Source organism: Seriola aureovittata, chromosome 12, assembly GCF_021018895.1.
Source record: "Seriola aureovittata isolate HTS-2021-v1 ecotype China chromosome 12, ASM2101889v1, whole genome shotgun sequence".
Taxonomy (NCBI): domain Eukaryota; kingdom Metazoa; phylum Chordata; class Actinopteri; order Carangiformes; family Carangidae; genus Seriola; species Seriola aureovittata.
The window spans coordinates 19,949,171-20,090,106 of NC_079375.1; the positions used below are offsets into that span (position 1 = coordinate 19,949,171).

Genomic DNA, 140,936 nt, shown 5'->3' on the forward strand with positions numbered 1-140,936 from the left:
TGATGACCTCATCCCTATCAGTGATGTCACAGCTGCTGTTTTTCATCACTAGTAAAAGTCTGACATCACTGACTAACTAGGGTGATGAGCTCTATTAGTAATCAAGTGTTATTTATTTTCACACACACACACACACACACACACACACACACACACACACACACACAAAAAGAAACTTTATGCTTTTATTTTGAAGTCAAAACAGGCAGACTACCGGCTTTCTCCTGGATGTTTATGTTTGGTTTGACGCAGCTGGCGGGGGGGCGCGGTGGATGAGAGGGAGTAGGTGGGAGGAGGACGAGGAGAGAGGAGGAGGAAGCGGCTGGTTGGTTGGCCAGCAGACTGAAGCAGTGTTTGTTCGTCCTGGCAGCAGGTAACACCGACCTGGACTGGAGCTCACCGCCGCTGAGTACCGATCAATTCTGGCATTAAATGGACTGTGGTCGCACTGGCGGAGAACATCAATACGAGCTTTGATAAAAATTCATAGACAGCGCCTCCCGCGGGTTACTGACTGGCCTTTGAGGCTGATCCTGCATAATAATCATTTGTAATTTAAGTTACACATGATGGTTTTACAAAAAGCAAATCCACAGAGTTTACTTTGTCTAATTAACTGAATCATGCTGATGGAGGCCATGCAAAAAAAATGTAAGAGCCATTTGATCAATTTCACAATAAAAGTCTTATAGCAGACTTACAGTAATACCACTGAAAACTCAATACTCATAGCACAGACACACCGAGCCCCACAGGGATGCTGCTGGAACATACAGTAGGTTTCCCGTGGGGAAGGTTTATGAAAGACGATACAGTTTACTACCCATCAGAGTGATGTCTTCAGTGCAAAGCAGTGTCTGGACAGACTGCCTGCCCTCATTAGTTCATGCCATACTTTGACCTTTTGCAGTCTCTCTGTCCCACAGTCTCTCCTTTTAGGTCCCTCTCCATCAGACCCACTCTGCCTTTTGTCCCTCCAGCTGAGATTGTGTGTGTGCTGGCTGGTAGTAGCTCACAGCTCAGGGACAAGGCTCCCCTTCACACTGCTAATTCATCCGTCTGTGTGTCCCCACTCCCACTGCTTAAGCACCCCCCCCCCCCATGCCCACCCCAACCCCACCCCCATCCCGCACAGGAACACACACATACAAAGTTTCCCCCCAAAAGGCTCTCTGTGCTGCAAACTTAAGACCCCCCTCCCACGCCCGAAATCTTCACCCACACACACCCCTACTTCCAAGCAACTCCCCCATCACCTCCACCCCCAGAAGTTTCTTTTGTCCCCCAGGCTTTGTGCACTAATTAACTACAGTTCAGTTCCCAGCAGGCTTGGGTCAGCCTCCACTACTGAAACCAGTGATGGACAGCTCTCTTTAACCAGCTACATTCAAACTAAGACAAAAAGAACCAAAAAACAAGGACAGACAGTGTCCTTCACGGCAGCATCGGTACAGTCATCATCAACAGGGCACGTTACTGAGCAGAAATCATCTCCTTCTGCTGCTGCTAGTGTGTGGCTCTTATTTGTTAAACATCCCTCAAAGCTTGCTTGTTTGTGTGTTTTTAAGAAGCTCCTCTGAGACTAAGAGAGTGTTTAAGGAAAAAATTACAAATCTGCTCGTGAATTCAGCTTTGCAGCAGTCATGAATTCCCCCAGTATCTTAAAGTACACAGTGCAGGGAAGAATTTCAACCTATTAATGGATTTAAAAAATCCAATATAACTGCCATGTTCATTCTTCTTCTTATTCTGAAATATCCTGACAAGCCTACTTTTGACTGATGGGGATTGCAGAGAGTGTCAAGCCTGTTATGTTTGCTTTCCTTCTGTGGAGGAAAAAAAGAAAAGGAAAAAGAGTTTGATTGTATCTGTTTGACTGAGAAGAGACCACATGCAGTCATGCGTTTCTAGTTCATCTGCAGCTCAAGTGTTGTTCCAGTGCAACCTTTCACCCCGTCCGACATGATGAACTGGCAGTCAGATCCCAAGCTTTACAGTTGCTGACTGGACCGGGATTGTGTGTGCTTCAGTTGTTGCTGCGACAGGTGGAATAAGGGATTGCTGCTCTGGAGAGTCTTCCCATCCTGCTGCAGATGAGAAATCAGTTCTCAGGCTCAGGGGGAAAAATACATATTTTACAGAGCATGGAGAGGAGACATGAAGAGTCAAGGATGAGGTGGAGGGAATGAAAATTAGCTCTGTGGGACAGCGGTGTTAAGCTGACAAGAAGGGATGACAGAAGCCAGACTGTCTGCTGCAAGCTACTTGTGAATTATGGAGTCGGTCCAGTCCAGCGCACTGTATGATAAACATGTATGTGCACACAGAACTTGTGCACATGCATACATGCATATGTAGTACTTGTAGATTTATGTTAGACCCATGCAGCCATTTTTCTATTAGCTTCACATGAATGCAGCCAGTTCCTCACTGATGTTTATGCTCTGTGTATGTTGTATATATCTTCTTTTTTTTTTTACACTTAAAACATCTCTCAGTAGGATAAAAATGTCAAGAATAAAAAACTAAAAAACCATAATTATTCTTCCTAGATGCATAATTTACAATAATATCCTACAGCAGGGAACAAATGGCTTATGTAAGATATTCAGAGGAATCGTTCCAAAAAACTCTCTTTCAATCCATGAAAGAATAATCAAGGAAAACTTGTTATTTAGATTTAAAAAGAGACTTATTTCACTTACAATCTACAGTATAAAAACTGGACCTCAACTGAATTGATAAAATAATCTCATCAGTATTTAGTATCTGTTGTGGAACTTTTGATCATATGACATGATCTTCATCAGAAGCTAGAGATCATGGGACTGTAGAGATATTTCCATTTTTCTTGTCTTCTATTCAGTGGAAATATGAATATCTAGAATACCATGACAACTGGACAAACCCCATCTCCTGATGAAGATCATGTGATATGATCAGAAGCTCCACAGCAGACAAATGGAGCTCGTAATGAGAATGTTTTGACCACTGGCCGAGAGTGAACTCTGACCTTCAGCTGAACATTAAAGTTTAGTTATGCTTGCAGCAAGCCAATTAAACATGACCTATAATTTAAAGGAATAGTGTGACATTTTGGGAAATACACTTACTCTCTTCCTGCTGAGAGTTAGATGAGAAGATCAATACTACTCACGTCTGTAGAGTAATGTTTTTCTTTTCCTTTCTATTAAAGAAAATAGCTTCATATTTACTCCACAGACAGAACAGTGGTATTAATCTTCTCATCTATCTCTCAGCAAGAGTGAATAAGAGTGTTTTCCAAGAAGTATAAATAAAAAAGTTATAGCTTATTTCATTTATAAGCTAAAGCCTCTGTATGACACAGTGAAAATATTAGCACAGAATTCACTCTCTTCACTCATGGGGCTGCTCATGCGAGAAAACCAGAGCATGACCTGTCACCAAACACCGGAGATAAAGTTAATGGGGGTCAACATTGACAGATAATGAAGGGGAAGAATCAGGGACAGACCTTTCCCAAAGAGTTTTCACATAATTCTGCATAACATTTCTGTCACTGCCAGTCTGAGCTCCTTGTTTGCTAACAAGGCCTAAATAAAGAGCTCAGAGTCCTCACGAGCACCGCTGAAACGAGACATGAAATACTGCAGGAGTGGCGTTTTGCTTCATTGATTGGAGAAGTAATGATACATGATTATGTTCAGACGGGGAGCTGGCAGTTAGCTGGAGCTTAAGGGCACGGGCACTGCTGGGCTTCTCACAAACTGCTGTCAGCATGTTGCTCTGTGCACCACTAACTGATTAAACAGGAATGGGTGTTGGTTGGAGGAGCCTGTCGTGTTTGTCTGAGTGAAATTGCTACAGAATTCACTCTTCTCATGAAGCTGACAGTGTCAGCCCACAGCTCCGGGTTGGGGTGTGCAGAGCTCCACCAAACTCCAGCTGCACTTCCTCCGACTTTCCGGCTTCAACAGCTAATCAGCGGAAAGCTGCCAGTTATTTTACAGGAGCTTGCATAACGGGGGGATTTCAGCTGGAGATTTCAGGATTGCAGGTAATCTAAGGTGCAAATGAGCACAAGCTTGCTTGTGAAATAATGAGTGCTCATCCGGAGAGTGAGGCAATACACAGCAAAAACTAATTAAGAACAATTCCATTTTAGTGGGCACAGACAGTTTTTCAGCAGAAGTCTTTTTCCTTCAGAATTATTCACAGGAGGCGTTATTGATGATTCGCCACATTCGGCAATTTTCCCACCATTCTCCTCCTCCATTATTCATCCACCTCTACTTTTTAATCTCCTGTGAGCTGACTCAGAACTCCACTTCCATTTGCAGACTGTTCCTCCTCTAAGCTCATGTCTGTAGCATTGATTAAATGGACCCCAGTGGGCTGGGGATTACATTGGGGTCTATTTGAAATGGCATTTCTACAGTGTTTTTCCATTACTGAGCATACTATTGGAATTTAGATAAACTGGGTCTGGGTAGGCTCTGTTGATTTCTGAGTTTATTTGCCTGGTTCACATGGGGTCCATTTGCTGCAATTTAACAATTACTAGCTTTGGCGTGTTTGCTAATTCTCTGTGTTCACATCCCTCACCAGCTTAGAGTGCAGCCAACTGGGCTCCCACAGGAAGGCAGAGGAGAGGATGAGGGAATAGCGGAGGCAGAAAATGAATACAGACAATTGTTTTTCATCAGCTGAGACGGAGCAGGGACACGATCAAAGAGGACTGAGACAAATTAGATAAGAGAGGACGGAGAGTGAAAGACAGCGCGCCTGCTGTTTCCGCCTCTGCTTCTGCCTTGTAAACATATTTGTGGTTTTAACCATGAGATGGTTGTTAATGAATGCTCGCCTCCTCGCCCCCCCCCCCCTTTTTTTTTATAGCTTTAAATGGAGAAGCAGGCTCACACTTTGCAGCCACTGCAGGTCAGAGTGAAGCGCTCTGTGCAAGCTTGTGGTTGTCAGAGGTGTGTCAGATCACCCTGGTCCCTCTCACGCATACAGATGTTGAGAAAAGAGACACACACAGCTGTTTCTACATCTATTATTCGGAAAAGCTGAAGCCTTTTGACCCATTTATCACATGTAATGTTCCTCCTCAAGTGTCCAGGTAAGTGATCTCTGCTGCACTGTCCAACAGCTTTCTCACTTCCTCCCACAGGTGGAGTAACTGGTGTCAGACGGTTTTGCTTCTCCTCATTTGGAGTAAAAAAGCACCCGGCGCTGTCCCAGCTTGTTTTGGCAGTCATTCCAGCTAAAGGTCCACACTTTAACAGGACGCATTTTCTCACCCTGCAGAACCTGCAAAACGCTGTGAGTCAGGCAGCAGCGTCCTCCACTTCAGCTTCTACTGGAGCACGAGCATTATCACGCAGGCTGAGCAGACTGCTGCAGAGGCTGCTCATGTGTTCCCCCGAGTCCTGTGCCCTTTTCTGTTAGAACCCTGATGAGCATTTTAACCCCAAATTACCCGCACACTTTGATGTATTTTAGGTTTTCATAATTAAGGCAACATCTTGTTAGTCAAAAGAGGGCACACACTGATTCTCCCTGATATTAAATGATTTTTTAAAATCATTGTCAGAATATAATAGGCCACAGCTTATATACCACATTCATCCCATACATCCCATATTATTATCCATCCCATTATTATCATTGTTATTAAAATGAATCTTTAATTGGCCCCACTGACAACAGGGTTGTTGGTGCAAACAGGCGCTTGCTCACAGATCAGACTTGTGTTGTACCTGAAGGAATGCTGTTTCTTATGCAGTTAATACTATAGTTTGAAAACTTCTTTCCCCACGAGGCTATAAAAGATAGGAACTTAACGTGTTACACAACACTTTCTGTTGCTTTGTTATTTTTCTTCATGAACACAAACCAGACACAATAGTCTGTTTCACCTTCCATAACTTGTATTAGCTTGGTGTTTTCTGTCTTGTGTTTAGAATAAGTCGTTCCTGCAGCAACAGCAGGAGCTGTGCATCAAACAGACATTACTTTCCCCTGGAGACACACCTAGCATGACCTGATGAGCCGCAGCTTGGAGGAAAGAGCCCAGGAGTCAATCTGTGGGTCGAAGGCTCTATGAAACCTTTTCATAATGAGGTCAGGGTGATGCCGGGTTCCCGGTATGAGTGTGTGTGTGTGTGTGTGTGTGTGTATGAGTCAAATGCCTTGAGATGTTTGAGCCGATTAGCTGGACAAACCCCTGGGATTATTGTTGGCTCCAACAACTAGCATGTAGCTGAAAATGACTCCACAGCCAAATTTAAAGGTAGCAGTGATGATGATGAGCACTTGTGACCGTCTGCCCCCTCCGAGCCCTCCCCTCCTCCTGGTCCCTGCGACGCCCGGCGACACGGTGAGGAGAGGGAGAGGCCTGGTTGTTACACAAAGTGAAATTTGGGTTGGAGACTCAGTAATTTTATCTGGCATGAGGACACAGGAAATATTACATCATGATGCAAGCTGCTATATGCTTCAGTAGGTATACACCTCATGCTTTCAGTGGAGGACCCTTCACTCATGGAACACGAGCGCCTCCTACTGTCCAAAAGGTGCAATGATACGTACATCCAGGCTGAGAAAGTGACTATTAAGTGTACTCAAAAACTTCTGCATACTAAATTACCTTTTTCATATTTTTGAGTGTGCTGTTAAAGTTCACTGTTGTCCCACAATGCAATGCACAAAGTAAACACAGGAGCTGTAAAATGTGAAAAGAAATTGTGGATGATGTTGATAATGAAACAGTTTCTTTGGGAAGTTTAATGGGCAAACAAAAACTCTGTGGGAATGAGAGATATAATATATGGGCTGCATGCAAGGTGCATTATTGTAATTAGAAACATAATTCATCCAAACAGGCTGTAGCCACCTTTAAGGACAGTGAGTTCATATCCTTGGTGCTCTAAAGTAGACAACATCTTATTGTTTCGGGCATTATATTAAACAAATGAGATTAAAATGAAAATAATTTACTCTATTCTGTATAATTGCCTACGTTTACATTTTCTATAAATCTACAGAAAATACTGTATACTAACTAAAGTATTTCTTTAATAAATCTGAGAGAGATTTATTGCTTGTTGAAGATTTCTTAGTTGGGTGTGAAATTTGATTTATAACCTCAGTATTTTCTATAATCTTGGCTGTAGCCAAATGATAAAAATGCATACACAAATTAAAATGATTAAACAAACAAAACAAACAAAAAATACATAATAAGTAATTTAAAAGTATGAAAGTATTAAGTGATAAGGATAAATTAATTAAATTCAGGGGAATTAATGGATTACTTTTCATGATAATGTGTCTCCAAAAATATATATTTATATCAAATTATATCAAAAAGAAAACTCATCTATACTGGCAGAGAGTTTAGAAACATTGTTTTGTGTGTGTGAAATTTACCCATTACAATTTTAAAAAAAAGATTTAAACTAAAGCACAAAAACCTGAAGGTCATTGTTTGAATGATTTACACACGTATCACTTCCTGATGGTACAAAACAAAACATCAAATCATTTCTCGTGTACTAACCTCAGTATTCAGTCACTGCCTGAGACTGTTTTCAGACTACAGCTGTTTGGCTTGTGGCAGCTGCCCATGTTCAACTAACAGTGAAAACACCAGATGGGTGACAGAGTTAAAATGTGCGATTTTGTTTCTTTTTTCTTTTTTTTTTTTGTATGAAGTCAGCCACAGGCTGAAAATAAAGCCTTCAGTTCTTGTCTCCTGAGAAGTGGGCTTGTAAACAAAGCCATCACGTTATTGTGATGGCTGTAGAACATGGAGGCGACTGAGCCCTGTAATGTCGGAAGAAACATTTAGGGAAAAATACAGGACGTATATGAATTACAAGTATTTTACTGATCACACTCCAGTTGTTGATTTATACAAAAAAGTAAATTAGTTCTGCCAGGACACTGTAAGTCATGCGGCAGGTGTTTAGCACCTGGCGGCCTATTTAAAGGCCGTCATGCTCACACTGTGAACGTGAGAACGCTGACTTGAATGTCACTGCCGCAAAAGCCTCCACCACCACTTGATTTGGTTCCTCTCTGTTTACACTGATAAACAAAAGTTCTTCATCTCTTGATTATTTCCCACAGATTGATTAAGTGCATCCTGTTTATCATGTTGCGTGATGTTGTTTTACCACAGCTGGAGGCATCTGCACAACCAGTGACCAGCTAAACTGTCGACTCTCTTTTATGAGCCGTCCATGAAAGATTTTTCTGAAGAATTACCCTGCAGTAAGCACCTATCCTCTGAAGTGTTTGAAGGGAGCAGATATAACTGGCACCCACACTCTTCTGTAAACTGTGGTTGAATCTAAAAAAAGCCTCTATCCATGTTTGGAGAAGCAGTAGTATGACAGAGTGTCACTGCTGCCCATTCCACCAAGTCAGTAGCAATGACAGAAAGCCTAACACTAACATCTGCAAAAGCAGGGATAAACATAATTATGGATTACATGCACACAGTTGTGAGCTATGCAGAGGACAGACAGCTGAACTGCACCACCAGTTTGTCATACTGCAGCAATTTATCTACAGTATATATACACCCTGCATGACTCTGAGGTAACATTAGGTCATCCTGAAATCATCCTGTTCACTGTCGTGCTGAGTTTTCTGTTTTGAATACACACACAGTCTTTAGTCAGTCCTGCTTAATGAACCAACCATAAGCCAGCCATGCATTGGCATAACTCCAGCAGTGTTGCACAGTGTAAGACTGGCAGTCCATGAGTATGAAATATATAATTCATACTCTCATATACACGTTCTTGTTGTTGAGCTGACATTTTGTACTCGTGTTGTTTTTCAGAAACCAAGACAACAGCATTGTTTGAGCTCGACTATCAGGAGCAGTGTTTATGAGGAATGATCAAATCTAGTTTTAAAAGGTTTACACAAGTTCAAGAGCCGCTGCATTTTCCCATGTCCTGTAAGCAGAGGCAAGTGGTCCTTCAAGGGGAGTTAAAGATCACCATTATCAGTGCATTAGGCCACAAGTGGATCTGCAGTCATCCCACGAAATCACATGACCAAAGATCTTTCGTCGTTTCCATAACTATTATCAGGTTTGTAGCAGTGCTGTGGGGATGGGTGTGTGTGTGTGTGTGTGTGTGTGTGTGCGTGTGTGTGTCTGTGTGTGTGTGTGTGTGTGTGTGTGTGTGTGTGTGTGTGTGTGTGTGTGTGCGTGTGTGTGTCTGTGTGTGTGTGTGTGTGTGTGTGTGTGTGTGTGTGTGTGTGCGTGTGTGTGTCTGTTTATTAAATAAAATGGCCCAACAAAGTTTGAATGAAATATAAAACACAGTGTCTTTTGCAAGAAGCTAGGTGATTGTAATGAAAATCCTAATTACTCATTTCTACAACTATTTTGTCTTGTAGCTCATAGCTTGCATAGATTTGCCTCTAAAATGAAAATGACTGAATTGGATGATTCTAGTGTGTGCAGTGTTTAAAGGAGCAATCCCGTCTTTTTACGCATGAAGTTGAATTTACTCATTATTAGGAGTAATACTGAACCTGTGAAAAAAAGTGACGCAACGTCCTCTGAGGCTCTGGAGGAGTTTTCCATAGATTGAAAAAGTAACCTTGTTGAGGTTTGAGTCTTAAAGCACTATGTCACTTTTTTCTTATATTGTTAGGTTGAAATATTCTCCAGAGAGACAGGAGACGGCGTACATGACGTGGCTGTAGGTGACGGACTGCAGGAGCCACTAGTGGCAATGTGATACATGACAAACTCCAGCAGCCTCTCTAACTGTGCCTCCATCCATAATGGACTGGACAGACTCACAGGGGGGACGTAAAAACAGAGAGCATCTCCACTGGCCGTTTTAATAGATTTTTTCATTAAACAGTCAAACCTCGCACACTTACAAATGTATGTTAAAGATGCAATTAGCAACATGGAGAGAGTGCTCATAAATGTCAGATTTGTTCAAAAGTGGTTGCATTCGCTGCTATAAAAATGCCAGCACCTAAGTACCCCACTCCCATTCTGTGTATAAATGAAGACCTTTCATTAAAAGCTGTCTGTAACTGTTTTTTTTGTTCTCCTTCCTTTTACTAGAGAATGAACCCTGTGAGTTGGTATCTGTTTCCAAGGCAGCAGTTTTAATAAAAGCACGGATACTTTAAAACTGGGTTTAATATGATGCGGATATAATTAAGCTCTCATTGCAAAACAGCTCACAATTGCATACTCTAACTATAATGAAATTCAGGCATCTGGCATCCATGAAAATACTATAGATTAATGGATTAGCTGGTGGTTGGCTTAACGGTGCTTAAAGAAGAGAGGTGGAGCTTTTATAACCTAAAGGACTGTAATTGTTTTCCATATTCACACACACACACAGCAGTGAGGCGCCTGCAGGAGCTGCTCACAGCAGCTCTCTCTGTTCATGGACTGAGTTCACAGTTTTAAGACTTCACATTTAGTTAATTGAATCTGCAAGTCAGAGAGCAGATAAAAACATTCAGAGTCCAGACTGGGTTTTTCCTCAGAGACGTGATTCCTTCATGCAGCTTCCGCTGACACAAGTGGAGCCCAAGACGAGCCGTGAAGACTTAAAATAAACGCTCCAGACAGAAATCCTCCCGGTATCAATTCTCATATGATGCTTCAAACAAAACGGTGCTGGCATGATGGAAATGTCACACCATGAGCCACCGGGGGCTCCTCCACCACCCTGCCACCTCACATATGATGGTTTGCCTTAATGCTTAATGATAATATATTTCAACAAGAGCAGAAGCACATGCAACCACGGCAGTCTAACCTCATTGTTATGTGGGACTTTTTTTTTTTAACATCACACTGCTGTTGTCCACTACTACACTACTACACACACACACACACACACACACACACACACACACACACACACACACACACACACAGTCCTAGAATCACAAATCTGTGTGCTATTCCTCAGACACACTGAGAAGGGTTTTGTAGCAAGGCAGTGGAAGATATGACAGATTTAATATCAGCAGGGAAACCTTCTCCACGCTGCACATGTTTCCTTGACAGGGCCAACACCGCATGTGATGTATGAAAGCCCGTGGCTTAACCTGACCAGAGGCAGCACGCTGAGGTCATAAGACGATTTTATTTTCTAACAATAAAAATGGCCATAATAGGTCCTCTTTAAGGAGTGCCCCTCCCCCCGTGATCTAAGAGTTAAGACGCTGACCATGAAATGCAGCATCCAGAGTCTAACTGTTGGTCTTTGTTGCACATCATTCCTGCTCACTCTCCCCTCACTTCCTGACACCTCTCTACTGTCCCATTTATAGCTGATAAAGGCATAAAAATAGCTACAAGAAACTGATATTGTGTAATTTATGTCACAACATCACATCATTTATATACCATAGATTAATGCAGACGTTGCTTAGTTAAAAATGCAGTTTGGTCGTGAACACATACAATCCCTGGTTCACTGCACTAACAAGTTTAGATGGTTATCCAGTTTATTTAAGGCATACAACACAAAGGAGGGCATTTTGGACATTCAGATTAGTCATGGTTTAATTGATATATATTTGTTTTGTTCATTTGGCTTCATCTATTCTTGAGTAACTGGGGTAAAAATCTACAGCATTTCAGGAAAAAAGGCAGAAGAAATGAACAGAATTTTGTACAGCAGTAAAATGTTGTCTTCTTCTGTCTTGTTTTACAGTTGCTCTAGTGGTGTTTATGCATGCAGATAGTTGTGCTTTTATTTGGCCAGCATTTTCATCTATCAGACTCTGATTATGGCAGCTGCCCAACACAATGGAGGCAGATGGAATTTTGTTTTCACTGCTCACAGTGAAAAATTACTCCTCCACTAAAACTAGTTCCAATGAAATCTGTTAATCTGTTGACTGTCTCTGGATTGTCCAGAGTCACATGGACACAATTACGAGAAGCTGAAAGACAAATAAAACCAAAACTTGTTTGGACACCAAGTCAGAAAATGCCAAGAAAATACCCATACAGAAATATATATATCTATATACTGTATGTCTATAAGCATACACACATTAACATATATATATATATATATATATATATGAAGTTGTTACAATTTCCAATACATATGTGTTTCTTTTGCATTTGTATATATATTTCATACAATTCAATGTATGTATATATATTACATTTGTGTATGTGCTATTGTGTGTATATTGGTTTGTACAGATCCCAGTGTCTTCTGAGGTCACAGTTTGGAAAACTGAACATCATTAGAAATCTGTCAAAGCTTTTGGGGAAAACTAATAATCAGTCACTCTGAAGGACAAATAAACTCTCACCATGAGCCTGAAAAAGGCAGTGTTGTCTTGGCAGGCATGTTGAGGGAGTCTCACAATCAAAGCTTTTTGTCTTAGTCGCTCTGACACAGAAGCCCAATTAAAGCTTGACTAAATGGAGGCACCAACGAGAACATGTCAGTTTCCTGCCAGGGAAGTATTGGAGCCCCTGCATCGGGATTAAAAGCCGTGATTGAATTAGACACCGCCGCAGAGGGAGGCAGAGATATGGGGAGAGGTAGGGGATAGACAACACAGTCATGAGAGCGTGATCAGTCGGCTAAAACTGCAAATTTTCTGCCCTCTGACCGAAGCTCTGTGGATGATTTATTGCACGCAGAATTCCCTGCTCCTGTCCTGTAAATGCACTGCGTAGGATGTTTCTCATTGGGCTGACTATTAGCAGAGCAGTGCTCAGCATATCAAATATTTCCTCAGCTCTCCCCTGACATTCAGAAATATCCTTACAAAGTGTCTTTTTAATTAATCTTCTGCTTTGCAATGGGGAAAATACTCATCTGGGCCTTAAGGATGAAAATGTTTTACTGACTGATGTTCCAACCTGATAACACACTTGATGACTCACATGCTGTATGTTTAACACAGAGAGACACTGAATAACATGAATCACTTGAAAGCATCTGCTCACACTTCGAGATAAATTTCACACAGATTTTCATTCTCTGGCAACGAGTGGCTGCAGATGTGATGAAATAAGACGTAACGAGACAGTGCTGGTCACGCAGAGCGGCTTAGATCAGGACGTGTTGTGTTTTTAAAAAATCTAAATAATAACAAAAACACATAGTAACACATGTACAAGAATGTTACCATGGTAAATGGCTTCCGACAGCCGCCCTGCAGGAAAAGACGCTCACTCTCATTCATTTGAATGGAGCCGATCCGTCTTGGGGTCCCAACGTGCGGAAGTCTGCTAAAAAGTTGAACCATGCTCAAATGTATCTGATGCTTGAGGTTCGTCACTGTGGTTGTTCTTGGCTGTGAGGTCGCAGCAGGACCAGCCGTATAACTGCTAATGTCCATGAGTGACTGACTGAGTGACAGAGTGATTAGTGGTCAGCTGAATGCCACATGACTGTCATGAAGTTACACCACTGGTTGGCCAGCCGAGTGCTGGTCTTTCCCTCATTGGCTGTTGCTTTCAAAATGAATTGGCACAAACAGTTTCTATTATTGGGGTGTTTTCAGCCTGCAGCGCATTTGTTGCTCGATTTAGAGACTTTTTTTTTTCAAAAAAGGCGCTTAGCATAGAAGAGGCTTTCCAGTGATGCCCTGCAAGCGAGAGGAACAACGCTCTCTGTGTCGGCTCTGTTCAGTGAGTGGCAGCCGCTCGTCACCCAGATGGAGGCTGAACACTGTGTGGGAGATAAAATAAGATATTCTGTAGTTCCTCATTTTCTCTCTCAATGATCATTTTAGAAGTAAATATGGCTGAAATCACAGCACAGTTTTTGTCTTTAACTTACGTGTTTGGGGATTTTGTCAGACGACGTCGTGGTTATAAAATCAGGATTTTAGCCGTGCAGAGCTGCAGCTTGGAAATGGGCCGTGTTTCAGTCACTATTTCATGTTTGTTCCATTGTCTGACAACTGAAACATGTAAATGAGAGCAGCTTTAGTGGGAATTTGGCCATATTAAAATACTGTATGTGAGCACAGAGAGTAGAAGAGACAGAAACAGATAAAGAGCTGAAACCAGCTGGACGTGGACAGAATGCAAATAAGAGGGTGATGATGTTAGTTGATGTCATATACAACGTTTCCACAACTGTTTTCAACTACACCCTCAAATTTTGCACATTTACCATTCATGGTCCAGCCATATACCAGGTTTTGACCCAGTCTTGCAATGAATGAAATATAACATAATGTCCAGGCAGGGCTATTAAACAGTCTTTCATAGTTACTGATCAGGAATAACATCAAAACTAGGGGAATTACCAAAGTCATTAGGATTTATTCTCTGGAGACCATCAATGTTAGTCACATTGTACAAGAGGATATAAAGAAGAATTCTCAAAAGAAAAAAATATTTGACAGAGGTTTTAAAATTTAACAGTAGCAATTTTCTATTATTAGTATCTAGTTTTAATTCATTCATATATATTTTTTTGTTGATTTTATTGTTGATTTGGGATTTGTTTGTTTTGCCTTTGACTTGGAATAAACAGAAATACATCTCCACACCACACACACACACTCCAGCCACAGGTCAAGGCAATCTCAACCTTAATTTTGTCATTGGTGCAAGATGAGGTCTTTCAATGGGGAAAGTAATAGAACAGAGGTTGGCAAGGTATAGAGTCTCTGTAGGTTCATGTATAAAGATAATGTACGTGTGTGTGTGTGTGTGTGTGTGTGTGTGTGTGTGTGTGTGTGTGTGTGTGTTTGTGTGTGTGTGTGTGTGTGGGGGGGGTGGGTGTGTGTGTGTGAAGTAAAATGAAAGATGAAAAAGGTGAAATGAAGTTGAACTGGAGGAGAGAGAGATAAAGAAGGCGGCTAATGGTGGAGGCAAACAGGACGCTTGGAGAGAGAGAGAGAGAGAGAGAGAGAGAGAGAGAGAGAGAGAGAGGTGGGGTGAACACCAGCACTCATATATATACGGGAAGTCGGGCAGTTGTGACGCACTGAGGCACCAAAGCAGTCAAGATAAAGTACCAGAAGAACTAAGTCCAGGATGCAAAGAAATATGGTGATTACACATCTTCTCACGTTTCTTCAAATCTTTTGTTCATCTTGTGAATAAGAAGAGGACAAAGCCCTCAAGGAGCCCATAAGCTGCAGGTGGGTTTTTTGTTTGTTTGTTTGTTTGTTGTTAATAACAGTTGCATGTTGAATGAATAAACAAATCCAGTGTGGGAATCCAAACAAAAGCCTCTCTGGAGTCTGTATTCTACGGAACAGACCTGGTGAGAGCATTGTTTGTTTTTAAGTTTATTCTTTGTGAGGACCGGTGAGTACACTCAACATATTTAAGAAAAATGAACATGTGTTTTCCAGTATAATTACATGGTTACCAGATCACACTTGCCTTCTAGTGGGTGTCACTCTGAGTTTAATTAATCTGATTCTCCAGATACGAGACAAGCATTTTATTCAGTACAACAAGCATAATGTTTCTCTACTTCCTGAGCTGTATTCAAGCGATTTAGTGTTACACTTCCATAAGACTGAGGCAGTCACTGCTCAAAATCAACTTTTAGTCACAAGTAAATCCTACAATCCTATTGGCTCGTATCTTTCACTCACTCACATATCATTCAAACTTTGCACCTCCAGTTTGTAACTCAGACTTCAAATCAAAGCATCAGAGGCAAGTCTTCAGAGGTGTAAAGGTCTTTATTAGCATCACAAAGACCTGAGTTAGTCTGCACAGCAACTGAAGAATTGTCAAATGTACAACTTCTTTTACACGATTTCCTTCTGAGCAAACACACGGTGAAAGCACATCCTATTGGTCTAATGTCAGAATCATGATATCGCCCATCCAGTCATTGGCTTGTCTACTGTTTATTTATCCTCGGCAAGCTCATGACTTTGTTTGTCTTCAGCAGTGGGATGTGCAGGTCACTGCACTTTCTTTTGACAACACCGAGTGATTACAACATACAACATACTGAATCAGATCAAAATTCAAGGTGCGCCTTTAAAATTCACCTTTTTATTCTTTCCGTTAGGTTTAGAAACGCAGTAACTTTCTTGCCAATCACCAATATGCCGGAGCTGAACTGTTCCCTCGAAGCCATTTCCACGACTGGTGCCACAGTTTTCGGCGGCGCAGGCTGCCCTGAGGCGGCTGTGGTGTGTGGGATGAATATCTCCTGGTTGTTGGCGGATGCTACTGAACAAGATCTGGATGACGTGTGTTTGAGCGAGGAGGACTACCTGGCCATGCACCTGGGGCCTCTGAAGTCTCCTGTGTTCTTTCCCGTCTGCATCACCTACCTCACCATCTTCATGGTCGGCGTCCTGGGCAATTCTTTGACCTGTGCAGTCATTTTACGCTACAGTGTTATGCAGACGCCCACCAACTACTACCTGCTGAGCCTGGCGGTGTCCGACCTGCTGGTGCTGCTGCTGGGCATGCCGTTAGAGCTCTACGACATGTGGCACAACTACCCCTTCCTGCTTGGGGAGGGGGGCTGCTACTTCAAAACTTTTCTGTTTGAGACTGTCTGCTTTGCCTCAATCCTCAATGTCACCGCACTCAGCGTGGAACGCTACATGGCGGTGGTCCACCCCCTAAAGGTCAAACACATGGCCACACGTGCTCATGTCAAGAGGGTCATCCTCATGCTGTGGGTCCTGTCCATGCTGTGTGCTGTGCCAAACACCAGTCTGCATGGGATTACGGCTCTGCCTTCGAGGTTTGGACGACAGTTTCCTCGATCTGCTATCTGCCGTAGGTTTGCATTTTAGATTTTATTCTTATTGTTTTTAAGAGTCTACAGCCGCACTTGTAGTGCTATGAGGATGTTATGCTATGCTCACGATGCCTATGCTAACATCCTGATGTTAAACAGGGATAATCTTTACCAATGGTTACCCTCTTAATTTAGCCTGTCAGTACAGTTGAGGCTGATGAGACTATCATTGGTTTTCACTTATTTGGTCAGACACCGACATATTGGACAAATTAAAATGATGACCTCTGTCAAGAAATTTTACTTAAAAACCAAAACTGTTAGCATGCTAATGCTCCTAAGGCCAGTAGGATTTACCCCTGGGGACAACAGTGTCTGTGCAAAGTGTTAGAACAATCCATCGATTAACTGGTGAGATATTTCAGTCTGGATCAAAGTGCTGGGCTTAGAGTGACATATGAAGTAATAATACCCATGGTACACCTGGGACCATGATCTCTACTGACAAATCTGTGCTATTCTACATTGTTACATCTCCATCCTCAGATGTGGTCCAGCCCACCTGGATGTACAACCTGATCATCCTGATTTCCACGCTGGTCTTCTTCCTGCTCCCAATGCTGATAATTAGCGTCCTCTACCTGCTCATTGGCTTGCAGCTCCGCAGGGAGAGGTTAACGACCATGGTGGACAACAGGCATTGCTTTGGGTCGGAAAGTCTCTCCAGGTCCCACAAGCAGAAGCTGAGCAAACGCAACGTGCAAGTCACCAAAATGCTGTGTAGGTGTCAATCCAGTTATGTTTGTTCCAAGTTGCAAAAACAGAATTTAAATTGACTGTGTGAGTGTTAACACCCATTGTTCCCATATGTATTAGTTATTTTTCCATTAGATTATTTTTAATTTAATTTGCCCATCTGTCTCAGCTTTGTCTTGTCGTCTGTCGAATCCTGGTGGTTGGACCGATGGTGTGTGTGCTGCTGTTTTCCTCTTGTCAGTCTGTCTGTCCGGGGTTGAGTATGACTCATGTATTTTGTGCATCCGGTCCAGGTGTGCTGGTGATTGTGTTCGGCCTCTGTTGGGCTCCCTTCCACGTGGACCGCTTGATGTGGAGTTACATCGACACCTCGTCCGACCAGCACCTCCAGATCTTCGAGCACGTCCACATCGTCTCCGGTGTTTTCTTCTACCTGAGCTCCGCCATCAACCCCGTCCTCTACAACCTCATGTCCACCAGATTCAGAGAAATGTTCAGTCACATGACGTGTTATACGGACAGTTGGCCGATTCGCTCCAGCTTACAGATGACCCAACGCAGCACCTTGAGCGAGAAAACACCCAACAACAGTGTGAAATGGACTTAAGAACTTCTGAGTCAAAGAAAGTCCAAGAACATTAAACACAGATAGGTGACAAATTAAAGAAAAATTTAGTGGAGGAATGCAGCAAATACAGGGCACGGGGTGTCACTGAATGGTTCGATGCCCTGTGGCCTACACAGAAGCTAGACCTGATCCAAACTGAACACCCAAGGGAGATTTTGGACCAACCACCTCCATCATCAACACACCAAATTAGGGAATATCTTTTGAAAGAATGTTGATCGTCCGTCCGAGAGAGCTAAGAGACTCAGAATAAAAATCTTTGATAAGGAGCATTTGTGTCCCAGGATCTTGTGGCAGCCAAACACCTTCGAATGGGAAAGTCTTGGCCTCAAATGGAAGGATATTAACCTCTGAGTGATGGGGATGAACAGATGTTGTGAAGGATAAACTGTTTGACCAAAGGCTATGTGACAAGCCTTAAGAGACACACACAAAAATAAGCATGCCTGCATGCTGCACACACCCTGACTGTAATATCTACAGTAATTCAAATCCTATTTAGAGAGAGGACCAATAAGACAACATCCTGAATGAAGTGAAAAGATGACAAAGTCATTGCTTAGATGAACGATGAAATTATCATATAAATGGCACAATTTATGGATTGAAAATGTAACCCATCATCTGTATGACAAGTAAATCATTTCTATTTGTGAATTGTATTTAATGTATTTACTGTATAATGTGAAGCATAACACTTCCAGGCTTGCTTATTTAGCGCTGCAGAGCTCCGAGTGCCAACATCAACAACGCTGACAAAGCAAAGAATGAATGCATAACGGCTCCTGTTTAAAAGCAGCAAACACTTGTCTGGGAATGAATCAGAGGTGAAAATGAAAGTTAATTAAGGAAAGGGTGAAATAACCATAAGATGGTTTGACTATGGTATTTATAACCAGTGCCTTCCAAGTATTTGAATTATATTCAGAAAATACATGAGGCTCAATGATTTTATACACCAACTGCCATGTTCTCACATGTTTCTTTGATACTTGTAATAATTACTCATACGATACACAATATTAGTAATTCATCGTACTGTTTAAAGCTAAATTAACAAAATATACATCATGATTTTAGAAATGGTTATATCCTGGTTTAAAGTATCATATTCGTTTACTGCTCGCCTGATTTTAAAACATATAAGTGTTATTGTTGTTTAATGTATCAATTAACATTTTGGATTACCTGTATATAGGACATGTGAATATTTATCAACTCTTTTATTAATGCAAAGGGTCTGATGCAGTCTTCTCTTCTATTTAATGAAAGCATGTATGTTTTTCTCAGCGTGTACCCTTGAAATAGTATTTATGATTCCATGACCTGCTTTTGAATATCAGCGGTAAGATGTGCCAGCGGTGTTATTGTTTTTATCACTGGTTTAACTTGGAAGAAATGAGTATAATGAGCCTTTGCACTTGTTTTCATATCCAGACTCGTGGGCTGCAGAGCGACCAGCTCCAGGACAGAAATGTCTTCTGTGTAAACATTGTGGTTTAAGTGCCCGAACAATACAAGTTATTTATGAGTAATGAGGTGGGCCAAAAGCCACAAGAACCTTTCCACTGTGCTGTCTCATCTCAGCTTTGCATGACACGCAGTGCAGGGGAGAAAGTAATTTGTACACATGGAGATGATAATTATGCGGAGTGGAGGCTATGATGTCACAAGGTCAGTAATATGGAAAGAAATTAACGAGATGACTGAGGAGGAGGAGGACACAAGAAAAGAAATGAGTTAAATGATGGACGCTGACAAATCAGTGTGTAATGGCACAGTGTTATCAGTGTGACACACCAGCACTAATGACTGTCAGCATACCCACAACTTCCATCATCATAACACAATATGCTGTTTACCCACTGCCTCTGCAAATAGACTCATTTAAAAGCCTGAATCACAGTATCACTCAAGTAATGGTGTTTCAGCGGCATGGTTATTATCACCACTCATGGCTCTTTGATGTAACATTATGAGGCAGACGGTATCATTTAACTGTAAGGAATTATGTGAGCCGAATTTGGGAGCTATGAAATTAAAGTGCAAAACAACCCAAATGAGAAATATGATGTGTTTCATTTTGACTTTCACTCAGAGAAATGTGCAGAGATCTGGAAAATTCTACATGTTGAAAACCGTAAAAACCCAGAATTAGAAACAATAAAAAGTCAGTGTGATGCTCAGTGGGCGCAGTGAGAGGGAGGAAATGCAAAAAAGTTTTTGGCCTCACATCACTTGTTTTCATCAGTTCAAACCCAACCTGCGTGTAAAGTTGTGTAAGTAATTAACATGCATCATCCTGAAATGTTTTGACTCACAACATAATGAAAAGAAGAGAGTTACAGTTTTTTAATTTAGAAACTTCATTGTCAGTCGGCGCAACTGAAAACTTATATATCACCTCTATTAAAGCGGCAGATGATAAGGTCTGGCAGCCACATCACTCAGCAATGTGCTTCCTCGTGCTGGGACAGGAGAATATGTAGAAGCACAAGAGCATATCAGAGACAAGTAGGATATGCAGGAGGAGATGTGGCTCATAATGAGATGAGATTAAGCCTATAGCATGGTGAGCATGGGGACTGATGCTAGTGGTGTGATTGACAGTGAGATTGAAGGTCACTCTAACAGGAGCAGCTGAGAAAAAGCCAGAGAAGATGTGAGACTACATCCTTGACCCGATGTCTTAAACAGAGAGCAGTGGAGCTTTGCTGTGGCTCTATAGCTCTATACACCAGCACCATGGTTGATCATTCAGTTCAAGCACCAATAGGGAGTCTGTGGACGAAGTGTTGTACAGTCAAAACCCAACATCCGGCAGTGAGTGAAGCAGCGAAAACAGTCAGCCGGGAATAATATCATAAATTGCACTTTAAGGTGCACTAATCAATATGTTCATTCAGGCTGTAGGGATGTAATGCTGGTTGGACGGTCTACCACAAATAACTCGACAGCTGTTGGATGGGCTGATATTCATGGTTCCCAGAGGATGTCTCCTAATGACTTTGGTGATCTCCTCACTTTTGCTCTAGTGCCATTACCCTGACATTAATGACACTGAGGGAAATGTCTTGACTGCAGTTGAGTGGACCAGCATGAATTGTGGTACAGTTATTCATGTCCGTGTCAGGGTGAACTGTATTAATTGTGGTAGCCGTGCTAACATGCTAAAGTATAATGGCAAACATGGTTAACATTAAACGTCAAAAGCCCCACTGCACCTAAGCACAGCCTCACAAACCTGCTAGCATGGCTGTACACTCTTAGTCTGACTAAATTAACAGTGGATTAAATGCATATGTGATGTGAAAGGGATGAAGCCACAGATCTCCTGCCTCTGCAGTTTCCCTCAGCTCTACGGAGGGTTTTAGCCTGTTTTGTCTCAGTTCATTGTTTTGGTTTTATGGCTTTGCTGTTTTGGTTCACAATCACTGCTCTCATTACCCTGGTTAACCCTGCTGCAGCAGGCAGCTGTTTTCAGCATACACACTCTGTTAATGTAGACACCATAACCCCTGCACCAAACAGCATACAGGTAATCAAAAACGAGCAACTAGCTGGTGATCATGATGAAGCATCTACTTAATAAAACGGAGAGAGCCAGATATTTTTTTCAAGAGTTGGTCGAGGCTAAAACAGGGTGAGTGAACATTGGATCTACTTACATTTGTCAGGTGGCCAGAAAAGTGACGCCTTATAAATGCTGCTATATAACTGCTGGATGTGTAAATGAGCAGCTGTTATTTTATGATGCTAATATGTGTTTCCAGCTTGTTCCACTTCCCCCAAGTGGCCAAAGAAATGTTGTTAATATTGTTTTAAACATTTGGGAATGATTTAATGGGCTTAAAATTTTATAGATAATTCTAGTTCCTCTCATTAGACATTTCTGCCACCACTGACAGATAATGGCTTTATGATCTTACACAGGCAGAGCACTGGTTCATTTAAAGACTTAAACTCAGACATTCAGTTCTTGTGCAACTACTATATAAAGAAAGTGAATATATTTTCATGCACAGTGAATCAGTGTTTAGCACTAATCAAACCTACCTTAGGTTCTTTGTGCGTGGGTGTCATGCTAGAGTTCAAAGACGTGCAGGTTAGGTTAATTAGAAAATTCGACAACGAGTGTACTATGCATCGCCCCGTCACGTCGTGCGTTCTATCACCTCCTGCGACCCTGAACAGGATAAGCAGGTGTAAAGAACGAATGGATGGAAAATAGTTGTGGCCTGAATACTAATGCCTGACCACGGATTCCAGAGAAAATGTTGGCCTATGAGGAATTAGTTTTCACGATTTGATTGAGGCACAACATTATTCAGCTGGGAAACTAGTGAAACAAGGTCACGTGCACAAAAATATATGTACAAGGCTTGAGTGGATGTGAGTATAAGCAAAAAGTAATTTGCAGACTGTAAATATTGGTGGATAAAAGGGAAACGGGATATCAGCAGCACACTGATTAAACTCTGGCACTGCTTCACTGTTTTCATTTTCTCCGTGTTTTACTAGTCTTAGCGGGCGAGATTAGCTCTCCACTCAATTTACACACAAGCTATTTCACCAAAGACAGGTCCAGGGCAGGAGTTCTGCTGTGATTGCATTCTCCTTACAATGATGCTCTTGTGCTGCTTTGATACACCTGCAAAGTAAAGAGGGAGAAACTTCCCAGGAGAGGAGATATATACGTTTTTAGCCACGCTAGCAGCATGGCTCAATGTCAGTCCACAACTAAGACTGATGTATTTCAGCCATGAAAATTTGTACAGACACTCGTGGTCTCCAGAGGATGAATCCCATTGGCTTTGCTATGGGTTAACCTTTCCTGTAGCTCCACCATGAGGTTCACATTTTTGGTTTTCAGTGAACTGTCTCAGCAACTATGGATTGCCACTTTGTCCAAGAAGGTTTATGACCGGCAAGTTAATGACACGCATTTGCTTCAGATTTATCCATCCAACCGTTATCCATACCGCTTATCCTTATAGGAGCCAACCCCAGCGGCCATGTGGCGAAGGCGGGGTGCACCCTGGACAGATCGCCAGTCTATAAGGGCTGACAAATAGAGACAAACAACCGTACACAATCACATTTGCCTCAGAGTTATGATTAGTCCTAATAAGCAGGTGTTAGCTTGCTGCAGACTAAATTATTGTGGTGAATACTGTAAACATCTGCATGTTTTTAGCATTTTAATTGTTGTTGTTATCAAGTTGTCATTAGCATTTAGCTTTAAGCACTGCTGTGCTGAAGCACATCCTCATGGAGCTGCTTGCATGGCTGTAGACTCTTAGTCTTGTCAAAAAAAAGTAATTACCTAAAACAACTGGGCTCTGTCACTTTTAGCAAAGCATTAAGCCAAGTTTCAGGAAACAGAGCTACTGAAGGGACAATGTGAGCACGACACAAAGTTCAGACAGAGTTTATAGTCAGTTTTTAGTGGAAAGCTGCTCCATTCTGCACAAATATACAGCTCAGCTAATTTTAGGTGTGTAACTTTAATGAATTTTTATAACGGCAAAACCCTAAAAGATTCAGATGCATCAGGAACAAAATTATACAATAATCATCTCTGCACCTTAAAAACACAATGTAAAAAGAGCTGTGCAACAAAGCTGTGATTTCACATACTTTTCTGTCTGCCGTGATCTTTTTCATACAGCAACAAAAACCTTAAAGGTTACAGGCAACATCCTCTTTGAGTCAGTGCTCGTGTTGTGTGTTAAATGATATATTGAAATTGCAGTGAGCCTTTTGTGTCAGCACTGGATTAAACAGCTCTTCACATAAAACATCTGTTTACAGCTGCACTAGAAGAACATCGAAATATGGACATCCTTGTGAGTTTGTATACTCGCGCTGCTCTGCATCATAAGCATGAATCTATTGGTCTGGTTAAAGAAGCACATAGAATAAGATTCCTGTATGTCAATAACAATAAATTGCACCACACATCATTATCACATCAATGTATGTTACATTTTCTCTTGTAGGATGCAGAATTAATTAGAATATAACAATATACAGCTAAAACATGATTGTGTTTTGTTCTTTATACCACATGATGGGCTCATGCAACACATCTTATTTCTGCTCAAGACCAAACTCTTCATGAACAACAGCAGTAAATGCAAACAGCCAGTATGATAGAAACATGATAGAAATAGATAAATATATCACTCTGGAATTCTCCAATAAACATACTGTGACTGGTTTCAGCTAATTAGCACAGACTATATGTCTTCCCCCTGAAATGAACTAACACAATAAAACAGCTCCTAGCACAGAGGAGGCTTCATATTGTTTTGCGAAACGATGTTAAGTGTGTTCTCACCTGAAGGGAATGTTTTTATCCACTACTGAGGGTGCAGTTAATTAGGGAGGGTAGAAGTGGTTTTTGTTTCTGCATTTAATTACATCAGTGCCTGATAAAACTGCATTTGCAACTGTGATGTAACTCAGTCCCTGCGAACACAAGCACATAGCACTGTGCATATTTGTCTTTTTTGTTTCTTATGTTGGATTAAGAAACATATTCTTTAATCTGCATTATTTTTAGTAAAAAAAACAGCATCTGTGCACTTATTTCATTAAATTATTCTGAAGGACACTGATCAGTGAAAGTAGTTTGGGGATAATACTTCAAAGTGTGGCTATACGTCACTGAGTTACATTTATGATTGTCGTGGCTTTTCAGTGAAAGGTATTCAAACAAGTCTATTAACGGCAACATAAACTGTATTTTAGGTCTTATAAATAATTTAGAGTGGGAGAACTGTAAATGAATAAAGACAGTGAAGAGGAAACTGTTTTTTAGACTTTAATATTTTACTTAGAGTTTGGTATGAGAAGACCACTGTGACCTCAAACAAAACATCTTCTTTGTAAAATGAGATTTTTACAGTAAAAACCAAAAGTAAAAAAAACAATGTAATATAAAAACAGAGCAAACTCTTTTTGCTAATTAGGCACAAACTAATGTTAAGTTAAACAACATTGCACTCTACAGCAAACTACCAGAAAAAAAAAAAAAAATCATACAGTCAACATGTCTGAATAGTCAGTAAAAAAAAAAAAAAAAAAAACAGGCCGAGCAATAACACACTGAATGTTTCAGACATGACAAAAGCAGCAAGGAACAAAGAAGAATAGAAATCAGAAGCTATACAAAAGTTCCCTGAGGTGAAAGTGTGGGAGATGAAGGCTGTCAGGCATTTTACTCCCATCTTTCAAAGCAGTTTATGTTTCAGAGTTTTTTGGGACAGTACTTTCGCTCAAACTGGGCTACGTCAAACTTCCGAGTGCAACCTTTGTAGTTCATGTAACGGATCTTTCCGAAAACAGCTCTCTCCCTCCAGCCCTGGTCATGGATGCCACAAATAGACCACATACAACCTACAGGAGGAGAAAACAGCAGAAGGGGATAAAATGTGAGGAAAAACAATGGAGTGAATCTGTGTCAGAGGAACGTGGAGAATTTAATCTATGCACGTACCGACAAAGCCATTAGGGTCCTGGCCATCCAGCTCATAGCGATCGTTAAGGTATAGGGCGATGGAGAGCGCCTCCTTTGGTGACGAAGTCCACTCCAGAATCTTTTTGGCCCAGTACATCCTCAGGAAACCATGCATCTTCCCCTCACTGACCATCTGGTACTAACAGAGACATGCAATAAAAAGGTGGTAAGAGACAAAAGCACAGCACAGAGTAGCAACAGTGAGACCTGACCTAGACTGAACGTTGTACCTGAGCTGCGTTCCAGAGTTTGTCATGTGTCTTTGCTTCCTCCAGCTGCTGACGCGTGTAGAGATACGGCCTGTTATCTTCGGCATGAACTTCCAGGGTCTTCTGAGCCCACTCACTGGCACCTAGGTACCACATGCACATAACACAACAACATTTATCAAAACACAAAGGTGGAGCTGAATCATTTCACTCTGTTAATTTAGATAAATAAATTCAAATTGGGAGCAGATCACTGATCTGCATGATGTCAATTACAGTATGGGACACTTATTACAACAGCGTGAACAGGATGCAATTTAATGAGATTTCAACTGACCCTCCACGCTGTCGTATTTCTTGTTGTAGAAGCAGAAGTTGTCGGTCAGCTCCCTGCGCACCACCAGCTCCTCGATGAAGGAGGAGACGGACTGACCTGCCTTCTTCCCGCTGTGCTGAACTTGCAGCGCCACACGCTGGGCTGACAGGTGGCCTGATGGGAGCGAGAAGACATAGTTGAAGAGAATAAGAAAAGAGGTATTTAAAAGGTGGACAGAATCAGTGGGCAAATAGAAGAGAGTGTCTTCCCCAGTTCAGAGTTGGTATGAGGGACGAGGAAGCTTAAGTGTCCTGTGACCTGGTGTCACTGCTGTTCACTTTGAACTCATCTGAGGATGCAGCTTAGAAAGCAAAGCATTGCAGCTGAAGACAGAGATCAGCTGCTGCCCTCTGGATGTACAGTGAGTGAAGAGCATCTCGATTTTTTCATAAGTAGTAATGAGTACGATAGATATTTTTCAGTAATGAATCAAATGGTATTGAGTTTAGTGGTGTCCAATTGTTTGAAGGTAGTGGCAGCAGCATGAGTGTAAAGGATAGTTTTATAATATGGTGGCTTGTATTATGTTTTCTCTCTTTTGAGAGAAACATCCTCTGCTCTGGTGCAACAGTCCAATTTGAAATATTGAAATGTTTTAAACGAGGTGTTTAGTGTGAGTTTTGTTGGAGAATCTGCCATCAAATCAAATCCTCAAGTATTTGTAATGCTTTACAGATCAAAGTAGTAACATCAGAACTGTTGTGAAAAAAAAACAATTTGACTTTTTGGAGTTTAGAACAAGCGTTAAAGCAGACTGTAACCTGCAGAAGTCCCGGTGTGAAGTGAGGCTGGTGGTATCGTAAGCATAAAAATGGATGTTGCGATGTTCAGCTGGAAAATAATCATTATTCATCTATAGAGAAAATGGCAATATTGATCCATGTGAGGCACCTTTTATCGATCAGGTGGGGACTTGATTTTAAAACATCAGCAACAACAGTCTGGACTCTGAACAGCTCTAAGTCGAATCTTCAAAACAAGGACAGTATGTGTTAAGGTCACAAGTGTAAAGGTAAGACGTGAGAAGTGATGATAAATGAGGAAGTTGTTGTTATCACTGGTTACTGTAGATTTTAGCAAAAACCACATCTTATTTTTTTCCCATGACGTTAACTACATTCAAGCCCACTAGCTTTTTTGTGTTGTAACCAACCGAAGCGGATCCAGGGGGAGAGGTGGCTGAGGGCGTCAGCGTTCGGGTCGTTGCGTTTGGTGTCAAACAGTTTAAGGCGCACATCAATGAATGACTCCAACATGGCTATGCCTCCCTTGGTGCCTGGCGTAGCCCACTCCGGCTCTCCTACTGTTCTGTCAACCTGCAGAGAGACCAGGGTTTTGTCCCAGTCCACTGGCTGAGAGGTGAAGAAGGGAGAAGAGAGGAAGACTCAGCAGAGGTCACAGCTGGCAGCGCAGAGCTAAAATATACACTGTGTTATCGTGAACTGCAAACTTCAAAAGCAGTGAGGAAAGTTCTGAGCCTTTAACCTCACATTCAGGAGACTCGAACCACTGATCGGCATATCAATCACATCCTGCAGCTTTAACAGCACCAGGAAGGAATTTAAACTTTTGCACAGTAAAAAAAAAAGGAAAAGAAAAAGTCAACTGTTTATATTCACCCATCAATAAATAATGGGCAGAGGAGAGGAGACAGCTGAAGGTTGAAAGGAAGTGTTTTATTGCAGCAGTCTGACTTCCAAACTCCCCATCAATGAGCTCTCTGACAGCTTGCTTTCTCATTGTATTGATCTTAGTAAACACTTCCAAAGCAATGAATATTTTTACCAGAAGACAAATTATGTTTGCGTGGTCTTAACCGAGCCAAATGTCCTTGTGTGTGACATAAAAACAAATACTTGCCTTCTTTTTCCACCTTACGATAGCATTTTGACTTTTATCCACAGTAATCTGAATGTGCCCTTGGCTGTTACTGCAGCACTTACTTTGGCGGTTCTTGTAGCTGTGTAGGGATGTTTCTCTACCGGAGGAAACTCAGTGAGGAACTCTGGCAAAAGCTCCGTGATTTTTCTTCGGATGGTCCTGGCGGCGTACTCGAGTTTAGGCGATGCTACCCAGCACGGAACAATATTATGGGCATCAACCTATAAAAAGGGAAATTGGGTTTTTAAATCATATATCAGATAATGAAGAAACAGTGACATGGACACAAATCAAGTCAATACATATAAAATGAGAATGAGGTCAATTACATTGTTTTTCATGTTTATTTCTTTGTGGAGCAACATAATGACGACGATAAATAAAATAGGAAACGTAATCAGGGACTGGCAGGGGACGACTCAGCAAACACTATTCAGCACAGAGCATCCTCTCTCCATAAACCACCTCTTTGAAACCAAGTTCTTTCTTTTCTTTTTTACCTGTATGAGGGGTATGTCCTTTGGAAGTCCCTTTTTGACATCCTCCAACCACTGTAGTGGCTCTCTGAGGGGGGAGAAATCTGTCACCACTGCCCCCAGGCTGCGGTCAGACACAAAGCCGGGGAGAACTTCCCCCGCTGAACCATGGAGCAAGTGGAACTGGATGTCTAAGGCTTTACATTGCTGTTTAATAAAAGATAGAACAAAAAAGTTAAGCCTCATACAGTGTGTTTTGGCTTTAACAATGTGGACCAGATAGCACTTAAAGTAGCAGCTCTTTCTGCAATGTCTTTGACTTGATCATGTAAATGGCCCCATTCTTCTCCTGTAACACATCTAATATTACATATGCCACCTGTAGACTTTGTGAATGTTCTATTGATTGATTTTTAAATTAGTTATTACTCATTTAACGACAGATGCAACAATTTTTATATTCCATTATTCAATCAAATACCTTGTTCAAGTACCCAATTAAATGTCTCTTCTATTAAACTTCAGAATAAATTGAAAAATCCCCCTCACCATTTCCAAAAGTCAGGGCTACATCTTTAAATTGCTTATTTTGTGTGGCCAAGAACATAAAAACCCATGGATATTTGATTTGTAAACAAAAACAACCAGAGAATATTGAGCTTTTTTGCTTGATAACTGACGCAAACAATTAATAGATTTTCAACTTTTTTACTGATTAATTTTCTGCCAATTGGTGAATCAAATAACTGAGTAATTGTTTTAGCTCTACATTTAAAACTAAATGGTAATCTCGATCTTAAAACTAAGTGTTCACTTTATAATTATATTGTAAAAAAATAAATAAAAAAGCAATACACTTTTTAAGAGCCTAAAATATTTCAAAGGTATTTCTTGATGTTTGAATGTACAGGCTGTATGTTAATGTAAGACTGTTCCTGTCAATCAAAGTACACTGACTGGACTTGATTATATGGCTGTAACCAGTGCTTTCAAAAGAATCATAAAGTCAGTACCTTTGCAACTTCTTTCAGACCTTTCAGCATAAAGCTGTAATGTCTCAGAGTGGACAGTTCTGATTTGGGGACAACCAGACAAACGCAGACGTGCAAAGGAAGGTTTTCCTTCACAGCAAGCTGCTGCGCACGGATCAGCGCCCAGTTATCTGAGACACAGAGGAAAAACACACATCTGTTGCCATCCGAGACATGAAGCCAAACAAGGTGTCTTGTGGTTTTACTGCTGGGTGTGTGCTCACCTTGTACTCTGTGGTCCCTTGACATCCAATACAGGACACCCTCTGAGCCCTGCTTTATCTTTTCAGTGTCAGATACAAAACGGAGGCGCTTTTTGTTGAACTTCATCTCCTTCTTCTCCGTCCTACGCTGCTTCAATTTCTCCTGCAGCCAGCCCCCAGCTCTCTCCTTCTTCTCCTCCTTCTTCTCCTCCTTCAGGGGAACCAGCTTCTGCTGCTTGGCAGTGGGCTTCTTTCCAGCAGGAGCAGATGTTGCCTTACGTTTTCTGTCTGACATGATGGTTTCACTAGTGAATGACTTGGTGAAGAGGGAGTTGATTAGGCAGGGCCTCAGATTACTGTGGATAACAAGCCTCAAGAGCCGCCTTGGTGCAGAGGAAAACGATGAGCTGCAAGAAACCACGGTGAAAATGGTGAAAAACTCATAATAACTCTGCGCCTGTTTGCAAGACAAACATGGAAGCAGCAGACTTAATTATGGAGGGAAAATACATTTAGAGACACAAGAGTCAAACACCAAATCAGAGAAAAAAAACCCAATAACACAACAAGCCTAGAGAAGCTCCTCGTTCAAATGACGCTTTGAAGATAACTTACCTCCTCCAAATGCAGAGCAACATTCAGCGGATAAACCTGGAGTGAAGCTGCAGCTGGGAAAACAAACTCGACGCTGGCGGAAAGAAACGACAGAAGATAAAACTATCGTTGTTGCACACGTTTGCGCGTGTCGTGTTTCCCCTTACACAACCACTTACATGAGCGCCCTTGTGTTGGTGTTTTATAACACAGTTGGTTTTGTTCAATCCTACTACGTTTCCCACAATGCAAATCGATGTATTTACAGAGCATGCGCAACGCCGTTTACGTTCGGAGGAGGTCCGTGTCTGTTGTAGCGTAGCCTCAAAAGGGACGAACAGTTAGCACGATTCGCTGCTACTATTGAGTTTCTCGTTTTACTCAGGATTGTTTGTCGTGGTTTTAAAGTATGAACAAAGGAGATCCTGCAGCAGGTCGGGGGAGAAGACCAGCCGTCCCTGATAAAGTCGACATGTCATTAGGTAAGGTCTTCATTAGCTGTGGATAAGGTGACCAAAATAGAGTAATAGCTACTGTTTGCTAACGCTACTTACTGGTGGGTGTGAGTCAGTAGGTAGTAGCTAGCGAGCTTGCTAAATAGATTTAATTTGAAAATTCAGACGCCCTTGTTTATCACTGCTCATGTGATAAATTTAACAGATGACATCATTCGGTTGAACAAAAAAGAACAACAGCTGAAAAGGAGGCAGGCCACTGTGACCCGCCGACCAGTCAAGAAGAAAGGCCATTTAACCCAAGGAAAGGGAGTTTCACCGCGGACTGCTGGACCGGTCCAGAGAGGTGTGTCGCAGACCTTTCGCTAGTGTTGTTTGCTTCACCACTAACCTTTTTGCCAAACCAACTTTGTGTGTGTGTGTAATGGAGCTAATATTATCTCTACCAGGAGGTGGCGCACGAGGAGGTGCACCTAAATTGAGAAACAGAAGGGTCCCTTCCCTACCTGGTCGACGACGGGGTCAGGGGGTTATCACAGGACTGGCAGCCAGGAGGCCAACGGCTCTGCTCAAACGGGTCGGCACACTCAACAGAGCACCAGTTAACCAGGTAATGGAGGACATATCACAGCAGGGCATACCAGTGTCAGGCCAGTGTCAGGCCACTGATAACAGCCAATAATACTGACCTGAAACCTCAGTGTAGACTGCTAGCTATTTATGCACAGATCCTATTGTGGGATCATAACATAATTTGAATGAAATAAATAAGAACATTTTCTCAAGATGTAGGAATCATTGCTGTAAGTGTAAGATGTCTGTAGTAGTGGACAAACATGTTGAGGAACTGCATATGGAACTAGCAGCCTACTTCAAGTTGCTCTGTGCAGTGTTACCACTTTCTAAAGCAGTGTTGGAGGACCTTGTCTTTCAGTAAGCGTATTATTCAGAAAGACTGTTTAGTCTCACAATGTACTGGGCATAGTGTCATTGTCTCTTTAATACAACATGTAATAGGAAAATAATTTTAAAGCTCTTAACTCTTAGCATTACTAGTTTAGTTGAATAACATCCTTCCCTCATGCTGGAATGAGAGGTGTAAAAACATGTAACTTCTTTGTTTAAAAAAAAAAACAACAACAACAAAGCTCTGAAAAAGTAAGTAGAGGAAAAAAGAAGAGAAGTACTACTGCAGATCAAACGCTGAATATCAAGTCTAGAGTTAAACTTTAGTCATTGTGCCTGCACTAGCTGTCAAAGAAAGATAAAAAGAGACATAAATACTTTTCAGAAAATTTTGCATCAGTATTTGTTACCTTGGTAACCAAAGCCCCTCTTGCTTGCTGAGTCTAAAAGGAAGCACACCAACAGACTGTACTCCTCCTACTTTAATGAACTGGCCCTGCCTTACCCTGTTCACATCCAGAGGCAGTTTCCTCCACATCCTGTCGCCTGGCAACAGACATCAGCAGCCGCTGTCTGGTCTCCAGGAACAGCAAACTCGTGTCGTTAGCTGCCCCTCCCATTGCCTGCTCCAGATAATCTTAGAGACTTTGCAGTTTTGTTTGCCATTACTCAAGAACTGTGAGCTTTTGATATTCAAGACTTAATGTACTCTTGGAATCTTGACGGATGTGAACTCTGAACGACCACGGCATCCTTGACTGCTTTTCTATCTTTTTCTACCAAACTTGAGGGAGTCATTGTTAAAGCTGAGTTTTACATACTTAATGGCTTATGTCATCTCATTTTGGGAGGCATTTAGTTTTTTTTTCTTATTATTATTATCAAAGTTGTCTTTAAATTCCAAAGTGCATACAAAATTCAATCTGTCACATGTTGAAATTCAAGAAATGTATGCCCACGCCAATAATGTTGAACAGGTTTGTAACCCACTGAGCTAACCTGTGCTTTAAGAGTTTAATAAATGGGTACCTCAAGGAAGTCACTCCCATTATTTTAAGGTTTGTAGTATCATGCTTCATTGCACTTAAAAATAAGACAGTAGATTCAGCATAGTGTATTTTTTTTTGCTGTTTTGTTTTCTGTTCATATAAAAGTTGGTTTATAAAGATGGGGCTGTTTTGATCACAAGTTTTAATGCTGGGTCAATTTTAACTTTTTAACTAATGCTGGACCTTGAATGTTTTTCTTGTATTGGTTGTTTTAAACAGAAAAAAACCCCAAAAGCATCTTCTCCTTCTGTGTGATTGTAGATGCGATACAGTTCTGCAAAAGCTTTGCCTTTGGTTATATCTGCAGTATATTAAAGACCCTCCACTGCACCTCCCTCTTCAGAAAACAAGACAGAAAACAAGGCCATTCATTCAACGCGCTGAAGCCCAGTACAGGAAGCCAGAGGGTCAGAGGTGGCCGTACAGGCAGCCTGATCCACAGGGAGTTCAGAATGCAACACCAGTCAGGAGACCATTTCAGCTGCGACGACGGTGAGAACACCTTATAGCAACTTAAGTACAGTCCCATCATGCACTTTTTCTAATGTATAGTTCTGTATTACTACACATAAAATTGTGGTCTAAGGACTCAACGTTGGGCTGTTTCATTTTATTGCATTTCATGACACACATGGCTCAGTTTTAAGAGGTGGAATCTAGAGAGTGGTTGGATTTCAAACGGGTATAAGGGAGTGACGACCAATCTAATTTTGCTGCTGATTGAACAGCTGTTTTTTTTTTTTTTTTTTTTTCCCCCCTCATACAGACCACTGCCACCTGTCCAGCAGACTCAGAGGGAAGCACGCCAGGCCACATTTCTTTTTCGCAGGGGACTCAAGGTACATGATGTTTTTCTATGGACTTATGTTCAGTCCTAAAATATATTTGTAGACTAATGTGACTGTGTTGTGGATTGTCTGTAAGTATACGAGTTGTACCTGTTTTATGTGGGTATTTCAAGACTTAAACTTACCCCTATATCCAACTGTCAACTCAACACTGTGTTTATTCCTCGTGTCCTCTGCAGGTACAAGCCCAGATGCAAAAGCCAAATCCTCGATCTGCTCCAGTCAGAACTCGCCAGTAAGTAGTCATAGGCTCCAGTGTCTGTTTTGGCTCAAGCTGTTAAATGGGAACCATTGTTTGCCACTTTAAGGTCAATGTCTGTTGTGTTTGTGTCATATGATATAGCATCTTTTTGTCCACCAGGTGGCGCACATCGACAACCAGCAGTGGAATCTTGACCGTCTCAATTGACAACCCCACAGCCAGGACTCAGCCTGAGTAAGTATCACTCATCACAAGCCCGCTGGATCTTTTCACACTGGTTTTACACTTAGTTAAGAAATAATTTCCATAAACAAGTTTTTTGTGGTATAATAGTATTGTGGTACCGTCTCACAAATAGATGGGATTTTACATGTTGATACAAACATCACATACAAGACACTTCCAGATTTAAAAAAAGAAAAAAAAACAAAAAAAGTGCTTCCTTCACTCCTTCAAAGGCCTCCAACTTCTTGGACCCTGCATCCTCCGGCTGCCAGCTCTGCTCCCATCAAGGTGGACACGGCGGAGAAGAAAATACCAAAAGGAGTGCCTCTACAGTTTGACATCAACAGTGTTGGGAAACCGGTGAGAATGTGCTACTTTAGATTTCCTTATGGTTTTAATATACAGACATAGGACCATTTTAACTACAAGGATTCATATTTCCACATTGTCTTTTAAAGATATTGCTCAACAAAGAGTGTTAACGCGATGTTTTTGAACTTTTTCTTTCCACAGCAAACATCGATAACCTTGAACGAGCGATTCCGTATCCTGAAAGATCAGCGAACCACCGTAGCACAAAGCAGTAAAGGCAGCCGATTTGTTACCGTGGGTTAGCTGGTTAAAAACACAGAGACAACTAATACCCTGAAGCTCCTTTTGTCCTGCTCAGTCCCACACAGTGATCCCCACTTTTCTAATGGATGAGAACAATTGCTGACTTTATAAGCAGGAGGGAGGGCAACCGTGGGACAAACGAGTACAACGTGGACAACTGCTCGACTGTGAGAACTCGAGTGTGCAAGTGTCAATGGAAGAGTTGGTTTAAAATAAGTTTCCATTCATTGTCCATATCATTATATGCAGCTATTTGTATTGTGGATGTCCTATACTGGGAAGGAAGGAGCTTTTTTCCGCACTTTGGACTTAGAACTGTTGACACTATTAAGAAGACTGATTGGAAGTATTTTTCAGAGAGGATTGTTATGTATTTCCTGGAGTGGCACGTATGTTCTCAATCCTTTTTTTTTTTTGTCGAGAATTGTTTTGTAATGTTTCTTCAAATAAATGAGTTTCTCTTTGATGGTTTGATAATTGTATGGCTTCATATCAGTCTTCAGCACACTGATACTTAACATGTTTAGAATCTCCATCTTATCTCATAATGACACAGTGCCATCTGCCCAGTCATCTCCCTGCTGATTTACAGCAGTCTGGTGTTGCCATTTTTATATGAAGTACTTCACGTATGTAGAAAGTTCGCTAGCACATGTTTTGCATTTGTAGCACTGTATCCTGGTGTGCGTGTTGGGTTTATGAATGGTAGGAAGACAGTGTGCTTTATCAAGAGCTATTGGAGCTTCTTTGAGATTGGTGCATATTCCAGGTTTCCCAGTGAACAGTAAAAGGTTTCAAATTTCAACAGGATTATTTTACAGTGATCTGTATTAATAGTATTAAACCGGTTCATTCATCAGGAGCTTCATTACAAAACAGACACGTTTTGGAATCTGAATATTGCTTTTATTTAAATACATTAAAATTTTGCAATGTAACAAAACTATTGGCATATGAAATTCAAACACCATTTAAATGAACAAAACATGGCTCACTTCATTTTTCTGTGACTAGTGTCAGTAACACTAGTTTATTTTTCTCTCTGTGCCACATCATTTTCCCCCATTTACACTGTTCACAGACTATCTTACAATAAGAGTGCTGAATAAAAATGAGGTAAGAAAGTGGTTTGAAGATTACAGATCATGCAGAACATGCTGAACAGCAACAAAATATTTTGTGAAAGAGGAAGTAACCAAAAAAAACAAAACATAAATGTGTGCATTTAAAAATAATCAATTTACACAGCTTTGCATCTTTGGTTACAAAGTAGGTTGAATGATTTCACAGCTTTCCCCCCTGGCCCCCTCAGGAAAAACAATGGAAAAAAATAAGGTAAGGAGGGGGGCATGTATGGCAATACTAATTCACTTTCAGATAAACTACCAATAGAACTGAATCTTCATCGACTGCCTTGAGCAGGTTCACGTTAATATTTGATGTCAACAGGTGAAGAGTCACCCATCAAGGCTCTTAATACTTTATACTATACAAAAATGTACATTCATACAGGATTTTGACTTGAGCTATGAATTGGCAATTGCAGCGTAAAATTTGAGTTAGTGTTAAACATTTGTCAGAATTTCATCTTGCCTACATTTTTGACAAATATAAAGCATTGCCCCTGGGACGTGCGGCCAATCTGTTGAAACACTGTAGAAGAAACGAGGAACAAGTCATTGGGCTACTGTTAAACAGCTTTCATGAAATTGTTCATTTTTTGAAATTAGCAGCCCTGTAATAAATAAAACACTTAACAGTAGAACTCAAAAAGACCGATGCAAGAGTTGGACTTGATGTAAAAGTAACGGCAGCAGTGTGTCGTTCCGAAAACAGACTCTCTCTCTTTCTCTCTCTCTCCCACTTCTTACTTTACAACATGAAACAGCAAGGCTAAAAATAACTCTTTACCCACTCAATTATCTCATTTAAAAAAATAATTGCTCTCTTTTTGACAATCACTCCTGTTTGTCCCTTATGCGAGGTGTACCCCTCCCTTTCCACACCCATGGTTTGAGCAGGTCTCAGGTCTGGTCGAAGGTCCTTCTTGCTCTGGCCTGGTCCAAGAAAGGACATCCCCTCCAGAAGCTTGGGCCCAGCAGTCAACTCAAGACGGAAGAAAACCCACCTCGACCGTCCCTGATACTCTGTCTCTACACACACACACTTTCTCTCTGTCCAAGTCTCTCTGTCTCTTGATGATTGCATTAACACTGGAAAGGCCCACAGTACAGATGCATACACACTAACATTCCAACACCAAATCCACACTTGTTTGCTAACTCACCCTCTCACTCACACTCACACTCACACACACAAGCACTGTACTTTGTGGTCAAGCTGGTGGCTAAGAAGACAAAGTTTTTTTTTTTTTCTTCTTTTTAATTTCACATACACTAACTGTAATAAGTTGTAGAGAAGATGCTCTTTTTTTTCTGCCCCATGTGAAGCAGGGCAGATGCACTTCAAGCGGAGGTGACGTTGGGTTGCAGTTGTTGTTGTTGTTGTTGTTGTTGTTGGCCAGGGTCAGGCTGAGGCTGAGGCTGAGTCTGGAACTGCTGGGGTTTAGGTTGGTGCTGGAGCTGAGGGTGTGACTGAGGCTGAGGCTGAGGCTGAACTTGAAGCGGTGGCTGGGCCTGTTGCTGAGGCTGGCTGAGTCCTTGCTGGGGAGGCGTGGCACCGGAGCTGGCGGCGGCCGACTGGGCGGGCAGCTGAGACAGCTGCTCGCTGTTGGCAAGAGATTTCAACACGGCGTTCTCCCTCTCCAGCACAGAGTTCCTCTCATACAGCTCCTTGATCTGCTCTTTTAAGACCTCCACCTCTTCACGCACTGCATACATCAGATGGCTTTTCACCAGGTCCTGGAGGAGAGGAGAACATGGCATGAAATATGTTACCGAGTCATCAACATGTGGGACGTAACCAAAAGCAGACCAGTCATACAGAGGCTGATTTATTACGTTCTCACATGCAGCACACAAGGACATCAGAAGGACGCTCAATGCTTAAGTTGTTCATGTATTCGTTCTAGCTGTGTGTTCAGTGAGTGTTTATCTATACAAACAGCATGTAAAGACCCATGGTTATTATAAACATGAAAATAAGTCAAGACAGAGGAACTTCTTCTAGGAATAAAATGAAGAATGGTCCAAACACAAATGACTTCAATTCAGCAACATAATACAGTATATGAGTATGGATTATGTTCCCTGATATTGCTCCTTCCATGTTATTGAATGACTACTTCATACAGTTTAAATTAAAAAGGGAGACTCAAGTCAGTTTTACTCAGAGAAATGTATGATCAGTGGTAAATGGATTACTCACCATAGCCTGTTCAATTTTATTATCAATGGCAACAACATTGGTTCCAGAGGCACTGTAAAAAAAAAAAAAAAAAGATAGAAAGAAAAAAGACATAAAGTCATGTCAGAATTAATCATGTCATTTTCAGGATCCAAACCTACTGGAGAGAGATTTCTCAGCTCAAAGCCCCTTTTTTTCTGCTTTCTTGTCTTTCCCCCCAACAGATGGTAAAAACACAAAATACTGGAACAACAATCTAAATGAATAAAATAAAAAGCCAAAATCTGGGAAAAACAGATGCGATACTGGTGTTCAATGATCAAACCGCTGGCCCGCAGCTCACCACAGGAAAAATAGGACAGATCATATAAAATGACCTGTCAACACTCTTGGTCATACCATTTACATCTTAACTCCAATCTAGGTCAGTTCCCTGAGTTCACAGGAAGAAAGAGAGAGGTTTCGCCGCAGGCAACACAATAGGTCCAAGTTACTGCAAAGAACACATCATTTTGTGACGTTGCCATACTTAGAGTAGGTGTGGTAATGTCTCCAATGACAGTGAGCAGTCTCAACTGGTAAAAACAAGCATGTACAACACTGGGATCAATACCCACATATTCTTCCACTGTCTATAACTAAGGTGACCCCGTTTCGTTGGTCCGACTCTTAACTGCGTCACAAAGTAGTTGTATTTCCGGTACTTCATAGACAGATACACAGGTACAGATCTGTGCATGCGGAGCGGAGTAGTGACCTCTTGCCGTTACCTGCGGCGTGTCCGGTAGGACAGCAGCGGGGTCGCGTGCCGGGTCGGGTCCGCGGGGCAGCACTGAGGCTTGAAGGAGAACGTGCAAGGCATGGTGCTGCTGCTTGAAGCTACATCCGTGTCCGCGGAAAGAAGGGCCACTGGAGCGAACCGGAGGAGGTTTAATGGGGTAACAGTGACCACATTTAGAATAATGAAACGTGAACCGGCGGGTGGAGCAACCAGAGGACTGACTGGAGGCGGAGACATGTCTGAAGTGATTTCAGGCTCCGCCCGACACGTAGTGACCTTTAACTGTAGTAACTGTACTGAACTGTATCAGCAGGGGGAGAGCTATGGAGGCCCAGCCATGCCAAACATTCATTCATTTAACACCGTTAATTAATCCATTAAGAAATTGGCAAATAATTGGTAGTTCCATAACAAACAGTAACATAACACTTAAATTGTATAAAATAATAATAAAAAAAAACAATTAAAAAGCATTTAGAAATATATTTACATTCATTAAACTTAATGTCTTGTTAAATTAATCTTTATAATGTGAGGGATAATCACATTGCATTACAATTTGTAACAATTTTTTCTCTTAATTACAGTGGTGATGGATCAAATCAGTTTATGCAGCTAGTTATTCCACGGACTGACAAGTACCAATAACAAGACCAGCACTCTATAGCCAGTGAGTCATAGTGCTAATCAATTAGATCTTCAACATCTGTTAATTAGCACATAGCAGTTAAAGTACAGCTGAGGCTGATGGGAATGTAAGGTTTGCAGCTATCGGGGGCACCCGGTGGCTCACCTGGTAGAGCGTGTACCAAATCTGACATGTCATCTCCTCTCTCTCTCTCTCTCTCCCTCCCTCTACAAATTTCCTGTCCCTCCCTCACTGTGGCAAAATGCCTGAAAAAATAACTTTTAAATAAGTTTAGCAGCTATTGGACAGGTATTGCAAAGTGTTGGACTTGGTGGCACTAACATAAATAAATGAATGTTTACGGCTCACCTTGTATTTTAGGCATGAAGATCAATGCCACCATGTGGTATGAAGGTGCCTCACTAGACACCAGGTTGACTATAGACTCCCCCAAGAAGAAGAGGACAAGATGTTCTGTTCCTCCACACCATCCAATTTAAGTGTGCGAGGCCAGCGGAAGCACTCAGTCGATTGTAATCAGCAGACTGTATCGGTGAAGGAATGCTCCCCATACCTCTGCTGCTATCAAACACTGTCACTCACACTGTCCGTCTTACACTACTGCGCTTTGATCTCTGTCAGATATGACAATGTCTAACATGAGCCACAAGAACAACATGTACATCACAAAATGAACGATGCCGACATGTGTTGAATAAAATACACATGGTGTCACTCATGCTGCACAGACACACACCATTCTCTTCAAGAAATAAATTACAAACAAGAATGCACATTTCAGCAGTCAGTACTCACTCATTAGTTTCTCTTCCTCAGAGACCACATTATGTGACCCCCCCACAATTGGTTACATAACTATATGTGAAAAAAATAATAATTAAAAAAAAAACAAAACTGCAACCTCAACTTCAAATGTGTGTTTAATTTAGACGAGGCGTCACACACAGGCCCTCCTATAGTTCTACTGCCTAACAGGAGTTTTTGACAGGCCTGTGCCCAGAGGAATCTCTCACTCTATAAACTACAGATGCTGAATAGAGTCTGTGAACTACACCCTTGTTGCTTTACCAGTGGCTTCATACAGTACAGGAAACCAAAATATGCAGAAACAGAAATGACATGATTTTTTTTTTTCTAAAGCCAACCAGTAAGAAATAATAAGAATTAAAAGACCAACCAATCACAATACATAAGAGATGGGAATTCATAGTGTTATATTTGCAGTCTTATATTTTATATATTTGTAGTCTTTGTAGACTTTTGGTGAAATCGTGCTACTAAATAAATTTAAATAAATGCACAATAATTATTTTTTTCAACTAATTCGGAGATAAAGCAGATTAAGAATGAGTGCAGTAGTTAAGACATTATAAAAGGCAGCTGTTCTGAAGACACAAATTGTGGGAGGACTCACACAAGGCTGTTTTTGGATGTTGGCAACAAAGGCCAGACACTCCTAAGATTATAAGAGCAACAGAACAAAGTTGCCATTTTGTCGAAAAAAGTACACCTGAGGAGGGAGATTTGGGCCCAAACCTCACCACCATGCACATGACATCTAAAGTTTTTCATTAAAGATTAATCCGTTGATTGTCTCAATTAATTTCTCAATCGTTTGGATATTATTAGTACTGGTATTATTGGATTGGTACAAAAAAACACCTATTTCTAGGATGCAATTCAACATATTCATCTTGCTTGTTTTGTCCGACCAAAACCCAAAGATATTCTGTTTGCTATAATAGAAAACAAATGAAATCAACACATAAAACCTGGAACCAGTAATTGACTAAAACAATAAATGATCAAAATTGTTGCAGAGTAAGTTTTGTTTCAGCTCTATCGACATCGAATCTTGAATGATACTGTGTTGGAGCTCCGTGTCCTAATGACTTTGAATTACTTCACTGCCATGATGTATTTTCTCTTGGGGTTTTCCAACAGCTGGCTTCAGTGGAGGCCACAATGAGATGAGATGAAACGAGAATAAAAAGGAGAGGAAACACCCCTGTACCGTCAGTGTCAGGACATGTGACCGGCCAGTGATACATTTGTAACTACGGACACTGGAGATCATCAATGCAAAATAATACTTCTCAAAGAGCTGAGACAAATTTTCACCTGGAGCCAAGGCTTGGATGATAAACTGTAGTTCTGCATCCTGAAGTCAAAGTGGGTAAGATGATTTTGTTAAATAATGATGTTTTGAGTGGCTACTCTTTATACTTTAGCTGCAAAATGTACAAGTTACACTAAAGCAAGCAGGAACAACAATCAAGTCAAAACCATATTAGGATAACATCTGGTATTCAAAATAGGACTTCCAAGAACAACTGGCACTGGGGGGGAGATTTTGCAAACCACATCATGAGTGAGTAGTGTTTTGGAGCTCAATAGAACGAGTGTGCCTGGCTCCTGACACACATGATCTTGTTTAAGCCTCTAGAGCTCAAGTCGAAGTCAAGAACTTGTTTGAGCACCTGACTTCAAAACAAAACTGTTGAACGGATGATAAAGTCAACTGCTCTGTTTTAGCAGTGTTACAAAGCAAACACTATATATCTACTGATGTAAGTAAGGTCAAGACCCACAGGCCTAAGGGCTGGGCTGAGAAGAAACAGACGGCTAATGAGGGCTTGAACTTACTCTTTCTCTGATTATGCAACCAGCACTTCTGTAAACTTCAACCTCTACATTAAAAGGGCTGAAGTTTATAAGCTCTGGGTAGAGTTTGGCATTTCCCCATACAGTGTTAGCAGTAAAATAGGAATGTCAATGAAAAGTCCATTAGAGGCAGAAAAGTTTACACTCACAAAGTGTGGGCAAGCGGAGCAGTGAGGGTGAATAACTCATCTGAGCATCGAATAGTTGTCATTCCTTGCCTCTGGCAGAACTGCTGGCATGTTCAAGAACAGTAGATTTCCTTCAGCAACACAGGAAGAACAAAGCTAAGTCTATTTAATTTGACCTGAGACATGATGAAACAAGTTCAGAGCTTAAGAGGGAGGGCCTGACCATATGCCCAAGAATGACAGGTGCACAAGTCAGTCATACCAAGGCATCTGAGATGCACAGATATCTCTCAAGTGTAAACTCGGGTCTTATCGTTCTACCTGGGCATGTGGCTTTGCATTGCATAAGTGCAGTAAAATCTACACTGAAAGTATACGGAGCATATCATCTTCACACTCAGATGAGCATAAACCTACTTTCATTTCATCCAAGACCTGACAACTTCCACTATCTATGTTACATTATGCAGCTGTGCATGCAGAAAGGCAAAGGCAGTTACCCGGCAGTGACTAAAATGAGGAAGTGCTAAAATTACAACCAAGAAAGCATCAAAACTCTCTGTGGGCATGACTTGGGAATAATCAGAGAGCAGTATACGTTATTAATTGAGACGGTCTAATAGGTTCTTTGGATCTGTGCGAACAAGACATAAGAAAATCTATGTGAAGCAATTGATAACAGTGTGGTCATAGCAAGTATGGTGGAAAAGGTAATGGACGAAATGGGATCCAAAGCAAAAATAATGGGGTTTCTAATGTTTTCTGTTGCTGATCTACTTACAATGGTAGTCTGTGCAAATCTTGTTTGTTTAGTCTAGCCTACATTTTGAACATTTAGAGATTTCTATTTTGAGATTAAACATTTTGTCAATCTGTGGCTCAACTGATGTTGAAATTTTGGGAAATACACTTACTGGCTTTCTTGCCAAAAGTTAGATGAGAAGATTGATGCCACTCAAGTCTGTACACTAAATATGAAGCTAGCGCTAGCAGTTGGCTAAAGATAATAAAGACTTGAAATAGACAGCTAGCTGGGCTCTGTCTAAAGATAACAAAATACACATGCCACCACCTCTAAAGCTCACTAATGATCACTTTATATCTCATTTGTTTAATCTTTGTCTAAAAACAGAAGTGCAGAAACCACAAATCAACTACAGTTAGATATCATGTACTGAACTATTTCTTGGTCGGGTGCAATAACTTCCTGGAGTCTCCACTGGTTGCATATAAAATAAAAAAGTGTAAACATAAGTATGGTTCTAGTACTGCACACCTGCAGTGCTTAGAGACTTGAATCTCAGGTAAACCTGTTAAAAAAAAAAGGTGATTGACTCCTTTTACACTGCCAGACGAGTTTGCCTTTTTGTTTGGACAGAGGACACAGACACACAACTGCAGAGAGCAATGTCATCATGCTCATGCGCGCACACACGCACACACGCACACACACACACACACACACACACACACACACACACACACACACACACACACACACACACACACACACACACACACACACACACACGAGAAAGAGTGAGCTGCTAGCTGCTGTGCAGATTCGTAAAATGGATCCATTGTATCTTACCCCCGGGGTTGGTGCTCCTGCAAGTGTCGGAGCCTCCGTGTGAGACGCTTCGATTGGTGATTGCATGTTTTTTAAACTTATTTCAGGGTGGCAGCTTCCTCTTTCATCCACAGTGTAGCTGCAGTGTTTCTGGTTTAACAGCACTGTGCTGGGATGATTACAGGTGTGTTTACAGTGTTTGTGTGCTCTGGAAGACGTCACAGCAGGAAAAGGGGAGAAAATTAGCGCGTTCACCCCAGTGTTGTGTTTATGTCACTGCCGATCGGAGCTGATAAATACCAGTGACTACTGCGAGTCATTTGACCCGGGAGTGAATGCCCATTGTATCCGTTCCCATTTGACGGCAAAAGCCAGATGTTAGAGATTCTCATCGGGTTTTTTGATCAGTGTGGAAAAGGGGCTTTAGGGAGGTATAGATGAGAAAGGAACATTGATTAAATGTAGGTTTTCTTCATATACACACCGTAAATCTCGGACTACAAGCCGCTACTTTTTTCACACGCATTGAACCCTGCGGCCTATACAACGATGCCGCTAAATTATAGATTTTTTACTGGCCAAAGGCCTCCAGGGGGCGCTCTAACGGCCTCCGGGGGGCGCTCTAACGGCCTCCAGGGGGTGCTCTAACGGCCTCCGGGGGGCGCTCTAACGGCCTTATGAACAACTACATTATAGTAAAAATGATCTGTAGGAAATTTAAAGCCAGTGTCTTCTTTTCTCAAAATGTCACATATGCTAAAGCACATTTTCACTTTCACGTCTTCTATGACTTCATCTTTTTGCTTCAGGCATGATCCCAAATAAACTTGAATAAAATAGACTTATTAAGGGTCAAGACCAAAGGTCATCTCCAAGATCTACCAAACACAGATGTAAACAAAGCCCTGATTATCTTTGCTGCCATGGAAACAAAAGCAGCCCTTGGCAGATCAGTGTATCCACAACAGCAAAAAAAAAAAAAAAAGTGAATCATGGGGCTCATATCAGCTCACTATCATCATAAGATTGTGCCATCTTACTGTATTGGTGAGCGGAATTGGGCAAATTGAACAGGCAAAAGAGTTAATAAAAGTAAAACACATATTGTGTCTTGAAGTAATAACACAACGTCTTGGTTTAGATAATGCCATCTCAATATAGCTTTACCTGTTAACTGCTGAAGTGGCGTGTGTTAAGTGTCTGCATGTGTTCTCAGCAGCTGGTGATGGTGTGTCAGCTGTATATTTCTCTAAAAACAGTTTCATTTCCTGTCACTCAAATACGGTTTTCTGTGCTTCCCTTTTCATCTTTGTAAAACACTTTATTTATCTATGGTCAGCTCTTTTGAAGGCACTTTCTCATAATACAGCAACAGGGTGAGAGCTTCTCTATATCAGTAAGTGTCTGTATTATTTCACATACTACAGTGACTTAACTTTAAAATGTAACCAAATAATATTGGTTTGACAGGAACTCAGTAACTCAGTGGGGAGAGTGATGCAGAAGAAACCAGGTCTCACCCAAGTTGACATGAGTCCTGCATTACAGGTAGCATGCACACACTCTTCAGCCTTTAGCCTCCAAAGCTGAGAGCAACAAATTGAGGATGTGTTTCCAATTTTCAGTTTTTAAAAGTATCATCATTCTCAGAGTTTTGGCCATTTTCCATCAACAATTACCTTTTACTTAAAAAATGAACAGGTGATCTTGAAACATCACTAGAAGGAGCCCTGTACTTAAAGCGACATGAGCTATCACATGACCAGACATTGTGTGAATGATATAATTATGATCAAAAGTGCCTGTTCAAAATGTCTATTGGTATGAAGCGCTACTTCCTGCTTCAACTTTGATCATGTCGCTTGTGCTTTTCTTACGTTTAGTTTAACTTTGTTTCAAGTTTTACTAGGCAAAGCCCAGTTGGGATGGGCACTTTGGGCACGTTCTTTGTTTTCACTTCCAAATAAGGTTAGATTAGATAATTGAATTAAGAGCTGAAACGAGTAATGACTTAATGAGTAGATAAGTCGATCGACAGAAAATTAATTATATGATTCCTTGAGTTGTTTATCAGTCAAAAACTTCACTCATTCCCTGCTTCTGTTTTTATGTAATACCCTAACTGATACTGGATTTTTTTAGGCTGATATTGATTTCATTATTTGAGAATTTGAACTTTCCGATAATGATATATCAGCCAATAATCATTTTTAAAAAATGTAAACACCTGATATACGCAAACAATCTTTATAAAGATTCCTTTGATTTTCTTTTTTAAACTGGGATCCAGATATATACTGAGTGGGACATTTTACTGTTGAAAAATCAGCTTGTCAGTTCTCTTTGGAAGACATAGACAACTGTGAAACGGAGAAACTAGGTGCGTTTCCATCAACCTGTTTCCATGCACATCTTCAATCTGGTGTATCATTAAAAGCAAATTGTGACAAAGTGCAATGGAAACAGACTGAAGTTTCTGCTCCACTGGAGAGACAGAAAATTAGCGGCAGACAAAAACATCAGCTCTGTGTGAAGACTATAACCATCCTCACATTAATGCATGAAACAAACATATTTTATCATATTTCCAACACGTTTTCCACATTGTTTTTCACCATTTGAGTTTTGACAAGCGCGCATTTAATATGTCATCTTGTTGCACCACCCTCTTGCTCTGCATGGCTTCATGGCATCGACTGGAGAAGAAGCTCCACCAGCTGTTTGACTCGATGAACCGAATCCTATCTCATATCAGTACATGTTTATTTGCATTTTCTTTTGCTGATTTTCTTAAAATTCAGTTAAAATCTTCTGTACTGATATATCTGTAATTAGCTAATATCAGTCAATATATCGGCCTGAGGGACTTATTAGACTAAACCCGTTTTATATCACTGTAAACTGAGTATCTTTGGGTTTAGAACTGTTGGTTGAATAAAACAAGACATTGAAAAATTAGAAAACTGTGATGGACATTTTTTGAAAATTTCTGACATTTTATAGACGAAATGATTTGTCAATCCTCCAGGAGGAACTATAAGACATTGATGTGTAGAGCAACACCTACTTTGGACTATTTTTCTTAGCTTGCAGCCACGTAACCCAGCCCCCGGATAATCAGGAGAAAATGGATGGATGATTGATCAATTAATTCATAAAATATTCATCAGATTAACTGATGATGATAATTATTAGCTGCCCTAAGTGGGTTAAACTTGTTAACAATCTCTTTAACTTTCAAACCAGAATTTTGAAGTGACACAAACAGTATATATTGTTACAGAAAGAGGGTCAAAGAAAACATCTATTGGCCAATCCTGTGCTTGCTGCCAGGCTTTGTTTCCAAACTCAGTCCATGCACGTGGAGAAAGCAAAGCTCACTGCTACTGAACACGGCACACATGTTGTTACACTCTTGCAGGCCTGTCCAGTCCAATCCAGTATAGTACGGTACCTATCACTGTGGGCCTTTGAGTCCCTTAATCTGCTGCCAGACTGGAAGGCATGGTAGAAAGCCTTGGAGGGGTTCCTGTGTCACATTCAGGGAAGAGAGAGAAGAGACAGAGATAGGGAAGAGTTGAAACAGTGAAAGCAGACTAAAGTTCCTAGAAATGTTTCCTCACGCAACTTCTTTCCACCTCAGAGAACACCTTCGCTTGAGTTGTGTGGTTAACTTGGCTGGAGAAAAGGCTCTTAGCTTTCACTATAACATTTGGGACATTCAAACAGAGCAAAGCAAAGGGGCTGGGGAAAAGGAGACTTGACCTAAACACAGGAATGTATGTTCAAAGGTGGGGACAGCTTCATAAACTTTAAGGGCCTCCCTCAGGCCATTCACCTACAGTATGCTGGCCATCACTCATGCTTAGGTTGTTTTCCTCATAACTAAACACACGGTATGAAGAAGAGAAAAGCCATAGCCTCCAGTTTTCAGCGAGAAACTCGTTAGCTCTTTGTAGTTGTTGACATTTCTTGACTTTTTTGGTTCAATTCATCACATCAACAACATCACGTTATAGAATTTAACATTACCTCCTATATTCCTGCTGGTGATTAACTACAAGTACACGGTGTTCTACGCCGAGGGATGTAAGTCGGGAAGGGGAAAGGAAACCCCCCGCTCTGACCCCTACACACACACACTCATTTTATCTGCCCTCAGCTAGTGCCTTTCATAACTAACCACTTCTCTCCACATGCGCACACGCACACGCACACACACACACACACACACGGGAAGTTGATTTACAGCTTGTGTGTGAATATTATAGCAGCCAAGGCTCTTTTCCTAGAAATCTCTGGCACAAACTCGCTTTGTCACATTACCTCATGACTAAACACTCTCACAAACCTCCTCCCATGCCTCCTGCTTCATTTTACTTTGCAGGCAACAGCGCAAGAAAAACCTCCGCACACACGTGGCAAGCGCACACCTCCACTGAAAACCTCTCTTTCTCACAGAGACTGGAACTCAGAGCTGAGTACAACCGAGCTATCAGCTGAGATCGTCGAGGTCAGATGACTTGGAGTCCAGAAACCTCTTCATGTATGAGGTAAGAACTGGAGGAGTCATCATTCCCTGTTTTCAAGTAGCAAACACTCACCTCTCAATGGCTCTCTTTGTGAGTCTAAAATGTAACATGTCAATATCCATTTTCTGAAAGCGCCTCTTTGTAAACAGAATAGTCAGTGTGTTTCAGCAGTGCTGAAAAGTGCCAGAAAAACCCCAGAGTCTGGAGGGTGAGGAGGAAAGAAAGAGGAAACACATAACCCAGGAGAAAAGTGCAAACAAGAAAAACCCCCTTTCCTTTTTATAAACCGCTCTCTCAAAGCACGTAAACTATCCTGACACAAAAACCATGGCTGCACATGCTCAGGCTTTACCCGATGCTGCCCCTAAGCAAACGTATGACCTGGCAGCAGACAAAAATAACCTTTTGGTGCATTTTTGCTGGTTCCTGTCACACATCTCCTCGCAGCATGACACATGGTTTTTCCTTCAGTGTGCCTGTGCTACAAACCAGTGGCCGTGTCAAAGATTCAGTTTCACGATGCTGAACTTTTTAATAACCTTGCGCACTCATTGAGCATGTGAAAGTCCACTGTTGCCAAAGGAAGTGCAAGAGGAGAAAAGAAAAGGGTGCAAAGAGGAAAATACACAGAAAACAAAATGTGTCAAAATATATTTTTAATTCTGCGTTAAGGTGTTGTGGAGGCGTCATGCAGACGTCCCACCAAAGCTGTCACTTCAATACTTGACTACTGCTTGGTGCTATGCAAGCAACAGAGATACCACGTAAAAACCACAACTATCGCGATTGGCCGACTTGGGCCACTTGTGTAGGTTTCCAGTCATCGACAGTGAGCTTCCATTTCAAGTGCACACCCTCTCATTCTACTCTGCTTTCGTGTGTTGGGGCTGTTGGTACAGGAATGAGGGCTGAGGGGTAACCAACAAAGTGGGGTTGGCAGCAGAGTGACAGGTAGAGTAATCGGTTGGCAGGGGGGGGTGCAGAGGGAAAAAGGGAGAGGCTGAAAGAGCGCGTTGAAAACTCTTACTGTTGGTGCGCATGACGCTTCAGGTTCTCAGCACCATCCATCCATCTGCCACAGAGCAGAAGTAGGTCAAAATTATTTAGATTTCAGCTGCCCTGTGGGAGTTTCTTTCAGCAGGTTATGGGTTGTAGGCGAGGGAGATGGAGGACAGGGAGCACCTTGAGCCACTGCATGATTACAGCATAGCCACTGGAGGAGATTAGCCTAGATTAGTGCAGCGGACCCAGGATCTTTACCCCATGACGACCCCCGGAGCCTAATTCAACTTTTTGATCCTGGGCCATACTTCCCCTAAAAAGTCCCTTTTTCCAGGGCGTTTACAGGGTGCACGGTTTAAACTGGCAAACACAAGCTATTTTATTGTGTACAGAATGCCATCAGGTTAAAAGCAAGCACTGTTTTTTCTTGTATCAAAATATAAAAACCAGAAATGTTTTTTTTTTTTTTTTAACTGAAACAAGTTATACAGTCAACTTCCCCAAACTAAAAAACTAGAGTGAGAAGGGGAGAAACTGGGAAAACCATACAGGAATTGAGATAAACTAAAGTGAAACTTAGACTCCATTTGTCAATTCTTTGTTTGTCTTGATGAATTAAAGGGGAACTCCACCACTTTCACACATCAACATCCGTTTACAGGTGTTGGGGAATACTTCTGCACATGTAAAACAAGTTGTATAAGGTCTTTTGTTGGCACAGAAGGAGCTGCGTGTTGGTTGGAGCTGAAGACTACAAATATGAAAATGAAAAAAATAATCTGGGCGTGTGGAGTTAGAAAAAAGTGAGTTTACCAGACCTCATATAGGCTTGAGACTCCAGGCTACTTTAGCTACTGCTAGCATAATACACACCAAATCTCCAACCTGACTGTTGACTACTCAGTTGCATTATGGGTAATGCAGATGCCAGGTTTTGACAAAGAAGAAGCAAGTGTGGAATGAAAGAAAGACGATATCTCTGTTCCTTTTTTTTTTTCTTTCACTGTCCATCGTGAGTCAAAGTGTTAAACAAGTGCAACGTTAAATCAGTGAAAAAGTCGGAGAAGAAACATTTGAAATGGACATCTTGACGTTCTGTTTTCAACCTCCTTTTGCAACAATGATTCAACAATCCTGGCGATTTATAAAGCAAGACACAGACTAATCCCTCTGTTGGCTAATCACAAGCAAAAATGATGTCTTAAACCAAGCAGTTGCTTTTTAATCTGTCGTTGTTATTTGTCCAATTTGCCTAATCGCTGCACTACTTGAGATGCCAGGAGTTTTGGTCCCTGAGTTTAGACGCTGTGATTATTTGGTTTAAGGGCATACAAGTCTCCAAACATGCCCATGAAAATAACAGGATTTATCTTTGGATTACTGTAAGAAGAATTGTAAGTATTGTTAGAAATTTAAACTGTGATAACCTTTGTAACATTATTTTCTTATTTTATAAGATTTTATAGAGTAGTCAATTAATTAATGAAATAAATGAATTAGTCAGAAATTATAAGAACAAGCTGGTGAAAAGCCAAAAGTACAAAACAGCTGAGAAGTGTGTCCTTCAAGTCCCAGAGGTACCACTTTCCAAAATCAACATAACAAAGATATTCTTCAGCTAAGCTCATATACAGCACAGTACACCACCCCACACCCCTCTTGGACTGAGATGGTGACGTTCTTCTGCTTGACAGAACAATGGTGGGCCTCCATACCTGGGGTGGAGGTGATGACTGAAGCAAAGCTTACCGACAATACATCTTTCTTTTTAAAATAGCTTTAGGGCTGAGAGAAGGTCGGCGTCACAGAGGAGGAACAACTTGACTTGTGTACACAAAAACACATACCACACACAGTTAGTGGTTAAAGAGTTCAGGGCAGGAGCAGAAGATTACTTACTACACTATTGGTAAATGCAGTGACAGTCAACTATATTACATCTGCAGAGATCCAAGATCTGGTACAATTACAGCACTAATGGTGGCAGCCAGGTTTAGAACTGTGATTACTATTGAGGGCAAAGATATTCAACAAAAAAAAATGTGTGTGCTTCTACCTCTGTGAGGATAAAATGTGCCCACAAAATGTCATATGATATGACCAGTGAGCCCCAGTGCGGAAGCAGGGAATGAACTAAGGAATATTAAATGAATAGAAGTCAGAGAGCAGTGTGAGGGACTGACTGAAAACAGGATACAGCAGTAAAGCAGAGGTCACAGAGGAGGGAAAAACCCTGTGGTACATGTTGTCTCTCTATGTGTGTGTCTCTCTCTCTCTCTCTCTCTCTCACACATACACCTACACAATTCCACCTTGACTTAAAATTAAGAAGCTGTTAGTGTCTGTGGTGAATCTATCCAAAAGTATTGCCTGACCATGTGACTCTCTTCAGTGAGCAAGCCTCCACCCCCATCTTATATAGCTGTGCACACATACATAAGCACATGCTGAGACACACCCCTCATCCACCCACATAGAGACAGTCTCTCAATTCACAGTGGCATACCTGCTGCACTACATTGCAGACCTGAACTCCCCTCCCTTCTCCTGAGTCCTACCTCTTAAGAAGTATGATTTTACATAAGCTCCCATTATGTATAGGACAATCAAACATTCCCCCAGCATGATTTAAATTCCACACAGACTACAGATGCAATACATTTATGCAAATAATCCTGCAAAACAGAAGCAACTCCTTAGTGAGTACAACAAAGACACTATGACAATCCACCAATGTTATTTTACGCCTACAGTTGTTGAAGCAATCTGGGAAACATTAAGCTGAGCAAATAATATTCTAAGATTGAGAAAAACATCTTCAATCTTCGATCTTTATCTACTTTTTCTTTAATTACTTGCAGGGAAAACTGCTGGTTGGAAGAAGACAGGGACAAACATTAGAGCCTACCAAATGGCCATGTTGTGCAATGTGTGTTAAGTCTCCAACCCTCTTAAATATGGAGTCAATAGTGTGTATAAGAGTGGGTGCATTCGTGTACATATAATATCTCTCTGGGTTGTGCAGATTGTAGATATCAGCTACTGAAGTAGTCCTCTTGAGGAGAAAATGGAAGTGTTTTTTTTGTGTGGTGTGTGGGGCAGCAAGAGACAAAATAAACAGTGCAGTGTAAATGTAGAAATTAAGCAAGAGACAAAAAAAGCTGTCGAGGGGGGGGGGGGTATTGAGCATAGCTAAAATGCCTGCTGAGTTTCACTCTGCAGTTTCCTCCACCTCTTCTGAGCACACCACAGTTGCTGCTGCAAAAGAATGTCATTCAGCACTTCATCTGTACACGAACAACTGTCATGCCATGTCTGTCAGTCACTCAATGGGGTAGTAGGTACAAAGCACTGACTGCACTGATGCTGCACCAGTGCAAAAACAAAAACAAAAACAAAACAACAAATACTATGAAAACAGCAACAGCTGAACACTCCAGTCAGCTAGGGCTCTCAGTGACTTACACAGGGAGTGTGAATGGCTACTAAACATTGGGGTATGTGTTTAACCACGTCCAAAGGCCATAAACAGTACGTACAGTAATTTAACCTATGCTTGCATTGCAAAAGAAAAGGGCCACAACGTGACAACAAGCACAGTTGGCCGACACACCCCACTGTCAGGTCTCTTATCGGCATAATGGGGGCACAGTGGAAAGACTACTGCTCAATGTCTGATAGTGCTTGGCTGTCGTAAGAGACCCCTGCTCTTATCAGCCTGGGAGCCGGGTCTTCTCACAAGCAATACATAGGTACTATGAAAAAAATGATTATGATTACAAATTAACTAAGCAATCACATTAGGAGTATGTGATTTAAAAAAGCTTAAATTGTGTGCTCCAAGAGCATCAAGAATAACAATAAAATAATAATAATAATAATAATAATAAATACTGCCAAAATAAAGACTTTGGCATTTTTAAGGAATAAAATAACTTTTCCAAAGACTAAGAGGCACACCTCCCTGGGATGGGCGCAGAAGGAGAGATGTGAAATGCCTCTGCCTTTAAACAGAGATCCTGCAAGATTGCTGCTAAGAAGACCCTTCATTATACCAGCTTTGCTTGTGTACACTGAACCAAACAAACCTGGCATACAGCTGCCCCGGATCACATGCCGAGTTTAGACCAAAGATTCACCAGGAGACGAAACAGTTTGAAACAATCAGGGAAAAGTTGTAGTGGTGTAAGTCGCCTGCAACTCAGCTTGTCCAGTCACCAGGGATGGTTTTAAAAAGGCACATAATCTGTTTCAACAGCCAATCAGCTCGTAGCTAACTCTGCTGGTCAAGTAAGTTACAAATGGTCAGCTGGTCAAATTTGGCTTGACTAAAGGTGCGACATTGCTGCGTAAAAGGTGATTAAGAAACTACGTGAGGTGAATAGGACAAGTGCATGCTGTTGTTCTAAAAACAATAAAATGTTCATAATTGAATTTAGCCTGTTGACTTACCCACTTATCAACAATTTAATGTCAACAATTTTGATACACTGTTCAACTTGCCTGAAAATCATGTTTTCTTTGGTTTAAAGGCAAACCAGTGATTTTTTTCTATACATCCATGGATACACTGCAAGCAGAAAATGCTACGCTAATAACTAATTTGACACTTTCAATGGTGCCAGTTTATCAAAGCGTAAACAAATAAGTGCCAAGAAAAAAAATAGTGTAACTCACTTAATCCACAGCAATTTTAAACTTCCCGTTTATATCCCAAAAGCATTATGTGAACAGTAGTTCTACAACTTGATTATCTCCCAAAAAGAAGTAAGACAAATAATAATAATAATAGAATTGACAAATCCATTAGTATTAATTGTTCATGGGGGCTCAGTTGTCTCAATCATTTTGTCTAAAGTGTCAAAGTTGCATGTGACACAAGTAAAGGATTTTACAGACTATACGCTGTAAGATTCCCTTAAGTGCACATGACTGAGACAAATCTAAATACTGTTTAAATACATGTGAAGAAAAGTAATGCCAGTGTTCTGCAGTCTGCGTATCTAGTCTGGTCTACATCCTGGTATATCTGTAAGACTGTCAATGGAAACCACTGAGAGATTTCAGGCACTCTATCATTTCCGCTCATGAGTGCCATCTGCTACAAGTGAAACAAAGAGCTAAAACTGGAATTGAGAAAACTTTTCTCAAATGTCCCAACGCCTAACTGAAAACGACATAATGACGAGTCACATGTACACATCTGTATAGTTATATCTTGCCATTTACATACAGAATACAACAACAATCAGAAATATTAACTTCTTTTTTTAAAAATGCCCAATTTTAGAACCTCTACCATGTCTGCTAATCAGAAGTTTTTTCAGCCAATCCTCTAAAATCCTGTTCACACTTTCTTGAGGGGAGCCTGATGGGGCTGCAAGTAGAAACCATGATATCATAAAAGTGGCAACACAAAATCAAACACTCTCCATTATGTTTGTATTACAAAGTCTTTCCCGAAGCAGGAACTAACTTATTGAAAGGTCAGGCATGCAGCACATTCACAGAGTGGCCATGAGTGGCCTCAGGCTAATAGAAAGCAGAGCGAACCCTGACAGTAGTGGATTGTTAAAGTGGGAGAACAAAAAGGTTGGAATCATTAGACCTGCGACAAAATGTTTCCACACACATAACACAAATAAACACCCTTACAGGCAAGAAATCACAATGTTACACAAGTCATGTGTATGTTTAACAAGTTGTTGCCTGTGCTAGGGGAGCCATGGGTGTTTTTCCTCAAGTGTGCTACACTCCACTTACTTATTTAGGCACTAATGAGAAACAACAAATATTATATATCCTTCTTGTGAGCCTCACTCTTCCTTCTCTCCATATGTCCCGGAAACAAAGGGGGAAACGCTGTCCATCTGAAAAGTTCAATGACCAACACTAAAACAGCCATCGCCTTGGCTTTGGCTTTCCACCTTCTTGTGATCACAGCAATCGGCCAGACATTTCTGCTGTAACAAGCTACCGCACAGCTGTACACTGAAATATGCCCTTCCTTAAACTGTCTACATGTGATTGTTCAAATTGTGTGTACTGTCGATAACACATACATACAGGCATTGAGATGCAGAGATGATACTTTAAGACCTAGAAACTAATTACCTGTCCTCCTCCCCGTCGACAGGTATGTGGATTCCAAACAGGCTGTTGACAGCTGGAGTTGTGAGCTGCAGGCTCTCAGGCATGAGGGGCTTCACCGGTTCCTTCCCAGAGACAACAGGAGACTGTGCGTTGACGAGACCCTCCAACTTCCTTCCAGCACCACCCTCCACCTGTCCAAATCCAATTACTGGGAAGCCCTGCATCCCCAAAGCCACCGGAGTCTTGCTGTGGGGTATCTGACCCAGAGGCAAACTGGAAGCTGTCACATTTGGCAAGGCTGTACTGGAGGCACTGGGCACGGCAGTGGGCACAGTGGTGGGAACACTGGAGCTCACTGCGATGGCAGGCACATTTTGTACACCGGACGATGTAGGGTGGAGGCCGTGGGGTTGAGGCTGTCCAGCGGCTGCATACTGGCTCACAGTCTGTTGCTGCAGAGTGGATCCACCAACTAGTATGGAGCTTCCAACACCTCCCATTCCAATAGTCTGCTGCTGCAAGAGGCCCGGAGCTGGTTGTCCAGTAGGTACAGAGCCCCCTCCTGCTCCAGAAATATCTCCAACCTGGCTTGGCACAGAAACCCCTCCAGAGGTTGGAGGAATGACCGAAGCGGGTCCTTGTCCCGCAGGCTGCAGCCCTGCAGAGAGGCTGGACAGCCCTGGCTGCATGGAAGCAGGCTGTTGCTGCTGATAGTACTCTGTCTGGTTCTGCATCAATCCAGATGACTGGCTGGTCAAGGGGTGGCCCATAGCAAGCTGCTGCTGCTGGGGAGGGTAAGGGATGGGCTGGGCTGAGGGAGGCATGATGGAGGTCTTTTGTATGTGGACACCAGACTGGGGCAAGCCATTTTGTCCAGCAGGCAGCACGCTCTGGGGAGCAGAAGGCTGTAGACCTCCCACTGTTGGCTGAGCCGGGACAGCTGTCGGCTTGCTGCTAGAGAAAGCACTGTGCGTGGCCGACCCACTAACACCCTGTTGACGAGCGCTGAAGTTTTGATGGTGAATTTGTTGCTGCTGCTGTGGTAGTGTCTCCACTGAATGCATGCGGGATGAAGAGTGAGAAGCATCCGCCATGGAGCCCAAGCCCTGACCTGAGTGTGTTGCCGGGGCAACCACAGAGCATCCTGTAAGCCCGAGCCCACTGTCTCTGTCAGCAGCAGGGTCCAGTGTTGCACTGGCGTGCCTAATGCTATCTACAGTCCTACTCACAACAGAGCCCTCAGAGTCTTTCTCATAAAACTCTGTACACGTCCACCTGCCTCTTCTGAAGGGTTCTCCAGTACCATGATCGAGTTTAATGACCCTGAAGCGTGAAGTGCAACTCACCGTGGAGGTGGCAGGAGGAGCTGAACTTGTCACTGCAGCAGGTTGGGATGTGTTTACTGACACATTGGATGGCCCAGCGCTGGTTGCTGGAGCAGGCTGTTGCTGCATTGCCCCGGGCTGAGTGATGAGGGGTAAACCAGTTGTAACGCCGATCCCCGGCGGCTGCTGGCCGCCTTGAGCTGAGCCCAACACTCCCACTTTTCGAAACTCCACAATGGGATTGCTTGACAGCGAAGACAACTGACCGGCTTGAGGTATGTGTGATGGGGCCATAACACTGATTGCCTCTGGCTCTCCAACATTATTCAGGGTTTCTTCGGATGAACTTTTGTCACACGCAGGCTCGTACTCAGCCCGCGACATGTCGTATATTTCCGATGACACGTCTTCAGTCCGTGACTCGTCCGGGTCCTCCAGACTCTCCGTGTCGTCGGTGGCACCTATAGCTGCCACCTGGGCCTGAGTCACACTTGTGATCTGAAAACAGCTCTTTTTCTTGGCCGGCATTTTCGACATATTGCCTGCCTGATTCCAAGTCCCGTATGGCTATGTTTATCCTCCGTCAAAAAAGGACGAGCTGGTTGCAGCTTTTAAAAGATTAGATCATATTAAACAGCACACTTGCATCAATTTACTTAGCCTAGCTAACTGTGTAATCAAGATGAATCTGCGCCATCCCTCTTCCTCTCTCCTGTTGCGTTTCATGAGCTCATAACGCAACGCCACACTTCGTGTCGTCTTGTCCAGCAATGCGGCTTTAGACACGGATACCAGCCGCCAGTCCGAGGATCGATCCAGAGCTTTCGGTCAGTCCGGACCGGCCTGCTAATATCCCGGTTGTGCAGTTGTCAAAAGGGCCGTTTTCGCACAATGTGCTGCCCAGCTGTAGGAGCTACTTTAGGCTGAGGAGGGCCCGCAGCCCTCCACTCACCGAGCTAGCTAGCAAGTCAAGCCAACTGGCTGCTGCACACTCCCCCTACGTCGGAACAAGTATGTGAGACATCTTCCCGAAAGCAGTCCTTTGTACCCTCTCACTTCACCAGCTTAAAGTCAATCGGTGGCGACACTTACTTGGTAGCAAATTGCGGCCGAGGGAGGAAAACGCTCTTAATTTTCACGCTTTAAAACAAATGAGAATCTAAACAGCGCCTACAGTTACCTCCCTCACTCAGTCACTCTTGACAAGATGGCTATGTTGTATGTAACCGCGCTGCATCGTGGGTAGGTAGGGTGCGCAACGATGTTTACGTACGAGACATTTGAGAATCCACATTCATGCTGCCTTCATGGCACCTCCGAAAAAATCACAACTACGATGAAATTGTGTAAGTGAACATTTTCTGGGTGTCAGTCCTTTGAATCCACCACCACTAGTGTACAGGTTTTCATCCCAATCGATCTCTATGTAGTTTAAATCCATTCTGGTTATTTTGCTTCTCTGAAGTTGAAAGTACTAAAGTGATAAAAAAAAAAAAGTTGAGTAATTGATTAGTCAACAAAAAAATTAATCACCAACAGTTTTGATGATTGATTTTAATTAGTTTTATATCAATGTCAGTTAAATATCTTTTTTGTGCCATTGGTCTGAAAAAATAAGCCTATCGAAGATGTCATGTTGAGAGATTTTGACAGGCATTAACTATTATCTCACTACTTTTTGACTTCTTATAGACTAAATGATAAATCAATTAATAACAGATATCAACAGATGTACTGATAATTGAAATAATTGTTTGTTGCAACCCGAGCTGCTGGGCCCCTATTACCTCCATGTTCCTCACAGTCTTTCTATGCCTGAAAGCTACCTGGCCCCAGGTTTGATGTGTGGTAGCTGGTGGAGCTGTCATGCTTTTTTTTTTTTTTAACATTAATGACAACAAGGCTGCACATTTTCCTTTCTCTACAGCTCAAAGGAGCCCTAGGGTGCTCTGATTCTAAAACACAACAATATCATCAGAATACTACTGTATAGGATACATTCAATTTGGCTATTCTTTTTTTTCAATGACTAGCTATTACTAAATGATTCCTTTTAACCGCAGAAGTCCAACTTTATTGGAGTGCACTTGAAGGCATCAACCATTTCTTTCCCATTCCCTCCCTCTATAGGCCTTTCTGTATGCTGCAGTGTTACATATACACTTTTATTAAGCAAGGGACTTGAACTTGGTCTTTGGGTTGCAATTTATATGATTTAATGTGGTTTTTGCATCTTAAACCAATAATATAATTTAATATTCCTACAGCTTGTCTAAATCAGTGTAAAGGAGGGTCGGCTATACAATACGCCCATTAAATTAAACAAGTTCAAAGTTACTTTTTCAACGTTCAGGTAGCCATGTATAGCAGTGGTGTGTAAAAACACAGCAATGCAATACTGAAGATGATGATTATTTTAGATTGCACAGTTGTTATTTTACACTGGGCTTGAGTTTCTTTCTTGACTATTATAACAGCCAGCATATTACAGAGCAGCAATCATCAGTGATCACTACATTACTATTCTTTATCAACGGATCAAGCTGAGCAAAAATATTATAAGCGTGACGTAAAAAGTAACATGTTCTGAGGGAACTGAAGGGAGGTTGATTCACAGAGCTGTGGCTTAAGGAATACAATGCAGCAATCTGCTGCATTACATCTGCAGTACTATGTGAGGTGAAAATCTGAACTGTATATTATCTAAAATAGTCAAAAGACATTTTTAAAAAAGGCCTCAGGCAATAACTTTAGCAATTATATGAGTCAATCTGCATACAATTTTACATTTATTCAAATTCTATCATTAAAAGTCATCAAAATGCCAGTTTTATTTTTTTTATAAAACATAAGATAAAAATATTCCTTCAATCATCCAGACGAAATACAGGTTAAAAGACACATGACAAGTCATAGCTCTGCACCAGAAATAAACCAACGTGTGGACCAGAGTATTCAGTAGAGAACACTACCCCTGGTGGCCAATGAGTGTATTTTTCCTTTGACAGGGTATCGTGCTTCTTTTTTTTTTTTTTTTGTTATTTTGGATATATATATATATATATATATATATATATATATATATATATATAAAGATTTATCTCAAATCTTAATCAAAAAATCCATTCAAGTTATATAGTAGAAACAATGAAACATATAGCTTTACATTTTTATAATGCAGTTATTAGCATTGGGTTTTTATTGAAATTGCAGAGGTGTTACACACTGGCAGTTTGAACACTGCAATTTAGATTATTTATCCACTAGATTCATGGTACTTAGAGAGGAACAGAACAACAGCTTTCAGCGTACTTCACAGTCTATGCACAATGATTGGTCTAAACTACTGGCAAATTCTCTTTGGTCATGGATCACAGTAAAAATGAACGTTTGTTTTTATCACTTAATCTGCTCTGAAGAGAAGACATCATGCAACTATTTGTCTTTTTAACTAATTGGGAGGTGGGCCACATACTCCTTTCAGTCTGTGGGTGGGGTAATTCAAATCTGGCATTAATGATATAACACCTTGCCAAGGTGTCTGGTTTGATCCCTGGTTATGACCAGATGAACATGTGCTGAATGATTTATCTTGAGCAGGGCACTAAATGTTTCCAACACTTCACTGTAGCGCCAAATGAAGGGGAATATGAAATAGGACACTTTTATTTCATTCGTGTTTTCTTGATATTGAGTACGAAGTCCAACAAGGTACAATATTTTCCTTCAAAGATTATTTTTCTTTTCTTATGGCTTCATTAAAACTCTGTATCTAGACAGCGTTAGGTGGTAACCCTTTGCCACAAACGGGGATTGCACATTAAAGATGACTACATACATACATACATACATACATTTTCTGTTTTCATAATCTTTCCTCATAATAAAATCTATAAAATTTTGAGTGATATCTCATGTATCACAAATACTTTTTTAGCAGGAGAGATGGGCCATCAGTAGCCATCAGTCAGAAACGTCTAACCATTGTAAAATACATTTTAAGTGATGATTTCATGAAAGTGAATAAATAATTTTGGAATCCACCACCAACATGCAGGGCATGTTGTTCTCTGTATGCACTGACAGTAACTGCTGTCCTTAACCACACAAACTAAACTGCCTGACGTGACGCCCTTTGTCATGTTATTCCTACAACATGAAAACGCGTTCAATGAATGAGTGAATGAATGAATGAATGAATGACTAAATGATTCAATCAACAAATCCCCACCCGCGTCTATGTGTACCCCGGCATTCCCTCAGACAGTTGACTCTTGGCTGAGCTGATAAGTCCCTCTTTATTCCGCCGCCTGCTGCCATAAAAGCGCCGGGGAGCTCATTGTGCGGAGTGATCTGATACGGACTACACCCAGCCGCTGCCTCACTGCCCTGGCTTTCTTTGCTGCCCCAGCCTTGACGTTGGTTAACGTCGGAGTGTGGGTTAGATTGGAGACTCTAAATTCGCCTGTTGGTTTTCTTCCAATTCGGCTGTCTCTTGATTGGCAACCTCACTTCCAAAGCTGTACGGATTTTTATATAGCATCAATTTCTTGAATATGTCTTGGCAAAGCTACGTGGAAAACCTGATGGCCGATGGCAGCTGTCAGGATAGCGCCATTGTTGGGTATACGGACGCCAAATATGTTTGGGCAGCACATGCCGGTGGTACATTCAACAATATCACGGTAAGAGTGGAAAAAAATCCGTATTTAGAGTGAACGCTTGGCTCCATTTGACAGTGTTGTTATGTATCACCCACGCAGACGCTCACCAGACTGAATAGCGCTAAAACCGTTACCTCGCACTGTCTAAATGACTAGCAAGCTAACGGTACCGTGCTAGCTTAGCGGGCTAGCTTGCTCATCGGTGGCCTGTCTCGGCTATTTCCTGCTAAGGAAACGTTGCAGGATTAGACCTGGCGTGGATCAGATAAGACTTCTCTCATCATCGCTTGCATGTACCATAAATACATAAAGCCGTTAGTTGCCGTTGACAAGCACAAATCAAAATTTCAGGACATTGCTAAATTAACCTCTTGCTAATTTAAAACCAGTGAGTAGACGGTGTCTGATTTGAGAGAGCGTGCATGCTTTTGTGTGCACGGCCGCTTTGATTAGGAAACATTAAGCTGCTGCTGTACCGGCAGACCGTGGTCAAAAAAAGCTGTCACCGGCTGACGTTTGGTCAGTCTACGATTCCGCAGCCTTTGTCTCATATTAATACATATTAATACATTATAGAATTTGGTGGTAATGACAATGTGTGTGTTTTTTCTTTTTTTTTAAAAAAATTCATTGTGAGGGATTGCATTAGAGCTAACGGGTGCATAGACGTCACTTTACTTCCGCTCCTTACTGCAGGCAAAGGTTGCAAGCAGTTATTATTGCCTGGGTGCGGGATGGGATGTGTAAGGCGCCAGGAATTGTGGTACTGGTGTCAATACATTTGCAGGTTTCCAAGTTTTATTCACAAATCTCCTCTCTTATAATCAGGCTGGACTTCCTAACGTTACAGTTTTTTATATCCAGTGTTTGGAATAGAGATGCAGCTCACAATAATTTTAATAATTGATTAATCTGCTGACTATTTTCTTGAATTATCGCTTGTTATATTAATTATCACAAAACGGAGAAATATGCTCAGTATAACAGAACAACAGTGCCAAAGCCAATTTACTGTCATAGACCAAAGAGAAAAAGCAAATCATTTAATTCATGACATTTGAGGATGTTTGTAATTGTTGTCTGACGAATAAGTTTGCAACTAACAATAATTTTCATTATCTACTAGGAAGAATTATACTAGTCATGTAACTAGAAGCATATTTATCAAATCTGTCCGACTGAAATTGCCCCGATCCTGTGATTTTTGCATATTTTTCAGTCTCAAGAAATTGATGTCCTTATTGGTAAGGACAGGGAGACCTTTTACACCAGCGGTCTCACTCTGGGCTCAAAGAAGTGTTCAGTCCTCAGAGACAGCCTCCAGGATGACGGGGACTGGACAATGGACATCAGGACAAAGAGCCAAGGAGGAGAACCTACATACAATATCTCTGTGGGAAGAGCTGGAAAAGGTAAAGGTGTAGTTTAAAAATGTTCTCTTAATCACAATTATTAAAATGCTGCTTTCATGGGGTATGACCCCATATTGTTTCACACTGTAAAATTATAACATGGGTATGAGAGCTATGTCGTACTGTTTTGTGACTTAAAGAAGTGCTGATATTAATCATATGTTAATCATATTAACTCCTGCTTTTGACGCTTTTCAATAATCCAAATAAATAAATGTCATACTTGTGACCCACTCATGAGCAAGAGCCCTATCAAATTTATCTCCTATGCAAGTGACATTTGTGAACATAACATCTACATATAGCTTTTCTTAGTGTGATCCACATTCAAAAACCTAAAATAATAGATTTATGACAGGCAAAAAGAGCAAGTTCTTACATTTCAGAACCTGCAAACATTTGGCATTTTCGCTTGAAAAACGACTTAAAACGCTAAAAGGTTTATTAAAATAGTTGCAGATTAGAGCTGAAACAATTAGCTGATTTACAGAAAATTAATTTATAGATATTTTACAAGGCATGATGCTCTCAGGCAAAGTGTATAGTTGCAAACTTGTGAAGTTGAAATTACAGATTTACTTAATGGTCATTGTTATGATCATTGTAAGCCATCGTTTGCCTAGTCTGGGCTGTTTGCCTTTGTGGTCCTTAATGTTTGACATTGCTCCAGTGTTTCTTACAAGTTGAAATTGTTGACCGTTAGGATCTGACATCTAAGACTTGATAATTGGCCACGATATGGCGTCTATACATTTGCCCACAGCTATCTCATCTATCTAGATATCTTCTAATCAATTCTCCCTTCATTAGGGTATGAGGAAAAAAATAAACTTCCAAATGTTTTAAGTGGGGAAACACTGATTGCAGTCAAAACCAAACTTTCCTTTCTTTCTTCCTTCCTGTTGAGTGATTTCTTTTTTCCTTTTCTGCATGAATTCTCTGCATGTTGTGCTCCTGTGAACGGTAGTCAAAAAAGGACAAATGAAGTGTTACACAAATTGAATTTGTACCAATAAGTGCAGTGAGATGCTTCAGTCTTCACACACAACTAATGTGGACGATAAATTGCATGTTGATTCGTTTCTTGCACGCATCTTTGTCATGTCTTGATTTAGCAGAATAAGCCAGTGCATGCTTGAGAGCTGTACCTTCCAACAACTACTGTTTTCTTTGTAACACCAAGTGCACTGATCTTCTTCCAGCTTATATTTATCACTTCGAAAAATGCACACAGTGATGATACTCAGCCATGTGCTATAGAGGACCAGAACTGTGTGCGAAATTGTTCACCTGTTGACTATTCCTCATTTAAGAGACACTAACGAGTAATAAATTGCAATTTCTGGACACTAATTTCTCATCATTTGATGGTCATCAGTCAAAGGTGCAGCATCTCAGGAAATGTATGGACACTACATCATGTCAATTGGTAACATTTATGGTAGCAAAAAAAGTTAGCTCTGTATGGCACACAGTTAAATATCCCTGCACTACACACTTCTGGTGATGATGCGTATTACTGGGAATGCCTTTACTTTACCTTTTTTGCTTTTCTTAACTGTCCCTTTTCTATCTCTTCTCTTTCAGTTTTGGTTCTTGTAATGGGCAAAGAAGGGGTCCATGGAGGCGGATTGAATAAGAAGGCTTACTCAATGGCAAAATACTTGAGGGATTCAGGGTTTTAATGTTTTCAAGCTCACTTAGATAAAATTGAGGGACAAAAAGAAGAGAAAAGAAATATTGCTGTTAAGATTTCTCCTGCAAGCAGTCAAATGTCATGGAAACTTTTAATAGCAATGAAGAGTGGTAAGATACTGTGTCACCTTTGTTCCCCCCTTCATCCTGTAGGGGGGAGACTCTTCAATTTTGTTCATTTCTCTTTTTTTCCTTGTGTGCTCCAGTATTGGTTTTAGTCATGGGAAAGGAGGCGGTCCATGGTGGAAATCTTAACAAGAAAGCACATGCAATGGCTGAGTACCTGAGGAGGTCTGGATATTAAGCAACCTCTCCACCCATCCATCAACTTAGCAGCTCACTCCCACTCACTGCATTGTGTCGACACTACTTCCAGGATTAGATGGCATACAATGTAACTTCCTCCCCAGTCTACTTTTTATATACAGCCTTTTGTTTGCTAAACTCTCCCCACCCTCCTTTTTTTTTTTTTTTTCTTTTTTTTTTTTTTTTTTTAAAAAGGACAAAACCATCCCCACTTTAACATTGTACTTCTCATGTTTTGGCACTACAGTAATGGCATGTTCTTTGAAATGTTTAATAACCAAAAGAGTGTGTGCAAACAATTATTGCAAGTGTAATAAAAGTGTTAAACAAATTTGGACTCTCCTTGTTTAACATTCACTTAGCGACTAGCTAATATACCATGGGGAAGTACACATGTAATGGTGGTGACAGTTTGCATAGTTGTGCTTTTTTGAGCATTATTAAAATATGCCGGGGTCATTTTTTGTTAGTTTTTTATTTTAAATCCGCATGTGGGCATTTAAAAGTTGCATGCATACACCTCTTTAGCATACAAATCCCAGTCCTATCTTCTCTCTGTCCCAGTGTAATATTCCAGCCAAAACCATCTTCTCATCTGCCTCCATCTTCAAGTCTTCGGTAGCCTCCATTAAAGAAATGGCAAATTTCCTCTGACAAAGTCCTGTATGTGTGTACCGATTCGCCACCTTCGGGCATAACTTCTTTTACCCTTCATCTCATGCTTTTGCTGTCGTACCTGAATGTGGTCTTAAAAGTTAATGATGTGGTGTTGGGCTGTTTGACTGTAGTGTAAGGTCAGCATTGCTGAGGTCTCAAGATATTGTCGTGATACTTCCACACATCCTGGAGTCTCAGTGGACATTCCACCTCTGTGACGGCTCAAGACACTTGTCAGTCAGCTCCTGCTATTTGTAAATTTTGCTGTGAATCACTACACATGTTATGTGAAGTTATTTTCCCCCCTTCCCTTTGGACCAATTGTCAGTATAAGAGGATTATCAGAATTACTTCAGCTTATTCTGATGGATGATTGTTGGCATCACCTGTTGACTGTAAATCATTAAGACAACTTCAGATGACTGTAAAACATTTAACTGCTTCTTTAGACTTCAACACTACTTAAACTTTTCATCACTAACTGATTTGTTGCTAACTTCATGTCCGTTAACCAATGAAATGGCAATGTCATTTTACTACAGTATGAATGCATTTTGACTGTAAACCCAGGCTGTTGGGCCTTGGAATTATTTGCCTTGTGCTTTAGTCATCAAAGGTGTATTCACAAATTGTCATAGTACGGTACTTAGAAGTATATTTAAAAGAAAAAATGATGCTGTGTACACTAAACATATTGAAAATGGTGTTGGTTGGAATAAGAACATTTGTAAGTTGTCTTGTGAAAATTTTCTGAGAATAATTGTGTATTCTGTGCCATAAAATCGATCTGATCTGTTGCTACTACAAGTTGGATTTTTAACTGCTGCCCCAGCAAGAAGTAACTTTTAATGGCACTTTCCTAAGGGATATTTTGGCATCAGTAATCTCCAGACTTTGTGGAATATGTACAGAATTAAACGACAGAAAAATATGTTTGCAATATTTTGTCTTTTTTTTTTTGAGATGGAAATTCCTTCTGCCACAAAATCTGCTATTTCAAATGCCATGAATTGATGAGACATCTTGTTTACAGACAGATCAAATAAAAGTTATTCCAACCAGAGGTAAAGCCAACATGTCCTGTCTGTTGCCTTTTGAGTTCACAATTGTATGTAGACTGAAGAGTTTTACAGTCTTTAGTTTTAATTCAGGTATTCAGTTCAAACTAGTTGTTTTGATCCTGCACTGCATATTAGCAACAATGTGTACTTCTACTGGAAAAACGGATAATGATGTGCATCTTGCACACTGAAACGGAAAAGCACGACTCAGATTCATTGTTGAACTGAGAAATTCAAATATTCTCTAATGTGAGAATCTTAACTGTTGGGAGATGTTGACAAGTTCTCTCTCCCTGTGGTTCAATTCAATTCATAATAGATTACTTTGGTGGGGCTGTACCTTCCCTGGTAGTGTCAAACAATCCATGTAGTAATTTGTTGTGAACGCACTTTTTCAAAGTCATACAATTACATGAAAGTCCTTGGTTCAGAATGAATGAGAAGAAACAAACCTATTATCAGAGTAACAAAATTTAGATACTAATCTGGCTTGTGGCTTTTAAGTGAGTTCTTGCTCAGTCAAAAAGAAAGAAGTAGCTGAAAGTGCTGAAAGTAATGACCTATTGGCTTTCATTGATGGGCTGTTTTTGCCGGCTTGAAACCCCATAAAAAAGTAAACTCTATAGCTGTTCCCTTTTATTTCTATGCAGATTTCAGCCTATTCTTCTGGTCAACACTCATATTCTGCTTGTTCCAACTCTTTGAAGCTGAAGTGAAATATTTAAAATCAACAATCAGTGTTTCTTATGGCTGCACAGTGGATATGTTCAAGATGTCATGTTTTTGGTATCTTTGGAAACTTGGGATGTCCTCTATAATTTAAAATTAGGTGACATGGGTCTGAATAATGTGTGGCTGCAAAATATGAGTTTGATCAGTGGGTTGCTGCTGTTAAATGCTTTGAAACCCATACTACAACACGCTGAAGTTAGTGTCCGATTCTATTTGTGAAAACGCAAAAGAAGATTTCACTGCTTTTTCCACATTTAGACCACATCAGACTAGGTTCAGATCAAAAACCACTATACTTAGACTGAACTATACTTAGATTCAAATCTGAACTAGATTTAACCAAAAAGACTCTTTGTTCTGTGAGATCTTTATACTATTTGTGAAAACACAAAAAGGGAAGATGCCACTGTGAGAGGAACTTGGTCCTGCCTGTTATATGGTATACATTGCAAACAGATATGATGCACTAAATCTGTGTGTTCATTTTCTGGTGGGAGGGGAAAAAGTACTGTTGTACTGTGAGTACAGTCAAGCTCAACAGATAGGCCTATAAGCAAAACCTTATAACAAGAGATTTGCCACAAAACCTTTGTCGCAGCTCTGTGACACCAACTGCGTGCTACAATTAGCCATGTAGCCTGTTGACGCCCCGCCCTTACCTGCACGATTGTCCGCAGCTGCTGTGGCCAGGTGTTCCTTTAGTCTTAATTAGGACGAGACCTCACGCGCTCAGTCGTTTAAACTACCTGCGCTTGAGGCACACTGCTGAGGCTAATCTGCCTGTGTGCGGTGCTTTTTCTTTGCTCCAATGGCGTATAGCGGGAACGGGGGCACTAAAATTTTGTTATGTTTAGGACTTATTGTGCTTGTTAGTTCATTTTGCCGTTGTTCTCCACTGACGAGGCTTAAGGCACTAGATAAATTAAGAGATAACTCGACACTCGGCCAAGGTCAAGCTACAGGAAATGATCTGCGCCATGGAAGACTCTTAATTGGGCAAAATTCTTTTTATGGTGCCAAACTCAAAGGAACCAAGGCCACAAAAAGCCTCCTGGAAATTGATACTGATTACCAAGCAGACATGGGTATGTACAGTTCAAATTCTTATTACAGTTCTGTATAATATGCACTACAAAAGTTGTTATAATTTAAAGCAATGGTTCACCTCTAGGCTTTTTATTTAAATGATGTGCATGCTAAAATGTTTAAATAATAAGTGTACTTATTTGAACTTAGCAAAAACCTTATTTTTTAAAAGGTTGGGTTGAGCCAAAGCATCTTAAAGGGCAGGGTGAAGGCTTTTCAAGGCTGATGCCAGACGCTGCAGCAGTGGAACGACTCCTCAAAATGGAACCAAAGGTTGAATGTACCGTAGACTCCATGAAGCTTCAAGTCCAAGATGTTGCTTCTAATCAGGGATCTCTGCTCTTTGTGGATAGGGGTAAGTTAAGTATCCAGTGGGGTTGTGCGTTAACTATCATTCACAGTACTTGCAGTGTGCACAGAGCAGTTTCATGTAATTTTTTTAAATATTCCTTTTCTCTGTAATTTAATCTCTCAGGTAGTCGACTGTCTCCTCTGCCTCTGTCAAAGCTGCCACCAAACTGTGGTTACACCGTCAGGTCAACACAAAAAGATTTGGTGCTAGTTGCACCCTATGATGGTTGCTTTGTTGCACATGAGGTGGGATACTTTCTGAAAGCACAGCACACTTGAACCATTTACATTTCCGCACTTGTAACATTTTACTTGCTGGCTTTAGGAGGACTGCTACGTTCTCCCCTTGCGTTGGTGCGGGGTACCCGTGAAGATGTCCTGCCCTTTGATGAGACCATCTTCATCTAACCCTCCGATGGTCACCTGCCACACTGAAGGCATGGTTGTGAAAACTGATTGGACAGTTTCTGTCGCTAAAATTAAAATAAATTGTAAGTTATTTCATGACATAATTTATAAAGCTTAGTAAAGACATGACATGTCTGTTGCACTAGAAACCTTTCTTGCAGACATTTTGATTGTCAAACCTGTGTAACACTTCACAATGGGCACATCCTTTTAGTTGTGCCAGGGCCCTTGTATTGTTCAGGCTTGCTTACTTTCACCATAATTTAAGTGAAATTTGTCCTTTTCCTCCTATTCCACGCAGCACACTCCAGTGATGCAGCAAAATGTTTGCTGGGTGATGAGACATTAGGTTGTTCTGGAAAACAATAACTTATCACTGAGATGCAAATTTATTCATGGGTTGCTTTATGATCTATCATAGCTGTCTCATCTCGTACTATAATCTTTTTCTATTAATTCTATATTGTGAGGGAAATTTTATTTTGAATTCCATAATGCCTGCAGGAAGTGCTGTGCTCATAATTTTAATTATATTATTATAATAATTTTCTTATCCTTAATTGATTTGGCTATATAGTGTAGGAAGCTAAAATAGGCTCAGGCTGTGGGAATTGATTTGAGGTATTAATGTAATTTTTAATTTTCCTAAAGCATAGCTTACAGTTGACATTTGGTTAATTTTGAGAGTGAAAGAACACCTTAAACTGCTTTTTAGAAAGTTTGCTTGGTTGTAATGTATATTTTACTTTGCAGTAAATGGTAACTGGGAGCCACTGATGACAGCCTCACCCCGATGTGGGTTCAGTGTAGTTGTACATCCTGAGGGTGTGGTCATCTCTGTTCACTATGCACCTTGCCTGGAAAAAAAGGTACAGTATATATTTCTTTGATTCTAAAATTTCTACATTTTAAAACATTGTTTGCTTAACCATCAACATTTTGTTTCAGGATGGGCTCTACACACTTGAACTAGCTGGAGATGGAGAAATTAAAATTTCCTGTCCATCACTGTCTGCTGCACAAACTGAAACACCAAGCAAAGGGGTGCCTCCCCCCACCCCATCACATAATTTTGGTCCAGCTCGGAGTCCTCAGCCTGCTCTTCCCCAGGTCCCAGGTTTTCCTCAGAAGCCAGAGGCACCTAATGAAAAACTGAATCAGGGGCCAAAGGATATCAATCAACCTCAGTTACCTTACTATCCTTTTTACCCTTGGCCGGCCCAGCCTGAACACGTGCCTGTTGAAAAAGAACCTCCCATACAGGCCTCAGCTGCCCCAATACCTAATGGCAGATGGGGAAACCCTTTTTACCCTTACCCATACAATGTTAAACCACCTAACACTAAAGTCCCTCCTGCACACAGGCCTGAACCAAAACCTTTACCTACATCATCGCCACCAGTCGTCCAAAGTACTAAAGGCCAAAGAAAACAACCTTACTACCCCTTTCCATTTTATCCTCAACCACCTAAGCCTGAAACTCCCCCTACACAGGCACCAGTAACTAAACCACCACCAGGTAAGTTGGGCGAACATGTCATTCCCAATCCATTTAACCCCCCCCCTGGACCTCCTCAAAAACCTGCCGAACCACCTGTAAGCCAGCCTGAGAAACACATACCCTTTAATCCATTTCCTCCTTACCTTCAACCACCACCTTCTGAAGATCCTCAAGTAAAACAACCTCTCCAGCCGCTGTATCCTGAAATCCCTGAAAAGACTGTGCCACCAAAGCCCCCAGTTTCTCAGGAACCTCAGGGACAAATATATCAGCCATTCTACCATTACCCATTTCACCATCCATTTTGGCCTCAAGGTCCTTTTCAGACGCACATGCCACCCGCACAGCGAACCCCTACACCAGCTCCAAAGAGGCAAGTACAACAATCTCTTAGCCCTTTGCAACCTGAGGCATCTAAACCCCAAGTCCCTGGAAAGTTGTTGCCTAACAAACCAGCTTCAGGGAGAAAAGAGCCATCACAACCCGAAGCCCCTCAGGGTCAGGTACACCAATACCCTTACCCTTACCCTCTCTACCCTCACCCTCTCTACCCTCAGCCAGAGCCAACTGAAAAGCCAACCACTGTCCAACAACCACCACAACAGCCTGGAGCCCCTCAGGGTCAGGTACAACAATACCCTTACCCTCTGTACCCTCACCCTCTCTACCCTCAGCCAGAGCCAACTGAAAAGCCGACCACTGTCCAACAACCACCACAACAGCCTGGAGCCCCTCAGGGTAAGGTACACCAATACCCTTACCCTCTCTACCCTCAGCCAGAGCCAACTGAAAAGCCGACCACTGTCCAACAACCACCACAACAGCCTGGAGCCCCTCAGGGTAAGGTACACCAATACCCTTACCCTCTGTACCCTCACCCTCTCTACCCTCAGCCAGAGCCAACTGAAAAGCCAACCACTGTCCAACAACTACCACAACAGCCTGGAGCCCCTCAGGGTCAGGTACACCAATACCCTTACCCTCTGTACCCTCACCCTCTCTACCCTCAGCCAGAGACAACTGAAAAGCCGACCACTGTCCAACAACCACCACAACAGCCTGGAGCCCCTCAGGGTCAGGTACACCAATACCCTTACCCTCTCTACCCTCACCCTCTCTACCCTCAGCCAGAGCCAACTGAAAAGCCAACCACTGTCAAACAACCACCACAACAGCCTGGAGCCCCTCAGGGTCAGGTACACAAATACCCTTACCCTCTGTACCCTCACCCTCTGTACCCTCAGCCAGAGCCAACTGAAAAGCCAACCACTGTCAAACAACCACCACAACAGCCTGGAGCCCCTCAGGGTCAGGTACACCAATACCCTTACCCTCTGTACCCTCAGCCAGAGCCAACTGAAAAGCCAACCACTGTCAAACAACCACCACAACAGCCTGGAGCCCCTCAGGGTCAGGTACACAAATACCCTTACCCTCTGTACCCTCACCCTCTCTACCCTCAGCCAGAACCAACTGAAAAGCCGACCACTGTCCGACAACCACCACAACAGCCTGGAGCCCCTCAGGGTAAGGTACACCAATACCCTTACCCTCTGTACCCTCAGCCAGAGCCAACTGAAAAGCCAACCACTGTCCAACAACCACCACAACAGCCTGGAGCCCCTTGGGGCCAAGTTCACCAGCCATTCTACCCCTTCTACCCCCAGCCAAAGCCTGAAAATCAGCCAGTTGAGAAGCCAGTGCATAAACCCTCTTACCAACAACCATACAAGATACCAGATGCTGGAACAAATGGTGCTAAAACTGCCACTGAAAAGCCAGTCCCAAGTGAAAAGCCTCCAGGTGTCAAACCTCCAGATGGCCAGGTGTATCCAACTTTCAACCTGTACTACCCACAGCAGCCCCAGCACCCTCAGCCAATAACATTACCCCCTGCTACCAACGTGCAGCAGCGACTAATGATCCCCATTGCACAACCTAGTAATGGTGGTATATTCCCACAAGGTCCACAGCCAGGCTCTCCACATATGCCTTCTTTGTACTGCCCTCAATTTTGCCTGTCTGGATTTTCTAATTGCTGTCCACAAATTGCATTTCATCAGCATCTCCATCATATTGTTCCAGCTGGACTTGGCAGTAAAGATACTCCTCCAGTCTATCCAGCACTGCCTTTTGTCCCTTCACTGGCATATTCTGGGTTTGGTAATGCCTTGGGCACTGCTGTCCTTCCTCAAAAGTCAACTGAAGCAACGACTATGCAAGCTTCCACCTCTGCACCTACTTCTCCACTTGGAAATGGAAAGCAGCCCTACTTCCAGCCACCAGATGGCAACCTCGCTGCACCAACAAGTATTTCCAAGAAGCCTGTAAATCCTCAACTACCAACTTACCCTTATTTTGTACCTAATTCACAATATCCTAATTGGCCGTATGTACCACAGAGTCAGATGCAAAACTTACCACAAAGCCAATCAGCAGCTGACTACAATGTTCTCTCTAATCCTCAGGCTCCAGGTAATGACCCAGTAAATCCATTGGTGCAATATAAGCCTTATTACATACAGCCCCCAGGGCAGCAAATGAGCCAGCTATCACCTGCAGACATGAATAATCCCTCTGGGCCTAATTTAATGTATTTTACTGGTCAATATCAAAAAAAGGAGCATACAGCAAACCAGCAAATTAAACCTAGAGCTAAGGCACTACAGCCACTTAACATGGAATCCAGTGACTCTAAGGGGCAGATGCATCCTAAAGTCCAAAGTGAACTTGATCCTTTTCTGATCCCTTACTACATGCTTCAAGATGCTCAAGCTTCTACATATAACTCGTCACAACCACAGTCATTTGTGAGTGGCTCAAAGAAATCCACCAAACATAATCAGACTGTCCATCCCTACTCTGAACCTAAGAGTTATTTGCTGCTACAGCATGGCCCACCTGGTAGGGAGCCCAACAGTTTCCATGAATCGCCGCTGCCTTTTAGAGATCTGGTTGATGATGCAAACTTGCAGGCACAAAATCTTGCGAGGCATGACAGTAGTAAACCCCAACATCCTCAGAATTTAAATCCCCCTCAGGACAAACACCCGGATCTCAAATGGCAAGGGAAAATGGCCAATCCCTTACCTGGAAATGTCAACTACATGCCGAGGCCTGGTGATGAATCAGAAAATGTGCCATCGTTTGTCTCTGCTTTGAATGACCCTCATTTTCTGGATCTGCCTCAGGACCCTTCTTTCAGTTCAGTGCATTTAAAGCCTGAATTCCCTGAATCACTGAAAGATATGTGGAAGCCCCTTATGCCTCTAGGGTCCAACCAAAGGATTCCAGCTCATGTTCCTGGAGAGGCATTTCAGCAACGGAGTGCTGCAGCTGACTACCAAACAAACGGTGTGTTGTTAATGTTTTGATTTTTTTTTTTTTTTTTTTTAAGCTGTAGCCCAATAATATTTATATATATTTTATTTTATTTTTTTGTACTAATGTTTGTGTCTCTTGCAGGACTGAACCAAGCCATCCAGAGAGAAGCTGGAAATCAGAAGCAGAAACAAGTTGCCCTCAATGTGAATAAACAATTTAAACAGTACCTCAGCTTGTGCTTCTTTCCCCAGCAATAAGCTTAAGAATTAGTTTTTGTCTGGGTAGCATATTGGTAAAAATATGGGTGGGTAAACAAAATCTGGAAAGTGGGTGTAAAACAAATGATAGAAGTTGATCTCTTTTGACAGAGGCAGTAAAGCATGTATTTTTGACTACTTTGAAAGTTAATGGTTTAGTCAGTGCTTGTTGGCATTATAGCTGCTTTTTAGACCCAAGCAGTGCATTGCCCTTGTTGAACTGATTTGTCTTGCTTATTTTGCCTTACCATGAACTGGTGCTTACTGAACATTGACCCATTCATGTAAATATACTTACTACTTTACCCATTCATCAACAGTGGCCTCAGTGAGTGCAACCCTAAAATCTTTGTGCTTGTTAAAATTTCAGGTTTTCTTTGCAAGTTTAACATTCCACTCTTTCACACAGTAATGCTAGAGCTATTTATACAGAAGGTAAAATTATTTTTTCTTTATTTCTTTTACAACAGCAACAATACTTGAGTCTTTTTCAAAACTCTTCAGTCAGTACAACATTAGTCAGTGTGAACTAAACAGGATCACTTTCTTTGCCTTGACACAATGCATTCAGTGACCACATCTTTCCAAATTCATAAATCAGGTACAATTGTTTTCTCACTCAAACTTATCCACCACTGAAGTTATTGTGTATTTGCATTTTAAAAACTTTAAAACATAATCCAAAATAATTGCAATTTGCTACAGTCTTGTATGTTTACATTTAAAAAAAAAAAAAAAAAGGAAAATTAGAAGGAACAAAAAAGGAAAAAACCCACCACAACCGGTTCCCATTCAGCTGAGTGTCACCAAAGTGATTAAGGTTTCCGTTCATGCAGCCCATACAAATGGGCTAGTTTTTGGAATCAGTTTATCTCAGTAAACAAGGACCTAGACAGTCACAGAGATGGGTAGCAGGAGCACATGTGTGAGGAGGAAGACCCAGGGGTGTATGAGCTTAGAACAACTATAACTGAGCATGCCATGAACCATGGTTTGTTAATGACAAGTGCTTTACAGAGAGATTACTTGGTTGATCATTACAATAAAACAAAAACACAGATATAAACATGAATAATAGGAATACATGAATAAAGAGAAGTAAATTAATAAAAGCACCAAATATCTGGATAAAATCATAAACACAATAGCATTGCACTGAGAACAAATAAAGACAAAAGACTAAATGTGGTCAGTTCTATCTTCAATATGACAATTAAAAGGCTAAAGAGAGACTTTAGACAGGGAAGATCTAATAGTGTAATTGAGTGGTAAACTATTCCACAATACAGGGCCAAAATACTCACCTTTGGATTTTGACTGGGTGCGTGGAATGGAGAGCAGTGATTGGTCAGCGTGTTAGTGTTTTTTTTGGTAAGTGACAAAGTTTTCTTTTGAATACATAAATGGAAGCAACACAGACAACTCCAATGATCCCAGCAATATACAGTGGCCACCAGAACAAAACATCTGACCTAGATCCACAACATATGAGGTACAAAGCACATTAAATACTTGAGGAGATAACTGCACAATCACACAGATATGTTGTGGAAGTTTATGGACATATTTTATATTTAAATCTGTGTGTTGGATATTCTATTGATATTAGCTCAAATACCGATGGATATAGCTCAAATATAATCTTATGCTAACTCATAATTATAAGTGGTGCTCGGATACATGTGAATAAGCCATCCTGTGTCGGGGGGGGGGTGCAAAGTTTTCTGGTTGGGAGACACATGTTGTCAGTGTTCTGGTACAAGCTTCAGCCCGTAAACATTTGACTAATGTTTGAAATATTGAACTGTCTCGGACATGGAGCCGTGGCTGTATTAGTAGAAATGTCAATGAGTTCACAGGAATGCCACTGGCATGAGTCAACATGATCAGCAAACAGCACTGTGTTTTGCAATCGCCCTTAAAGATGTGCCATGAATTAATAAATACATTCCGGTTTGAGTTTGTTCATTCTAAGTTCTGTATAGAGAGGTTATCAGCGTGTCCTCACTAAACCTGTAAAAGGCCTTATATGACTCAGTCCTTCACTGACTGTCTTCACTGTTTCAAATATTAAAGAATGCATGATGACCAGAAAGTAACAACACAAAAAGCTTCAACTTAGGAGATTTATTCAGCAGCATTAAATGCAAATGTTTATCACCCATTTTACAGACATTTCAAGAGCTGATCGTTTCAAACAATTGATCATTACTCATTTTTAGGACATGTACTAGTATTACATCTACCTACCACAGCACATGTTCATATATCAATTAAAGTTACGCTAGCACCAGTGTTGCTGAAGGAGGTAAATATAGAGTCTGTGGGACCTGTTCACTTGAAGAATCTGACCCTTCCTGGGCAAGCTGGCACAAGAAGAATAGGGTCTGTTTGAAGTGCAGGGCCGTCAACGGCTGTCAGGCCGAGTGTAGCAGCCACATCTCTCTTGAACAAATCAAGAGGGAGCTCCCTACTGTTTGCGGAATCTGAGGCTGGTCCAGAATCAGCAGCTGGAGCATCAGCAGCTGGAGCATCAGCAGCTGGAGCGGATTCAGGAGATGGAGCGGCTTCAACAGCTGGAGCAGGATCAGCTGCTGGAGAGGGATCAGCAGATGGATCTGGGCTAGCAGGTGCAGCAGCGGCACCAACCACTGCAGGGACTATTGGTACAATTTCATCTGACTCTGCTGATTCCGCAGACAGAAGGCCGCTTAGATGAGGGTCATGGTGAGAGGTCAGTTTATGGTGTCTTAGACCATGCTTGTGTGATGGGCTGCCTGTGAACACATGGACTGCTGGTGGTAAAGCAGGATCTGGCACTGCAGTGCTGTTGGCATCTACAACAGGCATCTGAAAAAAATGTGTATATCAACAGAGGCTTAGAAATAATATTTTCGACATAAATTTTAAGACGATAAACTTCAAAACTTCTTGTTGACGTGAAACAGTATTTTACCAGAACGGGAAACATCTTGCAGTCCACTGTGTGAGCAGTGAGAGAACCTTTGGCAATGCAAAAGCCACGTTCCTGGTACAGAAGAAAAAACATGATTTTATTCATTGTTTTTGTTCAATTAAATTGTTTTAATAGGGTTTTAGATTTATCATTGCCTTATATTTTAGATTAGCTTATATCCTGGGTAAAAAACGTGTATAATACATAATTCCAATAATAATTTTGAGAACCACCCCTCCATTCTTAGAAAAAAACAAAACAAGCAAAAAGTGTTTTTTCTTGTGGAAAACTAAACTGATGCTTTGTGTACTTACAGTCAGGGGTTCATTCAGCGGCACGCAGGCGTCATCAGTGCAATTCGCCTCAACTATGACATATTCTACTGAATATTGTGGCCCACCAGACACAAGCTGAAACAAGGGAAGTATTGATGTACTGACAGGCGCTAATTAAACGTGCAGGTGCATTCAATCTTGTAAAAAATATTGTAATTCTTCTGAACAGGTTATGCTTGAGCCCACCTGGGATGAAATCCTTCCAACTTCCAGAATAGTGTAAGTTACATTCACAGTATTGTTATTAAAGGTTGCCAGAGAGGCATGGGCAAATTCCAGCCCTGCAGTGTCATTTAGGGGCAGGAGGGAATAACAGCCCAAGCAGAGGTCCTCTGTTGATTCTATACGTCAATAAACAAAAAGACACATGCAGGTAGGTTTTTGTGTGCAGGGTGACACTTGTGTAGTATATTCTGAATGTGTGTGTTCATATGGTTGAGTGTGTGATCAGAAAGTTTTACCGTCTGTTTTACACTTGAATGCGATAACAGTCAGAGCTCCGCCAACCTTTTTCAGCATCACGTCACAGTCTCCTTCCACTGCCTGATTGGAAACAAAGAATCAGCTCATAGAGTGTAACAGTCTTCATTTAAATTGTCATTATTTTATATCCTAAAATTATTCTCATCATTACATTAGGTTGAATACCTATAATATGATAGCTTCTGTGTGCAAAAGGTAAGCAGTCTCACCGTCATCACTTTGGGTCTGACTGTGCAGTTGGCAACAGGTGTGGGGTCCAACACATGACAGTCTGTCTCAAGCAGGTCAATTTCCAGCGAATATAGGTCTCCATCAGGCTAAGAAAAAGTGAAACAAAACACTATTTATTCATTTATTTTATTTTTTATCAGACAGTCGCGTGGATGAATGTGCATATGTAGTTTCTAATGACACAGAAAAGTAGAGCATCATTGACATGTTGATTCTTAATCTTTTTTGACATGTTTGTGCAAACGTCTTAACCGGAGCGTTGAAGGCATAAAATAACACAATGGAAAGAAAGAGGGGATATATTCAATAAAATGTACTTTTTCTTTTCTATTGCCCAGTGATGTAGAGGAAATGCACATGCAGAGTGTTTTAGCAGTGTAGCGCATATCATGTTCCCACCTCCTAGCTGAAGGAAAAAGAGGTAGTTACCTGTACCTGTCTTTGCCTATAACCACACATCTACTCACTGACTTACCCTCACGAGGACCTTAATCTCCTCGATCCGGTTCAGTGCATACTTGTAGCCATGAGTGTGCTGGGCATTGAGGTAATCCAGAGCCACCAGAGCAGCCTCCTCTGCCTCAGGGGAGTCACACAGAGGCTGTTGCACATTGACCTGAGCCCACACCACCACCAGTAGTCCCAGAACAACAGTGATGCCCAGAGTCTTCATTTCTTTCAGAGATGCAAGAGGTATCAGAGCAGTGGAGCAGATAAGGAGGAGTGGCAGAGCTGATGCAGCCCATGTATATATCCTGTACTTTAAACAGGAAACAGAGCCAAGTCAAACACAGTGATCATCCCTCCTGACTCCTGCGTCACATGTGGTTTGTATTCTGTTTCAGGACTGCTGCCAAAACAAATGTAAGTTGACAAAGTCTAGCATTGGAGTTTAAATCAGTGATAATTCACTGTTTTTTATGGTGAGAGATTTGCAAACATCTCTATCATTTAATAGCTGTCCCCAGATCTGGCATCTGATCTATCCCTTGAATTAAATGTCATAAGAAAGCGTGTGAAGAGCTACAAGTTTAAACACCTGTATTGGGCAACCAGCTGTTGCAATCCACGGAGGTCGATTAGAGTGGTCGTCCACAGTCACTGCCACCAGGGATTCAGTGCCTTGCTCAATGAAAGTTCACCAAAGAGGATGTTTGCCAACAGGGGGGTACAGTTGAGTTACACGCATTGCTTCCGCCCACATATTTGCTCTTTATTGGACCATGTGCACAATACACTAGTGCCGCCTCAGGTCACGATTAGGCTACAAACAGAGATACTGATGAGAGGATTACCAGTAAAAAAGTAGTGTCTTCTCATACAGATGTCAGCAATAAAGCACTGGAAGGACACCCATGTTTTATCACCCATTTGTTTTTGTCTTTATCTTTTTGTTACATTTCTTTTTCTTTCTAAGACAGGCAGTTTTTGTTTCCTTGTTTTTACTGTGTGTTTTGAAAAGTGCTCTATAAATAAACTTCTTCTTCTCCCTATTATTATTATTATTATTATTATTATTATTATTATTATTATTATTATTATTATTAGTAGTAGTAGTAGTAGTAGTAGTGGTAGTATTCTTTCTTTTGTCCTAAATCTATTCGTCGCTCTTACTAAAATCTGATTGGTCGGCGCCAGGGTGACGCATTTCACACGCGACTTAATTGTATACATGCTGTGTAGTGCGCTGCAGGTTAAACCGGCAAACACCGTGTCCAAAATAGAAAGTATATTAATTCAACAGAAGGTAGACATGGAGGACGTTTATCAGACAAGAGCTCGTTCCGCTGCGAGGTTTCAATGAGGCAAACGAGGCAGTCACGGTGAGGTGTGTGTTACCCCCAGTTGTTGTGTCAGTGAACCCAGCTATGTTAGCTAATTTAGCCAGAGGGGGGCTTTGCTTGGAAACACGTGTCGAGAAGATACCAAGCCAGGCAGCTCAAAACTGTGAGACCTCTGTGGTTTGACCGGCTGGAGGAAACCAGGTTTTTGTCTTCGTTTGTTAACGTAGCTCTGTGAGACTGTGTAGGACACGTAGGAAGGTCTTGCACTGTTGTACACAGCTTTGACAACTTTTAAACTCATTGCATTGTTCTTAGATCTTCCCTCAGTTGGATCCCACTAAAACATGTGTGTAAATAGTACACACACGTGCAAATGTGTGTTTTAAGTATCTGTAAATGCAGCAAGTATTCACATCTTTTATTGAGGTGAAGTAACAATACAGTGATGACAAAATGCTCCATTTCAAGTACAAAATCCTGCTTTCAAACCCTTAAGTGAACATAACATTAACAAAATGCAAAGTAGTTACTATGCAGCAGTGATACATGCTAACATGATGTGTCATTTTAATGCTGTAGGTGATTTTTACCCCCTTACATAAAATGTACCACACAGAACTGTGCAAAAGTTAAAGGTTATAAAAGTGAATTGAGGATCCTTTCAAACACAATACAATGGGTAGTTTTTGTTTATCAATTAACATCATACAAAGTCCATTAAGTAGAAAAAACCTAATCAGTATTTGCTGTGACCTCTGTTCGCCTTTAAACCAGCACCAGTTCTCCTTAATACACCTGCACACCATGTGTTTCAGGACTCCCTGTTCATTCTTGTCTCTGAAGATAGGTCTTAATGACTCTGGCTGCGTGTCTGGTGTTGTTTCCATGCTGCAGAATGAATCTTGGACCAATCAATTGCCTCCCTGATGGGGCTGTTTGATTGGCAAGAATCTAAACATCCTAAGCACCTAAAATTTTAGCACAGTATTGTATGTCTTGAGTAGCAACAGCTGTTGAATAAATTAAATGCTGAAAAATAGTGGAGTAGAAGTCTGAAGTAGAAATTGCAACTACTCAGTTACATTCAACCACTGCTCAGTACTGCTATATTTCCCAGTCATAATGCTCATTCATAACAAAGAAAACTGTTCAAATTTAAGAAAAAAGTTACTTTGTTCTTAAGGTCACTTAGTGTAACCTTAACGACAAAGTGAGATGAACATGTGTAGAAACACTGCATGTAACAACACATCCATTCTCTTGCAGCAGATGTTCAGGCTGCCCATTACTCTGCTGAGTACGCTGCCAGAAGTGGAAGCAAACACAAGGTCACCGCAGACCATGGCCTGTAAACTGAGTATCTCCTTGCACGAAGAAGACAAAATAAAATCCAGATTCAGCACTGTTGCGTTTGAGCTTTCTGACTCAGACCTGCCCCTCCTGCAGCTGTAAGGATACCCACAACTCCATGTTCTCATGTGATCCTCCATCAGTCTCTCCCAGATGCACCGAACACAGAGCCACAGGAGCAAAGCAAAGTACCTCAAGAGGAAGAAGGGCTTCATGTCTTCAGTCAAGGGAGTTTCTCATCTGTCCAGGCGAACCAAGAGACGCTTGTATTGTAAATTACAGCTTTGGATGTGGAGGAAGCGAAGAGAGAAATGCCGTTTTGGGATTTACAAAGCAAAGAAAAGAGCTTGTGGGATCAGCTCTGGCTCCAGCCCCTGTCTCAGTTTAAAGGCACAATCACAGAAAAATAAAAGGAAAGTTCCAATGTACCGGACACTGAACTTAGAAAATTCGCAAGCCAGAGCTTCATCTGTTGTGTCACCAATTGGTGGTGAAGCTTCAGAAGACACACTTAGAGGGGAGGATTGCCTGCTGAAGCCCCGTGAATCTGTCAGTCTGTCAGAAACTTTCACTGCTTCCAGCTCCTTACACGACCAGGTTACAGACACGAATGCTGCTGCAGCTACCATAACTCAAACCATACCATCTCCAACAACAGAACTCTTTGGGAAGTTTTGTGAAATTGCAGATCCTTCTAAATGTTCTTGCACTGTCAAACCCCTGCTGAGCACAGAGGACAGTGAGGCAGATAGAGGGATTACGCTGTTTAAGGCACCAAGGACAATGATACCTCCTCAAAGGCTTGAAGTCAACTGCCCATCAGGACAGCACACTAATGTCACTCCAGGTCAGGACCAGGCTCAAAGCGAAGACACCGATGAGAGATTCACCAGTAACAAGTCTTCTGTCACTGATGTCGGCCTTAGAGCCCTGACTAAGGACATCCACGGTAGATGTTTTTTCGCTTTAACCCTTTTTTTTTTTAACCTTTACTTTGGATTTCCATTTCTGTTTTTGACAGCTATTTGAGATAACGGTGTTTCGATGTTTCTCTAGAATTCCTCGATGGCTTCTACAGAATATATGGAAGTTTCATCCCGCTACAAAAGAGCGACGTGTTGAGACATCTTAAGAGGAAGTTTAATAGTGATTTCAGTGACAGGTAAATCTTGTTGAATCTTGTGATTCTCTCAGTTTGCAAGATTAAAATGTCTCGTACTTTTTTTTTTTTAGTTGTGATGTGTTAAATGTGTGTTTACAAGTGCAACAGTGGGAGTGGTATCTGAAATGATTTTATTCCTACACCAATCATTTTATGTTTTCTTACTTCTGCAGGAAAAATATAATTTTCTCAGAGGTTACCAAATACAGAACTGCGATCGTTCAGAAGCTTGTGCCCTCCTTCCAGGTGGTCTACAAGAAACACACACTGACACTGGATGATTTGTTGACACTGGCAGATCAGAACTGGCTCAACGACCAGGTAATGATCCATCACACCTCGAGTTTCAGTTCTCATGCAGATTTCAGAGTGGAGAGATTTTGTGTGATGAGCAAAAGCCTTAATGTTTATTCTGAATGGAACTGGCACAGTTGTAAGCAAAGGTTTGGACAAGTGACATATTTTGTTTTAAAGAAGTAAATCCAACCAGCAAACACACATCAAAAACTCAACCTTTCTTCAAATGTTAATGCACTATTACTTTGACAGCTTTGTGGTCTGACAAATGTATATCCTGACCCTGCTCTATAAGCAAAATTGCTATTGATTTTTGATTGATTATTGATATTTGATATTTTTTGAGTAGATTAAATAAAAAGGATACAGTGCATTAACATGAAGAAAATGTCTGTTTGCTGCAGGGGTTGTATTTACTTTTTTACTTTTTACTACAACTGCATATAAATATTTTTGTTTCTGCTTAAGGTCATGAACATGTATGGAGAATTGATCGTGGAATCTGCCAGTCACAAGGTAATCTAATGAACTTAACAAGCTTGAATGTTTTTTCTTTAATTATAATAAAAGCATCAGATGCATGAAAATTTTTACTCACCAGGGCTATTTAAATATTGCCAGTAATTAAAGGAACAGTTCAACTTTTGAGGAAATATGCTCATTTGCTTTCTTACTGAAAGTTAGATGAGAAAACTGATACCACTCTTATGTCTCTACGGTAGCTAGTGCAGCGGCTAGTTAGCTTAGCTTAGCATATAGCTGGTAACAGGAGGAAACGTTTAACCTGGCTCAGTCCAAAGATAAAAAAACAGGAGGAACAGCTGAAGTTAAAATGTCCTGTGACCTGATGTGTAAGTGCTGTATTTAAATTTTACCAGAGAGCAGAAGTAATTTGGAAGTTTTTCTAGCAGAACCTTATAAATGAACAACATACAATGCTGCTTCCTACTATTTGTTAAGGTGGACCGTCCCGACTTTTCAGATATGATAGCAATGGTGAGTGAAAACAGTGTCACCTGTGATGAAGCGCAGTGTGCTGTGATAGAGAGTCCAGAGGTTTCAGCGTGGTGGGAGAATCACACATATATAAATCATCACCATAATCAAGAGCAGACAGAATTGTAGATTGTTCATTGGTCTTTCGTCCAACAGAAGAGAAACATGATTTGTTTCTGTACAGAAATCCAGTTTTTACCTTCAGTTCGCTTGATAGGTGTTTCACATGGGTCATAAACGAGGTGTCCAACCAGAGACCCAAGTATTATAACATTCAACTGTTTCAATTTCATGACCATTAGCTTGAGTCTTGTCTTCACTGTGAAGTTACCAGACAATCCAGTGCATATTTCCCAAAATGACCCATTACTTTAATTAATCACAGTATTTGCCTTTATGCTAGACTTGAACTCTTATCTATACAAATACTGAAAGATCCTTAAGACAATGGTAATTGTACATATGCTTTTTAAAGCTTACCCAGTGTGTTTTACTCTCATAAGCTGACAAGAAAAGGATTTCAACAAATAAAAACACACGAACCTGCACAGACCTACATTGTTGTTGTTTTATAACTGTAGTTCGGTTACTATTATCTCCCTCTGTCTCCACTCCTAGGTCCACTTTCTCAACAGCTTCTTCCACCGGCAGCTCATGACTAAAGGATATGATGGTGTTAAGAGATGGACAAAGCAGGTTGGTTTTAAGACGGAAAAAAAATGTTTTTCATCGTCAAATTATAATGTGATGACATTGACTTTTGACAGAAAGAGTGGGTTTTAACTCCATCTCTTCTGCACAGGTGGATTTGTTTTCTAAGAGTCTGCTTTTGGTGCCCATCCACCTGGAGGTTCACTGGTGTCTGGTGACTGCTGACTTTGTCAAAAAGAAGATCTGCCTTTACGACTCTCAAGGGAACGCGCTCCAGAAAGTTGCAAGGGTAATAACAGATTTCATGAAATTTATTTTGTCATTCTAACAATATACTGTGTATATATAAACATTTCGGCTGCAAGTAATCATAAATCCACATCTGTAAAACGTTGTGTTTTTCTTGATGCTTTGCTTACAATAGAACATCCTGAAATACTTGATGACAGAAGCAAAGGAGAAGCAGCAAACGGCTTTTGAAAATGGTTGGGCAGTGTCGTTCGATGAGGTATGTATGTTTTGCCCTGAAATGAGGAAAGCTGGCATCGTGCAGGTTGGAGGCATCATCTGCTGGAGATTCGCTCTGCAAACTGACATGATGTCTTGTCTCCCCCTGCTGTCCTTCACAGAAAATCCCACAGCAGACTAATGAAAATGACTGTGGAGTTTTTGTGTTGGAGGTAACATGCTTTGCCTGCTTAGTATTCATGAATTTAGTCATTATCCTTTCCATTTTTTAAAAAACTGTTTGCTAATTGCGTAATAATTCTGTTTTGCTCTCCTTTTCAGTATTCTAGATGCCTGGCACTCGCAAAACCTCTTCAGTTTTCACAGGAGGACATACCAAAGATACGCAAGAGGATCTACAAAGAGCTCTGTGACTGTAAGCTCCATGAAGAGGGCTGACGAGTATCTTACAGTTGTATGTCTATGGGTATTGCTCATAATATGTGCTGCTTCGAATTTGGGTATAAAATCAGCAGCCCACACTCTCTCTAAGTGCAGGGCTTCTCTCCCAGCTCACAGCCTTACAGCACTGTGAGGATATATAGGTGATCTCAGCAGGAGAGACTCACTTCTGTGTGTGGTGCACTGTTCATGCTAAACCATGATCCTTGTATGATAGCTGTATTTATATGATCAATATTTAATCAGGCATGTTATTTAATAAAAGAAAACATCTTATTGTTCTGGGAGTTTACACATCAACAGTGCACCAACAGAGCCTTACTGAACTGACTGCCTGTTGAAATGGATCTAACCCGTCATGGTTCATGTCTGTGTTGATGTTTAAAATATCTGTTCACCTTATTTGCACTTTGTTTTTTGAAGTCTAATCTTGCATTGTCGACTTGTAGTTTGAGATATTTTGCATCATAGTTTCTGTTAGCACCAGATGACTGAGTAGGAAGTAGGTGTATTTTGTTTCTAAAGAAAGTTATAGAACTGGACTCAGTCTCCAATTTATTATTTTTGTTTGTTGCCTAATAGGAAATGTGTAAATAAAGTTTTAAATAAAAGCGTGTTTCCAACATTTCACAAAGTTTATTTCATGTTTCATCTTACAGATCAGGTGCTGTATGCACTGCATGCAGCATGTCCTGTATTAATCTATTCTAGGTCACATAAGTATTTGTAAATACACAACTTCTTAGCTATAGACAGGTATTTTATTAATCTCCAGCACATTATAACTGTATCTGAGTGGGTCCCTGAACAGTTATAAAATATACACTGGTTAGAAAACAGTGCTCCAGAAAAAAAGTGGAAATTTTTAAGGCACAGGAAAAACTGGTTTTCAGTATGAGAACCAGATAAAATGCATGAATATACTGTAATAAATATGGTAAAATATGTAATATTCATTACCAAATAAATCTGTTTACAACAGACACATTTCTATTACAGACCTTGTCAGTACACGAGATATAATGGAATATAAATTCACACCAAATATATGTTTATTGCAGCACTACTCTGTCTCTTCTGGTCTTGTGAACTCACTCCTCGCATTAACTGTTGTTTGCAGAACTGATATCAGAAAAACTCACGGGTGTGACTTTATCCAAAAAGCAGTAACAAGGTCGAAACTCTGATATTAAGGGAACAAGTTTTGGAATACAGACTTTTGGTTGCTGAGAAAATTGTCCACTTTGTTTTTTGCAATGGAGATCCAGTCAATGCTGCAATATGCAGCTCATTTATCAAGTGAAATCACAAGATACCATGAAAGAGAAGAGCTTCGCTTCACTATTGAGACCGTGTGGGTAGATATATTTGCTCCAACTATCACTCATACAGCAGTGAAGAAGCAGCCTGTCCAGAGAAAGCTGAATTCATCCACAGATGTTGTGATTTTCTCCTCCCTTTTGTATAAAGGATTACAGACAGGCTGCTGTGCTGTGTGCAGTTTTGTGATAACACAGTACATGATTACATGACATTTCCCTAAATTAGTCACATGTACTCCAATGCGACCCTCTTTCTTGACCAATAGTCAAATTTGACCACAACAGACAAAGAGAGGCCTAATCATTAACGTGGAACCCCCACTCAATTTCTGGCTCATCGTCGAGGCGTATCACAAGGTAGGACACCAGCTGGAAGAGGTTCTGCCACAGGCCCAAGAAGAGGTACAAGTAGAAGTCACTGACGTCCATTTGGCAGTGTATCCCAGAGTAATTCATATCACACACACACTCAAAACTGTTCACGTAGTTGACACAGAAGCCTCCGTTCATACACGGGTCTGAGGCACATTCATCCACATCCTTCTCACACCTGGGAAGGAGAATAAGGAGAGAAGTATTATGGAACAAAACAGGAAAAGAGCATCTTGTAAAACATATTGGTACAAATGGCAAGCTTAAATCAGTAACTGGCCACTTGGGGGCGGCAGAAACAAGCCACAATGACATCATCACCTTTAAATTTGTTAGCAAACAGTGGCTTAAATCTGCACACCTAACAGAAGCAACATTACCATTCATTTGGAGATGTGTTTCTGACCACCTGACAAAACACCTCTGTTTTTTGGCTCCGCCTACCCCTGAGGGAAACATCTGGCTCTTTTGCTGCTGAATGCTCCGCTATTTTCACCGGCTAGTTGCTAACTTTTGTCTGTCTTTGCAGTTTGGTGGGCTATTAGCTTTTACAGCTATTGTGTGGAAAACAGCTCTATGCTGTATCTAGAAACAACTCAAGAGTAATGAGAGTGAACAAAACCAGTCAAGTTATGAGTTGTATAAAGAAAACGATGAGCTGAAAGACACTAAAATGCTCTGTACAAATGAGGGAAACTACAAACCTGGGTCATTTTTTTGTGGTTTTGGCAATTCAAACAACACCTTACATTACACACCCGTTTGATCCAGTGTTAATGTAAAAATATTGACGACAGCAACTTTCAGCACATTTCTGGTGCAGTGTTTTGTCAGCCTTTTCAGTGTAATGGCAGCTACTCTGTATTATTTACCTCAACTACAGAAAAGTAACAGGCCTTTATTGGCGGCGGGTCTTTATTTCTAATTCCGTCTGTCTGATTAGTATAATTGGTCATATTTTGGTAAGAAGACTCATTATGACCTTTGCCCTGTTGAAGCTACTGCATTAGACAGCAAACAGCAAAGTGGATCAGAATGATTGAATCAAATACTTTAGATGAGTAATCCAGCACAACAAAGTGTTGAAAATAGCATGATTATATTGTTGAATGTATTAAATGAAAGTGGTAGAAATGGACATTATGCTTAACTGGTGTGCACAATATATAACAGACACCAGTTTATCCGCCCTTTGTTTCTCCCCCAGCCTGTATTTATTCGTGTTGCCCACGCCCCCTCCCATTACTGCAGAGCCAGCTTTTAATCAACTCCTATTCAATTTGAGGAAATACGATAATACCTAATTAATTATTTCAGTTAATTTCATATCACAGACATATCAATAGATCAGTGGGAGAAATCCTAATGGCCCTGTCTCAATATCTCACGACCCCATTAGGTTCTCTGCCCCCGGGGTGTAAAGAGGATTAAATATTATTATACATGTCCTACCACTGTCCTGTGAAACCAGGCAGGCAGTAACAGGTGTTGTCTGTTTCAGAGCAGTTCCCTCCATTAAAGCAGCTGTATTTCCATCTTGTACCCATGCACGTAGATACAGGCAACAGAGGAAGTCTTAACGGACAAAAGAACACAACAATACATGTCAATAACCTCCAGTCTGGTAAAGTTAATATTTACTTGGTTTAACAAAACAATGGAAATGTTCTTATAGTTTAATGTAGAAGCACTTACGGGTTTATCTCAATGTACCATGGGATTTCTGGGATTTTGTCACTGTAAGAGACAAATTAATAAATCAGTTCAAATAACTACTTGTTAATCTGTTGTGAGTGTGTGCTACTGTTCACTCGTCAGTTTGTCAGGAAGATATTGATAAAGTGTTGACGAACTCACTCGCAGTATAGGCCTGTCAGATTTTGAGGGCAGAGGCATGTGTAGGTCTGGAAGCCTTTGAGGCACGTGGCGCCATAGCTGCAGTTGCTGTTTTCACACATGTCGACTTCTTCCTCACACTGTTCACCACTGTACCCCAGCTCACACACACACCTGAATCCCCCAGGTAGGTTGGTGCAGTTGCCGTAGATGCAGGGGCTGGAGGCGCAGCTGTCTGCCGAGTCTTGACACAGCGGCCCTGTCCACTCGGAGGGACACGTGCAGTGATGCAGGTCAAAAAGGTCCTTACACACACCCTGGTTCTGACAAGGGTTGGGTGCACACACACTGGTTCCCCAGCAGCCGTATTGTGGTGCTGAGTTGCTATTTATCCTCGTAAACTGCTCCTCCTGAGGTCTCGGGAGATTCAACTCCATGTCCAGGTGGAAAGGGAGAAGAAGGCCTCCGATCTCCACCGTTCCCAGACAGCCAGACAGTTTCACTCCAGCGTCCAGGCTCAGTCCCCCCAGGAAAATGTCTGCTCCCTCCCTAAGAAAGTTCAGGTCCCCTGCAGCTGTTTTGGAAATGCTAGGTTCCTTCTGGCTTCCATCCACAGCCATGATCCACCTGGAGGTAGTGAGTGTCTTGTTCTCCATGCTGAACGCCACAGTGTGCCACTCTCCATCACTGATTGGACCCTGGCTTTGAACTGTCAGCTTGTCATCCCTGGCCTGTATCTCCATGACCAAATGAGAGTCCTGGAGGGAGATAGTGAGGTAGTGTGTGTCTCTTTGTGCATGCAGTAAGGTGGCAGTGGACTGTCTTGTGCGGAAGCTGAGGAACACACTGGTGAGGTTGCGCCTAATTTTTCCGTTGCTCCGGTATTGCAAAATGCTGCTTTCAACACGAAAAGTCACATTAGACAAACCTGAAGGAAAGAAATGGAAAAGACTTAATGAACTGAAATTGAATTTGAGTATTTAATGTAGTTTTCCCAGTCATTTAAGTCATTCCATTACGAAGACACAGTGCCCTTTCTTACTATAATTATCCCTTTGGAACATGAAAACCCTCTGGAAACCTGGTTTCAAATCTTAAAGAGTAACCCAACACCCGCCTGACCACAATCAGATGAAGAGTCCTTTGTTGCATCTGTAACCACACCTAACAGCAGTGTCACTGTGTCCTAAAGTACACTTGTACATCCCTACAGGAAAGCAAAAAGTTAAACCACTGCTGATCAGCAGAGACAAGATTTTTAGGGGGTATTAAGTTACTCATATAAAACTAAACACACAACAACCAAAGTTAAGGGTTGGAAAAAAACATGAATGGGTATTATTAATAAGAGTTAAACACCGACAACTTGAAGTTAATTGACCTTATCAGGACTGTGAGGGTGTGTTTTGATCAGACTTGATTGATATTGTTGGAAATATAAGCAATAACCCAGCAACGGGCATCATGTTTTTGTTGCTGAATCCTTTTTGGTGCATGGAAGTATGGGACATCGCTTTTCTCCAGATGAGCCCTGCCCACTTCTATTGAGAAAACCAAGGACTAAAACACAATTACAGGGCATTTTTTATGTGGAATAACCTAAACTGTTCTATTTTGGCAAATGAATGTATTCATGTAATCATTCAAAATAAAAAACTAAGTAGGTTTTCAGGGCCTTTAAACTGTTAAACTGCCCAACAGACAAAACAGTGTGTTGAACAAACTGCAAACAACGTGACCTGCTGAAATGGCTTGGACTGGCGGCTACTCTGGATCAACAGCTCCCCTCCCTTTCTCTCTGTGAACATGTGACATCTCCAGGAAGACTTGTCATCATAAACTTCCACAGGCATGTGGCGATAGACTTAATCTGACCAGGGATTACTGTGTCTTAGAGGAATCCTATGTAGGATCCCTGCCTCAACTCTGTTCCATGCTGTAATCAGTCACACAGTAATTAATCAGTGCCTGCACTGGTGAGGGCCCTGAAGGGACAGCCTGCACACCACATCCAGTCCCGTCAGTGGACATAAACTAAGATCAGAAACGGGCTGCTATAACAAAAGGCTCACCCATTAATTGTGGATCCTTTTTCTTGGCAATCTGTTTACATGCCACAAACAGGAATAGCAACAGAGGCTGTGCACAATATGATATTTATAGCATAAAGCCTATTCCTTAGCCATTCTTAGAGATTATCTGAGACTTTTATTGAACCCACAGTCGTGTATTTTAAGACAATGTTCTTTTGAAAACAGGAAAAATGTCACAACAGGCTCTGATCTCAGGAGACTTACACTCAAAGCCCTGAGAGCGGGGCTGACAAAGGGAACTGGTGGGGCAGGGAGACAGCTCACACCATTTAACCTCCTCACAGCGCTGCCCTGCAGTGTTGGGGGGGCAGTTACAGATGAAGTCATCCCACATTGAGTAACACACTCCCCCGTTGAGACAGGGGTTGACCTAATCAAGAGAAAACAGTTGAAATCAAACAGACTAAAACAATGTCCACCGTCATGATTGGTGCAGATAAGGAATGAAAATGTGTCACTTGCTCATTCAAGGCATTATAGTGAACATGACATTATTGATGTAACTCACAGCACAGGCATTGTCACTGCTGCATCTTTGTTCAACATTGATGAGCTGCTCCAGGTTGTAAGACTCCACCGGAGTCGCTATGGGGTAGAACTGCAACCGTTTGCTGTTAATCCTCAGATCCTGGACACAACCCTTAAAGTATCCACCAAACGATCTAGAGGCCCTTGAGTCTGGGAGCCCTCCGATGAAAACCAGATCCCCAGGATGGGCTCGGATGTGCCTGATGGGCATAGAACCCTGGTCTTGAGCTGACTGGAGTAAGGTGGCTGCCGTGCCTTCCAGCTTCACAGTCACAAGATGGAAATGGCCATCACTGACAGTAGCCCGACCAACAAGGGTCTCAAAGTTGTTGACCTGAACTTTGACCCTGCCCTCCTCCAGCCACAGGCGGAGGTACTGGCTGGTGCCATTGGCCAGGATGAATAGCAGGCCGCTGGACTGTCTGGTGCGAATGAACATGGATATAGTCAAGGTATCACTTGCGTCATCGTCTAATGAGAAGACAGCATAACTCTCCAGATCTTTGTTTCCAAACCTTGCAGTGATATACTCTGTATGGGCACAGAGAGAGAAAGCCTGATGAGAAGTACATTTTAACGGAATGGGATGACATTTTGGAGAAAAGATTTATACGACTTTAAACCAGTCAACAGTCAGTTAGCTTAGCTTAGCATAAAGATTGGAAACAGGAAGAAACAGCTAGCCTGGGTTTGTCCAGGTAAGGTAAAAAGAATTTGCCCACCAGCACCTGTAGAATGAATTGAATATATCTCATGTGTTATTCTGTGCTGTACTATTTCTTGGCACGGAGCAGTAACTTCCAGGTGGCTCTGCTGGTTGAAATAGTCAGGTGAATGAGACCTTCAGTGCCAACAGTGAATTATTTTTTTTAACTTAGCTTTTTGCACAGATTAAACAAATAACATACAGCGTATTGTGAAGTGCCGAAAAGTGTAGTTCTTCAAACGGCCATCTGAGGCTGGCTCCAGAAGCGAGTCAATCCCTGTAGAGTCTCATGTTAAAATGCCCAACTTTACATCAGAACATGTTGACAGCCTGGTACAGAAAACATTTTGGTCTCTATAGTTAATTTCCCCCTTTGTGGAAACTAAACATGGAGTGAATTTTTATAAAACCCACTTGTTTAAATTTTATTAAGGCTTTATGAGGTTAATGACTCACCTCTTGCCCATTTTTGCATTAGTCTGGAGTTAGGCGGAGTCAGGTACTGCCAAGATGGCAATGGTGGAGCAGTCCACTCTGAGCTTCAAAACCGTTCTTAAGGAACCCATGGGTGACGTCACGGAGGCTACATCCATCTTTATTTACAGTCTATGGTATCCCCCCTCTTTCCAGTCTGCTAAGCTAAGATAACTAAGTGCTGGCTGCAGCTATTTAATGGGCACATATGAGAGTAGTATTGATCTTTTTCATCTAACTTTACACCACAAAGTGAAAAAGAGTATTTCCAAAAATGTCAAACTATTTCCTTGAGTGAACAAAATATTTATACAATCTAAATATTTTATGGAGTCATCAGTGTTATGGACCACAAGCTATTCATTGACATAACAAACGTTTGTATAGACAAAAAGGTGAGGTTGAGGATTAATATTTCCAGCATGGTTTTCACAATGAGTGCTCTCTTTTCATTCATCAGAAGAAGCTGCTGAGGATGCCAACCAACAAAAATGCCTTTGCATGGCGTGAGTCCATAAGTCTCTCTGATTTGTCAAAGTAAAGGCGTTCCAGGTCGGCTCCTGAAACCCACGTTTTTTAAATCCTTGGCCCAGGTGTTGCTGGATGCCTTCTAATTACATGACTGAATGGCTGAACTCTCTGTGCTATTTCTACTGGCTCTCTAAGCTCCTTTAAAGTCTACTGACTAACTTTATCATCCTGTGGGGCGTGGCTCTCTTCATAGCTAGCCATTAAGATTTCTGCAGCGACTGAGGTTGAACTTCACTCGACCTGTACCTGTTCTCACAGCACGACTTCCTGTAATTCTGCCAACAGCAGTGTCATGTGTCAAGGAGAACGTGCTGAAATCGATGACAGACAATAAATGTTCCACCTGAATTTTGTTTTTGTGTTACTGTTATTTGTGGTGAGAAAATAGCCAACTCTGTGCACCTGCATGTGCACAGTGTGTGCATATTGTTATTGTAGTTGGTGGGTTTTTCTTAGTGGAAAGGGGAAGAAAAATTAAGAACTGAACCACTGAAGTAGTTGGACTTATTTTTAAATATATGATTTCATTAAAATGTGAAATGGCTAGTGTGTGTGTGTGTGTGTTCACGGCTTACCCTCTGCACAGTTGTTTCCCTCATATGGTCTGTGGCACTCACACATGTAGCTCCTCCAGCCCTTGCTCACGCAGCGCCCTCGGTTCTGACATGGGCTGTTGTCACACTTGTCTTTGTCGCTGCATCCCACATTGATGTTTGCCTGGATGTCTGAATCTTCTGGTACTATAACAGGCAACACCAGATGTGAGTCCACGAACACATCTCTGAAGCAGCCTAGAAAAGCAGGTGGGTAGTCTGCTTCATCCACTGCTCTGTCCAAACCCCAGCTCCCCCCGACTGCTCCTATGAAGAGGCTTTGACGAACTGTTCCTGGCACGGGGAGAGCAGAGGCTTGCTCAAGCAGCTGGACCTCAGCGCTGGAGTCTCCGGTGCAGCTTCCTTCAGTGCAGAGCAACCTGATGAGACTGACCACGCCGCCTAGAGAGGCTTCCACTGTGTGCCACTTGTTGTTGGACAAGTACTCTGGGAGCTCTTGAACCAGTGTGCTGGAGCCTTGACCTCTCAGGCTGCAGAGGCAGAGATGCCCATTCAACAGCTCAATGCTGAGCAGCAGATCGTCCACTCTGCGCTGCAGGAGGGTGCCGACTTCTCTGTCTGTCTTGAAGCTAAATGTGACATGAAGAGGAGCCTCTGGGTCGAGAAGCTGTGTCTCTATGTACATATAGCCTCTGGACTCAAATGAGAAGACTGTGGGGGTCTCACATTTTGAGCCTGTGAAGCCAGCAAGGCAGATGCATGTGTAGGTGTGCTGATCATTTACAAGTAAAGGTGAGCATATTCCTCCATTCTCACACTGTTTGTCATCACAGCCTGAAAGTGGAATTGTGCAAGTCTCCCCACCATATAAGCGCCCATTTTGGCTCTGTTGGGAGCAAAGGCATCTGAATCCTCCATTGTGGCTCTCACATTCGCCACCATTTTGGCATGGCTGCTGTTCACATTCATTTATGTCCTCACCAGACAAAGTGCCTGCAGATACGAAAAAAATCCATTATAATATATATAATATACAATCAATGTATGAACTTACAAAAGAAACATGACAATAAAACAAAAAAGTAAAGAATTTAAAAACATACTACTCATATAATTGCAAAATTTAAAAATGTATAAATCCAAAAAATGTTACACATATGAAATAAATGTAGAATATAAAGCAACTGTACAAACGTTTGTTGTGTATTATACTATACAATTATTGAGCACCTCAGCTATTATTTCCAAATCTGATATACAAACTGACAATAAGAGAAATACAAACAAATTATTGCCCTATTGATACCACTAAACAGGCTTAAAGATATGCTAAACATTTGCAAATAATATTCATCTGTGGTTACAACATTTATACTGAATCCAAAGATTACCTGCATAAAGCAACCATAACATCCACACATGCACGCTGTATCTCAACATTGTCCTCAACAAGTCCTCCAAATTACTAGATGTTTGGCAATATCTTAATTTTAAGTCAAAGACAGGTGGAGAACACTTGTGTGTGCAGCTTCATCTTCAACTCTGCTCCTCCATGCATGTGTGTGCTCACTGGAGTGCTGTGAGCCAGATAGGAGGGATTAAGCTAATGCACTTACAATGTCTTACACATTTCATGTCTTGGTGAAGGGAGGGGTTCATCCAGGAGGCTAATTTGACTTACTCCAAACATTTTCACTTGCAGAACTTTGATATTCACTTTTGACAATTGAAACCAATGGGATAGAAGAGTTTTGGAACAGAGGGTGAGCCTCACCTCAGCAGAGGAACAAACTGTAATTCAGATGTTTATTACATCTTCAGTTTTCTGTAGAGGGAAATATTCCAACAATTGAACTACACATAATATAAACCCTGAAACATGGGCATAAACACAAATACGTGTGTGCACGTGCACAAACACATGTAGTCTACTACAGGACGTGTCCACAGTTGTCTCAGCAATTGGTTGGACTGAGTCCCAGCCTTTGAAAGAAGTAAACTCAGGCCATTCGTTCTAATCTGGGAATGATCTCTGTCATTAATACACCTCTGACCTCATCACAAGTTATTTCTCTGAAAAGCCCTTAGAGCATTCAATCTGCTCTTTAGTAATGCTAATTGCCTTACTGCTCTTTTTAGTGTTACTAGTTTTACACTTGCTCTGGCTCAGGTTTTACAGTCACACCCACATTATGTTATAACTCAGAATTTGGGGCCATTATCCAATATGTAAAATATAAGCAACTATTAAATACTGTACTGTACAGGTTTATCATTATGTTTGAGCATACGTTTATTGTAATTTGTATAAGTATGCAAATGTAGCTGGTGTATTTGCAGATATATATAAAATGTTAGATAGGCTCGTGTAACTACTTGAGTAAAGTAAAAGAAAAATTGTGAAAGAAGTGATCAGATGTTTTACTCAAGTACAAGTAGCAATACCACAATTTAAAATATACTCTGTTACAAGTAAAATCCTTACTTTAGTAAATGTGGGTTGGTGCTATCAACGAATGTACTTATATTTTAAAAGAACTCAATATTCAGCTAAAATGGGCTAATATATATTATACTGTTGAATTATTATTATTGATGCATTAACATGTAAGCAGCATTTGTAACTCCTACTTTTTATCTTAATTTTGCAAAGTAACTTGTAAGTTTAACTGTAAGATAAATATAGTTGAGAAACTATAAAGTAACCTAAAATTAAATTACTCAAGTGAAGTACAAGTTAACCAGAACTGTATTCAAGTACAGTACTTAGCTAAACATATTTAGTTGTTTTATACCGCTGTAAAAGACTGATATGTTAATGAGAGCAGCTAATGGAAGTATGCTATTAGCTTTCAGACTACATTACCCATGACTCCCTCGTCTGGTGAACCCTCTCGTGAACCTATGATACTGCTCGTCAACACCTCCTCTTTGTTCAATTCGTGTTTGACTTTTTATGCGGTCAATACAAACTACGAACTACAATACGAATGAAAGCATCAAAAGCTCGTGTTTCCGTCGCTGTTTATTATTGTTTCTTCTGTTTACATCTTTAAACAAGAGCAGTAGAAGACACAAGCTGAAACAGCCAATGGGCGATCAGTTTGTTGCAGGGTCAGACATTTCTGGTAGGATGTTGAGGTTGGGCGTTACAGATATTCAGGAAATTATTATTCCTCTGTTTATTTTCCACTTCACTTATGTTAGCTGGAGTGTACAGTACTTTGTAAACGAGGCCTGTAACTCTCAGGTAAGATTTCTTTAAAAAAGACATCCCGATATCATTGTTAATTCCCGGGGAAGCACTAAGGGTCGTTTGTCAACACTCTCCCCGGAGGGGGTCCGCTCGTCGGGGGTCGTCATAATGTGAGGGGTCCATGAGGTGGGGAGCAAATCTGCAAATGCAGCGTCTCCATCGTCAATAATTCAGGATATCTACACCTTTGCTTGCTTAGTTTCATGTCGTCTGTTAGGCCTATGTTGTCTATTGAGTGCAGTGTTAATGCTCATTCTTTCTGCCCCGTGTTAATACATGGGAGAAACGTTAGCAATAACTCGTTACTGTTCATCTTTTCATGCACAGTTTTCACATTTGTGGTAACTTTTCACCAATGTCCTACCGGTGTCAGCTGTCAATCCTCTCATTGTGTAGTTAAAGTCTTGTACATTTACATGCGAAGTACAATTTGAGGTATTATCGAAATTACAATGTGGCCAAGTGCAATATTCAAATCGCATAAGCTGCAAATGTTTGATAAAGGCAGAATTTGTCACAACATACTATTATAAATAAAGCATTGTGTTGCTACAGAGATATCCCGTCCTACAAATCATGTTCTATAGATGTAAGGGAACACGACTGCAAACATCACACCATTACAATTTTTACCCGTCAAAATAATCGCAATATGATTATTGTGCGTATAATTCAGCTCTAATCCTAAAACATCTGTCTAGCCTCTTGGATAATCCTATCAAATTTTAATCAAAACACAGTAATCAAGAGGTGAGCACCTGTGTATGTTCAATCTCAACACTGTTTCTATTACTCTGGTTTTCAGGAGTGATTCATGGTGGCCCATCAGACACACCAATGAAGAAAAAGCCTAGTACTCCTCTGCGTCCCAAACGCAGCAGGCTGGTCAGTGCCAGCAGTGAATGTGTTACAGAGCCAGGCACGGTGCAAAGCTCCAGTGCTCCACCAAACTCTGAAACTGTCCCAGGATCAGACTCACAAATCAGGCACCTGACAATGTTGCAGCACAGTCACAACCTCCTCAAGTTTTTGAATGAGGACCGGACCCGGCAGAAGTTCTGCGACGTGTCTGTGTCTGTGGGTGGGAGGCTCTACAGTGCCCACAAGGTGGTGTTGGCCCATGGGAGCAGCTACTTCCACGCTGAGCTGTCCAAGAACCCAGCTACCACTCATGTCACCCTGGACCATGTGGAGGACTCGGTTTTCCAACACCTGCTTGGCTTTTTGTACACTTCTGAGTGCGTTGTCGCAGAGAGAGACCTACCGGCTCTAACTGAAGCGGCCCGATTCCTGGACATGATGGATATACTAAAGATGCTGTGTGAAGAAGGAGACGTCCACCCTGTAAGTGTGATCCAGGCCCAGGCTGAGATAAGAGAGTCCCCTGAGGTAGAAACGACCTCCAGTGACTCGCCAGCATGTGACACAGACATCCAGAGCCCATTTGAGCAGAGTACCCCGTGCAGTCGCCATTTTAGGTCTGAAAACTCTGTGCAGAACCACTTGGCTGAGAGTCACATTGATGTACAGCAGGAAATCTCAACTGAGAAAGAGAGGGCGGCAGGTCAGAGGAGGTCGGCTCGTAGGAGGAGAATACCCACTAAGTATAAGAGAGATGATGTAGAGTACTTTGTCAACACTCCTGAGGAAAGGACTGTCTCACCCAGAGAGCAGGATGAAGACGGAGTAGAAGAAGCAGGAGAGGTGGTTTTGGAAAACCAAACATCCAAACTGGACACAAACAAGACATCTAAACCAGCTCAGGGGGATGATGTAGTGGATGAGGAGGATGAGGAGGGAGAGGGAAGAGACATGAATGAGGACGTGGCTGCTGAAAAGAAAATTGCCGAAGTCTATGCAGCTGACAAGAGTGCAGAAGGAGAAAGGACAGAGCTCCAGGCTGTTCGAGAGGTGGAAGTGCATGTGCCAGCAGCGGGAGGCTCCAGCCAGAGTCCAGTGTACCCCGAGGGTCTGGCTCCAGTCATCATCCAAACCTCCAACAAGAAGACTCTCAAGTGTCCCAAATGTGACAAGACCTTTGACCGTGCAGGTGGGAACCATAGAGTATTAGTGTTATCATTAATGTTACCTCTTGCAGTAGAAGCATTAGTAGTGGTGGCTATTGTAGAGGGGTAGCTGTATTACTGAGAACCGTGGCCAGCTTTACAGATACGAAACACAAGAATCGGATCTATTGAGCATCTAGTTTTACTCACTTTTAGTATTGATAGGATTATAAATTCAGTTTTACATGGTTGGGGTGTGAGACTGCAACTTACAATTATTTTTCATTATGGATAAATCAAATTTTTTAATTAAGTGAGTGAATTAAGTGTAATTAAGTTGCCCTTTAAAATGTCAGAAATTAGTCCAAATTCCAAAGATGTTCAGTACAGACCAGTATATAATAGAAAAAAACCCAGCAAATATTTGGAAATTTTGTTTGATTAATGACAAATAATTATCCGAAATTGTTGCTGGTTAGTATTCTACCCATTCTCCCTTTTCTCTGGTTTAAAAAGTAAGAACAAGAATGAGAGCCAATCATTTAAACAGCAAATTTCCTTTTTGTCTGTCACCTGTTGCCACTGCTAGAAAGTCTCTTTAAAAGCTATGCTTGTGTTTGTGTTGAGTAGACGAGAGATTCTCCTCCTGTTTCGTCCTATGTAGAAACACAGTATGTTTCCTTCAACCTGATGGGCACTCAATGTAAAATTCAGTAGTCATATTTAGTGCCATGTTTATTGAGTGATTATACAAATGTTTCAAATGTGTTACTGATACAATATATTAACCTTTCTTGCATTGCTCAGGGAAGTATGAGAGTCACACCAGAGTGCACACAGGAGAGAAACCATTCCAGTGTGACATCTGTCTGCAGTGCTACTCCACCAAGTCTAACCTGACCGCGCACAAGAAGAAGCATGCCAGCGACGCTCCCTTCCAGAAGAAGGAGCACAAATGCCCCTTCTGCAACAAACTCCATGCCAGCAAGAAAACCTTGGCCAAGCATGTCAGGAGGTTAGACACAGCTGTATCAAAACATCCAGTCTACCAGAGTGTGTTAGTCATCTGAACTAAATTCAGCATAGGTTAACTGTTAGGTGTTTGTGTTTTAACCAGCTTCCACTGGTTTATTACAATGTGGTGTTAGGTAACATTATTGTCTTGGTTAGATAACTCTAATACCTTTGTTGATGACAGTCATTGTTGCAAACATCTGGTTTTCACACAACCTATCTGGCAAAAGCCAGTCTTAGTAGTTGTCATGCTATTTTAGTTGCCTTGACAAAATATATTGCTGGCAGAGCCAAGAAAGTAAAAAAACTTGCTTGAAGTGAAAACACTTTTTATGATATAATTGTCTTTGCCAACAGTCACAGCAAACACCTTCCCTAGTTGTACTTTATATTCAGTATTTCCTCAAAACTCATTCAGTTCACTCTGAATTATTTTGAAAATATATGGTTTTATCCTTTTTTAATAGATTGTTTTTCATGCTCTGATAATCACAGTCATACGCAAGAGTCTGCAGCCATGTTGTGGCTCTGCGAGCCTGTACTCGGACACAGCAGCGCTTTAAGCTAAATGCTAACAAGTCAGTGATAATGTAAACATGCTGATTTTTTTGCAGGTTTAACATGTACAATCTTTGTGAACTGTGTTAGCATGCTAACATTAACAACAAAGTAAATTAGCCAAAGGTGAAGCTGATAAGAATGCCATTAATTTTGCACATATTTGGTCATAAACCAAAGTTTTGACCTGATAATGGTGCTAGATGGAAACTTAAAGAATCAAAAAAAAATGATTACAATCCATCCAAAAGTTGTTGAGGCATTTCATAAAAAAACAAAAAGGTCATCCTCATGGTGGTGCTAGAGGAAAAGTCAGCAGGTATCATCTCTTGGGATCACATTTGCAGAGGCTTTTCATGCTGGGCTAAAGCGGTCGACTGACTGACGTTGTCATTTCTAGAGCTACTCTGGCTAGAAATCGACAGTGTTGCACCTTAAACACGTGTGTATTATTGTGTTTAGTATAGACGTATAATGATGAAAGTGTCAGCAGATACTATGGTGATGAAGTTTGGAAAAATACTTTACGTGTTCATACTGACTGAATATTATTTTCCAAGTTCTAGTTAAGTCATAGGAAATAAAACGCTCAATTTGTATAGCACTATGTTCTGGATCTACGTGATGACTTAACCTTCTACAGTCATGCTGTATGATCTTCTACCCCGCCAGGTTTCATCCAGATCACATCCAAGAGTTTCTCACCAAGAGGAAGAGGAAGAGTGAAGGCTGGAAATGTGCTGTAAGAATTGACTTCAGTTTTGGAATATTCTTCATATTTTTCCTGATGATGCAGGTTGATCATAAGTACAGGACACAGGTGTTTGTTTTACAACATGATCACACCAATTTAGCTAGAACTATTTGTTCTATTTGAACTATGAAGTACAATGATGGATGAATTAATTTGTAATAGTAATAATTAATATATATATTACAGTTAATGTAAAGAGAGAATTTAACAGAGATCTATAACCTTTGACTTTATGAACCAGATTTGCCTGAAGACCTTCAACCGTAGGCCTCATCTGCAAGAGCACATGATACTGCACACCCAAGACCGGCCTTTTAAATGCTCCTTCTGTGATGAATACTTCAAGTCACGGTTTGCCAGGCTGAAGCATCAAGAAAAGTACCACTTAGGTAAGAAATGTACCATGAAAAAGAATTTTCAACTCTTAGAGTTTTATATAAACATTTTCTTTTACTAATGGAAGCACTTTCTAACAATTAAATATTAAAAGAGAGAATTCAGAAAGATGTTATTGCATCTTTCCAACCTATAGGCTACTAAATGGCAAACTCACTGCTGTATGACAGCTGCTAATAAATTAACATTAGTCATCAACTATATTACTGTAGCAATCTATGCATTTGACAAAAGAGTTTATATCCTGTCTCATTCTCAGGCCCTTTTCCCTGCGAGATCTGTGGCCGACAGTTTAATGACTCAGGTAACAGAAAGAGACACATCGAGTGTACTCATGGAGGCAAAAGGAAGTGGACCTGCTTTGTTTGTGGCAAATCCGTAAGGGAAAGGTAGGTCTCTCTGTCCCTAAACTGTCATTAAACACTTTCCTATATGGAAGAGCACCAAGATATTTTAGATGGTGGCAGTGTGTATATTATGTATTATTAAAATCTAAACCCTTATTTTGACATGCAGAGCTGCAAAAAAACATGTTTGATGATGATTTTTCCTCATAGGACGACCTTGCGGGAGCACTTGAGGATCCACAGTGGGGAAAAGCCTCACCTCTGTAGTATCTGTGGCCAAAGTTTCCGTCACGGCAGCTCCTACAGGTGATTCCAGTGAGATTTGAAGAAGATGTTTGATGTTGGGGGTTGTGAATGTTTCAAGCTCTCAATTTGTTTGGCTTGTGTCATTGATGAAGTTGCCTATAATGACCAAACTGTTCCATGGACAGGCTTCACCTCAGAGTCCACCACGATGACAAGCGCTATGAGTGTGATGAATGTGGGAAAACCTTTATACGCCATGATCACCTGACCAAACATCAGAAAATACACTCTGGTACAGTACAGCAGTGGGATCTCGTATGTCTTTCTTTGGCATCTCCTTTTGTGATAGGGTCTAATTTGTCTTCTTCACACAGTTTAAATTTCATTTCATATTACAATACAGTACAGTGGGATATTCTGTTAATCTTTCCAGTAAGAATTTACTTTAACTTAACCCACATTTATTACAGGTGAGAAGGCACACCAGTGTGAGGAATGTGGCAAATGCTTCAGGCGCCATGATCATCTGACTGTCCACTACAAAAGTGTTCATTTGGGAGAGAAAGTCCGGCAGAAGTATGTTATCATATATATATCACAGTCACACTTAATCTCTTTTTGGTAACGTTGTAAAAAATGTTATTATTAGTGTCAGTGTGCCTTTCAAAGTTTGTCAAATGCTGTTGGTTTATGTCTCTGTCAATGAGGATTTTTTTTTTCACAGGTATAAAACTGCTGTGCATCAGTGTGAGGTTTGCAAGAAGGAATTTAAAGGAAAGTCCAGTCTAGAAATGCACTTCAGGACTCACTCAGGTAAAAAAAAAAACCCACAGAAGTCAATTGATATATTTGCTTTAAAACGTGTATGAGAACAGAAGAGTGGAAGAGGCAACTTTCTCAGTTGACTCTTCAATAAGCCCCGCCCCCTTAATTACTTCCTGTTGCTATGCTTTCTGTTCTAGCACGGCACATATTTGCGGTTTGTAATGATAACTGTAGCAGATTTCCCGCTCGAAATTCATTATAAAGTTTGAAACTATGGGTGTACATCTTCCCACCGAAGCAAACAAAAGCAGCTTCTCACTTCTAGTTGACAACTGTGGATTTTGTTGGCTGAATTGACAACTGACTCTTGCAGTTTTTATCAACTGTAGCTAGCTAGCATTAGTTAATGCTAACGCTAAAATTGGTTGAAAATTCTGCTTCCAGGTGACTTTTTCTAGTGTTGTTTTAAAACATATTACAGGTGATGGCTAAAATACTGAGGCTACATGTCTTCGGCAAGAAATAATCATTCTTACTAGATTCTCATCAGTTGATGATCCATTGAGAAGACATGGAAAGAAAAGAGTGGTATTGTGTAATGCATTGTAAAGTTTTTTAGCCCATTATATGTAATTAAACTGTTATTTGTTCTAACATAACCTTTAGATGTCTTAGATGCTTACTGTAAAATAACATACAAGCTGCAGAGTGGTTAGACACATTTTTAAACAGTATAAGATGCTTCACATTTACAAGCACAAAGGATTTGATTATGAGTTTTCAAACATAACTCACAGTAATTTAAGTGGGAATTACTGGAGTGTAAACCTCCCCATATTTCCCCAGACCAAATATGGAGCAGGACAGAGCTGCTATTGTTACTCTCGCTAAACTATCTATGGACGATCGCTGTACTGTGGTGGGGCTCTTCAAAATGATCAATTATTCTTAAAAGAGAGAGTACAGTAGAAACATATTTTGATCATGAGGGTCGTATATTTGATTGATGATACTCAGATCTCCACTTGTGTTGCTGTGACAGGTGAGAAACCCCACAGATGTCCTGAATGCCACCAGACATTTCGGATCAAGAAGACCTTGACAAAGCACATGGTGATTCACTCAGACGCTCGTCCTTTTAACTGTCCCCATTGCAGCGCCACCTTTAAAAGAAAAGACAAGCTCAAGTACCATGTTGACCATGTGCACAGCACCCGGTTTACTGAGCAGCCCCTCAGCACGCTCAGCGAGGACAAAATAGTCTCCATTCCTTTTGAGGAAACCTCGAAGGCATATCGTGCTGAACCTAAGTCAACCCTCCAAAACACCCCTCCAACTATGAATGTCTGCGTGCCAGTAACTTTAGTTCCTGTCCAGATGGCAGGAGGAGCGCAAGGCGACCTGAGTGCTCATGGAGCCTCGTCTCTATCCTCCCAAAGTCACAGTGTTGTGAGCATGCAGGCTCAAGGACAGCAGCAGAACTCTGGCTACCAGGCCGCCACAGATCTGGCATTCTTAGAGAAGTACACCCTCACCCCCCAGGCCACCAACATCGTCCACCCTGTGAGGCCAGACCAGATGCTTGACCCTCGAGAGCAGTCCTACCTGGGCTCGCTGCTGGGACTGGATTCGGCTTCTGCTGTGCAGAACATCTCCAACTCTGATCACACACACTGATGCTTCTCAGCGCTGAAACCTACCCCAGTCATTTCAGTCAGAAGAACAGATGCTACAATATACACCACTAAAATATATAAACATTTTAAGACAGAGGGAAATATTTAACCTCCATGTAAATTATTAAATTGAAGACAAACACGACACAACTGCACTTGATTCATTTTGTCACAGGAAAACCTCTGATGTTCAGCCTGATCTCACTGGAAATTAGCGAAATAGCAAAACAATGACAAGTATCACCTTAACTCTGAAAAACTGGGAACATTTTGTTACAATTGTCAAGTTACTTTGACAATTTTTTTTTTTTTTATAAACGGGTCCCTTTTCTGCACAACAACCTGAGCTTCAGTCTTAGCAGGGTTTTTAAGTGTCACAGAATTTTGTACCTATTAGATTCAAAATGAAGAGAAACATTTTTAACTCATGCAGAATAAATATGAGCACAACTATTAAGTATTAGAAGTCTAAGTACTTATGTATGTGTGCAAGAATATTATTTTAAATACAAATGTTTAATCATATAAAATGTGTGTAACTATTGCTGCAATTGTCAATAATCGGTATTAAAGCAGATTGTGGAAAAAAAGCTAAATTGACCTTTTAGAACAGAACTCCAGATGCAGATGAAATGAGAGATTAAAACAATTAAACAATTTTGCAACTAAGCCAAGTCGTTTTTCAGATAATTCTGAAAACTTAAAAAATTTAAAAGTAGGGCCACCCTGAGGTCAGGGAGTATCAGGAATTTGCAAGCCACCTGCCAGTTTTAGTGAATTTTGCTCTGACAGACTTTGCTGCACAAACACTTTGCTGAGAAAAGTAAGAAGACAAAGAATAATCAGATGAAAAGAAACAATGGTAACAGTCGTCCCAAATTTTGTGCAATGCCCAATAAAACCAGAACTGAGTTAATATGTGTGTGTCCATAGCTGTGTGACAGAGTGGTGACCTGTCAGCCAGTTGTGACTTGGAACAGGTTAAGTGGGTATGGATAATAGATTGATGATTGGATTGCTTTTGGGCGATGATTTTTTTTATGACACAAAAGACTGTAGAAACACAATTCTATACAGATTAGTGTTGAGATTTTATTCAGGCCATCCACCAGTCATTTTTGTGGCTTTGAGAATACAGACAAAAATGTACTACTACATTATGCAGGGATTCATATATCAAAATGAGAAGCCTGAAACAGTTTCTGAAAAACTCAACACATTGTGTGACATCACCATAACTAAGTTTCCAGGCTGGCAGTCGTTTTCAGTCAGTGGTGATCAAATCCTAAGAGAACTTGGTCATAGAGCCCCAGCAAGTGTTCTGGTCACAAGAAGACAATAAACAATTATATAAACACTAATAATAAAAAAAACAGTATACTATAAATACATAATTATAAATACAAGGAATAACACTCACCATACTTCTGTCAAAATAGCCACAACCTAAAAATAATCATATAGAAACACAGCCATGAATATAATAATAATAATAATAACTAGAAAATTCCAGGGAAATTTTGAGTGCCACGGGGGCTACTGCCGGGATGAGTACATGATTTATTTCCAGTGTTCAAAAGTCACCCTGATCATATTCTGGTTTTGAGAAATGTCTTGATATAAAAGACTCTGATATAAAACAATGTCACATCCCTCCATCATGTATTATGTGGGAAATATCTCATATTCTGTGTTTTTTTTTTTAATAAAACAAGAGGCAACATGTCTTCAAACGGGCATTTAAAGGGTTAAAATCCTGAAAACTAATAAACATTTGGTAGGTTTGAGCAGAACTGAAGTGGTTTAAGAGATGTATCCAAAAAAAAAGCAGGAAAAAATATTGATATATGATGATTTTATAGCATTTTCTTTGTGTGTCCTTTTTTGGACGCGAGAAACCCCAGAGGGTACAAAATGTGTTACCAGTGTATAATAGACCTGTAACAGTAACTGACATTAGATTTAAAAAAAATATGTCAAAAAATACACTTTCTTGCAGAAATCCATACCTTCAGCTGTAGCACAGCCAAAATGATCAGCAAATCAAAAAAGAAAAGTGAAGAAAATGTCCAAAAAAGGACAGAGGGACCCCTGAGGTTTAATAAATCCCCTGAACCGCTATTTAAATTACCACTATTATGTTTTTTTCGGTGCTAAATTTAACATTACTGGGGAGGAGAGCAACGCGACTAGAAGTGACAGCGAGAGAGGGCTAGTAGCTTCTCCTCTCCTCTGTCTCAGCGGAGACCGTCACAACTTCATTAACTCTTTTAACAAAACAAAAAAAAAAGCAATGAAGGAAGCAGTAAATGGACTTACATATTTAAGACCTAACTAAATGTAATTTAAGACCTAACATGCGGCTAATGTAAAGCTAGCGGAGCTTGGAGAGTTGGTTATCTGGTTGCTAGGCGCACACACGCACGCATGCACACAGGTCAGGAGCTGCCGTTGCCATGGCAATGTGAAAATCTGCCCAGAATTTGGCTTCTACATGGCTTCAAACAACTGCAAATTATGAGAAAACCGTTACTTCTTTTCAAAAACTGAAAAGACCGTGACAGACACTGAAGCCAGAAGTTTCTTAAAGTCTCTATTTTATTCAGATATTCCTTAAAATGAGTGAGGAAGCTCAGTGCAGAGACAGAGTGAGATTCTTTTGAAAAAAAAAGACGATTACATTAGGTGTCAATGAGAGTGAGACAGGTATTGCTGCCGGACTCGGCACCCCCGTTTAAATTTTGTGCAGACCCTGCCTGTCAAAGTTACATTTTATGAATCCCAACAACTATGTCTACATTTTCAGAAAGAATTATTTGTCTCCTTTTTACGGTTTGGCCGCGAGCTCGAGTTAAAAATAAAAATAAAGGTTATTTTTTACTGCTTCACGCACTCTAGCCAACTGACGCTTTCACTCTAACTTTGAAGAAATAGTGATTTGCACTCCTCCTTTGAGTGCTCACAGTTTGAAAAGTTTACATGTTATGTAAAAACAGTTCCTGTCTTTTTGAGAGAGCAGAAGTTTTCCTCCGTTTTATAGTTTGAATCACATTTCTACGTGCAGGTATGAGAGAGCTGGGTGACTCAGAAAAAAGGTGCAATTTTGTAGAAAAAAGGTGGGTTTCTAAAGAAAATTCCAATGCATTCCTAATGCATTATTTATTCCCAGTTTTTTGGGAATAACTTTGGGAAAAATTGGAATTTTAACACCAAAAGTCATAGAACCTCTTTCCGGATCAAGACGCACGTTTTGATGTACATATTACCGGGGTTTTCTCAAAGCTGTGGGACGAGTTACGCGCCAAAATTTGGCGGAAGAATAATAAACCCGAAAGAGAATATTAATAGATGCCTTGGGGCGGAGCACCCGTGGCACTAATAATAACCCCAGAAACACACTTCACTTCAGAGAGGATGATGGAAGAAATGCTAAATGAGAGATAGCATTTCTCTCCTGTTGAAAGTGTTTGTGCTAAGCTACGCTACTTAGCTGCTGGCTCTAGCTACATATTAGAGTACAGACATGAAAACAGTGTCAATCATCTCATCTAACACTTGGAAAGAAAGTGAATAGGTGTATTTCCCACAATGTCAAAACAATTCCTTTAAGGCTAAGGTTAATCGTACACCAGAGCTGAGCCTGGGATCAAATCCTTTATTAGCCTGTAAGGATCACACTAATATTTAAACCTTGTCACTTTCCTCGTGCTTCATCATGATGCGACTGTATTTCTGTCAAAAACATAATAATGTAATGAGCTTAAAGTGATACTTACATCTTGTTAACTCAACTGTTCCATTAACGCACTGGACCAAAGAGTAATGATCTGACACCCAGCGCCAGTGTTTTTTCACACATTTCAATTCCACTCTGTCACCATCTTTTATAAATTTAATTCCATCAGGTATTAAGTCAGGATATTCAGTAGTGTCCAAAGAACAGAAGGCAGCTGCACACAAGGAACAACACTTTGTTAAGTTTTTCCTGAACCAACCTCATGGGCAGTCCATTGAAATAAAAGTTAGTAGGGTTGACTTGTTTATACCTTCGCACATGGGTATTTCTGACCATGTGCCATCTGTAAAACACATCACTTTCTCTGGACCCACTCGTCTGTAAAAACTATTGCAGCGGAATCTCAAAAACATGTCAGCAGTTTCCACAACATCACCATTTTCGACGGTAGGGTGTATTCCACAGTTATTGACTGAAATAGAAAAAACAAAAAGGTTTCTGGTGGGTTAAGATATCAACTGGAACATGTAATGTAAAAGGAGAAATGAATGTAGTTATTTACTTGTGGTTTGAGTTTGAATCTCGCTCCCATTTGATCCAAGTCCTACAAGAGACAGTGAACACACCAGTTATTAGTTATGAGGTAGATATCACCGCCATGTTGTTTTTATGTATTTCTTCCAGAATGTCTCAACTTTTTTCCCATGATTCTTTGTAAAATTTGAAAGTTGCATGATCTTTCTTGGTAGAGGAAATTTAATTCTGTGAATGACATTAACATTTAAAATATTATGGTCTTCATTCATATCAAATATGAAACCTCAAAGTCTAGTGAGTATTTTAGTGAGTAATACTGTAAGTTATAATTATTTATGGGTTTATCACTATGAATGATACCTTTCACAAATCATTTATGTAGAAATAGTGATTACAACAGCTTTAAAAATAAAAGAAAGAATTAACCTTGTAACCGTATCTCATAAAATGTTAATTTATTAGACTACTTCTAATTAGTTTTCCCATGCGATCTGTTACTAATATAAATATTTATAACATCCACTTCAAGAACAATTGGTAAAATGTATTTTCATCCCTGCATTTCTCAGCACATACTACACTTACTGCACATAGGAGCTTCAGTCCAGTTCCCAGCTATGCAAAAGATGGATTCGCTGCTGGATGCTTCCTCTGTAGCGTATCCATCTTCACATTTATATTGCACTTCTGAATCTGCAGGAAAAACCTCCTGGTATCCCTGATGAATTATTACGGCATGAGAGACTTTAGGGGGCTGGCCACATGCAGTGATACTTTCTGTAAATAAGAAAAGTAATCAATAATTTAAAATGCTCATGTGACCAAAGATGACCCCAAAAGATTTAAATTGGTATTGTTCCTACTATTGTGAATTTTCTACAAACAAACAGTAAATAATTGACAGACTTACTCTCACAAATGGGCAAAGACGACCATTGTCCCCTTATACATCTGGTTGTAGCGATCCGGTGTCTGTGTTCATATCCTTGTTCACATCTTATCCGTATTATGTGACCTTCTTCATACCAACCATTTGAGTTTTCAGTGTAATTTCCATTGGGGATAGTTGGAGGAATGCAGGCATTTATATCTGAGAAATAAAAGAAAGAACAAGACCATAGTTTGGCAACATTTTCATCCTTTTAATGACATCCTTTATTATTTAATGACAAAGAATGGGATACTTCCTAAACTGCCAATGTTACCATAAATCCTATCACACATGGTTTAATAAATGATCTGAAATGTCTTCTTCTTTGAAGGTTAATAAAAGTACAGATGTTTGCTCCTGGAAGACATTTTATGTTTGAAAATTGTCTCAATGTTGAAAAGTTTAAAAAGCTTTTGTTGGAGTTGAAGCAAAACAAGTTCATGCACCTTAATCAACTCTCAAAGTATAGTGGATTGTCATGGTTTGCTATGGCAGACACTTTTTGTTAGTTTTGTTTTGGAATTTCTCAGTTCCTGTTTTATTTTGTAATAAGGTTTCCTTGTGTGTCTCAGTGTTTTGCTTCCTGTCTTGGTCTTGTTTGTGTGGTGATTGTCTGCCCCACCCTAATGTGTTTCACCTGTGTGCAATCACCCTTGCCTCCCTTGTTTATATAGTCTTTGTGCTCCCCTTTGTCTGTGTTGGATCGTCTGTTTATTTCTGGGTTTGTCCTCATCAGTTCACGTCATCTGTTCACGTCCTGTTCATCTCCGGGTTTGTCCTTGTTCTGTTTATCCCTGTTGTCTCTCCGTTGTTCTCTGGTTCTTGTGTTGAATAAACCTGTCTGCATCGTCCCCAATGTGTTGGCTGCATTTGGGTCGTACTTACCTCACTCCTTGACAGTGGATATGCTGATATCACCAACAAGCTTATAGACAATCTAACTGTCGAAATCTGAGTTAATATTAAGACACTTTTTGGCTGTACCTTCAGTCAGAAATGTTTGCTGCCATTCTTATGCCTCTTCTACTCTTGACCAATTTCTGAAATGTGTCTTAAGCTGCTGTCGTCTTTTATTTTACCTGCCTTTTTACTTTTGTTACACGTTGTAGCTACACATTTTAGTTCCTTACTGTATGTTACAATGTGTTATAAACCATGTATTATCTGTTAAAACACCAATCATGGAGTGATGCTAAATGTTCCCAAATGCACATTTCCTTACATGTGCTAACATGTAGATTACTGTGTGCTATAGTTTGTCACTGTAGTGTTTATGCATTTACCAGCTGTTATACTCCTTGTAACTGCTAAATTGTGGGATATTGGCTTTTGATGATCATTTTTAGGCCTAAATAATTTTTTAACTTTACAGACTTATAATTAAATATTAGGTGACATTACTCTTTCAAAAGTTTCATGGCTATGTTGACATGAAAAATCAAGAAGCAGCTTTGTAGCACAATGAAAACAAAAATCTAAAAGTCTACAACCATGTTGTTCAGGGTTGTAGGGTGTTTAGATGCGGTTAGCTAAATGCTAAGGTCCCCATGCTAATGTGTTCACAATGGCAATGCTAATATGCTGACGTCAAGCAGGTATAATGTTTACCATGTTCACCATCTTAGCTTGTTAGTTCACCACTTGCATGCTAACATTTGCTAGTTAGCACTAAACACAAAGTACAGCTGATTATACAGCAAATTATTTTCCTAAAAGTTAAAGTTTTGGCCTGATGTAGCTCTAAATGTGAAGTCAGGGATCACCAAAGTTATTACAATTCATTCTGAAGGGGACATGAATGTCTGAACACCATTTTGTGTCAGTACAAGCAATAGTTGTTGAGATTTCAGTGTGGAGCAAAGTTGTGGACCAACATGCTAACGGTGCCAACTGCAGAGCCATGCAGCATGGCAAAAAAAGAGAACATTAGATGTATTTAGGGAACACTTACCTATACATTGCGGCTGATGAGACCATTTGCCATTTTCACATGTGGTTGTGGCCCACCAACCCTTCACTACTGGTTTAAGTCCGTCATTGCAGGTATAGCTCAGCATTGTTCCATGAGAGTAAGCCACTTGCTTTGGGGAAAGGAAACCATCGTCCAGTCTGGGAGCACTACAAGACTGTAATGCATTTTGTGCTGAAAAACAGCAATAGGCAAGATTACTCTAGAATAAATGTGTTTTTTTTTACAAACTTCATTGATTTGTATATGAAAGTATTCGATCTTCTCACCATGAAGCGCGTCAGGATACCAAATCAGGAGAAATCCAAAATATCTGATGCACATTTTGTCAGGATTCAAATGATCTCAAGACAAAGCAGAGCTAAGACTATAGTCCAGATCAGCAGCAGTTAGTTAATATTGACAGGAACCCCCACCCAAGAGTTTTTAGAGTAAACACTCAAGCATCATGTTGCTGGTGTAGAGCCAAAGCAAGAAGGGCTACAGACCGAATACACACACAGAAAAGGAGAAAAAACATGCATACACTCTAAATTGTAGTACTTTTTCATTTCTTAATGCATACAAATAGTGTAAGATGAGATTCATTTCGGTTAAGATTTATTTTGTACATTACCTCAGGCAGTGATGTGATGTATGACAGTTGGTGGTGTTCAGTTGTGCTTCTGTGGGAGCGGACATTAAAGTGGATGAAGTTAGTCAGAAGAAATCTGTCCCTGAGTCATCGCTCTACCCACGACCCAAATGTAGATGGATTCAGTAAGAACTTAGTTTATAGTTAACAAGCTTAAGAATCACCAGCGTTACAATAAGAACATAGGCTCCACATTCAGATCTGTCACTTTTGCAAAAGAATCTCTTTTCAATGAATTTGCTAACAAACGTCAGTTTTGTGTTCAGCATTGCTTTCTGACCTTGCATAACATAAATTTGTTCATACTTCAAAGACTGACACAGTTTTTATATTCATTGTATTAATTCCACATTTGTAAATTTGTTTGGGAAAGGTCTATGATAATGATTAATTTGTTCCTAGAGAAGAGCTACCAGACTATCTGAGGGTCATTTGCTCTGCAACAGTCAACAAAATACTATTGATTGATTATTATTTAGAGTTCAAATTTCAAAATGATTTCCCGGATTGCTGTGATCTCGGGTCAGTTTTATGCCTCCCCTGGTTTAATTATTTATCCAGCTGAGTGTGTCTTCATCACTTCTGGATGAGCACAATATCTAAAAGCAACAATATTTCTGACCATTGGTCACTGAATGACAGTCACCTACAGTGCCTCACAAATCAAACTTGACTTTAACAATGCAAATACTTACACCTGTTTCGACATGGAGACATTGTATGGTATCAAACAAAAGACACCAAGTAATTAACATGCATGTTGGCAGCATGTTTAAATCCAATGATCTATTAAATGACAACTTACCACAATGTAAGAGCAACGCTGGTCAGAGCAAATACCTATCTTTGGTCAAGTCACTGAAGGTTTATAGAATTTTACATATATTAAACCTGAAATATTCAGTCAGAATCTCATTTACAACATGAGTGCATTACTTATATCTGCCACTAACTTGTTGACACAAGTTATCATTCAAAGCAGAGTATATGAAAACATGCCTGGGCAGGACCTTCAAGCAATAAAATGTAAATATACGCTGCCAAGATGAAGTTATGTCTCATTTACAGCTGAATTCATATCTTCAAAGCTCAGCAGTCATCACATTTTACATGTGCAATGGCACATGTTTTTGTGGCATCACAATGATTCACACAGTTACCTGATTTGCACTCAAAATCTTTGTAACTGTGCAATGCAAAATAAACATAGCGAGGCGATTATTTTTTAACCCATTTAGCATAAATGAGCACAATTATTAGATATTAGAAGTTGATGTAGTCATGTACATGTGCAAGAAACTTACTTTGAATACAGACATATAATCCTATGAAATGTGATTAATTGTGAAATTACTTATTTTTAGTAACTGAGGGGATAAAGAAACGGAAACAGTAAAGCTGAATGGCAAGAAATCAAGTACAATAAAGTATCAGTTGCATCCTGGGGTAGTGTTGTGGGTGGATTTTAATTGTCTCACAGCAATCACAGATTTCACCACTGATTAATTAATTAATCAATCTGTGTGAGTCATTAGTCCTATGACAAAGTGATAGACTGTCCAGGATGTGGTCCACCTGGGAAAGCCACCTGCCACTTGTGATCCTGAACAGGATAAGCAGGGTTTTTGTTTTGTTTTGTTTTTTTTATGACACAAAAAACTGTAGAAACACAATTCTATACAGATTAGTGTTGAGATTTTATTCAGGCCATTCACCAGTCATTTTTGTGGCTTTGAGAATACAGACAAAAATGTACTACTACATTATGCAGGGATTCATATATCAAAATGAGAAGCCTGAAACAGTTTCTGAAAAACTCAACACATTGTGTGAAATCACCATAACTAAGTTTCCAGGCTGGCAGTCGTTTTCAGTCAGTGGTGATCAAGTCCTAAGACAACATGGTCATAGAGCCCCAGCAAGTGTTCTGGTCACAAAACAATAAATAGTTATATAAACACTAATAATAAAAAAAACAAAAAAACAAGTATACTATAAATACATAATCATAAATGCAAGGAATAACACTCACCGTATTTCTTTCGAAATAGCCACAACCTAAAAATAATCATATAGAAGCACAGCCATGAATATAATAATAATAATAATAATAATAATAATAATAATAATAATACTACCACTGCTAATAATAATAATAATAATAATAATAATAATAACCCCAGAAACACACTTCAGAGAAAATGATGGAAGAAATGCTAAATGAGAGATAGCATTTAGATTCAGAAGCTATAGGGGAACAGACGCTAGCCCAGGTATGATGTCATGACTTCAGCTCTCTGGTCATCACCTTGAGGTTGCCTGGCAACCAGCAGAGAATCTCAGCCAAATATAGTCCAGCACATAAATTCCAGTATAACTACAAGTTGTTGTTTTTACACTTTGTTTGTTGTACGAATCAAACAAATATATTGAAGTGATCATTGAGAGCTTTAGAGGTTCAGGGAGGAAGATTTTATAAACCTTTGGACAAACCCAGGTGCTGTTTCCTCCTGTTGAAAGTGTTTGTGCTAAGCTACGCTACTTAGCTGCTGGCTCTAGCTACATATTAGAGTACAGACATGAAAACAGTGTCAATCATCTCATCTAACACTTGGAAAGAAAGTGAATAAGTGTATTTCCCACAATGTCAAAACAATTCCTTTAAGGCTAAGGTTAATCGTACACCAGAGCTGAGCCTGGGAACAAATCCTTTATTAGCCTGTAAGGATCACACTAATATTTAAACCTTGTCACTTTTCTCTTGCTTCATCATGATGCGACTGTATTTCTATCAAAAACATAATAATGTAATGAGCTTAAAGTGATACTTACATTTTGTTAACTCAACTGTTCCATTAACGCACTGGACCAAAGAGTAATGATCTGACACCCAGCGCCAGTGTTTTTTCACACATTTCAATTCCACTCTGTCACCATCTTTTATAAATTTAATTCCATCAGGTATTAAGTCAGGATATTCAGTAGTGTCCAAAGAACAGAAGGCAGCTGCACACAAGGAACAACACTTTGTTAAGTTTTTCCTGAACCAACCTCATGGGCAGTCCATTGAAATAAAAGTTAGTAGGGTTGACTTGTTTATACCTTCGCACATGGGTATTTCTGACCATGTGCCATCTGTAAAACACATCACTTTCTCTGGACCCACTCGTCTGTAAAAACTATTGCAGCGGAATCTCAAAAACATATCAGCAGTTTCCACAACATCACCATTTTCGACAGTAGGGTATCTTCCACAGTTATTGACTGAAATAGAAAAAACAAAAAGGTTTCTGGTGGGTTGAGATATCAACTGGAACATGTAATGTAAAAGGAGAAATGAATGTAGTTATTTACTTGTGGTTTGAGTTTGAATCTCGCTCCCATTTGATCCAAGTCCTACAAGAGACAGTGAACACACCAGTTATTAGTTATGAGGTAGATATCATATCGCCATGTTGTTTTTATGCATTTCTTCCAGAATGTCTCAACTTTTTTCCCATGATTCTTTGTAAAATTTGAAAGTTGCATGATCTTTCTTGGTAGAGGAAATTTAATTCTGTGAATGACATTAACATTTAAAATATTATGGTCTTCATTCATATCAAATATGAAACCTCAAAGTCTAGTGAGTATTTTAGTGAGTAATACTGTAAGTTATAATTATTTATGGGTTTATCACTATGAATGATACCTTTCACAAATCATTTATGTAGAAATAGTGATTACAACAGCTTTAAAAATAAAAGAAAGAATTAACCTTGTAACCGTATCTCATAAAATGTTAATTTATTAGACTACTTCTAATTAGTTTTCCCATGCGATCTGTTACTAATATAAATATTTATAACATCCACTTCAAGAGCAATTGGTAAAATGTATTTTCATCCCTGCATTTCTCAGCACATACTACACTTACTGCACATAGGAGCTTCAGTCCAGTTCCCAGCTATGCAAAAGATGGATTCGCTGCTGGATGCTTCCTCTGTAGCGTATCCATCTTCACATTTATATTGCACTTCTGAATCTGCAGGAAAAACCTCCTGGTATCCCTGATGAATTATTACGGCATGAGAGACTTTAGGGGGCTGGCCACATGCAGTGATACTTTCTGTAAATAAGAAAAGTAATCAATAATTTAAAATGCTCATGTGACCAAAGATGACCCCAAAAGATTTAAATTGGTATTGTTCCTACTATTGTGAATTTTCTACAAACAAACAGTAAATAATTGACAGACTTACTCTCACAAATGGGCAAAGACGACCATTGTCCCCTTATACATCTGGTTGTAGCGATCCGGTGTCTGTGTTCATATCCTTGTTCACATCTTATCCGTATTATGTGACCTTCTTCATACCAACCATTTGAGTTTTCAGTGTAATTTCCATTGGGGATAGTTGGAGGAATGCAGGCATTTATATCTGAGAAATAAAAGAAAGAACAAGACCATAGTTTGGCAACATTTTCATCCTTTTAATGACATCCTTTATTATTTAATGACAAAGAATGGGATACTTCCTAAACTGCCAATGTTACCATAAATCCTATCACACATGGTTTAATAAATGATCTGAAATGTCTTCTTCTTTGAAGGTTAATAAAAGTACAGATGTTTGCTCCTGGAAGACATTTTATGTTTGAAAATTGTCTCAATGTTGAAAAGTTTAAAAAGCTTTTGTTGGAGTTGAAGCAAAACAAGTTCATGCACCTTAATCAACTCTCAAAGTATAGTGGATATGCTGATATCACCAACAAGCTTATAGACAATCTAACAGTCGAAATCTGAGTTAATATTAAGACACTTTTTGGCTGTACCTTCAGTCAGAAATGTTTGCTGCCATTCTTATGCCTCTTCTACTCTTGACCAATTTCTGAAATGTGTCTTAAGCTGCTGTCGTCTTTTATTTTACCTGCCTTTTTACTTTTGTTACACGTTGTAGCTACACATTTTAGTTCCTTACTGTATGTTACAATGTGTTATAAACCATGTATTATCTGTTAAAACACCAATCATGGAGTGATGCTAAATGTTCCCAAATGCACATTTCCTTACATGTGCTAACATGTAGATTACTGTGTGCTATAGTTTGTCACTGTAGTGTTTATGCATTTACCAGCTGTTATACTCCTTGTAACTGCTAAATTGTGGGATATTGGCTTTTGCTGATCATTTTTAGGCCTAAATAATTTTTTAACTTTACAGACTCATAATTAAATATTAGGTGACATTACTCTTTCAAAAGTTTCATGACTATGTTGACATGAAAAATCAAGAAGCAGCTTTGTAGCACAATGAAAACAAAAATCTAAAAGTCTACAACCATGTTGTTCAGGGTTGTAGGGTGTTTAGATGCGGTTAGCTAAATGCTAAGGTCCCCATGCTAATGTGTTCACAATGGCAATGCTAATATGCTGACGTCAAGCAGGTATAATGTATAATGTTTACCATGTTCACCATCTTAGCTTGTTAGTTCACCACTTGCATGCTAACATTTGCTAGTTAGCACTAAACACAAAGTACAGCTGATTATACAGCAAATTAGTTTCCTAAAAGTTAAAGTTTTGGCCTGATGTAGCTCTAAATGTGAAGTCAGGGATCACCAAAGTTATTACAATTCATTCTGAAGGGGACATGAATGTCTGAACACCATTTTGTGTCAGTACAAGCAATAGTTGTTGAGATATTTCAGTGTGGAGCAAAGTTGTGGACCAACATGCTAACGGTGCCAACTGCAGAGCCGTGCAGCATGGCAAAAAAAGAGAACATTAGATGTATTTAGGGAACACTTACCTATACATTGTGGCTGATGAGACCATTTGCCATTTTCACATGTAGTTGTGGCCCACCAACCCTTCACTACTGGTTTAAGTCCGTCATTGCAGGTATAGTTCAGCATTGTTCCATGAGAGTAAGCCACTTGCTTTGGGGAAAGGAAACCATCGTCCAGTCTGGGAGCACTACAGGACTGTAATGCATTTTGTGCTGAAAAACACCAATAGGCAAGATTACTCTAGAATAAATGTGTTTTTTACAAACTTCATTGATTGTATCTGAAAGTATTCGATCTTCTCACCATGAAGCGCGTCAGGAAACCAGATCAGGAGAAGAAATCCAAAATATCTGATGCACATTTTGTCAGGATTCAAATTATCTCAAGACAAAGCAGAGCTAAGACTATAGTCCAGATCAGCAGCAGTTAGTTAATATTGACGGGAACCCCCACCCAAGAGTTTTTAGAGTAAACACTCAAGCATCATGTTTCTGGTGTAGAGCCAAAGCAAGAAGGGCTACAGACCGAATACACACACAGAAAAGGAGAAAAAACATGCATACACTCTAAGTTGTAGTACTTTTTCATTTCTTAATGCATACAAAACATAGTGTAAGATGAGATTCATTTCGGTTAAGATTTATTTTGATATGATGTGAGGCAGTGATGTGATGTATGACAGTTGGTGGTGTTCAGTTGTGCTTCTGTGGGAGCGGACATTAAAGTGGATGAAGTTAGCCAGAAGAAATCTGTCCCTGAGTCATCGCTCTACCCACGACCCAAATGTAGATGGATTCAGTAAGAACTTAGTTTATAGTTAACAAGCTTAAGAATCACCAGCGTTACAATAAGAACATAGGCTCCACATTCAGATCTGTCACTTTTGCAAAAGAATCTCTTTTCAATGAATTTGCTAACAAACGTCAGCTTTGTGTTCAGCATTGCTTCATGACCTTGCATAACATAAATTTGTTCATACTTCAAAGACTGACACAGTTTTTATGTTCATTGTATTAATTCCACATTTGTAAATTTGTTTGGGAAAGGTCTATGATAATGATTAATTTGTTCCTAGAGAAGAGCTACCAGACTATCTGAGGGTCATTTGCTCTGCAACAGTCAACAAAATACTATTGATTGATTATTATTTAGAGTTCAAATTTCAAAATGATTTCCCGGATTGCTGTGATCTCGGGTCAGTTTTATGCCTCCCCTGGTTTAATTATTTATCCAGCTGAGTGTGTCTTCATCACTTCTGGATGAGCACAATATCTAAAAGCAACAATATTTCTGACCATTGGTCACTGAATGACAGTCACCTACAGTGCCTCACAAATCAAACTTGACTTTAACAATGCAAATACTTACACCTGTTTCAACATGGAGACATTGTATGGTATCAAACAAAAGACACCAAGTAATTAACATGCATGTTGGCAGCATGTTTAAATCCAATGATCTATTAAATGACAACTTACCACTAATATAAGAGCAACGCTGGTCAGAGCAAATACCTATCTTTGGTCAAGTCACTGAAGGTTTATAGAATTTTACATATATTAAACCTGAAATATTCAGTCAGAATCTCATTTACAACATGAGTGCATTACTTATATCTGCCACTAACTTGTTGACACAAGTTATCATTCAAAGCAGAGTATATGAAAACATGCCTGGGGAGAATCTTTAAGCAATAAAATGTAAATATACGCTGCCAAGATGAAGTTATGTCTCATTTACAGCTGAATTCACATCTTCAAAGCTCAGCAGTCATCACATTTTACATGTGCAATGGCACATGTTTTTGTGGCATCACAATGATTCACACAGTTACCTGATTTGCACTCAAAATCTTTGTAACTGTGCAATGCAAAATAAACATAGTGAGGCGATTATTTTTTAACCCATCTGGCATAAATGAGCACAATGATTAGATATTAGAAGTTGATGTAGTCATGTACATGTGCAAGAAACTTACTTTGAATACAGACATATAATCCTATGAAATGTGATTAATTGTGAAATTACTTATTTTTAGTAACTGAGGGGATAAAGAAACGGAAACAGTAAAGCTGAATGGCAAGAAATCACGTACAATAAAGTATCAGTTGCATCCTGGGGTAGTTTTGTTGGTGGATTTTAATTGTGTCACAGCAATCACAGAATTCACCATTGATTGATTAATTAATTAATCAATCTGTGTGAGTCATTAGTCCTGTGACAAAGTGATAGCCTGTCCAGGATGTGGTCCACCTGGGAAAGCCGCCTGCCACTTGTGATCCTGAACAGGATAAGCAGGGTTTTTGTTTTGTTTTGTTTTTTTTATGACACAAAAAACTGTAGAAACACAATTCTATACAGATTAGTGTTGAGATTTTATTCAGGCCATTCACCAGTCATTTTTGTGGCTTTGAGAATACAGACAAAAATGTACTACTACATTATGCAGGGATTCATATATCAAAATGAGAAGCCTGAAACAGTTTCTGAAAAACTCAACACATTGTGTGAAATCACCATAACTAAGTTTCCAGGCTGGCAGTCGTTTTCAGTCAGTGGTGATCAAGTCCTAAGACAACATGGTCATAGAGCCCCAGCAAGTGTTCTGGTCACAAGACAATAAATAGTTATATAAACATTAATAATAAAAAAAACAAAAAAACAAGTATACTATAAATACATAATCATAAATGCAAGGAATAACACTCACCGTATTTCTTTCGAAATAGCCACAACCTAAAAATAATCATATAGAAGCACAGCCATGAATATAATAATAATAATAATAATAATAATAATAATAATAATAATAATAATAATAATAATAATATTAATAATACTACCACTACTACTACTAATAATAATAATAACCCCAGAAACACACTTCACTTCAGAGAAAATGATGGAAGAAATGCTAAATGAGAGATAGCATTTAGATTCAGAAGCTATAGGGGAACAGACGCTAGCCCAGGTATGATGTCATGACTTCAGCTCTCTGGTCATCACCTTGAGGTTGCCTGGCAACCAGCAGAGAATCTCAGCCAAATATAGTCCAGCACATAAATCCCAGTATAACTACAAGTTGTTGTTTTTACACTTTGTTTGTTGTACGAATCAAACAAATATATTGAAGTGATCATTGAGAGCTTTAGAGGTTCAGGGAGGAAGATTTTATAAACCTTTGGACAAACCCAGGTGCTGTTTCCTCCTGTTGAAAGTGTTTGTGCTAAGCTACGCTACTTAGCTGCTGGCTCTAGCTACATATTAGAGTACAGACATGAAAACAGTGTCAATCATCTCATCTAACACTTGGAAAGAAAGTGAATAAGTGTATTTCCCACAATGTCAAAACAATTCCTTTAAGGCTAAGGTTAATCGTACACCAGAGCTGAGCCTGGGAACAAATCCTTTAATAGCCTGTAAGGATCACACTAATATTTAAACCTTGTCACTTTCCTCGTGCTTCATCATGATGCTATTGTATTTCTGTCAAAAACATATTAATGTAATGAGCTTAAAGTGATACTTACATTTTGTTAACTTAACTTTTCGATTAATGCACTGGACCAAAGAGTAATGATCTGACACCCAGCGCCAGTGTTTTTTCAGACATTTCAATTCCACTCTGTCACCATCTTTTATATATTTAACTCCATCAGGTATTAAGTCAGGATATTCAGTAGTGTCCAAAGAACAGAAGGCAGCTGCACACAAGGAACAACACTTTAAGTTTTTACCTACTGGGTCAATGTATATTTTGGTCTTTTGATTTTACTTTAAAAAACGGGGTTTTAAAAACAAACAAGCCGTTAGTTGATTTCATTTTTAAATACAAAACTTAAAACTGTAATACGCTTGATTTTCCTTTTTTATTTCCTGTAACAAAATATACTTTTTTTTTTCACCAGTATGGGCTTAAAATGATGCAGTATTCTTTGTGGAGTTTATCAATGATGATGAGTTATCCAAAGTCTGTAGTTCATGAACGTTAGGAGTTATTAGACTGAGAAGTTGCACTCTTGATATGCTTCATCTGGACATATCTGGGGGCAAACTCTCACTTTTCTGTTTTTAGATATTAGACATTTTTAGACAAAGAATTTCATTTCAGACAGTTAAAGAAAATTTTTCTGCAATTTCCAAATGACTGGACCTTTGAATGGAAATCTGATTCAATCAGTCAAGTCAAAGTTGATCAATAGCGCTGTTATATTCCTCCCTCAGTCTTATTTGATGTGTCCTTTTGGAGTACAAGAGAAGGGCACACTGCTGATTACAGCTGTCATGTTTTAGCTATGAGGTCATAATTAAAATTAAATGTATTAAATTCAGATTGTTGAGATAAAATGGACAAGATATATATATTATTGAACCAAAATTTGATTCATGCATCTCCAGAAAGTCACAACACGGATCCTGGTGTTTTATATTACATCCCTTTCTTCCTCAGACCAAGTGAGTGATAGATGTTTGAAATTCACACTTTTAAGCAGAAATGGATTAAAAAAATAATAATTACCACATTTGATTCATGTAGAGATGCATTATCTGGTAGAACTGATTTTGTTGCTGCAGAAATTTGTATTCCCTGTTTTATTTGTTGCCAAGATGCATGCAACATTCATGAAATCCACATTGTTAAGCTAAAACTGCCAAAAATATAACATGTGTGTAACATCATTTGAAACTTATAATGTCTGCAGTGACTCTAAACGTTCATAAACTATACACTATAGATTATCATCATTGATAAACCCAAGAAAGAATACTGCTTTGTTTTCAAGCCATAATTCGCCTTAAAATCACTAAAATATCTGGTAGTTTCCGCTTTAGCTTTGCACGTTCCTGTGATGAGTATGCGGCAGAATCAGTATCACCTGTCTCAGACTAACTTGCCTTTTTTTGTTTGTTGTCTGGTGATTTTCATTTTTGTCATAGGAAATAAAATTTTTTTAAAATTTCTCCCATCCCTTCTTGATCATAAAAAAGATTATTGCCTTAGTAGTTAAATTTTAATTTTTAACAACAACTCCTTTTTACTTTTTAATACCTATTTCTGAGTGGAAAATCGAGTCACAAGGAGATACACAGACCCTTGTGGACAGAGCACTGAAATAAAAGTTAGTAGGGTTGACTTGTTTATACCTTCGCACATGGGTATTTCTGACCATGTGTGATCTGCATCACACATCACTTTCTCTGGACCCACTCGTCTGTAAAAGCTATTGCAGCGGAATCTCAAAAACATGTCAGTAGTCTTCACAACGTCACCATTTTCTATGGTAGGGTGTTTTCCACAGTTGCTGACTGAAATAGAAAAAACAAAAAGGTTTCTTGTTGGTTGAGATATTAACTTGTACATATAATGTATAAGGAGAAATTAAGTTATTTACTTCGGATTTGAGTTTGACTCTCTTTTGTATTTGATCCAGACCTGCTAGAATATCCTATAAGAGACAGTGAACACACCACTTATTAGTTATGGTTAGTTATCATACCACCTTGTTGTTTTTGTGCATTTCTTCCATAATGGTTAATCATTTTCCCATCATGCTTTTATGTCATGTGATCCATTGCTAATATATAAATATTGATAATATCCACTTTAATACCAATTCATAAATGTTATTTTCATCCCTGCATATCTCAGCACATTGTCCACTTACTGCATGTTGGGACTTCATCCCAGTTCCCAGCTATGCAATAGATGGACTTGCTGCTGGATGCTTCCTCTGTAGCGTATCCATCTTCACATTTATACAGCACTTCTGAATCTGCAGGAAAAACCTCCTGGTATCTCTGATGAATTATTACAGCATGGGGGACTTTAGGGGGCTGGCCACATGCAGTGGTACTTTCTGTAAATAAGAAAACAAATCATGAAGAGGAACAGGAGAAGCTGTCCCTATGAATAACTACTTGGTTGTTGCAGATGATGAACCTGGTTCAGGATTTAGACATGGAAACCTATGAACTGTTTTTTTTTCCTTTTTTGTTTCTCAATTAACATATCTGCCAGACTTACTCTGACAGATGGGCAAAGACAACCAGTTTCCATCTACACATTTGGCTGTTGTGACTCGGTCTTTGTGTTCATATCCGTTGTTACATTTTGTCCTTAATACGCTTTCGTTCTTATACCAAGTTGAGTTTTTACTGTTATATCCATTGGGGATTGTTGGTGAAATGCAGTCTTGTTCATCTGAGGAAAAAACAACAAAACTTCAGTCTTATTCAACATTTTTAGACTTACAAAATTACTTTTATGAATGTTTGATATAGATACTTTTGAAATATGAAGTAATATGTACCTTACTTCACAAGTTGAGAAGAAGCAAAGATTAGATAAAAATAAATAAATAAATAAACATAACCTTCAGTAACAGAATTCTTATCTATTTATTAGTGCCACGGCTGCTCAGCTCCGAGGCACTCCTCTACAGCTAGAATAGCTGAGAGGAGTGCCTCGGGGCATCTATTAATATTCTGTTTCGGGTTTATTATTCTTCCGCCAAATTTCGGCGCGTAACTCGTCCCGCAGCTTTGAGAAAACCCCGGTAATATATACATCAAAACGTGCGTCTTGATCCCGCAAGGGGTGCTATGACTTTTGGTGTTAAAATTCCAATTTTTCCCAAAGTTATTCCCAAAAAACTGGGAATAAATAATGTATTAGAAATGCATTGGAATTTTCTTTAGAAACCCACCTTTTTTCGACAAAATTGCACCTTTTTTCTAAGTCACCCAGCTCTCTCATACCTGCACGTAGAAATGTGATTCAAACTATAAAACGGAGGAAAACTTCTGCTCTCTCAAAAAGACATGAACTGTTTTTACATAACATGTAAACTTTTCAAACTGTGAGCACTCAAAGGAGGAGTGGAAATCACTTTTTCTTCAAAGTTAGAGTGAAAGCGTCAGTTGGCTAGAGTGCGTGAAGCAGTAAAAAATAACCTTTATTTTTATTTTTAACTCGAGCTCGCGGCCAAACCGTAAAAAGGAGACAAATAATTCTTTCTGAAAATGTAGACATAGTTGTTGGGATTCATAAAATGTAACTTTGACAGGCAGGGTCTGCACAAAATTTAAACGGGGGTGCCGAGTCCGGCAGCAATACCTGTCTCACTCTCATTGACACTTAATGTAATCGTCATTTTTTTCCAAAAGAATCTCTCTCTGTCTTCGCACTGAGCTTCCTCACTCATTTTAAGGAATATCTGAATAAAATAGAGACTGTAGGAACTTCTGGCTTCAGTGTCTGTCACGGTCTTTTCGGTTTATGAAAAGAAGTAACAGTTTTCTCATAATTTGCAGTTGTTTGAAGCCACGTAGAAGCCAAATTCTGGGCAGATTTTCACATTGCCATGGCAACGGCAGCTCCTGACCTGTGTGCGTGCGTGCGTGCGTGCGCCTAGCAACCAGATAACCAACTCTCCAAGCTCCGCTTGCTTTACATTAGCCGCATGTTAGGTCTTAAATTACATTTAGTTAGGTCTTAAATATGTAAGTCCATTTACTGCTTCCTTCGTTGCTTTTTTTTTTGTTTTGTTAAAAGAGTGAATGAAGTTGTGACGGTCTCCGCTGAGACAGAGGAGAGGAGAAGCTACTAGCCCTCTCTCGCTGTCACTTAGTCGCGTTGCTCTCCTCCCCAGTAATGTTAAATTTAGCACAGAAAGAAATATAATAGTGGTAATTTAAATAGCGGTTCATGGGATTTATTAACCCTCAGGGGTCCCTCTGTCCTTTTTTGGACATTTTCTTCACTTTTCTTTTTTGATTTGCTGATCATTTTGGCTGTGTTACAGCTGAAGGTATGGATTTCTGCAAGAAAGTGTCTTTTTTTAAATCTAATGTCAGTTACTGTTACAGGTCTATTATACACTGGTAACACATTTTGTACCCTCTGGGGTTCCTTGCGTCCAAAAAAGGACACACAAAGAAAATGCTATAAAATCATCATATATCAATATTTTTTTTCCATAAATCTCTTAAACCACTTCAGTTCTGCTCAAACCTATCAAATGTTTATTAGTTTTCAGGATTTTAACCCTTTAAATGCCAGTTTGAAGACATGTTGCCTCTTGTTTTATTAAAAAAAACAACACAGAATATGAGATATTTCCCACATAATACATGATGGAGGGATGTGACATTGTTTTATATCAGAGTCTTTTATATCAAGACATTTCTCAAAACCAGAATATGATCAGGGTGACTTTTGAACACTGGAAATAAATTATGTACTCATCCCGGCAGTAGCCCCCGTGGCACTCAAAATTTCCCTGGAATTTTCTAGTTTATTTTATTTTTTATATTTCTTACTGGTGATTCATCTTGAGGCCTTTCGGTGGGGATTGGGGGAGGGTGTTGCATTTGAAAAAGTTGCATTTAAAAAGAGGAGGCGTTAGTGTGCACAAAATTTGAAATGCCGTTTTTATGCTTCTCCTATTTAATTGGTGAAATAATGTGCTTCCAAAAATCTCACTGACTCTGACTGCATTTTCAGTGCATGTATTGAATGATTTGTTGACATTATTCCTTGGCAGGATATACAAATCACCTCCAACCTAATCCAGTAGAAGGATTTTATGAAACACTTACCAATACATTGTGGTTCATGAACCCATGTGCCATTTTCACATGTGCTGGTTGCCCACCAATCCTCCACTACTGGTTTAAATCTGTCATCACAGGCATAAGTGATCTTAGCTCCAGGAGGATAATTTCTTTGAACAGGGACAAAATAACCACCAGCCAGTTTGGGAGCGCTACAAGACTTAGCTGCATCTTGTGCTGAAATACAATGATACACAAAAGTACATACTAAACATATATTTAACAAACTGAGATGTTTGTAAGTGACAGAATTGATTTGTTCTTACCATGCAGCACTCCATGCATCCAAACCAGGAGAACAAATCCAAGATACCTCATGCTCATTTCGTCCACTATGATAAAGCAGGGTGAAGAGCCTTGTTAAGATCTGGAACGGTTAATAATTGTTAAGGCCATTTCCCCAATGAGCTTAAAGGTTGAGAAATAGTAAACATTAGGATGAGTTACTGTCATTATGCTGTTGTTCGGAAGTCAACAGAAATGTACTCAGATCAGTCACATTTTGCAATAGTATTTTGCTGAAATTAGGTTCTTTAAAAATGTGAACAAAGTACACAGACCAGTATTATGTACAGCTGTTACATATTTTAACTTTGTTTTTCAATCGTTATTTCCCATTTTGGTACATGAACATATCTAAGAGAGTCGATCATTTTCAAGAAAACACTGCTTTTGTTATTTCACATTTATTTATTTATTTTTCAAAATATGTAATTTTTTTGCTGCATATTCAACAAACATACAGAAAACAGAGAAAGAAAAAAAATCCCACAAACAAACAGACAGCACATCAATCATGATAACAGTAGCCACAGTCAGATAAATTAAGTGCAAGGTAATGATTAATAATGATTAAAAAAAAGTAATTCATATCATCAGCAATGATTAAAAAAAAAAAGCAACAACAAAGTACCTTTTGAAAGGCATGGTGCTTCACATTGGACTCCACACATTAATTCTTAGCCTGAAAATATTACAGAACAGGGTCCCAAATCTTATCAAGCACACATCTTCATTGTAAAATCTCAGTCTCTCCAAATGTAGTGTGTTTGCCATTTCTCCCAGCCACAAATCATATGTGGGTACAGAGTCCAGCTTCCACATTTGTAAAATTAACTTCTTTGCAGTTACCATTCCAAACAAGACAGATAGTAAAGCACCCACTGCTTCCCAAATGCCTCTGAAAGACAATGAAAAATGCTTTCCAATAGGTGTTAAGTTTACTGCATGACCAGAAAGAGTATGTCAGATTACCAATCCCAATCTATGTAATGTTTTAAATTGTATGAGACTATGGCTGACATTGCCTTGACAGTCATGTATGCTCTTTAAACACTCATCCCAAACCTCATATTTCAGTTCTAAACTAATTTAATTCGCCCATGCCTGCTGAAGTCCTGCTGTGTTTAATAGAGTTTTCTTGTGTAGGATCTGATAGAAAAAGGTAACCCCTCAAAGACAAACAGGAGATATTTGCAATTTTTGTCTCCAGGGACTCATATTTGTCCGGAATTTCAAAATTATTCATTTGTTTCCTGACATAGTCTCGAATTTGTAGATATCTGGAAAAACGTGACGTAGGAATATTACAAACAGCTTGTAACTGCAAATGACGCAAAGTTCCAGTTAATATAAAGGTCACCTACAATACTTACAATACCTTTTTGTTTCCAAGTGGAAAAAACATAATCGTCAGACCAGGTATAAAGGAATGATTCTTACAGATGGGGGTATCCACATAGATTTTTGGAGCCTTAACATATAATTCTATCTGCTTTATCTGTTTTGATAAATGTTTTTTAGTGAGTCTTCTGGCTTTGTAGTTCCCATATTTGTTTATTTAAGTTAAGAAATACCTTCAGTGCTTCATTTGATCCTAAATTTCTCAGTGTTTTCTACAAAAATCTATGAAACTGTCCATAGTCCAGATTTCAAATAGATTTTCCTGACAGCTGTGTTCAGGGATCAGCCTTACGAAATATCAAAACTCAGCCACATAAAGGGCAGGCTTTTGAAACCAAGGTGGAATTCTGTAAAGGTTTAATTATAAACCAAAAAAAATACCTTGGGGTCTGACAGTTTTTATTTCACTTCTTGCTCTGACTCTGATTACCATGTGCTGGATCTTCATTAATCTGCCATATTTTTTCAGTCCTAAAAAAAACACAGGTTTCATAGACAGCGTGTGCATTTCACAGTAGGGTAAATTTTAAAATGAATGATGGATAAGGCTTTCAGTTCATGCTGGCTCACAGTCACACTGGCACAGACACTTGAATAGCACGGCTGGAAACCTGTGGTTTTCGACGACAACAAGTTGAATTGTCTAATGTGCAAAAGGCCTGTTACTGCATGGGTTGGATTGTATTTTATGTTTAGGTGACAAACTGATAATTAAGTTTTAAATTGCATCAATCGGAAAATGCAAACTGTTAGGCTTAAAGTGGAAATCCAATGAAGGTTGAGGAAGAATCACCATGTCACTATGAATTTTATGACTTTTTTTAATGCTTTACTATACTATGACCTTTGTGATGGGGCGGAAGGGGTTATAACTGTTGCCTTAAACTAAGAAGGTTCTAGGTTATTTTAATACTTTGACATTTTTTTGCCTAAATATACCATGATGTTTTAATGCCTGACAATACTATGATGTTTTTTTGACATTTTTTGCCTCACTATATTATTATGTTTTTAAGCCATACAATACTATAATGTTTTTTGACATTTTTATGCCTTGCTATACAATGATGGTTTTTGACATTTTTTACCTAACTATACTATGAGGTTTTCATGACATTTTATGCCTTACTATAGTATGATTATGCCTCACTGTATTATGACGTTTTATGGCATTTTTATGCCATACTATACATATACCTTCTTTGATGTTTTTATACCTTACTGTACTATGACGAATTTTGCCTAGATATACTATGACATTTTTATGCCATACAATACAATTACGTTTTTTGACATTGTTTTGCCTTACTATACTATGATGTTTTTCTGCCTTGTTATACTATAATGTTTTAATGACTTACTATACCATGAAGTTTTTTTACATTTTTTTACCTTACAATACTATGATGTCTATATGCCTGATTACACTATGATGTTTTTTTTATATTTTTTTACCTTAATATACTAAGACGTTTATTGACATTTTTTTGCCCTACTATACTGTGATGTTTTTCTGCCATATTGTACTATGATGTATTAATGCCTTACTATACCATGACGTTTTTTAACATTTTTTTACCCTATTATACTATGATGTTTTTCTGCCTTATGATTCTATCATGTTTTAATGCCTTACTATACCATAAAGTTTTTTGACATTTTTTTGCCTTACTATACTATGATGTTTTTCTGCATTATTATACTATGATGTTTTAATGCCTTACTATACCATGACGTTTTTTGACATTTTTATGCCTTACTATACTATAACATTTTTTGACAGTTTTTGCCTTACATGATGTTTTTAGACATTTTTTTTGCCTTACTATACTATGACGTTTTTATGCCTTATGATTTTATGATGTTTTTTGACATTTTTTTGCCTTACTATACTATGACGTTGATATTTTTTTTACCTTACTATACTACAATGTTTTTCTGCCCTATTATACTATGGTGTTTTAATGCCTTACTATAAAATTACATTTTTTTTACATTTTTACGCCTTACTATACTATAACGTTTTTTGACAGTTTTTGCCAATTATACCATGATGTTTTAATGCCTGACAATACTATGATGTTTTTTGACATTTTTTGCCTAACTATACTATTACGTTTGTTATGCATTACTATACTATGACATTTTCATGACATTTTATGCCTTACTATAGTATGATTATGCCTTACTGTACTTTGACGTTTATTGACATTTTTTTGCCTTCTTTGCCTATGATGTTTTTCTGGCTTGTTATACTATGATGTTTTAATGACTTACTATACCATGAAGTTTTTTGACATTTTTCTACCTTACAATACTATGATGTCTATATGCCTGATTATACTATAATGTTTTTTTATATTTCTTTACCTTGATATAATATGACGTTTTTTGACATTTTTTTTCATTATGTGATTTTTTTCTGCCTTATAGTACTATGATGTTTTAATGCCTTACTATACGGTGACGTTTTTTGACATTTTTTTTACCCTATTATACTATGATGTTTTTATGCCTTACTATACCATGATTTTTTAATGCCTTACAATACTATGATGATTTTTGAAATTTTTTGCCTAACTATACTATTATGTTTGTTATGCATTACTATACTATGACATTTTCATGACATTTTCTGCCTTACTATTGTATGATCATGCCTTACTGTACTATGACGTTTTTTTGACATTTTTTTGCCTTACTATACTATGATGTTTTTATGCCTTACTATATCATAAAGTTTTTTGATATTTTTTGCCTTACTATACTATGATTTTTTTCTGCCTTATTATACTATGATGTTTTAATGCCTTACTATACCATGACATATTTTTGAAATTTTTTGCCTTGCTATACTATGATGTTTTCTGCCTTATCATAATATGATGTTTTAATGCCATACTATAATATGACGTTTTTTGACATTTTTATGCCTTACTATACTATAATGTTTTTTGACAGTTTTTCCTTACTACACAGTGATGTTTTCATGCCTCACTATACCATGACGTTTTTTGAAATTTTTATGCCTTATTATACTATGACGTTTTTTGATATTTTTTTGCCTCACTATACCTATGATGTTTTTTTTGCCTTACTATACTATGACATCTTTATGACTTATTATACTATGACGTTTTTTCACATTTTCATGCCTTACTATACCATGACGATTTTTGACATTTTTTGCCTTACTATAAAATGACGTTTTTTGACTTTTTTTTGCCTTACTATACTAAGATGTCTTTTTGCTTTACCATACTATGACATTTTTTTTTTATTTTTTGGCTAACTATAGTTTGACTTTTTTTTGCCTTACTATACTATGACTTTTTTTAATATTTTTATGCCTTACTATACAATGACGATTTTTGCCTTACTAAACTATGACTGTTTTTTTTGCTTTATTATACTATGGTGTTTTTGGACATTTTTATGCTTTACTATACTACGACGTTTTTTCACATTTTCATGCCTTATTATACTGTGACGATTTTTGACATTTTTTGCCTTACTATACTAAGATGCCTTTTTGCTTTATTATACTATGACATTTTTATGCCTTGCTATACTATGACGTTTTTTGATTTTTTTTTTTGCCTTACTATACCTATGACGTTTTTCTGCCTTACTATACAATGACATCTTCATGACTTACAATACTATAACGTTTTTTGACATTTTTTTGCCTGACTATACTATGACGTTTTTTGACTTACTATACTGTGACGTTCTTTGATTTACTATACTATGACGATTTTTGCCTTACTATACAATGATGTTTTTTGACATTTTTATGCCTGACTATACTATGACGTTTTTTGACTTACTATACTGTGACGTTCTTTGATTTACTATACTATGACGATTTTTGCCTTACTATACTATGATGTTTTTTGACATTTTTATGCCTGACTATACTATGATGTTTTTATGTCTTACTATATCGTCACAATTTTTGACATTTTGCTGCCTTACTATATTGTGACGTTTGTTGACATTTTTGGCCTTACTATACTATGATGTTTTCATGCCTTACAATACTATGATGTTTTTTGACATTTTTAAGCCTTAATATACAATGTCGTTTTTTGACATTTTTTGCCTTACTATACTGTGACGTTTTTATGCCCATCTATACTAAGACGTTTTTTGACTTTTTTTTGCCTCACTATACTATGACTTTTTTTTGCCTTACTATACCGTGACGATTTTTGACATTTTTTGCCTTACTATACTGTGACGTTTTTATGCCCATCTATACTAAGTCGTTTTTTGACTTTTTTTTGCCTCACTATACTATGACTTTTTTTTGCCTTACTATATTGTGACGTTCTTTGACATTTTTGGCCTTACTATACTGTGACGTTTTTATACCCATCTATACTAAGACGTTTTTTGACTTTTTTTTGCCTTACTATACCGTGATGATTTTTGACATTTTTTGCCTTACTATACTATGATGTTTTTAAGCCTTACTATACAATGACATCTTTATGACAAACAATAATATAACGTTTCTTGACTTTTTTTTTGCCTTACTATACTGACTTTTTTATGCCTTACTGTACTATGACGTTTTTTGCCTTACTATACAATTACTTTTTTTTTCATTTTTTGCCTTACAATACTATGATGGTTTTTGATATTTTTTTGCCTTATTATACTATGACTTTTTTTGCCTTAATATACTATGACGGTTTTTGACCTTTTTTTTGCCTTGATATACTATGACTTTTTTTGCCTTACTATACTGACTTTTTTTTGCCTCACTATACTATGACGTTTCTTGGCATTTTTTTTGCCTTACTATACTATGAGGTTTTTTCACATTTTCATGCCTTACTATACTGTGACGATTTTTGACATTTTTTGCCTTACTATACTATGCCATTTTTATGCCTTACAATACTATGACGTTTTTTTGCCTTAATATACTATGACGGTTTTTGACCTTTTTTTTGCCTTGATATACTATGACTTTTTTTGCCTTACTATTCTGACTTTTTTTTGCCTCACTATACTATGACGTTTCTTGGCATTTTTTTTGCCTTACTATACTATGAGGTTTTTTCACATTTTCATGCCTTACTATACTGTGACGATTTTTGACATTTTTTGCCTTACTATACTATGCCATTTTTATGCCTTACAATACTATGACGTTTTTTTGCCTTACTATACTATGACGTTTTTTGATATTTTTTTGCCTCAATATACCTATGACGTTTTTGCCTTACTATACTATGACATCTTTATGACTTACAATAATATAACGTTTTTTGACATTTTTTTGCCTTACTATTATATGACATTTTTTTGCCTTGCTATAATATGACTTTTTTTTGCCTTACTATACTGACTTTTTTTTGCCTTTCTATGCTATGACATTTTTTGACATTTTTTTCGCCTTATTATACTATGACGTTTTTTGATATTTTTTTGCCTCACTATACCTATGACGTTTTTGCCTTACTATACTATGACATCTTTATGACTTACAATAATATAACTTTTTTTGACATTTTTTTGCCTTGCTATAATATGACTTTTTTTTGCCTTACTATACTGACTTTTTTTTTGCCTTTCTATGCTATGACATTTTTTGACATTTTTTTCGCCTTATTATACTATGACGTTTTTTGACATTTTCATGCCTTAATATACTGTGACGATTTTTGACATTTTTTGCCTTACTATACTATGACGTTTTTATGCCTTACTATATTATGACGTTTTTTTGCCTTACTATACTGACTTTTTTTTGCCTTACTATACTATGACGGTTTTTGACATTTTTTTTCCTAACTATACTATGACGTTTCTTGACTTTTTTTTTGCCTTACTATACTGACTTTTTTATGCCTTACAGTACTATGACGTTTTTTGCCTTACTATAGAATGACTTTTTTTTTCATTTTTTGCCTTACAATACTATGATGGTTTTTGATATTTTTTTGCCTTATTATACTATGACTTTTTTTGCCTTAATATACAATGACTTTTTTTTTTAATTCTTTGCCATACAATACTATGATGGTTTTTGACATTTTTTTTCCTTATTATACTATGACTTTTTTTTGCCTTACTATACTATGACATCTTTATGACTTACAATAATATAACGTTTTTTGAAAATTTTTTGCCTTACTATACTATGACGTTTTTTGACATTTTTTTTGCCTTACTATTATATGACATTTTTTGACATTTTTTTGCCTTGCTATACTATGACTTTTTTTTGCCTTACTATACTGACTTTTTTTTTGCCTTTCTATGCTATGACATTTTTTGACATTTTTTTCGCCTTATTATACTATGACGTTTTTTGACATGTTTGGCCTTACTATACTATGACGTTTTTTGACTTTTTTTTGCCTTACTATAATATGACGTTTTCACGCTTTACTACTGATATGTTCTTTCAAGGGTGTATTGGTGGTTCAGTGGTCAAAGCTCTTTCCCTTCAATGAGAAGGTTGTGGGTTCAAATCCTGGTCTTGGCATACCTTACTATACTATGAAATTTTTTGCCTTCCTATACAAGGATGTTTTTTGACATTTTTTTGCCTTACTATACTATGACGTTTTTATGCCTTACTATACTATGATGATTTTTGATTTTTTTTTTTTTACCTTACTATACCAATGACGATTTTTCACATTTTTTGCCTTACTATACTATGGCGTTTTTATGCCTTGCTATACTATGACGTTTTTTGCCTTACTTTACAATGACTTTTTTTTTTAATTTTTTGCCTTACAATACTATGTTGGTTTTTGACATTTTTTTGCCTTATTATACTATGACTTTTTTTTACCTTACTATACTGACTTTTTCTTGCCTTACTATACTATGACGGTTTTTGACATTTTTTTTCCTAACTATACTATGACGTTTCTTGACTTTTTTTTTGCCTTACTATACTGACTTTTTTATGCCTTACTGTACTATGACGTTTTTTGCCTTACTATACAATGACTTTTTTTTTCATTTTTTGCCTTACAATACTATGATGGTTTTTGACATTTTTTTGCCTTGCTATACTATGACTTTTTTTTGCCTTACTATACTGACTTTTTTTTGTCTTGACGTTTTTTGACATTTTTTTGCCTTACTATACCGTGACGATTTTTCACATTTTTTGCCTTACTATACTATGGCGTTTTTATGCCTTGCTATACTATGACGTTTTTTGCCTTACTTTACAATGACTTTTTTTTTTAAATTTTTTGCCTTACAATACTATGTTGGTTTTTGACATTTTTTTGCCTTATTATACTATGACTTTTTTTTGCCTTACTATAATATGACGTTTTCACGCCTTACTACTAATATGTTCTTTCAAGGGTGTATTGGTGCTTCAGTGGTGAAAGCTCTTTCCCTTCATTGAGAAGGTTGTGGGTTCAAATCCTGGTCTTGGCATACCTTACTATACTATGAAATGTTATGAAATTTTTTGCCTTACTATACAAGGATGTTTTTTGACATTTTTTTGCCTTACTATACTATGACGTTTTTATGCCTTACTATACTATGACGATTTTTGATTTTTTTTTTTTTACCTTACTATACCTATGACGTTTTTTTGCCTTACTATACTATGACGATTTTTGATTTTTTTTTTTTTACCTTACTATACCTATGACGTTTTTTTGCCTTACTATACAATGACATCTTCATGACTTACAATACTATAACGTTTTTTCATATTTTTTTGCTTTACTATACTATGACGTTTTTTTGCCTTATTATACTAAGACATCTTTATGCCTTACAATATTATAACGTTTTTTGACATTTTTTTGCCTTACTATACTATGACGTTTTTATCACTTACTACAATACACTCTTTCAAGGCTATATTGGTGGTGCAGTGGTCAAAGCTTTTGCCTTTCAACCAGAAGGTTGTGAGTTCAAATCCTGGCCTTGGCCTACCTTACTATACTATGACATTTTCAAGACTTACAATACTATAACATTTTTTTGCCTTACTATACTATGACGTTTTTATGCCTTACAATACTATGACGTTTTTTGACATTTTTTATGCCCTACTATATAATGAAGTTTTTTTGAAATTTTTATGCCTTATTATACTATGACTTTTATTTGCCTTACTATACTATGAAGTTTTTTCACATTTTCATGCCTTAATATACTGTGACGATTTTTGACATTTTTTGCCTTACTATACTATGACGTTTTTTGACTTACTATACAATGACTTTTTTTTTAAATTCTTTGCCATACAATACTATGATGGTTTTTGACATTTTTTTGCCTTATTATACTATGACGGTTTTTGACATTTTTTTGCCTTGATATACTATGACTTTTATTGCCTTACTATACTGACTTTTTTTTGCCTTACTACACTATGACGGTTTTTGACATTTTTTTGCCTAACTATAATATGACTTTTTTTGACATTTTTTTGCCTTACTACACTATGACGATTTTTCACATTTTTTGCCTTACTATACTATGGCGTTTTTATGCCTTGCTATATTATGACATTTTTTGACATTTTTTTTTGCCTTACTATACTATGACGTTTTTTGACATTTTTATGCCTTACAATACTATGACGTTTTTTGCCTTACTATACTAAGACATCTTTATGCCTTACAATATTATAACGTTTTTTGACATTTTTTTTGCCTTACTATACTATGACGTTTTTATGCCTTACAATATTATAACGTTTTTTGACTTTTCTTTTGCCTTACTATACTATGACGTTTTTTGACTTACTATACTATGACATTTTTAGACATTTTTATGCCCAACTATATAATGAAGTTTTTTTGAAATTTTTATGCCTTATTATACTATGAATATTTTTGCCTTACTAGACATTGATGTTTTTTGACATTTTTATGCCTGACTATACTATGACGTTTTTTGACCTACTATACTATGACGATTTTTGCCTTATTAAACTAAGACATCTTTATGCCTTACAATATTATAACGTTTTTTGACATTTTTTTTTGCCTTACTATACTATGACGTTTTTTGACATTTTTTATGCCCAACTATATAATGAAGTTTTTTTAAAATTTCTTATGCCTTATTATACTATGACTTTTTTTTGCCTTACTATACTATGACGTTTTTATGCCTTACTATACTAAGACATCTTTATGTCTTACAATATTATAACATTTTTTGACAATTTTATGCCTTACAATACTATGACGTTTTTTGACATTTTTTATGCCCAACTATATAATGACATTATTTTTTACATTTTTTGCCTTATTATACTGTGACCTTTTTGACATTTCTTTTGCCTTACTATACTATGACTTGTTTTTTACCTTACTATACTGTGACGTTTTTTGACCTTTTTTTTGCCTTATATACTATGACGTTTTTTTCCTTACTATACTATGAGAATTTTATGCCTTACAATACTATGATGTTTTTTTTATATTTTTTTGCTTTACTATACTATGATGTTTTTATGCCTCACTGTATCGTGACAATTTTTGACATTTTGCTGCCTTACTATATTGTGACATTTTTTTGACATTTTTGGCCTTACTATACTATGATGTTTTTTGACATTTTTATGCCTGACTATACTATGACGTTTTTTGACTTACTATACTATGACGATTTTTGCCTTACTATACTATGACGTTTTTTTCCTTACTATACTATGAGAATTTTATGCCTTACAATACTATGATGTTTTTTTTATATTTTTTTGCTTTACTATACTATGATGTTTTTATGCCTCACTGTATCGTGACAATTTTTGACATTTTGCTGCCTTACTATATTGTGACATTTTTTTGACATTTTTGGCCTTACTATACTATGATGTTTTTTGACATTTTTATGCCTGACTATACTATGACGTTTTTTGACTTACTATACTATGACGATTTTTGCCTTACTATACTATGACGTTTTTTTCCTTACTATACTATGAGAATTTTATGCCTTACAATACTATGATGTTTTTTTTATATTTTTTTGCTTTACTATACTATGATGTTTTTATGCCTCACTGTATCGTGACAATTTTTGACATTTTGCTGCCTTACTATATTGTGACATTTTTTTGACATTTTTGGCCTTACTATACTATGATGTTTTTTGACATTTTTATGCCTGACTATACTATGACGTTTTTTGACTTACTATACTATGACGATTTTTGCCTTACTAAACTATGACAATTTTTGACGTTTTTATGCCTTATTATACTATGATACTTTTTGGTATTTTTTGTCTTAATATACTATGACGTTTTTATGCCTTACTATACAATGACATTTTTTGCCTTTTTTTAACTTACTATACTATGACGTTTTTATGCCTTACTATACAATGACATTTTTTTGCCTTTTTTTGCCTTACTATAATATGATGTTTTTATATCTCACTATATCGTGACAATTTTTGACATTTTGTTGCCTTACTATATTGTGAAGTTTTTTGACATTTTGATGCCTTACTATATTGTGATGTTTTTTGACATTTTTGGCCTTACTATACTATGACGATTTTTGATGTTTTTATGCCTTACTATACTATGACACTTTTTGGTATGTTTTGCCTTAATATACTATGACATTTTTACTCCTTACTATACAATGACATTTTTCGCCTTTTTTTAACTTACTATACTATGACGTTTTTATGCCTTACTATACAATGAAATTTTTTGCCTTTTTTTTGCCTTACTATACTACGACGATTTTTGATGTTTTTATGCCTTACAATACTATGACACTTTTTGGTATGTTTTGCCTTAATATACTATGACGTTTTTATGCCTTAGAACACTATGACGTTTTTTGACATTTTTTATGCCCTACTATATAATGAAGTTTTCTTGAAATTTTTATGCCTTATTATACTATGACTTTTTTTTGCCTTACTATACTATGAAGTTTTTCATGCCTTACTATACTGTGACGATTTTTGACATTTTTTGCCTTACTATACTATGACGTTTTTTTGCCTTACTATACTAAGACATCTTTATGCCTTACAATATTAGAACGTTTTTTTGCCTTACTATACTATGACGTTTTTTGACAATTTTATGCCTTACAATACTATGACGTTTTTTGACATTTTTTATGCCAAACTATATAATGAAGTTTTTTTTACATTTTTTTCCTTATTACACTGTGACGTTTTTTGACACTTCTTTTGCCTTACTATACTATGACTTTTTTTTGCCTTACTATACTATGACGTTTTTTTATATTTTTTTGCTTTACTATACTATGATGTTTTTATGCCTCACTATATTGTGATGTTTTTTGACATTTTTGGCCTTACTATACTATGACGTTTTTTGACTTACTAAGCTATGACATTTTTGGACATTTTTATGCCCAAAGGTATAATTAAGTTTTTTTGAAATTTTTATGACTTATTATACTATGAAGATTTCGGCCTTACTATACATTAATGTTTTTTGACATTTTTATGCCTGACTATACTATGACGTTTTTTGACTTACTATACTATGACGATTTTTGCCTTACTAAACTATGACAATTTTTGACGTTTTTATGCCTTATTATACTATGATACATTTTGGTATTTTTTGTCTTAATATACTATGACGTTTTTATGCCTTACTATACAATGACATTTTTTGCCTTTTTTTAACTTACTTTACTATGACGTTTTTATGCCTTACTATACAATGACATTTTTTTGCCTTTTTTTGCCTTACTATAATATGATGTTTTTATATCTCACTATATCGTGACAATTTTTGACATTTTGCTGCCTTACTATATTGTGAAGTTTTTTGACATTTTGCTGCCTTACTATATTGTGACGTTTTTTGACATTTTTGGCCTTACTATACTATGACGATTTTTGATGTTTTTATGCCTTACTATACTATGACCCTTTTTGGTATTTTTTGCCTTAATATACTATGACGTTTTTATGCCTTACTATACAATGACATTTTTTGCCTATTTTTAACTTACTATACTATCACGTTTTTATGCCTTACTATACTATGACGTATTTTGACATTTTTTTGCCTTACTATACTATGACTTTTTTTTGCCTTATTGTACATTGAAATTTTTTGACATTTTTATGCCTGACTATACTATGACAATTTTTGCCTTACTATACTATGATTTTTGGGTTTTTTTTATGCCTTTCTATATCGTGACAATTTTTGACATTTTTGGCCTCACTATACTATGAAGATTTTTGATGTTTTTATGCCTTACTATACTATGATACCTTTTGGTATTTTTTGCCTTAATATACTATGAC

The 140,936-nt window shown here is 39.3% G+C and overlaps 12 protein-coding genes across 20 annotated transcripts; 6 read left to right on the forward strand and 6 right to left on the reverse strand.

The window, feature by feature from the left end:
* Positions 1 to 14,988: 14,988 nt before the first annotated feature.
* LOC130178363 (neuromedin-U receptor 1-like) lies at positions 14,989 to 20,221 on the forward strand. Its single transcript, XM_056390487.1, has 4 exons — positions 14,989 to 15,129; positions 16,023 to 16,747; positions 17,256 to 17,489; positions 17,759 to 20,221. The coding sequence occupies exons 2-4, from the start codon at positions 16,060 to 16,062 to the stop codon at positions 18,070 to 18,072; spliced, it is 1,236 nt and encodes a 411-aa protein (XP_056246462.1). The 5' UTR covers positions 14,989 to 15,129; positions 16,023 to 16,059; the 3' UTR covers positions 18,073 to 20,221.
* Positions 20,222 to 24,908: 4,687 nt separating this feature from the next.
* Positions 24,909 to 30,578, reverse strand: cpdp (CPD photolyase). The gene is made up of 10 exons (XM_056390327.1): positions 30,410 to 30,578; positions 29,816 to 30,201; positions 29,574 to 29,722; positions 28,585 to 28,767; positions 28,147 to 28,305; positions 27,357 to 27,555; positions 26,165 to 26,317; positions 25,849 to 25,970; positions 25,598 to 25,757; positions 24,909 to 25,497 (listed from the first exon to the last, which is right to left on the reverse strand). Exons 1-10 carry the CDS (start codon positions 30,430 to 30,432, stop codon positions 25,349 to 25,351), a joined length of 1,683 nt encoding a protein of 560 aa, XP_056246302.1. The 5' UTR covers positions 30,433 to 30,578; the 3' UTR covers positions 24,909 to 25,348.
* A 99-nt stretch (positions 30,579 to 30,677) lies between these two features.
* LOC130178258 (UAP56-interacting factor-like) lies at positions 30,678 to 35,154 on the forward strand. Of its 2 annotated transcripts, none has more exons than XM_056390328.1 (9): positions 30,678 to 30,870; positions 31,049 to 31,189; positions 31,293 to 31,453; positions 33,106 to 33,290; positions 33,565 to 33,637; positions 33,826 to 33,881; positions 34,008 to 34,082; positions 34,307 to 34,433; positions 34,587 to 35,154. In XM_056390328.1, the coding sequence occupies exons 1-9, from the start codon at positions 30,798 to 30,800 to the stop codon at positions 34,686 to 34,688; spliced, it is 993 nt and encodes a 330-aa protein (XP_056246303.1). In that variant the 5' UTR covers positions 30,678 to 30,797; the 3' UTR covers positions 34,689 to 35,154. The 2 variants fall into 2 exon arrangements, with proteins under 2 accessions (XP_056246303.1, XP_056246304.1); XM_056390329.1 differs by having other exon boundaries at positions 30,680 to 30,870; positions 33,142 to 33,290.
* Positions 35,155 to 35,580: 426 nt separating this feature from the next.
* On the reverse strand, positions 35,581 to 57,956 carry LOC130178255 (TSC22 domain family protein 2-like). 2 transcript variants are annotated; one of them, XM_056390325.1, is made up of 4 exons: positions 55,435 to 57,956; positions 47,241 to 47,315; positions 38,016 to 38,067; positions 35,581 to 37,549 (listed from the first exon to the last, which is right to left on the reverse strand). In XM_056390325.1, exons 1-4 carry the CDS (start codon positions 57,273 to 57,275, stop codon positions 37,154 to 37,156), a joined length of 2,364 nt encoding a protein of 787 aa, XP_056246300.1. In that variant the 5' UTR covers positions 57,276 to 57,956; the 3' UTR covers positions 35,581 to 37,153. The 2 variants fall into 2 exon arrangements, with proteins under 2 accessions (XP_056246300.1, XP_056246301.1); XM_056390326.1 differs by lacking the exon at positions 47,241 to 47,315 and having other exon boundaries at positions 55,435 to 57,955.
* Positions 57,957 to 61,089: 3,133 nt separating this feature from the next.
* LOC130179288 (profilin-2-like) lies at positions 61,090 to 66,535 on the forward strand. 2 transcript variants are annotated; one of them, XM_056392183.1, is made up of 3 exons: positions 61,090 to 61,423; positions 62,622 to 62,814; positions 64,716 to 66,535. In XM_056392183.1, exons 1-3 carry the CDS (start codon positions 61,295 to 61,297, stop codon positions 64,811 to 64,813), a joined length of 420 nt encoding a protein of 139 aa, XP_056248158.1. In that variant the 5' UTR covers positions 61,090 to 61,294; the 3' UTR covers positions 64,814 to 66,535. The 2 variants fall into 2 exon arrangements, with proteins under 2 accessions (XP_056248158.1, XP_056248157.1); XM_056392182.1 differs by having other exon boundaries at positions 61,091 to 61,423; positions 64,402 to 66,535.
* A 3,319-nt stretch (positions 66,536 to 69,854) lies between these two features.
* LOC130179105 (trithorax group protein osa-like) lies at positions 69,855 to 74,368 on the forward strand. Its single transcript, XM_056391861.1, has 3 exons — positions 69,855 to 69,979; positions 70,059 to 73,965; positions 74,077 to 74,368. The coding sequence occupies exons 1-3, from the start codon at positions 69,887 to 69,889 to the stop codon at positions 74,190 to 74,192; spliced, it is 4,116 nt and encodes a 1,371-aa protein (XP_056247836.1). The 5' UTR covers positions 69,855 to 69,886; the 3' UTR covers positions 74,193 to 74,368.
* Positions 74,369 to 76,304: 1,936 nt separating this feature from the next.
* ahsg2 (alpha-2-HS-glycoprotein 2) lies at positions 76,305 to 78,926 on the reverse strand. Its single transcript, XM_056391968.1, has 7 exons — positions 78,673 to 78,926; positions 78,176 to 78,283; positions 77,945 to 78,026; positions 77,670 to 77,824; positions 77,463 to 77,558; positions 77,149 to 77,220; positions 76,305 to 77,042 (listed from the first exon to the last, which is right to left on the reverse strand). Exons 1-7 carry the CDS (start codon positions 78,868 to 78,870, stop codon positions 76,527 to 76,529), a joined length of 1,227 nt encoding a protein of 408 aa, XP_056247943.1. The 5' UTR covers positions 78,871 to 78,926; the 3' UTR covers positions 76,305 to 76,526.
* Positions 78,927 to 79,838: 912 nt separating this feature from the next.
* On the forward strand, positions 79,839 to 85,971 carry LOC130178284 (sentrin-specific protease 5-like). 4 transcript variants are annotated; one of them, XM_056390362.1, is made up of 10 exons: positions 79,839 to 80,025; positions 81,248 to 82,280; positions 82,388 to 82,493; positions 82,667 to 82,814; positions 83,259 to 83,306; positions 84,405 to 84,482; positions 84,589 to 84,726; positions 84,862 to 84,945; positions 85,067 to 85,117; positions 85,227 to 85,971. In XM_056390362.1, the coding sequence occupies exons 2-10, from the start codon at positions 81,485 to 81,487 to the stop codon at positions 85,341 to 85,343; spliced, it is 1,566 nt and encodes a 521-aa protein (XP_056246337.1). In that variant the 5' UTR covers positions 79,839 to 80,025; positions 81,248 to 81,484; the 3' UTR covers positions 85,344 to 85,971. The 4 variants fall into 4 exon arrangements, with proteins under 4 accessions (XP_056246337.1, XP_056246338.1, XP_056246339.1 ...); XM_056390363.1 differs by having other exon boundaries at positions 81,251 to 82,280; XM_056390364.1 differs by having other exon boundaries at positions 79,839 to 80,020.
* Positions 85,972 to 86,159: 188 nt separating this feature from the next.
* On the reverse strand, positions 86,160 to 95,202 carry LOC130179314 (protein crumbs homolog 1-like). The gene is made up of 8 exons (XM_056392214.1): positions 95,154 to 95,202; positions 93,784 to 94,755; positions 91,478 to 92,028; positions 91,174 to 91,339; positions 88,898 to 89,804; positions 88,736 to 88,777; positions 88,493 to 88,615; positions 86,160 to 87,218 (listed from the first exon to the last, which is right to left on the reverse strand). Exons 1-8 carry the CDS (start codon positions 95,200 to 95,202, stop codon positions 86,966 to 86,968), a joined length of 3,063 nt encoding a protein of 1,020 aa, XP_056248189.1. The 3' UTR covers positions 86,160 to 86,965.
* A 1,546-nt stretch (positions 95,203 to 96,748) lies between these two features.
* Positions 96,749 to 106,063, forward strand: zbtb41 (zinc finger and BTB domain containing 41). Its single transcript, XM_056391912.1, has 11 exons — positions 96,749 to 97,012; positions 97,824 to 99,068; positions 99,832 to 100,039; positions 101,269 to 101,338; positions 101,592 to 101,739; positions 102,006 to 102,135; positions 102,304 to 102,399; positions 102,525 to 102,631; positions 102,810 to 102,915; positions 103,064 to 103,152; positions 104,147 to 106,063. The coding sequence occupies exons 2-11, from the start codon at positions 97,856 to 97,858 to the stop codon at positions 104,779 to 104,781; spliced, it is 2,802 nt and encodes a 933-aa protein (XP_056247887.1). The 5' UTR covers positions 96,749 to 97,012; positions 97,824 to 97,855; the 3' UTR covers positions 104,782 to 106,063.
* LOC130179137 (complement factor H-like) lies at positions 105,848 to 118,818 on the reverse strand. Of its 3 annotated transcripts, none has more exons than XM_056391914.1 (9): positions 118,662 to 118,776; positions 111,936 to 112,127; positions 109,964 to 110,143; positions 109,639 to 109,830; positions 109,079 to 109,120; positions 108,827 to 108,988; positions 108,557 to 108,730; positions 106,201 to 106,226; positions 105,848 to 106,101 (listed from the first exon to the last, which is right to left on the reverse strand). In XM_056391914.1, exons 1-9 carry the CDS (start codon positions 118,717 to 118,719, stop codon positions 106,066 to 106,068), a joined length of 1,062 nt encoding a protein of 353 aa, XP_056247889.1. In that variant the 5' UTR covers positions 118,720 to 118,776; the 3' UTR covers positions 105,848 to 106,065. The 3 variants fall into 3 exon arrangements, with proteins under 3 accessions (XP_056247889.1, XP_056247890.1, XP_056247888.1); XM_056391915.1 differs by lacking the exon at positions 118,662 to 118,776 and adding an exon at positions 112,223 to 112,374; XM_056391913.1 differs by lacking the exons at positions 105,848 to 106,101; positions 106,201 to 106,226; positions 108,557 to 108,730; ... (3 more) ...; positions 109,964 to 110,143; positions 111,936 to 112,127 and adding exons at positions 114,261 to 114,514; positions 114,620 to 114,645; positions 115,420 to 115,593; ... (3 more) ...; positions 116,829 to 117,008; positions 118,379 to 118,570 and having other exon boundaries at positions 118,662 to 118,818.
* Positions 118,819 to 120,709: 1,891 nt separating this feature from the next.
* On the reverse strand, positions 120,710 to 127,906 carry LOC130178335 (complement factor H-related protein 1-like). Its single transcript, XM_056390450.1, has 10 exons — positions 127,888 to 127,906; positions 127,241 to 127,341; positions 126,960 to 127,151; positions 124,384 to 124,560; positions 124,025 to 124,216; positions 123,752 to 123,805; positions 123,504 to 123,665; positions 121,889 to 122,062; positions 121,069 to 121,094; positions 120,710 to 120,963 (listed from the first exon to the last, which is right to left on the reverse strand). Exons 2-10 carry the CDS (start codon positions 127,296 to 127,298, stop codon positions 120,928 to 120,930), a joined length of 1,071 nt encoding a protein of 356 aa, XP_056246425.1. The 5' UTR covers positions 127,299 to 127,341; positions 127,888 to 127,906; the 3' UTR covers positions 120,710 to 120,927.
* Positions 127,907 to 140,936: the final 13,030 nt, after the last annotated feature.

What these genes read in the sequence shown, in the direction of transcription:
- LOC130178363 (XM_056390487.1), top strand. Translation starts at nt 16,060, where the DNA reads ATGCCGGAGCTGAACTGTTCCCTCGAAGCCATTTCCACGACTGGTGCC. An exon ending in TCCTCGATCTGCTATCTGCC is followed by an intron (nt 16,748 to 17,255) that starts GTAGGTTTGCAT and finishes CTCCATCCTCAG; the next exon opens with ATGTGGTCCAGCCCACCTGG. An exon ending in GCAAGTCACCAAAATGCTGT is followed by an intron (nt 17,490 to 17,758) that starts GTAGGTGTCAAT and finishes CATCCGGTCCAG; the next exon opens with GTGTGCTGGTGATTGTGTTC.
- cpdp (XM_056390327.1), bottom strand. Translation starts at nt 30,432, where the DNA reads ATGTTGCTCTGCATTTGGAGGAG. An exon ending in CAGCTACAAGAACCGCCAAA is followed by an intron (nt 27,556 to 28,146) that starts GTAAGTGCTGCA and finishes TTCACCTCTCAG; the next exon opens with CCAGTGGACTGGGACAAAAC. An exon ending in GAAATACGACAGCGTGGAGG is followed by an intron (nt 25,971 to 26,164) that starts GTCAGTTGAAAT and finishes TGTGGTACCTAG; the next exon opens with GTGCCAGTGAGTGGGCTCAG.
- LOC130178258 (XM_056390328.1), top strand. Translation starts at nt 30,798, where the DNA reads ATGAACAAAGGAGATCCTGCAGCAGGTCGGGGGAGAAGACCAGCCGTC. An exon ending in TGCTGGACCGGTCCAGAGAG is followed by an intron (nt 31,190 to 31,292) that starts GTGTGTCGCAGA and finishes TATCTCTACCAG; the next exon opens with GAGGTGGCGCACGAGGAGGT. An exon ending in CCATTTCAGCTGCGACGACG is followed by an intron (nt 33,291 to 33,564) that starts GTGAGAACACCT and finishes CCCCTCATACAG; the next exon opens with ACCACTGCCACCTGTCCAGC.
- LOC130178255 (XM_056390325.1), bottom strand. Translation starts at nt 57,275, where the DNA reads ATGTCGAAAATGCCGGCCAAGAAAAAGAGCTGTTTTCAGATCACAAGT. An exon ending in GTCGACGGGGAGGAGGACAG is followed by an intron (nt 47,316 to 55,434) that starts GTAATTAGTTTC and finishes AATGTGACACAG; the next exon opens with GAACCCCTCCAAGGCTTTCT. An exon ending in TCAAAGGCCCACAGTGATAG is followed by an intron (nt 38,068 to 47,240) that starts GTACCGTACTAT and finishes TTTTTTTTACAG; the next exon opens with TGCCTCTGGAACCAATGTTG.
- LOC130179288 (XM_056392183.1), top strand. Translation starts at nt 61,295, where the DNA reads ATGTCTTGGCAAAGCTACGTGGAAAACCTGATGGCCGATGGCAGCTGT. An exon ending in GTACATTCAACAATATCACG is followed by an intron (nt 61,424 to 62,621) that starts GTAAGAGTGGAA and finishes CATATTTTTCAG; the next exon opens with TCTCAAGAAATTGATGTCCT. An exon ending in TGTGGGAAGAGCTGGAAAAG is followed by an intron (nt 62,815 to 64,715) that starts GTAAAGGTGTAG and finishes TGTGTGCTCCAG; the next exon opens with TATTGGTTTTAGTCATGGGA.
- LOC130179105 (XM_056391861.1), top strand. Translation starts at nt 69,887, where the DNA reads ATGACAGCCTCACCCCGATGTGGGTTCAGTGTAGTTGTACATCCTGAG. An exon ending in CACCTTGCCTGGAAAAAAAG is followed by an intron (nt 69,980 to 70,058) that starts GTACAGTATATA and finishes ATTTTGTTTCAG; the next exon opens with GATGGGCTCTACACACTTGA. An exon ending in AGCTGACTACCAAACAAACG is followed by an intron (nt 73,966 to 74,076) that starts GTGTGTTGTTAA and finishes TGTCTCTTGCAG; the next exon opens with GACTGAACCAAGCCATCCAG.
- ahsg2 (XM_056391968.1), bottom strand. Translation starts at nt 78,870, where the DNA reads ATGAAGACTCTGGGCATCACTGTTGTTCTGGGACTACTGGTGGTGGTG. An exon ending in ATTCAAGTGTAAAACAGACG is followed by an intron (nt 77,825 to 77,944) that starts GTAAAACTTTCT and finishes ATTGACGTATAG; the next exon opens with AATCAACAGAGGACCTCTGC. An exon ending in CGCTGAATGAACCCCTGACT is followed by an intron (nt 77,221 to 77,462) that starts GTAAGTACACAA and finishes CTTCTGTACCAG; the next exon opens with GAACGTGGCTTTTGCATTGC.
- LOC130178284 (XM_056390362.1), top strand. Translation starts at nt 81,485, where the DNA reads ATGCACCGAACACAGAGCCACAGGAGCAAAGCAAAGTACCTCAAGAGG. An exon ending in AGAACTGGCTCAACGACCAG is followed by an intron (nt 82,815 to 83,258) that starts GTAATGATCCAT and finishes TTTCTGCTTAAG; the next exon opens with GTCATGAACATGTATGGAGA. An exon ending in CGCTCCAGAAAGTTGCAAGG is followed by an intron (nt 84,727 to 84,861) that starts GTAATAACAGAT and finishes TGCTTACAATAG; the next exon opens with AACATCCTGAAATACTTGAT.
- LOC130179314 (XM_056392214.1), bottom strand. Translation starts at nt 95,202, where the DNA reads ATGTTGAGATACAGCGTGCATGTGTGGATGTTATGGTTGCTTTATGCA. An exon ending in GTTATGGTTGCTTTATGCAG is followed by an intron (nt 94,756 to 95,153) that starts GTAATCTTTGGA and finishes TCGTATCTGCAG; the next exon opens with GCACTTTGTCTGGTGAGGAC. An exon ending in CCTGGTTTCACAGGACAGTG is followed by an intron (nt 87,219 to 88,492) that starts GTAGGACATGTA and finishes TCTCCTTCCCAG; the next exon opens with GTGTGAGAAGGATGTGGATG.
- zbtb41 (XM_056391912.1), top strand. Translation starts at nt 97,856, where the DNA reads ATGAAGAAAAAGCCTAGTACTCCTCTGCGTCCCAAACGCAGCAGGCTG. An exon ending in GTGAAGGCTGGAAATGTGCT is followed by an intron (nt 101,339 to 101,591) that starts GTAAGAATTGAC and finishes TTTATGAACCAG; the next exon opens with ATTTGCCTGAAGACCTTCAA. An exon ending in CGTCACGGCAGCTCCTACAG is followed by an intron (nt 102,400 to 102,524) that starts GTGATTCCAGTG and finishes TTCCATGGACAG; the next exon opens with GCTTCACCTCAGAGTCCACC.
- LOC130179137 (XM_056391914.1), bottom strand. Translation starts at nt 118,719, where the DNA reads ATGTGCATCAGATATTTTGGATTTCTTCTCCTGATCTGGTTTCCTGAC. An exon ending in GTCTTTGCCCATTTGTGAGA is followed by an intron (nt 109,831 to 109,963) that starts GTAAGTCTGTCA and finishes TCTTATTTACAG; the next exon opens with AAAGTATCACTGCATGTGGC. An exon ending in AACAGTTGAGTTAACAAGAT is followed by an intron (nt 106,227 to 108,556) that starts GTAAGTATCACT and finishes GATTATTTTTAG; the next exon opens with GTTGTGGCTATTTTGACAGA.
- LOC130178335 (XM_056390450.1), bottom strand. Translation starts at nt 127,298, where the DNA reads ATGAGCATGAGGTATCTTGGATTTGTTCTCCTGGTTTGGATGCATGGA. An exon ending in GATGCATGGAGTGCTGCATG is followed by an intron (nt 127,152 to 127,240) that starts GTAAGAACAAAT and finishes ATTGTATTTCAG; the next exon opens with CACAAGATGCAGCTAAGTCT. An exon ending in AGAAATACCCATGTGCGAAG is followed by an intron (nt 122,063 to 123,503) that starts GTATAAACAAGT and finishes CCTTGTGTGCAG; the next exon opens with CTGCCTTCTGTTCTTTGGAC.